The 144,179-nt window shown below is 46.2% G+C and overlaps 2 protein-coding genes and 1 pseudogene across 4 annotated transcripts; 2 read left to right on the forward strand and 1 right to left on the reverse strand.

Annotated features, from left to right (window-relative positions):
- Nucleotides 1–5,265: 5,265 nt before the first annotated feature.
- LAMB3 (laminin subunit beta 3) lies at nucleotides 5,266–45,004 on the forward strand (the record flags this gene model as incomplete). Its single annotated transcript, XM_079698323.1, has 22 exons — nucleotides 5,266–5,293; nucleotides 6,106–6,260; nucleotides 18,257–18,371; nucleotides 18,896–18,969; nucleotides 25,311–25,502; nucleotides 26,542–26,605; nucleotides 26,955–27,148; nucleotides 29,041–29,161; nucleotides 29,935–30,123; nucleotides 31,159–31,314; nucleotides 31,680–31,876; nucleotides 32,184–32,295; nucleotides 33,038–33,416; nucleotides 34,617–34,777; nucleotides 34,878–35,098; nucleotides 35,380–35,577; nucleotides 35,897–36,041; nucleotides 39,708–39,915; nucleotides 40,319–40,460; nucleotides 40,838–41,014; nucleotides 41,729–41,882; nucleotides 44,485–45,004. 22 exons carry the CDS (start codon nucleotides 5,266–5,268, stop codon nucleotides 44,619–44,621), a joined length of 3,519 nt encoding a protein of 1,172 aa, XP_079554449.1. The 3' UTR covers nucleotides 44,622–45,004.
- A 2,023-nt stretch (nucleotides 45,005–47,027) lies between these two features.
- On the reverse strand, nucleotides 47,028–73,684 carry CAMK1G (calcium/calmodulin dependent protein kinase IG; the record flags this gene model as incomplete). Of its 2 annotated transcripts, XM_079698148.1 has the most annotated exons (12): nucleotides 47,028–47,118; nucleotides 47,698–48,122; nucleotides 48,358–48,445; nucleotides 49,910–49,988; nucleotides 50,748–50,860; nucleotides 51,935–52,010; nucleotides 53,358–53,481; nucleotides 54,117–54,255; nucleotides 56,361–56,435; nucleotides 60,100–60,228; nucleotides 65,828–65,948; nucleotides 73,642–73,684. In XM_079698148.1, the coding sequence occupies 11 exons, from the start codon at nucleotides 65,917–65,919 to the stop codon at nucleotides 47,028–47,030; spliced, it is 1,431 nt and encodes a 476-aa protein (XP_079554274.1). The 2 variants fall into 2 exon arrangements, with proteins under 2 accessions (XP_079554274.1, XP_079554273.1); XM_079698147.1 differs by lacking the exons at nucleotides 47,698–48,122; nucleotides 48,358–48,445; nucleotides 73,642–73,684 and having other exon boundaries at nucleotides 65,828–65,919.
- LOC307070245 (small ribosomal subunit protein eS25-like) lies at nucleotides 60,608–60,984 on the forward strand (annotated as a pseudogene). Its single transcript has one exon. The product of its transcript is annotated as a small ribosomal subunit protein eS25-like (transcript).
- Nucleotides 73,685–144,179: the final 70,495 nt, after the last annotated feature.

Here is a 144,179-nt window from a genome sequence, read left to right on the forward strand (position 1 = left end):
TGGGGGTAGGTGTCTCCAAAGAGACCTTCCCCACCCCGCCGTCTGCAGCTGACTGATGCAGGAATTTCCACTATTAGTCATCCATTCTAGTGAGCAAAAGCCCAGACTGTCCCCTTTGAGAATGCAACTATACCTACAGGGCATGAGGAAGTCTTTAAATTATATCAATGATTTCCACAGAGTGTGAATCCATTCATTCCACAAGTATTGAGCACCTCCTATGAGCCGGACACTATTTCTAGGTACTCGGAAAACGGTAGTGAAAAAAATGGACAAAAATCTCTGCCTTCTTGGACATTACATTCCAGTGGGGGGAGAGAAAATAAACATGATAAATAGATAGATTGTATAGTTGGTTAGAAATTGGTAAGTACTGCAAAACAAAACAACACAACTCATCCATAATGTAGGGTAGGTGGGGTTGGGAATGCTAGGGGTGGGGGACAGGGACGGGGAAGGGAAGTTTGTTGTCATTTTAAATAGGGTGGTCAGAGTGGGCCTCCTTGAGAGGGTAGCATTTGAAAAAAAGAGTTCAAAGAGGTAAGAGAAGTAGCCTTGCCAACGTGGGGGAGGAGCGTCCCAGGCAGGGAGAGCAGCTGGGGCAAAAGCCCTAACTCAGAAGCAACCTGGTAATTTGGAAGCAGAACAAGAAGGCCGTGTGGCTGGAGGGAGAGGATTCGTGGGGGAGAGTAGTGGTAGAGGTGGAGAAGGAACGGGCAGTGTCAGATCACGTGGGGCCTCATGACTCTGACTGAAATGGGAGCTGGTGCAGGGTTCTGAGCAGGGGAGTGACAAGACCTGGTTGTGGGACTAGACAGTTAGGAGTTAGGGGGCTGTTGCAGAAGCCTGGGGTAGACAGGCTCAGGCCAGGAGGATGGAAGTGGATTCAGGTTGCCTTTGGAAAGAGGAGCTAACAGAATTGTCAGATGGACTGATGTAGGTACAAGAGGAACGGGGGTCAAGGATGACCACTTTCCTGAGCACCGCTTTCCTTGTTCTAACAAGCCAAGGCTCGGAGAGAAAGAGAGTGGAGAGCTCTGAAGCAGGGTGGTGGGCAGCGGGAGAGGAAAGGGATACAGAGGGGATGGTGTTGGAGCAATGCTCCCACCTTGCCTTTAGCCTTGGCCAGGTCCTACCCTAGCTTCTGTCTCTAGATTAGGCTTCTTGTCTCTGAAAAAACTGGGTTCTGAAGTTCAAACCCTGTGCCTGGGGCCCTGCGGTCCTGGGGGTACTAGATTCCCACTGGGGAGTCCTCAGTGTCCCTGAGGAGTGGGCTGGCTGGGTCCTCCTTGGGGTCTGCAGAAACAACGTCCTGGACTTGGCTGGGAACGCGGGGGTGGGGTGAGGGACCCACACAGAGCAATTGCCTTTCCCTCTGCGAAGCCAAACTGCTCTGGGACCTGCCCCAGCCTGTGAAGTCTGAGACAGCTATTTACCTGGGCTCCTGGCCTCATAATGGGAGAGGAGAAGGGGGATTTAAAGGGCCCAGCCTCCCATCGCACTCCCGCCCCACCGGTCTGAGGATATGGCATTGCAACGGCTGCTTCTTCTGCTGAGTTAACTATTCATGAGTTCTTTGTCACATCCTCTTCCTGGTGGTGGGCAGAGGATGGACAGCTCCATGAGGGGCAAGATTCCTGGAAGCCTCACGTTCAGGGAGTTGGAGAGAAAGAGAATAGATGGGTGGGCTCAAAGCTCGTGGGTGTGAGCAGTAACCTTTCCCTGTGGCGGACTGGAGGGGGTGTGTCTCTGTGTTCTTATTGCAGAGGCAGGGCCCAGGAGGGCCAGCTACTGATCCCGACTCATTAAGCCAGATTTCACTGGAATGTTTACAGGGGTCAAGACACTAACATTTATTGGAATGTCCGTTTGCATCCAAACAACTTATTGCCCATTTGCTAATTATAGTATTTTTCCTGCCCATCTAAACTTCTTCGGCTACATTAGAATCTGAGGATTAGAAATGCCCAGGTTACCATTTAATCCACAAAATCCTACATTTTCCCCTTAAGCGTTCTCAGACCAGTTTCTTGGACTTAACCCTCCAATTGTAGAGAATTTCCTGCTGAGGAGACACTGACAGGCTGTACTGGCTCCTTAAGAGTCTCCTTTAAATAGAAACTTTGAGGCAATACTGTCCAAACAAGGCCAGTGTAGGCTCTCTGGGGCCAAGATCTGAATTGGGTGACTTTCCAGATCTCTCTAAAAGCCCTCTGACCCTAACCTCGGGGGGAAGACTGTCCTCCAAGACCAACCTCTCGATATGGGCCATTTACAGAAGCTCTCAGCCCAAAGCCCTAAGCCAGGAGCCCACCCAGGGTCCTACAAAGGAAGCTGTGTTCTCAGGCCTGGCAGGAGGCCAGGGGAAGTTGGTCCAGTTATGCCTCAGCCTTCCTTTCCATCCCTTAGGAAGGTCAGGTCTGTTTTCTGGCCCTCGAGGCAGGCATTCCTGCCCAGGGTGGGAGGGGCTAGGAGAGCAGCCCTTCCCGAGCTGGGAGCCATGACTCACAAGTAGTTACCTGTCCTTGGGTTCCCTGCCAAGGCTGCGAGGGAGCCTGAAGGGAGACATTTAGAGTTCATTCCTGTTTATTCCTCTTAAGCTTTTCTTGGGTGAGTTGGGCTTTGACCCCTTCCTGATGAACCATAGCGTTTTAATCCCCCAAGAAACAGAGATTTTCCATTTTTTTGTTTTCCCTTGGGAGGGGTCTGGTGCTTTCCAGGGTCCTGGATGTTCGCGTCTTTTTCCCTTCCAGCTCAGTGACCGGTCTGGGGCTATAACACCTTATATAGAAGCCCTGATCCTTGTGTTCTCTGCTTGGTCTTCTGTCCAGGTTGGTCCAGGACACCAGAGGAGGCTGACCTCTACGGGCCTTGGGAAAGTGCCAAGCGCAGTGCCTGTCACAAATGCCAGTGTCCTTCCCCCCCCACCCCTCCGCCAGGAATCCTGGTCTCCAAAGATCACTAACATTCCCCCCACAAGGCACCCACAGGCAGGCGGGTGCTGCCGAGCTTGCTGTGAGGCCTCTGAGACCGACCCACCTGCCCAGTCCTGTCTGGGGGTGGGGGTGGGGATGAGGCTGAGGGTGCAGTGACTACAGATGGGTGTGCCAGCTGCCAGATTCCTGAGTCCCGCCCTGCAGTGGGTAACGCCCAGCCAGGACCTCTCCAGAGGTGAGGCCGTTGTTTAAAACCTAGGAGCCAGGAGAGGGGACTCCCACATTCAAGGCGCGCTCTCAGAGAGGCGATCTGGAGAAAGAACCGTGGCAGCGAGGAGCGAGGTATGTTACCTGCCTTCACCTGCCTGGTGGGGGCCGGATATGGGACAAGGGTTGTGTATCTGGGTGTCTGGGGCCTGGTTGCAGGGCCGGATTCATTCCTCTTCCTGGGAACTCAGCTGAGCCAGCTAAGATCCGAAGGCTAGGTTTAATGTCTGCCACTGTTTGGATTTCTTTTTCACAACTGATAAGCATCTCAGTGACTTAGAAGAAAGCAGGTTCAGAGTTGGGACTGAACACAAAGAGACGAGGAGAGGGTGGGCTGGCCCGGCTAGGGCTGCCCAGAATGCCTAGTTCCGGGTGTGGGTGTGGTTCCAGCCCCTGGGTGGGAGAGCAGAGATAGAGCTGGAGGAAGCCAGAAGACGGGTCTCCCTCTTAGGCCACAATTGGCTGTGTCACCTCAGGCCACCTGTCTCTTCCCTGGGCCCCTGACTCCTCTGGTAGGGGATTGGAAGGAAAGATTTTGAAGCATTAGGATGTAAGATTTAAAGATGTAGGGGTGTCCCTGGTTCCCCCTTTCCCCTGCCTTTCCAAACCCCCATCCTTCCATCCCAGCCAGAGGAGTTTGTGGCCGTCATTGGAGCAGAATGAGCATCTGATCCAAGGCAGAGGTGGCCGCTGCATAAACAGGCTGGGGCATTTGCCTCTAGAACCCTTTGAATATCCACCCCTAGCCTCCTTCAGAATCCTTGCTCTGTGGCCTCCCAACCCCCATGTCTCCTGTACAGCCCCAGCCCATCACTGGAGACATTTTGGGTTGCTTCCAGTTCGGATGAAATCCTCACTCACTTTTTTTTTTTAATTTTCTTTTTTAAAGTTTTTATTAGAGTATAGTTGCTTTATAATGTTGTGTTAGTTTCTACTGTAGAGCAAAGTGAATCAGCTATCCGTATACATATATCACTGATTTTTTGGATTTCCTTCCCATTTAGGTCACCACAGAGCACTGAGTAGAGTTCCCTGTGCTATACAGTAGGTTCTCATTAGTTATCTATTTTATACATAGTCTCAATAGTGTATATATGTCAATCCCAATCTCCCAGTTCATCCCACCGCACCCCTTTCCCCTTGGTATCTATACGTTTGTTCTCTACGTCTGTGTCTCTATTTCTGCTTTGTAAATAAACCGTCTATACCAGTTTTTTCAGATTGCACATATATGCGTTAATATATGATATTTGTTTTTCTCTTTCTGACTTACTTCACTCTGTATGACAGTCTCTAGGTCCATCCACATCTCTACAAATGACCCAATTTTGTTCCTTTTTAAGGCTGAGTAATATTCCATTGTATATATGTGCCACATCTTCTTTATCCATTCCTCTGCTTACTCAATTTTAAAGACTGCTAGGCCTGCCTCAATTTTAAAGACTGCTAGGCCTGCCTTTCCATCATATTCCACTACCTGCTCAGACCAGAGATGTGGCCATCACAGCCTCACTCTCGGGGTGGCTCTGTGTAGTACTGAAGACCATGCCAATAGCAGGAGAGGGCTCAGCTCCAGGTCCTCAGCCTCTTTGACCCACTCATCCTTGCACCTGTAGGTGGGCCTGGCCCTGAGAAAGGACACTACTCTTTCTTGGGGAGGCATCAAGGCCCCGGACTTCTCCTGCAAAGGGTCCAGCTCTTTCCTGCTCCCCACATTTTCCTTCTGACCATGTGGGGTAGGGCAGTGTCGATCCTCCTCCCCTCTATTTCAGAGGGGGAAGCTGGAGTCAGGGAGGGGGTGGCATTATCCCAGGGCACCCTGGAAGTCACATGCCAGCTGGGACATGGGCCAGGACTCTGGCATTTTCCAAGTTTTTGGCTACAGATGCACCTGCTGCTCAGAAGTGTCCTAGGTCAAGACCCTAAGTAAAGGTTTCTGAGAAAACATGAGTCCAGAAACAGAAAAGGGCTGGTGCACCCTAAGGGTTTGCAAGGTTTCACCCAGGCTACTTTGTTCTGTCCCAGGTGAGGTCCTGGGTGGGGATCATCCCATTGGCTGAAGATGAGGCCGCTCCTTCTCCTGTGTTTTGGTAAGTATCCCTTCCCATCCTTCCAGGCGCTGTCATATACCAGGGAGGGGACAGCCGTGGGTAGGAGGACAGTCTACCAAAGTGTGAGCATCACCAGTCACCCTGAGGTCTTTGGGTTTGGGACACTTGTCTACCGGGATGTCCATGAGGTTTCTCTGTCCTGGGGGCCTTTGAAGAAGATGATCTTGAGAGGCTCCCAAATGTCTTCTTCCTACCTGAGGGTGGTTTGTGGCTTCCCCAGTGCCCTGCATGGTTTATTTCCCATCCTCTCACTCTCAAGCTGGTCCCAGAGCCATCATGGCTTGAGTTCTTGATGTCCAGTGAATTGCAGCTGGGTACTCCCAAAGCGTGGCAGGGTCACCTTTACAGATAAAGAAGCAGACAGAATGCAGGTATCTCTCAGTGTCCCACAAAGAGCCAGCAGCCAGCACTACTCTGGGCTGTTGACAGAGGCCATGCTGCAGGTGAGGAGAGTGGTGGGCCATGTCCTGGTGGCTGAGCGTGTATCTGCAGCTCTGTTCTAAAAAGCCACATATAGATGCTACATTTCAGGATCATCCGGGCTTTTTAGTTGCCAGTGTTTCTCCTCCTTTCTTTTTAGATTGGGGGCTACAGACTATAAAATCAGCTTTTTTAGCAAACAGCATCAGGATTGCGATTATTCCCACAACCAGCAGGTGGGAGCATGAAGAAGGTGGAGAAGAGGGTCTAGTCTTGCCGATCGACGTCGGCTTCCCTGAGGCACACTGGGGTGGCCGGTAGACCCTCTTCTCTCTAGGCTGCACCCCTGCCTGTACCCCCTGTGATTTCAGTCTTGCCCAGCATCCTGTGTGCCCAGCAAGCCTGCTCCCGTGGGGCCTGCTATCCACCCGTTGGGGACCTGCTCATTGGGAGGACCCGGTTTCTCCGAGCTTCATCTACCTGTGGCCTGGCCAAGCCTGAGACCTACTGCGTCCAGTATGGAGAGGTAGGCTCTTCCTCCATGGCCTCCGGGGGCTGGAAGAAGGCGAGCTGGGGCAGGGATGGGGAAGCCTGCCATCTGTTCACTGAATACTTAGAGTGGACTTGGTATCAGCTTAGATCCATGCACTGTGGGGAGTGCAAGAAAAGCGTAAGACCAGATCTCTGCCTCTAAGGAATTTTCACCTTTGTTGGGCAAGAGAAAATGTACTCAGAACTAGCGGAATAGCTCCTTTCTCTCTTTTGCTTGATAAAGCTGGAGTTTTTCTCAGCCCCTGGGCCTGGGCAGGACAGTTTTCCAAGTCTTGGGAATAAGCAATCAGATAGATGGGGATCCTTTAGGTGTGTGGGGTGTACGGCGCCATCTTTGGTGGACAGGTCAAGGCTGGTGGAGCACAGATGCTGGGATGTGTGCAAGGCTCGTGTTCTTGCTGAAGGGGGAACTGAGCTGTGCCATGGCCCCTCCCTTGCTGCCATCTCTTTGGCTAGTGTTGGGGAAAGGGTGTGGCTGGAGCTACCAAATGATTATAGGCTGGAGTTTATCCTTCTATGTTTTGCAGTCGTCACGTATGACTTACCTCTCAGCCTCTGCATGTTTGGTCCACATGTTTCACCACTCCGGGAGAAGTGGGAGACATCTTTTTTTGTAGAATTTTTTTTAATTAAAAAAAGTTTTTTTGAAGTATAGTTGACTTACAATGTTGTATTAGTTTCAGGTGTATAGCAAAGTGATTGAGTTATATTCTTTTTTAGATTCTTTTCCATTATAGGTTATTATAAGACATTGAACATAGTTCCTTGTGTTATACAGTAGGTCCTTGTTGGTTATCTGTTTTATATATAGCAGTGTGTATCTGTTAATCCCAACCTCCTAATTTATCCCTCCCCCGGGGGATATATTCAAATTGCCGTTAAAGGACACAGATCAGTGAGACAAACAAGGAAGTGACTTGAGGTTAGCAAGGAGGTTCAGTGGCTCAGCTGATAAGGAAAAGAGCTGAGCAAATCCAGGCACTGGAACTCTTTGACCTACGTCAATTCTCATCACCTATTTAGGCAACTGATTTGTTTCAAAGAGCCATTGAGATTTTTCTTCTACTTTGCCTCTGGACCTTTCTGGTAGGAACTTTGGTTTTCTTTTTTTTTTCCCTTCAACAAGGTTGGGGTCTTTCCTTGCTCCTTGTGTTTACCAAGGTGGAAATCACTCAGTGTTTTCTTGTTTCCCAGCTGCCTGTCTCATTTGGCCATTTTTCTGCCCTCAAAACACAGGTTTGGACAAAGGGAAGAGTGAGGGAGTGGTTTTCCCTTGAGCCTCTGCATCTCTTCGGGTAAAAAGATAGAGAGAGAAAGGGAGTGAGAGAGATTAATGGCCATGAAGGAGGCCTGGGTTGTCTGTGGTTTCCTCTTTCTGGGTGGTCCTTGTCCTCAGGACCATGGAGATGGTATCTGATCCCATCTCTGGCCTCCCTGCCCTTCCAGTCCCCAGTGTTCTTTTGGCCACTTTTTAATCATAGGTGGTAACTGTATAGTGGCTTTGGAGGTGCTGAGCAGAGATGGCTGTGGTTTCTGCATCTCACCCACTTGGATGTGGGAAAGCCCATTTGACAGTGTTGGGTAAGATGGCCAGCATCAGGCAAGTCCTCCCTGTGAGCCCAGATTACTCCACAAGCATCAGGGGACCTGGCAGTATTGAGCTTTCCAGGGCACAGAATGGTTTTAGTTGCTGCCTTCCTACACATCCTCCAATCTTGTGCCACTGAGCTGTGTCTAAAATTTTCAGGGAGTCCTCTGCTGATTCCCTTCCTTGGGCTGATCCATCTTCTGGGATGGGAAGCAAGGAGAGATCATAGGCCCCTGTGTTGGGATGTTCCTCGGCCACAGCCCTGTCTGGACAGCCTCTTTCCCTCTAGGCTGGGCTTTTGGCTTCATCCTGACCTGCCCTCTGCCTCTCTCAAATGCCCCAGGGAGACAACTGCTTCCCTTGCTCTTAAGCAGCCCCTTGAGAGAAAAACTGGGTACTTGCAAAAGAGAAATCTAGACTTTTGAAACCATGGGGATGGATAAATCTCAGCTATTTCGGTGCTGTGAAAGTTGAGAAGCATTGGTTCTTTTTTTCCTTTTTCTATAAGGGGCAATAAATCCATGTAACCTCTTGGAAGAGTGGAGGATAGGGCATCTTGAGTGCAGTGTGTAGCCCCAGGTCTGCCACTAACTTGTGGTGCGATCTTGGGCAAAATATTACCCCTCTCTAAGTCTTGCTTTCCTCTTCCATGAATGAGTGTCAGAGAAATGGTCTATAGGGTCGCTCTTTGCTCCAATTTTCTTTGGGAATGAGCTGCCTGCTGAGAACCAACTTCTCTCCCCCACCTGTCTCCTCTCTGCCTTTTCTGATTTCTCTTTCCTTCTCCCTTCCCCACCTAACCACCTAGAGGCCACTGGTTGCCAGCAGTGAAGACACACGCTAAAGGCACAGATACCCTTCTGTACAGGTGTACCCTGAACCCTCACTTGGTGCAGGGGCAGCTGTGTGACGAAAATTAGGAATCCAGATTTAACTCTGATGAGTTCCAATTTCAGTTTTGAAGTTTATTTTATTATTAAATGATATTATAGTAACTATAACTTATTAAGCACATATGATATGTCTCAGGCACTCTACTAAGAGTTTTATATAAATTATCTCAATTAAGTTTCACAATACTCCATGAGGTGGCTCTTATTATCCCCGTGAGATATTGGGAAAGTTTGGGTGTGTGCTGGGACCCCCAAACTTCTGATGGAAACACATAGGTATTGAGTTTTCTGAGTAGTTAGAGATGGGGGTGCAGTGGCCAGCCCCAGCTGGAAGGGAAGGTGGCGTGGTGCAGAGCTGCATTCCTAGGGCCTGTCCCTTCAATCCCCCTGCATCCCCCTCTACCAGCTCCCACCTCCATATACATACCTTCCTTAAGTCATAGCCTCTGGTTACTGCCTCTGTTCTATTTTCAAGCAGGGGTGACATGGTGAGCCCTGATCCCAGTAAAAGTCACCCAGCACCTGCTGCCTGCCTGCCTACTGGTATGGCATGAATGTAAGTGCATTAGAGATTTATGACCCTTGGACATTTTAGCATTGCTCGCTGCCCCCTGCCAACCCTGAAGAAACTCAGGAACAGTGGGGACTCCTTCCTGTTCCAAAATTGTCTCTCCCAGCTCCTGATCTCAGTGTGGCTCCTTTCTCATGGGTCAATCTTAGCCTGTTAGCATGTCACCTCTTCTGCCTAATTTTGTCTCACTGGCTCAATCTTATTGGCCTTGAGGGCCGGCTTCTATGGGCTTTGGGTCCATATTGCAGCCTTTACGATGGACATACGACTCGGCCAGCTTTGCCTTATGCACCCACCCCAACCCAGCTTTGCCCTTCTGGGCCTACCTGCCTTGACTACCCATTAACTGTCCAGGCTTGAACCCAGGCTGGTCTTTATCAAAATGGCCCGAGGCTGCAGTCCCACCCTGTCCCCTGGTTCCCTCTCTTCCAGCTCCTAGGTAACCTCTGAGTAAACTCACTGCACTGTTTTTCCCTAAAACCCAAGGCATGGATGAAAATGTCTGTGATGTCTCCCTACCCTCATTCTCATCTGTGCTTCCTCTGAGCCTTAGTTCTTCATTTGAAAAATAGGAGTAATGACAGCACCCACTTCAAACAGTTGTTGTGAGGACTGTATAAAGGAAGGAGCCAAGTGACCACTGGGCTGGTGTCTGGAAGATGCTAAATGTCCCATCCCCCTCTCCCCACCTCCCCAGACATGTGTCCGCATGCAGGGGCCTCCGCATCTGTGAATCATGCTCTTGAGCTCTTCTTCCTGGATCAGGACACACTCTCGCATACTTACTGATTATTATTTTTTCTTTTTGTGGTACGCGGGCCTCTCACTGTTGTGGCCTCTCCAGTTGCGGAGCACAGGCTCCAGACGTGCAGGCTCAGCGGCCATGGCTCATGGGCCCAGCCGCTCCGTGGCATGTGGGATCCTCCTGGACCAGGGCACGAACCCGTATCCCCTGCATCGGCAGGCGGACTCTCAACCACTGCGCCACCAGGGAAGCCCTCGCATACTTATTGAAATCAAACTGCCCTTGGGCCAGCCCACTTTCTGCTTCCAAGGTGACCGCTGTCCATCTGATTTGCAGTGGGCTGCTGGGAAATCTGGAAGTGGTCGTGGTTAATGAAGTCACCCGACTGGGGGTGAAGACTCTCTAGGTCTGGTCCTGGCTCTGACACTTAGAATAGTAACGTGACCTCAAGAAGGTCATGGTTTCTGTCTAGACCACCATTTCCCCATTCATGAAATGAAGGAGTTGGGTTAGTCAGCCTTTGTTTGTTCAGCTCTAACATCTCTGCCAACTTCTGGCTGGGCTGTATGTGACCCTGAGGGTTGACCATCGTCTCTGTCAGGTGGGTGCTGGCAGGGGCTGAGCCATGACCTTCAGTCATCTCTGGGCTGGTGCACGCTCCTTGGGAACCAGTGGGCTTCGCCTGGAAGTTTTCCAGCCCTGATTTCTGCTCCTGACAATGTCTTCTCCAATGTTGTGTCTGTTCCCTTAAATGCTTTATTTATCCCCCACTCCCTCCCTTTCTGGGGGAAAACTTAATTACCCAGCTGCCTTCATAACAATCTTACACAGTGCATTCCTCAGGTTAATTAGCTGTGTAAACCAAACAGCTGTCATTTTTATCTCTTGGAAACAAGCTAAGGAGCAGTAGCCAGTTGACGTCCCCTCCTCCACACACACACACACACACACATGCACAGAAGCACACTCACACCCACAGGCACACACCCCAACAACCACTGCCTTTCTGTGTTTGAAAGTCATCTGTTTTCTTGACGTTTAGCATGGCTAATGTGTAGGCAGAGGATGTGAGGATGTGTTCATATCCATCCTGAGGTCCTTGTCCTCTGCTCACAGAGGACTTTGAGCCTGTCTCTGACCAAAATATCTGCCCTCCTATTTCCCAGAAGTTCTTAGAATGTATGAAACTTTCAAAGCTCCTACTATTGGGGATTTATTCTTTTGGATGAAGCATCGTTGAGCTCTTTGTTTAAAATTCAGACACCCTTGGGGAAGGCATCTTGTTAATCTATCATCATTTATATTTCAGGAAGGGTTTGCTTATCAGAAAATTAGCTGTGGCTTTTGCAAAGGCTCCTAAGAGAATAAGACCCAGAATGAGTAAGTTTTGAGGGGATAGAAGAAAATGAAAAGGGACACTTAGAGAAAGAGTTGGATCAGAGGGAAGCAAAACTTGGGTTGTGAAATGTGAGATTTTTGGGTCCTGGTTGTTATGGGTTGGGGATTGTGGCTTGTGGGGTTAAAAGGAGGGAAGAGAGTGGAAAAGTGAGATGGAAACCTGGACACAAATCTGGGTGGCCTCATGACTTTGCTGGCCTGGCTTCTCACTCCCTTGCTCCTTGGGTCAAGTCCCTAGAAGCTCTCTGGGTAGTGTCTTGCAGACCTACCTTGCTTCTTTGCTCTCAGGGGCTATAGGAATCATTGTTACTGGTAGAGCTTTCAGAGGTCCAGGAATGCAAACCAACTCTCTGCAATCAGATCTAGGGGGATAATTCTGTTTCTGTAGAAGTCTGGGCTGAGGTTGAGGCTGCCCTTACTAGGGGAGAAGAGAGGGAACATCCTGAAAACGAACTCTAGTTCCTGCAATTTTCTATGGTTGCCAAGTGACCGCTGTGTCCCTTGAAGCAGAATACGATAAGAGAGGGAACATCCTGAAAACCAACTCTAGTCCCTGCAATTTCCCATGGTTGCCATGTGACTACTGTGTCCCTTGAAGCAGAATACGATGAGAAGGTTTGGAGGCAGAGAGCCTGCGAGAGGAATCCCTCCTTCTTCTCTTCCTAGCCCTGTGGATTTGGACACATTTCTTAGCTTCTCTAAGACTTGCTTGCCTAATCTGTCAAATGAGGATACCCCCATTTAATATAATATACCTACCTCAGACATTTTAGAAGCATAAAATGAGATAATGTATGTATAGTGCTCAGGAAAGAGCCTGGTGCCGTGTAATTTTGGGGTGTGTGGTATTCATCATCTCTGTCATCAGCTTTAGAATTGAGCTATCTAAATTTAGTTTAGATGGAGATAAGGGCTCTGTTGAGTTAAGGCTTTGGTCAAGATGTTACTTCATGACAGTGCCTCCTAGCACTGGAGACCTCCTCCCACCTGGCACCACAACAGGTCTTGATTTTTAAAATTTGCTGGCAAAATCCATTGACATAGAAATGGTAAGGCTTGTGGATCATAGTGGGGTCTAATGGAGGCCTTGCTGACCAAGGTCTGAGGGTCCCCTCTTCCCCTGCCCACTTTGCTGGGAAGAGTGTTTCTCTAGTACAGTGTTTGGCCAGTGTCTTATTTTCCTTCTTTTGTTTGGCCAATGTCTTACTTTGCTTCTTTTTTTTTTTCTTCGGTATGTGGGCCTCTCACTGTTGTGGCCTCTCCCGTTGCGGAGCACAGGCTCTGGACGCGCAGGCTCAGCGGCCATGGCTCACGGGCCCAGCCGCTCCGCGGCATGTGGGATCTTCCCGGACCGGGGCACGAACCTGTGTCCCCTGCATCGGCAGGCGGACTCGCAACCACTGCGCCACCAGGGAAGCCCTTACTTTGCTTCTTTTGCATTCTTGTTTGGAGTGTCTTTAGCCTCTGAGCAGATAAACTGGAGTGGGGGAGAATTGTAATAGCATGTTACAGCAAGAAGGAACTTCATTATCTCATCCCACCCCTGCATTTTACCAGTGAGGAAGGTGAAGTGGAGGAAATGCCTTTCTTGTAGGCAGCTGCTTTTTTTTTTTTTTTTTTGGTGCTGGCTTTCTTTTGGCCCTGGCTGGCGGCCATGACCCTGACTACAGCTCCTTAGATAGACACAGGCAGTCTCTGACTTGCTTGTGGGAGGGAGTTGGACCACATATAACCAGAGCCTGTTTTCCTATTTTCCCCCAGAATTAGCTCCATGTTCTGCAAAAGCACAGAGCTTTGATTTGCATTGCTTTCCTTTTTCCACCCTCTCCACTGTGATTCAGGCTCCCACTGGCTCTTGCTCTCTCCTTTGCCCCCACCCCCACCCCCATAGCTCTCTGGGGGGGTTTGTCTTCCGGCCAGACTGCTGAGCTTCTAGAAAGCTCCAGGATAAGGGAAAAGGCCCAGTCTTTCCAGACTGAGGGGAACAGGAGCCAAACTGGCTGGAAGCCTGACAGGCTGAATTGACAACAATGCTGTGACTCTGAAGTAGCACAGCCATGGGGATGCTGGCCAAATGACCCCAGAGAGAGAGGCAGCTGCAGCTGGGAGAGACAGAGGAATGTAACACATATGAAAGGAGGAGCCTCATGTTGAGAACCACACACATACACACACACACACACACACACACATACACTCTTATACACATACTACCTACAAACATACAAGAATAAAATAGGAAGGGAAACTGAGGCCCAGAGAAGAGAGGGAAGAAATTGGAAGCTTGCCTTCATGTGGGCTTCTGCCATAAGCCGCCCTATTTCAGGCTTCCATCCCTCTAGCTGGTTGACAAGCAGAGCTACTTAAAATACCTCTCCCAAGACTTATGGCTTAGCCTGTTTCTGAGGACTGAGATAATCCCTCCTTTAGCTATGTTACTGTGATAAGCGGCATGTAGATATTATGCTCATGAGGCCATCTGATCCCTACATCATTGTGTGAGCACGTGGAAGGCAGGTGGAGAAGGCGTGGGATACCCCAGACTGGCTGTGAAGACAAGGTGGAGGCAGGGTAACAAGCCCATGCTGAGTACCCTGTGCCTTTTCAGTTTGTTTTGCTTTACAATAATGCCTGAATATAAAAGTTAATATATATCCAAAGCATCAAAGTTTAAAATTATTAAAAAAGAACAAAGAAAAAAAGTTACCCGTAATGCCATTTCCCAGAGATATTAGGTTAAAACTGTATACAGTTGCCATTTTTGTTGGTCAAGATGGCTGAATATCAGCCATTTCATTTGGTTCAACCTAATATATTGGTGTATTTCCTTCCACATATTTTCTATTCCTTCAAGAATAGATATTTGTGATCATGACATGTATACAAGCTTATGCCCAGCTTTTTTTCAGAGAACATATTTTTTTTCGTAAAACATTATAATGTAAGCATTTCCCCCATGCAATGAAAATCTTTCTCTCAACAGTCTTTTTAATGGTACATAATATTGCATCATTTGGGAATATCAACGGCATTTCCCCAGTCCCAGGTTGAGCTGTTCTAGCTCCTGTGTCCCATGGCCCAAGAGAAAAAAATGAGCCTTGTTTCTGGCATTCTCTTGGCCAGGGAACAGGCTGGGATCAGTTCCCAACAGAGCAGGGGGGCCTCTGGTGACAGGTCGCCGGAAGGCAGCTGGCCCTTGTCTCTCTGCAGGACATGTGCTGAGTGCAGATGGAGGATGGGCAGTGGAAAACTTTGCCTCTGAGAGGCTGGCCAGAATGGGGAGAAGGGCATGCTTGCTGCCAGGGACCAAAATAGGATTCTGGAGGAGACTCAGATTCCAGCAAGAGGTGTCTTTTGTCCAGACAGGATTATTTTAAGTGCTCAGGTATTTAGTTTAGCCACTGACACATCTGCAGTCTCCGAGTTAACTGAACTAGGTTAGCCTGACAAGCCAGCTTTCTTCCCAAAGTGCTTTCTCTGTCTGAGGCTCTGCCATGGTCAGCCTCAGGGTCAGACCAAGCCCTTTGGGTGACACAGAGATTGTCACCCTTTACCGCGTTTCCCACAATGTCTGTGCACCCAGGTGGTTTCCTAGTGGAAATGAGAGGATGACAGAGAAGGAGGGAGGGAGAGAGAAAGAGAGGAGTAAGGAAGGGGTGGGGAGGGGAGGGGAGGAGGAGAAGAAGAGAAAGATGTAGGGAGGGATCCTGTCTGGTGCTGGTGCTGGCACTGGCTATCAATCAACAGGAAAGTCCCATAGCCTCTTGGAGCCTCAGCTGTCTCACATATGAAATGGGAATAATATTACCACGTAGGGTGGTTGTGAGGCTTAAATAGGTTATTGCACTGAAACTCCTGATACAGTACCTGGCACATGGTAAGTGCTCCAATCACTTAATACTGATGTTTGTCACCTCCTCACTCCCTCGCCCCTACTTTTAAACTCCTAGGAAGGGAGAGTCTAGTAATAATGTAAATGAAAATGCTAGCATTTACTGAGCATTTACTATTCATTCAAAAAGTATTTATAGAGGGCCCACTAAGTGCTGGGCACTTTGCTAAGCACTGGGATACAGTGTAAAGGAAAGTAAGTTCTGCCCTCATGGAGTCTACGTTCTAACAGGGGGAGGCAGACAGTACAAACACTGTGAGCAAATAAATTGACAGTAAATGAACAATATGTCAAGTGGAGATAGTACTATGAAGAAAAATGTAGCAGGGCAAGGGATGGACAGTGGGTGCTTTTTTTTTTTTTTTTTTTTTTTTTGTGGTACGCGGGCCTCTCACTGTTGTGGCCTCTCCCGTCGTGGAGCACAGGCTCTGGACGCGCAGGCTCAGCGGCCATGGCTCACGGGCCCAGCCGCTCTGCGGCATGTGGGATCTTCCCGGACCGGGACACGAACCCGTGTCCCCTGCATCGGCAGGCGGACCCTCAACCACTGCCCCACCAGGGAAGCCCTGGGTGCTGTTTTATATAAGGCATATGTGCCAGCCATTATAAGAGCATTGAACATTCCCCTGATATTGTTTTTTTATATTTCATAATCATTTTAAATTCTTTTTCATATGATTTTCCATTATAGTTTATTACAAGAGATTGACTATAGTTCCCTATGCTGTACAGCAGGACCTTGTTGTTTATCTATTTTATATAGGGTAGTTTGTATCTGCTAATCCCAAACTCCTAATTTTTCCCTTCCCCTCCTTCCCCTCTGGTAACCATAAGTTTGTTTTCTATGTCTGAGTCTGTTTCTGTTTCGTAAGTAAGTTCATTTGTATCCTACCAAAAATTATTGTTTAATAAAGCACTTTGGGACATGATGAGGACACCTCCAAGTACTAGGAAGGGTGACAATCCTCTCGTTTTGCAGGTTGGAGGTGGGAGCTGGAAAGTGGGGTGGGAAGCAGAGGCTCACAGAGCCAGGACTCCTGACTCCCCTCCCGCATCCTCCACTGTTCAGGCTTTGTCAACAGCGCAGGGGGAAGAGTGGTGTCGGGTGAGGAGTTTCTATAACTCAAGGCACAGACTCAGTGTGTTAACTCAACCCCTCTGGGACTGAGCTGTCAGCTTCACCAGTTCAGCAGACATCACTTGTTCTGAACATCGGCTTCCTTAGCTTAGTGGCTTCCCTGGACAGGACAGAGGTTCAGGGGCTAGAAGGCCTCAGAAAGGCTGCCTGAGCTTTCCCCTGCTTCTGGTGGGTGGAGGCTTAGGGGAAAGCAGAGGCAGGAGGTGTGGGGAGGTACACTGGTCCCTACCCAAAGGAACTCACACGTCAGGGAGGTTCTCGTCCAAGCCTTCCTTTTACATGTGGGTCAATTGGGAGCCCTCTGAACAGTGTTCTTTCTCCTGGGCACAAGGTTTGGGACCATGGTTACTCAGAGAAAATAGGTTTGATGTGTGTTGCATGAGGGACCTGGGGTAAGGTCATGGTATCTCTGTGAGGTGTGTGCGCGTGCGCACGTGCACACACATTTGCACACATATGTACAAACTGAAAGAACAAAGGCCATGTTCTCTGGCTGTATTCTTTTTCTTGGTCATCTCTGCCCTGCTCTGGAGCCCATGGGGTTCAGTTCTGTCTCTTGTCTCCCTCCAGAGCATGGGCAGGCCAGGGAAGGTGAGATTTCGGGGGGACTTCCCCAGTGAGGCTGTTTCCTTCTTGGCTGCTCACTTTGACCCAGATCTTCATGAGGAAGAGCCTCTGCCTTCAGCCTCAGGACTGCAGACTTCCTTTGCCCTATGCCTTCTTGGCCTTGGGACACCTACCTACAGAGCTCCATCTGTTTGGAGACCCTAGGCTTCTCTCCTGTGGGTAGGGGATGCCAAACCTGGGAAAGATCCTCAAGTCCCTGATGTCAGTGCTGGAAGGCCTTTGAGGTCATCTGATGTTACTAGAATGTTGGCTTCCTGATGGCTGGGTCTTTTTTTTTTTTTTTTTTTTTTTGCGGTACGTGGGCCCCTCACTGTTGTGGCCTCTCCCGTTGTGGAGCACAGGCTCCGGACACACAGGCTCAGCAGCCATGGCCACGGGCTTAGCCGCTCCATGGCATGTGGGATCTTCCCGGACCAGGGCACGAACCCGTGTCCCCTGCATCAGCAGGCGGACTCTCAACCACTGCGCCACCAGGGAAGCCCCTGGGTCTTTGTTTTTTCCACTATTATAACTCAACCCAGAGCAGGGTCCAGCATGTAGTATGTGCTCAATAAATATTTGTTGAATGATTGAATGACTCTACTTAAATCTCCACTCAATTTACAGAGGAGAGCTAGGACTGGAACCCCAAATTCCCTTGTTCTGTTTTCCTGTCCCCTCTTCCTAATCCTTAGAAACTTGACTTTCCCCAGGCTGCCAGAATTAAGTGAGATGAGATATAAAACTCTCTAGCCTACACATAGCACATAGCAGATGTTAAATTAATGTGAGCTTCTCTTTCTTTCTTCTTTTTGCTCTTAGCACCCTTTTCAAATTTCTCTTTGGGGCAATGTCACATACGAAAATTATTTTTTCTCTACCACCTCATACCACTTTCCCAATCACAACCTCTATTTACTATTTACTTAGCTATGTGTTGGGGGGAACCCAAAGGACGTAAATGAAAAGATGAACAGTAGCCTTGTTTTGAGAGGTTGATCCTTCCATGGGTATTAATGAAATCAATGGATCCCCAAGGGTAGCATTTCCATGGAGAGAATGTTCTGGGCTCTCAGGATACAAGGGGGGAATTCTCACTGGCCCCACCTCTGAGTCTCTGGTATCTCCTTGTCCCTCAGTGGCAGATGAAATGCTGCAAGTGTGACTCCAGGTTGCCTCACAATTACAACAGTCACCGAGTGGAGAATGTGGTCTCGTCCTCGGGCCCCATGCGCTGGTGGCAGTCACAGAACGGTAAGGACCTGCCACAGCCTCCAGGGGCCCAAACATGTGGAGGCCCCCACAGGATGGGGAGGGTGCCCGGGAGCCCTTTGGGGTTCCCAGGGCTTTCTTATGGTAGTGGGAGGTGGGTGGTTGACAAGCAGAACCTTCTCTCTTTGTATCTGAGGTCTTTCAGATGCTGTAGGTAGAAGAATTTATTGGAGGTTAATGAAAGGGTCAGAAGAGAGAGAAATGCCTTAATTTCATTCTACTTACTCACAGTGGGCTTGCTGATGGAACTGAGCTTTGGGAACAGATTTGTGTTGAACAGAGGAGTTGAAACTCTTTAAGGTTTTAAGGGCATCATGTGATGGTGGGAAGGAAATTTGACCAAGAAGAGATAGGATCCTGAATAGGTGATAGTAAGTAGAAACATACTGGTACCACTCCTCTCTGAGAGGGAAATTGGAAAATCAAGGTTAGAGAGTTTCTGATTTCTTAGAGCCTGGGAAGGTAGAAATCCTCTGCTCTAAAGTTTCTATGTTTTGTCTTTCCAGATGTCAGCCCTGTCTCTCTGCAGCTGGACCTAGACAGGAAATTCCAGCTTCAGGACCTCATGATGGATTTTAAGGTGTGCTTCCTGGGCATGGCAGTGGTTAGGAGAGGGGGACTCTGGGCTATGTGGGCGTGGACTCATGGGGAGCACAAGGTCCTTGTCTCCTCAGGCTGGAGGTGATGGTACCACATGCTGGGTGGGCCTCCTTTCCCCAGGTGGGAGTGACACTTACCCTGTGCCTGTATCATGGTGACAGCAGAGGTACCACTTCCGGGAGAACAGTGGCGCCTCCACATTCCCTGTCTTGGCTGTGTAGTGCTTATATATCCTCTCCCTCTTTGCATCCCCCACCCTTAGCCCATCTAATTTATTCAGCTCTGCCAAGACCAATTGTACAAAGCCTGGCCACTTATTATACAGTTGTGTTTTCTTGGTATACTCTGTTTTAATAACTTTGCTGATGAGATTGAGTTTAAGAAACAGCCAAGAACTGGCCCATCCACATGTAAGATGTGCTTTTGGAGCAATTTGCTCATTCAGTGCTATTACTTTTCAGACTCTGCTTTTAGACTAGCCTTTGGAGATATGCCTTTTGGAGGGAACATTTTCATTCATTACTGACAGGTCTTTTTTTTTTTTTTTTTCCTTTTCCTTTTCCTAATATCCTATCCTATGTGACTGAGGAAGTTGCTCTAAGAACATTCCCTCAAGAATAGGTCAAAAGTATTTTGAGACATTCTAGTGCCATTTGAACAAATGCCCAGTCTTTAACAGTGACAACTTCTAAGGGCAATATTCATTTGGATGGATACTGGTAGTCTCATTGCTTTATCATCACTCACCCATTCATTTATTTGTCCGTTCTTGCTACACACATATTGAACACTGATTATATGCTGTTAAAAAAGATGACTAAAACTAGATCACGATCCTCGAGTTGCTTTGGTCTATATAGGGAAGGCAAAGAACCAGTAGCAAGACAGTGGGATGTGTGCTCTGATGTTGGTAAGAAGAGGTGCTGGAGAGCCCAGGAAGGGGACATCCAGCTTGATCTGTCTTTGGGGGAGTGGATCAGAGAATACACCCAGGGGAAGATGAAACTTCCTAGGCCAGTAATATCCAGGTGAAAGGTAAGTTCATTCCAGGCAAAGAGAACAGCAAAATGCAAAGGCCAGGAGGCAAGAGGCAAGAAGGTATGTAATTGGGGGGAGGGGACAAAGGAATGCACGTAGGGTCTGGTGGGGCAAATGTGTATATGGTAGTGAGAAGTAGGGATGTGGAAGGCTACAAACTGATGAGAGATGAGCTTACAGATGTAAATGGGGAGGGAGGAAAGTAGATGAAACATTCATCTATTCATTCAACAGATGTACTAACTGCCTACTATGTGCTAGATGCTGGGGGTACACTGTGAACAAGATAGACAAGTTGGGGGAATTCTCTGGTGGTCCAGTGGTTAGGACTCTGTGCTTCCACTGCACCAATGCAGAGGGCACATGTTCAATCCCTGGTTGGGGAACTAAGTTCCCACAAGCCGTGCAGTGTGGCCAAGAAAAAAAAAAAAAAAAACAGATAGACAAGGGGGTCTATGGTTTACTGTAGTGGTTCTCAAGCAAGGGATATTTGACAGTTTATAGACAAATTTTTAGTTGTCACAACTGCCAGTGTGCTATTGACATTTAGTGAGAAGAGGTCAGGGATGCTGCTAAGCATCCTAAAATGACAAGGACTGACCCCATGGCAAGGAATTATTCACCTCCAAATATTAACAGTGTCAAGTTTGGGAAACCCTGGTCTGGTAGGAGGAAAATAAAAAGCAAGAAACCAACAAATAAATAATTGGAAATTGTGTGACATTTACAAAGGAAACAAATGAGATCCTGGAATAGGAAATGATGGGGTGGGGTGGGCAGAGTGTGGGCAGAAGAATGCACCTTAGACAGGTATAAAAAGATCTCTGTGAGGAAGTGACGTTTAAGCTGAGAACAAAAGATGTGGAGGAACCCACGAGGGGGAGGAGTATCCCAAGCAGAAGAAACAACGTGAACAAAGGCTCTGAAGAGGGAATGTGACTGAGGGCTTGAGGAGATGGAGGTGCACAGTGGCATGAGACGGGGTGAGGGAGCAGGGCCCAAGAGCATGGCCTCTTCAGCCATGGTCAGGAGTTCAGATTTATTCAAGAATAGTGGGCAGAAATTTTGTATCCTGCAACCTTACCAAATTCATTGATTAGTTCTAGTAGTTTTCTGCTGGCATCTTTAAGATTATCTACATATAGTATCATGTCATCTGCAAACAATGACAGTTTTACTTCTTCTTTTCCAATTTGCATTCCTTTATTTCTTTTTCTTCTCTGATTGTTGTGGCTAAGACTTCCAAAACTATATTGAATAAGAGTTGTGAGGGCGGACATCCTTGTCTTGTTCCTGATCTTAGAGGAAATGCTTTCAGCTTGTCACCATTGAGTATGATGCTTGCAGTGGGTTTGTCATATATGGCCTTTATTATGTTGAGGTAGGTTCCCTCTGTGCCCATTTTCTGTAGAGTTTTTCTCATAAATGGGTGTTGAATTTTGTCAAAAGCTTTTTCCGCATCTATTGAGGAAATACTCCCATTTACCACTGCAACAAAAGGAATAAAATACCTAGGAATAAACCTGCCTAAGGAGGTGAAAGACTTGTACTCAGAAATCTATAAAACACTGATGAAAGAAATCAAAGATGACACAAACAGATGGAGAAATATACCATGTTCTTGGATTGGAAGAATCAGTATTGTGAAAGTGACTCTACTACACAAAGCAATCTACAGATTCAGCGCAATCCCTATCAAACTACCAATGGCATTTTGCACAGAATTAGAACAAAAAGTCTTACAGTTCATATGGAAACACAAAAGACCCCTAATAGCCAAAGCAATCTTGAGAAAGAAAAACGGAGTTGGAGGAATCAGGCTCCCCAACTTAAAACTATACCACAAAGCTACAGTAATCAAGACAGTATGGTACTGGCACAAAAACAGAAATATAGATCAATGGTACAGGGTGGAATGCCCAGAGATAAACCCACGTACATATAGTCACCTAATTTACAACAAAGGAAGCAAGAACATACAATAGAGAAAAGACAGCCTCTTCAATAAGTGGTGCTGAGAAAACTGGACAGCTACATGTAAAAGAATGAAATTAGAACACTACCTAACACCATACACAAAAACAAACTCCAAATGGTTTAAAGACCTAAATGTAAGACCAGACACTATAAAACTCTTAGAGGAAAACATAGGAAAAACACTCTGACATAAACTACAGCAAGATCTTTTTGGACCCACCTCCTAGAGTAATGGAAATAAAAACAAAAATAAATAAATAGGACTTAATTAAACTTAAAAGCTTTTGCACAGCAAAGGAGACCATAAACAGGACAAAAAGACAACCCTCAGAATGGGAGAAAATATTTGCAAATGAAACAACAGACAAAGGATTAATCTCCAAAATATAAAAACAGCCCATGGTGCTCAATATCAAAAAAATAAACAATCCAATTAAAAAATGGGTGGAAGACCTAAAAAGACATTTCTCCGAAGAAGATATACAGATTGCCAACAAACACATGAAAGGATGCTCAACATCACTAATCATTAGAGAAATGCAAATCAAAACTACAATGAGGTATCACCTCACGCTGGTCAGAAATGCCATTATCAGAAAATCTAGAAACAATAAATGCTGCAAAGGGTGTAGTGAAAAGGGAACCCTCCTGCACTGTTGGTGGGAATGTAAATTGATACAGCCACTTGGAAAACAGTATGGAGTTTCCTTAGAAAACTGAAAATAGAACTACCATACGACCCAGCAATCCCACTACTGGGCATATACCCTGAGAAAATCATAATTCCAAAAGAGACATGTACCACAGTGTTCATTGCAGCACTATTTACAATAGCCAGGACATGGAAGCAGCCTAAGTGTCCATCGACAGATGAATGGATAAAGAAGGTGTGGCACATATATACAATGGAATATTACTCAGCCATAAAAAGAAATGAAACTGAGTTTTTTGTAGTGAGGTGGATGGACCTAGAGAGTGTCATGCAGAGTGAAGTAAGTCAAAAAGAGAAAAAAAAAAATACTGTATGCTAACGCATATATATGGAATCTAAAAAAAATAAAATAAAAATGTTATTGATGAACCTAGTTTCAGGGCAGGAATAAAGATGTAGACATAGAGAACGAACTTGAGGACACAGGGTGGGAGGGGGAAGGAAGCTGGGGTGAAGTGAGAGTAGCATCGGCATATATACACTACCGAATATAAAACAGTTAGCTCGTGGGAAGCAGCAGCATAGCACAGGGAGATCAGCTCGGTGCTTTGCGATGACCTAGAGGGGTAGGTTAGGGAGGATGGGAGGGAGGTTCAAGAGGGAGGGGATATGGGGACATATGTATATATATGGCTGATTCACTTTGGCGTACAACAGAAACTAACACAGTATTGTGAAGCAATTATACTCCAGTAAAGATCTATTAAAAAGAAAAATAGTGAGCAGAGGACTTGAATAGGTAATTCTCCAAAGAAGACATACAAAGGGCCAACAGGTACATGAACAGATGCTCAACATCATTAACCATCAGGGAAATGCAAATCAAAACCACAATGAGATGTCATTTCACACCTGTCAGTATAGCCATCATCAAAAAGATAAGGAATTCTACGGTAGCCTAGTGGTTAGGCTTCTGGGCTTTCACTGCTGTGGCCTGATTTCAGTCCCTGGTTGGGGAACATCCTGCAAGTCCCATGGTGTGGCCAAAGAAAAAAAGATAAGAGATAAGTGTTGGTGAGGGTGTGGAGAAAAGAGAACACTTGTGCACCATTAGAGGGAATGTAAATTGGTGCAGCCACTATGGAAAACAGTATGAAGTTTCCTCAGAAAGTTAAAAAAATAAATCTACCATATGATCCAGCAATCCTACTTCTGGGTATATATTGGAAGGAAATGGAGTCACTTTTTCAAAGAGATATCTGTAACTCCCGTGTTCATTGCAATGTTATTCACAATAGCCAAGATACGAAAACAACGTAAGTGTCAATCAGTGGATTAATGGATAAAGAAGATGTCACACACACACACACACACACACACACACACAGAGAGAGAGGAATATTCGGCCATGAAAAAAGAAGGAAATCCTGCCTCTTGGGACAACATGAATGGACTTTGAGGGCATTCTGCTAAGTGAAATGAGACAGACAGAAAGACAAATACTGCATGTCTTCACTTATATACACAATCTTAAAAAGCTGAACTCATCAACATAGAGAAAAGGATGGTGGTTGCCAGGGGCTGGAGGGTGGGGGAAATGGGCAGATGCTGATCAAAGGATATAAACTTCCAGGTTTATAAGATGAATAAGTTCTACAGATCTAATGTACGGCGTGGTGACTATAATTAATAATACTGTACTAGACACCTGAAAGCTGTTAAATGACACACAAAAAGGTCATTATGTAAGTGGATAGAAGTGTTAGCTAACCTTATTGCAGTAATCATTTGGTAATATATATGTGTATCAAGTCATCACATTTGATACTCCTTAAACTTACATAGGTGATATGTTCATAATATCTCAATAAAGCTGGGAAAAAAATAGTGGAAAGCCACTGGAAGGTTTCTAGCGGAGGGGAGTCATGGCTCACTTTACATTTTAGAAAGAAAGTTCTCTCTGTGTGGAGGTTGGCTTATGAACCCAAGGAAGTGTTCCAAGCTGGGACCTGTCAGCATAAAGACAACACTTAAAGCCATGAGAAATGGATGAAATCATTGAGAGAAGAAGGAGGGACATGACAGTATGTCATGCTAAGGGGCTTGCATTTTACCTTTAGGTCAACGCAGACCCATGGAAGGGTCTCATGCAGGGAGTGACGTGATCAGATAACCCTGTAGGTGAAGTGGGGAGCGTGGCTTGGAGAGCCTGGACAAAGGCTGGGCTTGAGTTCCAGGCTGTTGTAGGAACCCAGGCTCAGTGCAACTGGGACCTGAACTATGGCCACGTCCATGCGAGGAAAAAGAGGAGGGACAGAATTGGGAACTAGAGGTGATAAAAAATGGTTGGCTGTGGGAGAATTTTCTGGCCTGGCCACCTGGGTGGTGGGCTGAGCTAGGGATCATGCCTTCTGGAACGCAGATCTGCCTTCTATCACTTTCCACGGCTCCCCTGGGGAAAACCCACTGGGGCCAGTGGTTTGTCAGGAGAATTGGACCCGGGTACCCCTGAGCCCACTTGTCCCATGCAGCCCCCTTTCTCCCTCCTCACTGTGGTTCTTAGGGGCCACCAGCACCTCTTTAAGAGCCTCTTTCTGTGATCGCGTCCCCACTGCGGGGAAACTCAGGCCCCAACCCTGTGTGTGTCTCTGCAGGGGCCCATGCCTGCTGGCATGCTGATCGAGCGCTCCTCGGACTTCGGCAAGACCTGGCAGGTGTACCAATACCTAGCTGCTGACTGCACGTCTGCCTTCCCCCGGGTCCGCCAGGGCCAGCCTCAGAGCTGGCAGGATGCTCGGTGCCAGCCTCTGCCCCAGAGGCCTAACGGGCGCCTGGATGGGGCCAAGGTAGGCAGAGGGGACCCTGAAAATGTAGGCACGTTTTGGGAAAGGTCTCTCCCATCCCATCGCTACATGGTCACCAGGCTTTGGAGAATCTATGAGAACCACTCCCTCCCCCAGGCAGTGAGCCTTGCTGTCTTTCCTGAGCTCCCCAATAATGATCCCTCTGGGCACGTCTTAGCTGCACATTCTCTTTGCTGCCCAGGAAGGATGTTTCAGAAACACACTGAGTGTATTACATAACTCAACCCCGCTCTCTCCTTGAATCCTCCCACCTGGGGTCAAATCCTTTCATTTCTTTCATCACAGCTCCCTCGCTCCCACCCTCGGGGGCTGTATTTTGTCTCCTTTCTCTGGCTGAGGCTCAGGGGAGCCCTCAGAGCTGCTCGGAGCGCTGCCTTTCCTGTAGGCAGTGCGTCTCTTTCCTTCCCTGCAACGACTCCTCCTTGGTTACTGCCGTATCTAGATCCACATAACCACATGCCCCAGACCACACGTCAGAACACGGGACTTTTCCCTGATTTGTGGAAGGTTGATGTGAAAACTCATCCTGGGATATGCAGCTGAAGTCACATCCAATGAGTGTTTTTTTTTTAATCAAGTAAGAACAGCATAGTTGAAATTGGGGTTGCCTAGAGTGTGGTGGTCAGCATGTCCATGCATCCTTGACTCTGGACCCTCTCACTCATCCTGGGTCTTTGGAAAATTAGTATCCCCTAAACCCTTATGTGTCTATTATATATCTTACTGTAACTTCTGACCCAAGGAAATCAGGAAATTCTTGGGATAGCTATATTTTCAACAGGAGAGGAGAGGTTGTACACACACACACACACACACACACACACACACACTCATCTAAGGCCCAGTGATCATGTCCCTCCCCCAGAGTGATTGGCAGACCTCACATCCATGGTCATCTCAGGCTCCAGGTAAGAAAGACCTTAGTATGAGAAGGTCAGGGCATTGAATGGAAAGGAGGACCTCTGGGCTTGGGCCACAGTTCACCTCTTCCTCAGGTCTTCCATTTCCCCTCTCTCTGCAGGTCCAACTTAACCTTATGGATTTAGCCTCTGGGATCCCAGCAACTCAAAGTCAAAAAATTCAAGGTCAGTGTGGCTACTCCTCTAGCCTGTGGGACTGTGGATGGGGAACAAAACATGGTTGCAACCCAGATCATGGACATTTCCTTGTCTTTCCTACCTCTGTCAACATGGTTGGATTGAACACTTGCCCTGCTCAGCCCATAGGGGTATTGTGGTGGCCCCAGAGACTCAAAAGGCCTGAGCCAGGGTGGAGTGGGTCTTTTCTGTTGTGGGAAGGTTGAGGAAGATGGAATGGTGTGACCAGAATTCCTTTCCTTATCATCCTGCCCTAGGAGTCTCTATTTGCCTCTAACCTCCTGTTCTTTATTTTCCCATCTCTACCCCCTCCCTCCTTGTTGTTTGTCCCCCTCAGAGCTGGGGGAGATCACAAACTTGAGAGTCAACTTCACCAGGCTGGCCCCTGTGCCCCAGAGGGGCTATCACCCTCCCAGCGCCTACTATGCTGTTTCCCAGCTGCGTCTGCAGGGGAGTTGTTTCTGTCACGGCCATGCTGACCGCTGTGCCCCCAGTTCCAGGGCCCCTGCCGGCCCCTCCACCACTGTGCAGGTGACAGCCCAGGGAGGGGGAAAGGAGAAGGGAGGGGCAAGACCCGGGCAGACTGACGTCTTTGGCTTCTATAAAGGAGGGAGGGCACTAAATTTAAGACTCGAGTACTTAATATTTTAGCAATGGTGAAAATGAGTCTAAATGATTATCATTTCAAAGGTCAGATTTTGCAGCACTTTTTTTGACCTGCTTTCTGGTTTGAAATTATTTTTATTCAGTAACATAGAAGTATATGTAAGTATAAACGTACATATAAGTAGAAGTATAAGCATGGGTGTTCGTGGGGGAGCTTAAGGCACTGATTTTCAGCACTGGCTGCACATTGTAGTTTCCTGGGGAGCATAAAAACATCGCCCAGACCCACACCTTCATACACTCTGATTTTATTATTGTTATTTAAAGCCCCGGGTGATTCTAACATCCTGCCAGGGTGGTTCTGACATCCTGCCATAGAGCCACTGGTTTGGGGACTGTAAAGGTCCCATGTAGAGGTGAGATATGGGGCAGGGTGAGAGAACAGAGTCTAGAGTCTAACACAGATGCTAAGTCCACCCCAGAGCAGTTGAGTCAGATGCATCAGGCATGGAAGAGAGAAACTCCAGCTTAACAAGCAACCCAGGGGATTTTCTGTGAAACCAAACCTGAGAACCATCAGTAGAGGAGAGAGAGCCTAGGACCAAGAAGCAGAGGGAGCTGTCATTTCACTTTTCTGCGGTTTCGGTTCTTCTATTAACAGATGGGACCATGATATTTGCCCCAGTGATAGAGGCGCACGATGAAATCATGTAAAGTGACCTTTGAGGGAAATACAGGTGACATGAGCATCGGGCAGCTTTATCCTTTCCACTTCTGGGCCAGTGCTTGCCCCAGGCTACAGAAGAAGGCAGAGGGAGACCAGTGCCAGAGATGTGTCATCCATTAGGGTCCATAAACAAAAGACCAGAACACAGGCTGAGCAGGATTGCTGGCTTATGAGGATGTAGAGGAGGGCAACGGCCTGCCCAGCCCCGGTGGTTCTCAAATCTGGCTGCACCATGGAATCACCACTTTATAAAGTACCAATGCCTGGGCCTTGTCCCTGAGATTGGATTGAATCGGGCCTGGGCATTGGTATTTTTTAAAAAGCTCCCCAGATAATTCTGAAGTGCATCCAGAGTTGAAATCCATGGAACTAGAGAGACAAGGCAAGCCTGGTGAAGGACATGCCATTCTAGCTGGCAGGATTTTGCTGGTGAATAGAGAGTGAGGGGACTTCTAGTCAGGAAGAAAAACATCAGTACAGGCCAAAAGGTGGGGAAAAGTAGGGCTTGTCCTGGGAGCAGCTAGTTCAGCTCAGCTGTGCTGTTAGGAGTGAGTAGGGGATGAGGATGGAGCAAACACAATACAAGTCCTAGATGCCAGTCTGCGGGTGGTGAGCTTAATATGGAAGACAATTAGCACGCAATTGCTATTCTATTTTTATACCTTAATGAGTCTAGTAACAATTCATCATTGCAGTCTCATTAGTCAAACAACTGCAGTCATAGATTGTTGGAATATAAATCTCCAGAGGGCCCACAAGCTTCTAGAATCACAGTTTACCAACAAGGTTGTCTAAGCCCTTTACAGGTGCTGCTTTGGACTGGGCAGCATGGGGCTGGCCAAATGCAAGGGCTGAGCTTTTAAAAAACTAAATGGAGGAGCAGTGCAGGTGTGCACGCATGCACGCGCGCGCACACACACACACACACACACACCACAAAAGCCGGCATCTGGGAGTGTCATAGGAGCCGAGTGAAGGCTGGAGGAGCTGGGGTCTGAGCTGGACCCTGGGCACAGAGCGGAGAGGGCAAGTCCATCTCTGGGACGCTCCTGTGATAATTATTCATGGTAACCTATGGCCCCTCTCCTAGGTCCATGAGGTCTGCGTCTGCCAGCACAACACCGCCGGCCCCAACTGTGAACACTGTGCACCCTTCTACAACAACAGGCCCTGGAAACCCGCAGATGACCAGGACCCCCATGAATGCCAAAGTATGAGCCTGGGATCACCCATCTCCCCTGCAGCAGCTGGTTGGGGTGCTGGCCCATGGGGGACACAAGGAGAATCTAGTCTTTATTATTTAAATCTAAACCTAATTGCATTCTGTAATTTAAGCTCTCCTTGTTCTTTGGGGAAGGAGAGGGTATTTGAGAAAGTATTTGAGTTGCATCTTCCCACCGCTCCTGGCCCTTCTCCTCAGCCAGGCCTGGAGGGACCACGATTTGGTCCATGCTTCTGATGCCACGTGCCTTTCGTGCTAACCACAGATCCTCCTCTTTCTGGCCTGTCCAGTGTAGGACATACGTGGTTCCCTGTTTCATTCTTTCTACTTCAGATGTGCCTCCAGAGTTGAAATCCATGGAATTAGATTCCTGGAGGCAGGGCCCTTCCCTGCATAAATGAGGGCGACAAAGATCCCCGGCCCAGAGAAGGGCAGTGACCCAGCAGGAGACCCAGCAGGTGGCAGTGGGGGAGGGTTGGCATGGGACCATTCCAAGGGCTCTCTCTTTGGCTCAACATGGGTGTTATTCTTGGGTTAGTCCCCACGCTGGGAGTCAAGAGGCCTGAGTTCTCTATTTCCCTTTCTTACTGGCTATATAACCTGAAATAAATTACAAAAGCCTCCCTGGGCCTCAGTTTCCCTGTTTCCCAGACCTGAGCATCTTGCAGAGTTGCTGGGGATGCCAGGGAGTTAGTGTGGAATGTGCTTTGTACATGGCAACGATGCTGGTCACATGTCAGCCCTAGTGATCTCCTTTTGCAGGGTGTGACTGCAACGGACACTCAGAGACATGTCACTTCGACCCAGCCGTGTTTGCTGCCAGCCAGGGGGCACATGGAGGTGTGTGTGACAACTGCCAGCACCACACTGAGGGCAAGAACTGTGAGCGGTGTCAGCTACACTATTTCCGGAACCGGCGTCCTGGTGCTCCCATTCAGGAGACCTGCATCCGTGAGTAGGGGCTCCAGGGACCCAAGGCATCATCTGTCTGTTAATCCCCATCTGTTCTGGGCTCAACAGAGCACATGTCCCTAAGGACATACATGCCCTCAGGAAGCGTGAAGACTTGGTTGTGAGTCAGGACTTGTGGGCAATTGTTTTTAACTTAGCTGTGCCCTTCTACGCAAGTCAGTGTGGTTTGCTCTTTATTTTTCTGCTTCCTCCAACATTAAGGACCCCTCCATGGCAGGGGTTATTCTTGTATCCTTGGGCCCTAGCACAATGACAGACAAATAATTGATGCTCCAGGAATGTTTATGAAATGAACACATAAGTCACCCAGGAGTGACTTAACACATCACAAGGGCCAGTGAGTTCATATGGGAGAGAGCAAAGAGATAGAAGCACTCCGATCCGGGTGGGGTACATCAGGTAAGACTTTCTAGGTGAAGGAAGAGTCTTCGTTTTGAAAGCCATGAAAGGGGCTTGGGTTTTGGGGTGGGAGAAAGTTGGTTCCCTTCCTGTTGATATTATCTATTTATGGAAAGAGTGAGAAAGTCTTGAGTTTGACTTCTGTTTCCAGCACTTGCTTGCTGTGTGACCTTGCGTGTGTTCTTTGAACATCTCTGAGCCTCAGTTTCCTCATCTGTGCAATAGGGATAAGCATCCTCACCTCTCAGGGTTATCCTGAAGATTACATAAGGTGACAGGCAAGAGTGCCCAGCTCCGTGCTGGCCACAGAGTAGCTGTTCAGTAAATAATGCCAACCAAAACTTTTATAGTACTTAACATGTGCCAAGCACTGTTCCACCTGCTTTACACTTACTCACTGATTCCTCATAAGAAGCCTATGCGTGTTGTATAATTACCCCCATTTTATAGGTGAGAAAACTGAGGCACAGAGGGATTAAATAACTCAAGTAAGGTGGTAAGGTTGTAAGTCAGGAAGTGGTGGAACAAGGATTTGAACCGGGAAGCCTGGCTTCTGGAATGTGCTCTCTGCTTTTCTTCTTTGTCCCTCCTGCTGTGGCTGCCTTTGTCTCTCAGCCTGTGAGTGTGATCCAGATGGGGCAGTGCCAGGAGCGCCCTGTGACCCAGTGACCGGGCAGTGTGTGTGCAAGGAGCAAGTGCAGGGGGAACGCTGTGACCTATGCAAGCCGGGATTTACAGGACTCACCTATGCCAACCCGCAGGGCTGCCACCGTGAGTAAGAGGCCCAGCCTGCCATGGTGTGGGGCAGGCAGCCTGGGGCCACCAGATCTGTGACTGGTCCTGCTCACTGAGCTGAGTGCCGGGTGCTTTGCCACTGGCTTCCAGCAGGTGACAGCACAGGCCTGAGGTGGAAGGTGGGACAGAGTCCTCCCGAGGGAGGGCAGGCAGGTGGCCAAGCAGCCAGGTGTGGGGACTGGTGGGAAAGTGCGGTGGCCTTATGAGTCAGCCAGGTTATCTGGAGGGAACAGCCCTGCCTCGTTCTTTTCCCAGGCTGTGCCCCTCCCTGATGCACGTCCTCTGGGGGTAAGATTTCGGTGGCCCGGCCCCCGAGCTCAGCAGCCCTCCCTCCCGTGCAGGCTGTGACTGCAGCGTCCTGGGTGCCCGGCGGGACATGCCGTGTGATGAGGAGAGTGGACGCTGCCTGTGTCTGCCCCACGTGGTGGGCCCCAAATGTGACCAGTGCGCTCGCTACCACTGGAAGCTGGCCAGCGGCCGGGGCTGCGAGCCATGTGCCTGCGACCTGCACAACTCCCTCAGCCCCCAGTGCAACGAGGTACATGGCAGGGTGGCCCATGGGCCTCTCAGCAAGGGAGGGCTCCCACCCACCAGCCTCTGTCTCCCCTCCGCACTGCCCTTCTGGGTCTTTCCAAAGTCAGACTGGGCTGCTTCTGTCCGTCTTCCCCTGGGGAGGCCACCAAATGTCCCTCCGTCTGTGGCTCTCAGCCTTTGGCAATGCCACATTCGCACACCTTCTGCAGGGCTCTCCTGAGCTTTGACTTCAGAGCTTGTGTCCTTGTGGGAGCCCTTGCTTTGGGGTGCACTGGGGAGTTCTGCCCCCTGACCAGTCTCTCCCCGCACAGTTCACAGGGCAGTGCCCCTGTAAGGAAGGATTTGGTGGCCTGACCTGCAGCGCTGCAGCCATCCGCCAGTGTCCTGACAGGACCTACAGAGATGCAGCTGTGGGATGCCAAGGTGTGCTCACTGAGTGGGGACGCGCAGGACATGGGGGGGGTGTGCTCGGGTGGGCTTGTGGTGGGGACACGTGGGTCTGTGGTGTGGGAGGGCATCCCGTACTGGTCCACGCGGGGTGGGCCCTGGCAACCCATAGGAGCGCTCGCTCCCCACTGCTGCCCCGGGGCTGACACCAGGCCGTCCCCATGTCCCTATGTGCGCATGACAGGAGGGCTGCTTTGCTTCCCACTTCCCTGAGAAACCATTTCCCAGAAGCCATCTGCAGGAAACGTCCTCCTCTCCCTCTTCATAGATGGAGAAAGTGAGTCCTGAGGGGGAGTCAGTTTGACAAGTAGTGACAAGGGCACGCAGACCCAGGTCTGTTCTCAGCTCTGTGACCTCAGGAGGAGTTGCTCCTCCTCTTCAGGCCTCAGCTTCCTCATCTGGGCAAGGGGCACACTGCCTCAGGTGCTTCATCTGTGAGAATGGGAAAATAAGCGTGTTAACTCTGCCACAGGGTGTGTGGTGAGGGTCAGAAACGCTAGCGTGTGCCTGGTGAGTGAGGCTCAGAACAGTGCCTGGCACGTCGGAGGTGCTACGTAAGGGCTTGCTGTCATTACCATGATTTCATTCTGGCCTTGACAGTCTTACTCTAAGTGTGAAAGACCCTGAGGTCAGACCTCCTCTTCGGGCTTTCCCCACCAAACACCTGATCTTCCTGACCTGACCCCCTGGCCTCTGGCCATCATTTCTCCCACCTTAGCCTGTGACTGTGACTTCCGGGGAACGGAGGGACCAGGCTGCGACAAGGCCTCGGGCCGCTGTCTCTGCCGCCCTGGCTCGACCGGGCCACGCTGCGACCAGTGCCAGCGAGGCTACTGTGACCGCTACCCGGTGTGTGTGTCCTGCCACCCCTGCTTCCAGACCTACGACGCTGGCCTCCGGGAGCGGGCCCTCCGCCTCAGCAGCCTCCGCAATGCCACCACTAGCCTGCGGCCCGGGCCGGGCCTGGAGGACCGCGGCCTGGCGTCCCGGATGCTGGACACAAAGAACAAGCTGGAGCAGATCCAAGCCATCCTCGGCGGCGCCTCGGTCACGGAGCAGGAGGTGGCCCAGGTGGCCAATGCCATCGTCTCCATCAGGTCATTCCCTCTCCCTGCCGAGCCACGTGGCAGAAGAACTACTCCACATGGGTCCACATAGGGGCACATTGGTCCTTCCTTACGTCGGTTACAGCCCTTTACCGTCTACCAAGGCTTCTCACAGATGCCTCTCTTTTCACTATCACGGCAGTCCTGGGAGGTTGGCGTGGGTGGGTGTTATTCCTTGCGTTTTGCGGATGAGGAAACAGGCACAGATAGGTGACATGATAGAGTCACGTGGCCACCGAGAGGCAGAGCGGGGCACCGGGAGCACAGGCATGAGCCCAAGTCCTGAGTTCTTTCATGTGCCCGGTGCCGCCCGTGGGAGAGTCAGCTCTGCATTAGTCAACCTTGTGGAGGGCATCTGAGAGGCAGGGCTCTAAAAATAACCTGCGTTTGCCTTTGGAATGGGAGCAGTCCCACCCACGGTCCCCTCCTACCAGCAGAGGTGCCTTCTCAGAGAGGTTTCGTTCTGAAGTTTTCATGAGTTTGCTTTCCCTGAGCACTTGCTGACTGTGAGGGCCTGAGCCATCTAGGTGTGCCATTGACCTTGGTCTCAGCACTGAGTAGGGAGTCCGCAGGAGGTTGGTGGGCTGGGTGTGCAGGCCTGGCGGGGCTTTCCAGAAGGACGGTCCACGCTGAGCAAAGCCCAGCCATGGAGAATGCGAGGCTGGTGGAGGGAATGGTGGTGGGTGGAGCTGCAAAGGGCCTGGGAGGGAGGAACATCTGAAAGCTCAGCCGTGGTGGGTCAGGGCAGGTGACCCCCTTCAAGTGGAGACCACCAGTGGGCCGCAGCTACGGGAGCTCCGTGGGGAGGTGTGGGCTGCAGAAGAGAGACTCGGGAGCCTGGGGTATAGGTGGTGGGTGATGTCGGCCTGTAGGCAGCAGAGGAGGAGGAGGGGCTCAGGGGATGCTCCTCGTGGAAGCCGACGTGCGGAGGTGGAGGAAAGCCGGGACTGTTAGGGTCACACACGCCAAGGAGGGAGAGATTTTTATGGATCTGCCTGCATAGGGGTGGAGGGAGGTTGTGCTAGCTTTTGCCCAGCAGGATGCTCTCCAGCCTGCGGAGGCTGCCTTCTGTGGCTTTTGCTGACGGCGTCTCTTTTTCCTGACTCAGTAGCGATTTCTCCGAGGGGATGGCTGGCTCTAGGGAGGAAGCCCTCCTCCTGTGTTTTAGTGGAAGCTTCTCTCCCACTTCAGGCAGACTCTCCAGGGCCTGCAGGTGGATCTGCCCCTAGAGCAGGAGACCTTGTCCCTCCCGGGAGACCTGGAGAATCTGGACAGAAGCTTCAATCGCCTCCTCGTTATGTATCAGAGCAAGAGGGAACAGTTTGAAAAAATAAGCAGTGCTGATCCTTCAGGTGAGGAGGAGTAAACAGACACCACGCCGGGCCAGGCTTCATCTCCGTCTCCAGGCCTCCGGGTCCAGGGTCAGCTTGGTTTCCTCTCTTCTTCCCACAGGAGCCTTCCGGATGCTGACCGCGGCCCACCAGCGGTCATCCCAGGCTGCTCAGCAGGTCGCGGACAGTTCCCGCTGGCTGCTGCAGCTCAGGGACAGCCGGAGAGAGGCAGAGAGGCTGGAGCAGCAGCTGGGAGAGGCAGGAGGCGCCGGTGGCCCCCAGCTCGCAGCCTTAAGGCTGCAGATGGCTTCCTTGCCTGATCTGACACCCACCGCCAACAAGGTGACTCCTGTCATGGAGCCCCACTTCCAGAGGCCCCCCACCCCAGTTTGTCACTCACCGACTGCTGCTCCACATTCCCCCCTGGGGCCATGTGGACCTCCCACACCCCCGCCCATCCCGACCCTTAACCCCACATAGTGTGTTCAGCAGTTACCAAGGAAACAAGTTTCAGGTGCCCAAGTTGCCGTGGAGATGTGTGGCTGCTTGTTTCCCAGGTGTGGGAGGGGAGTGATCACTGAGGAGGCTTGGGGACCCCCTCTGATGTCCCCATCTCTCCACAGCTCTGTGGGGGCCGCAGGGAGATGGCTTGCACCCCGGAAGCATGCCCTGGGGAGCTGTGTCCCCGAGACAACGGCACGGCCTGTGGCTCCCACTGCAGGGGTGCTCTCCCCAGGGCAGGCGGGGCCTTCCGGACGGCAGGGCAGGTGGCCGAGCAGCTGCGGGGCTTCAACACCCAGCTCCAGCAGACCCGGCAGATGGTAGGTGTGGCTGAGGTGGGGTGGGCCCGTGGTGGAGGAGGCAGAGGGGACAGAACCCCTGAGCAAGTCAGAGCTCCCATTTCGCAGCCAGGAGTCGAAAGCCCAGAGACATCAGGTGACTTTCCTGTGGCCCTACAGCAAGTGAGAGATAGAGCTTGAGGCCAGTGTTTTCACATCATTTCTTCCGGGGCCAAACCGAGCTAGTTACAAAAGTTTCCTAGGGAGATCTTGGGTAGCAGGTGCCTCCAGAATCCTCGGGGGCTGCTGAGAGGCCCTCTTGGGGCTTTAATCACTGCTGACCCATAGTGTGTGTCAGCAGATCAGGGCAGCCGAGGAAGCCACCTTGCAGGTGCAGTCAGATGCTCAGAGCCTGGAGATGCAGGTGAGCGCCAGCCGCTCCCAGATGGAGGAAGACGTCACACGCACGCGGCTCCTCATCCAGCAGGTCCGGGACTTCCTCTCAGGTGAGCTGGTCTTCACCTTTCCCTGGGCTGATGTTTTGACTTCTGCCTGTTCTCAGTGCCCCATTCCCTGTCCCTCATCCCATTCGTCAGTCAGCTACTTCCTTCCCTGGTCTCTATACCCCTGGACCAGCCCCCATCCCTCACCTGGATGGCTGCACGGCCTCTAGATGACCCCCCACCTCCTTTCTTCTCCCTCCTAGCCCGTTCTCAGCAGCACAGTCTGAAACATCTTTGAAAAATGTGTAAGCAGGGTCACATCCCACTCATGCCTAAAATCCTTCACTGGCTTTCCCTTGTTCTTGGGATAAACTCTCAGCTCCTTACCATGGCCTCTGCTACCTCCTGGGTATGGCCTGTATCCTCTCCACGTTGCTCACAAACTGTCTTTGAACAGGCCAGGCTCTTGCCAGCCTCGGAGGCTCTTGCTGTTCCTCTGCCTGGGATGCTCTCTCTAAGGCTGCTGATTCTTGCCCTCCAGGTCTGAGTTTAACTACCTCCCTCAGGGGGCCTTTTCTGACCACCCCATCTGGTCATCCCCCTCCCCCATATTCCCTCTGGAGTCTGACCTTCACTGCTCTACTTCAAGCCTGTGGTTGTTGAGCTCACGTGTCTACAAGTGTAATGTTTGTCTCCCCACTGGACTCTTAAACTCCAAGAGGGCGGGGATGGCTGTCTGTCTTATTCACTGTGTCCCTGGCACTTAGCATAAGTCCAGGCCCAGAAAAGCACCCTATGTTGACTGAATGAATAAATGAACCCGATCTCCTCCCTTGCCACCTGGGAAGTGGGAAGGTCCCTGGACAGGACTCAGGAAATCTGTGGGACTTTGGGCAAGTTGTTTTCCTCTCTGCCTCATCTTTCGCTTCTGCCAACGGGGATGATAGTATTTAAGTTTATTCCGCGTGTCAAGCAACTGATGTAAAATGTGTTTTGAAAAATTAAAGATGCCTCAGGAATATGAACTGATATTATTAAATTTCTGGTCCCTGCCAGGGAATTTGCTTGGCTGAGGCCCAGTTAACATGAGCTGACGGCCTGGTGTAATGACAGTCGTTCTTCCTGCTACTATTGCGGTGCCTTTGCTTCAAGAGGCCAGAGCCCCCTCCTGGGTGCAGGTGGCAGGTTGGAGAGAAGCAGGGACAGGCCAGAGTTTGGGGATGGGACTCACAAATAAGGAAGACTTGCCCTGAGTGAAGCCGAGTGAGGCAGGCTAGGTGGCCCCCCATCCTGCATCAACCCCAGCTAGGGGGTGGTGGGATAGGAAGCCTGTCCTTGGGGTGCAGTGTGGGCTCCAATGAATGGGCAGGGAGTGGCCGGGCTGCGGGGTCCCTGCTGTCCCCTCAGTTATGCTTGTGTCTCAGGTTGAGTCCTTGGACAGGATGAGGGGCAGAGAGAAGGAGCAGGGCCTGAGAGAGGCCTGGCCCCTGGGAGGGACCTGGAACAATTCTTACAGTCTCCATGGCTGTGGATTCTAAGGTCCAGAGTCCTGCTGAGGGAAGCATGGGTACCAGCTGCTGTGGGCACGCAGGGTCACAGCGAGGGCGGGAGAGTGGAAGGCTGCTGGAGGAGGGAGGAGACACCATCTTTCTCAGGTCATCAAAGGAAGTGACAAAAATAATAGGTCAGGTTTACTGAGTTCTTACTAAGTGCCAGGCACTGTTCTAAGTGCTTCACGTTATTTAATCCCGACTGCCTACCACTTTGCATGTGAGGACTCCAGATACAGGGAGGTTACGAAACCTGCCTAAAAGCATCCAGCTTGGAGGGAGTACGGGTAGTGTTCACCTCACTCCGGAGTCCACACTCTAGATTATTGCGTTATGAGAGGGACCACCTCCCAGCGCCCCACCACCCATCTTGCTTCTTTGCCTTCGCTAGTGTTTGTCCTCTCCCTGCATAGTCTCCCCTGCCCTGCCCCACCCCTCCCGACCTGGCTAATTCCTACACACCCTCTAAGGATCCCCTGGGTATCTCATTCTCCAGGAAGCTTTCCTGGACCTGTCAGACTGGGTTAGGTGCCCCTGTAACAGCCGTCCTAGCACCCTGAGCTTACCCCCGTCCCTCAGGGTTGTGCTTCCTTGTCCCACTAGATTTCAAGCTCCATGAGGGCAAGGAACAAGTCCAATCCGACTTTGCAGTCTCAGCTCCCCACATCCTGCAGCTCGGAGCAGTGCATGTTTGCTGAGCCCACCCTGAGACTCAGAAGCCCATGAAACTGAGTGTAACTCAGACCAAGCCCCTGGGTGCAGCTGAAGTGAAGCAGAACAAAGAAGGGCAGGTGCTAGGTGAGGGTGTGCTTGCCGGAAGAGGCTTTCTAGGGAAGGCACATATAAGCCGCGTTGAGAGTAGGACTCTGGGTTAGGTGAGAGGTTGGTGGTCTCTATGGGGAGGTCCTTGTGAAAGCTTGTAATTGCAGAAAAGCCCACTTCATTAAACTTAGCCACAACTATGCCTTGAGCTCCTGTGGTGTGCTACCCTGGCCCCCAAAGGACATAGCAATAAAGAGGCATGGTTTCCACCTTCCAGGAATGTCCTTCCACCTGGCATGGGGAGGAGACTGGGTCTAGGACCTGTGTAGCCAGCTGGTGAGGAAACTTTTGATTGCAGAGTAAGGCTGGGTGGGCCCCAGAGGAGTTAAGTCCCAGGGCAAACTATCTGGGTGAGGGGTTGCCCCCTTCCCTACTATGTCAGTACCAGTGGAATCTGTAAAAGTGACCATGGGGAGGAGATGCCATCTCTGTACTTCTGACCTTACTCTCTGACCCAGAGTTGGATTGTGAAATTCCTGCTGAACTGATTGTTTCATATCATCCCTTGAGGTTGGGCATCGTGATTCCCATTTCACAGATCAGGAAACTGAGCTCAACAAAGCCAGCTGACTTGTCCCAGTTTGCTTGAATAGTAAAGAAGAGCCCTGAGACTGGAGCCCCTTCAATCATTCATTCAATGTACAAAGAGAGTGCCTCCAAGTGCCATGCACTGTGCTAGGGGCTGGGCTATAGCTGTGGATGAAAGCCAGTCCCTGTCCTCACGTTGTTTACATTCTAGTGGGGAAATGACAGAAAACCCAATAAATGAGTTAAGTGTCCAGCACGTGGGTGGCGATACACGTTAGGGAGAAAGATAAAGCTGATGAGTAGGATAAGGAGTGTTGGCAGAGGGTAGAGGTTGCGATCCTAGATTGGGTGGCCTGGGCTGGCCCCTCTCAGAAGGTGACATGTGAGCAAAGCCCAGGTAATCTTGATCTGCCTTTGCAAAAGCGAGCACTCTGCCCCAGAGGAGGAGCACGTGGAAGGGTTCTTATTGCCAAGGGAGCAGTTCCAGTCCCTGGCTGGTCTCCCCACTTCAGGGCTGATTGTATCTCTGCTCCAGGCATTGTTCAGTACCAGCTGCCTGGTACCACCTCCTTCTCCCCAGCCTGCAGCTTCCTGTGGTGCCACTTAGTTGCCACAGCTGTGCCGACAGCCATTCTCCCGCGGCAGCGAGCCCGGAAATTCTCAGAGCAGGGTGCCTGAGTGTGCCTGGGAGGGAGCAGCAGCTCCTTGGGCAGCCCGGGCAGAGATGGCATGGAGGTGCTGCCCACGGGTGCTGCTCAGCCTGGAGAGGCCTCTGATCTTTGGGGAGGTGGCTGAGCTCCCCCATTACGATGGATGGTTTGTCTTCCAGACCCTGACACTGACATAGCCACCATCCAGGAGGTCAGTGAGGCTGTGCTGGCCCTGTGGCTGCCCACAGACTCTGCCACAGTCCTGCGGAAGATGAATGAGATCCAGGCCATCGCAGCCAGGCTCCCCAACGTGGACCTGGTGCTTTCTCAGACCAAGCAGGACATCGCTCGGGCTCGCAGGCTCCAGGCTGAGGCTGAGCAGGCCAGGTGTGGCCCTGGGCCCTGAACTTCTCCCAGGATCGGGCTGGGGTTTTGCCCCCGAACTGTTGCTGGAAGCAAGAGAGGAATGTCTGCAAGTCAGAGGGGTGCCGAGGGCTGGGAGACAGGAGGAGGTGCTTACTGTGGTGGGGGATGGTGAAGTGATACACAGCATCCAGCTGAAACTTTACTCGGCACAGCCCCGTCTTCCTTATTGGAAACCGTCCCCAAAGGCTGCCTCAGACAACCTGCTTGGTGGGGTCCTGGGATGGAAAAGCTACTGAGTTAATACTTGGCTTCTTATCTTGGCTGGAAAGGATATTCTCTGGACTGGGGAGTGAGTTGGATCCCACATCTCTTCATTCACTGTGCACCCATTCCACCCCCCACCCTTCCATTCCCCCGGCCCCAGGAGCCGAGCCCACACAGTGGAGGGCCAGGTAGAGGATGTGCTGGGGAACCTGCGACAGGGCATGCTGGCACTGCAGGAGGCCCAGGACACCATGCAAGGCACCCGCCGCTCCCTTCAGCTTATCCAAGACAGGGTTGCTGAGGTAGGCATTATGGCTTCCTTCCCCCACTTGTGGGAATGAACATTCAGACTCAGGCACAAGGCCTAGAAGATGCCAGGAAGTGACCCGGGTGGAAACTGAGCTGGAGCCCTGAAGAAGGGAGCCTATGAGCCTTGAGCCTGGCTTCGAGCCTTTGGTTTTCTGCTCTCGTGGCTGCTGCAGGAGTGGGCGGGGGGTGGTCAGCTGAGCTGGAGAACGGGGAGGCCTGGATGCCGGGGGCAGATAGAGGATTGGGGTGGTGGTGATAGTGATGTCCTGCTTGTAGAGAGTTTTTGTGGCCTGATGAGTTGGAGGAGAGAAGAATGAAGGTCACTGCCTATGAGACCCACCCCAAACTCCAGGTCTCTTTTTCCACAAAGGTTCAGCAGGTGCTGGGGCCAGCGGAAAGACTGGTGACCGGCCTGATGGAGCAGCTGGGTGGCTTCCGAGCACGGATGGAGGAGCTCGGCCGCCAGGCCAGGCAGCAGCGGGCGCAGGCAGCCCAGGCCCAGCAGCTGGCAGAGGAGGCCAGCGAGCAGGCACTGAGTGCCCAGGAGGTACCTAGAGGGCAGAGTTAGCCCAAGCAAGCATGGCCAGCGGGAGCAGGACAGGACTCTGTACACTTTATAAGACCATGGGTTCCAAAGCACTTTGAGTAACAACAGTTATTCTGAAATATCCAGCAGGGGCTTCAGGGTTAAGGCACACCTGGCCAGGCATCTGAATTCTCCCTCTGGCTGCCTTTGGTGGAGCTGGTTCAGGGATGCTGGAAACAGCCAGCCCAATCCCTCTCCTTTCACAGATGAAGTGGTGACTCTGTCCAGACCTAAAGCTCATCTACAAAGGAGGTCTCTTGACACCTGAGCCAGAGCTTGTCCCCTGTCATGGTTATCCAGCCCAGACAGAAACTCTTGACTTAGCCCAGCCTGAGCCCCATCACTGTCAGAATTAGATCAGAGAGAAGGTCGAAGAGCCAGTTTCAGTGTCTCCAGGGTGCTGGTGGTCCTGGTACAATGGCCAAGCTGCCAAGCATACTATTAAGTGACAACTGTATACCTGGCCCTGCACTGGCACTGCAGATGAAGGGAGGGAAATACAGAAGTTAAGGTATGGCTTGTGGCCCAGGGGCTTTTATAGGCAGAATCAACCCCTTGGGGATATCAGGAGGCACCTCATCTCTGCGTGCTGATTTGAGTTACATCAAGTCCTTTAGCCAAAGGTCTTTAGGACTTTGGATGATGATGATGTGGAGACTGTTCTTCCTTTTTCAGGGATTTGAGAGAATAAAGCAAAAATATGCTGAGTTGAAGGACCGGTTGGGTCGGAGCCCCATGCTGGGCAAGCAGGGCAGCCGGATCCTGAGCATCAAGATGGAGGCGGAGGAACTGTTTGGGGAAACCATGGAGATGATGGACAGGATGAAAGGTGAGGGAGTGGTCCAGCGGCTTGGACTTCAGGGCATCCCTGAAGGCTGCTCCCAACCCAGGGTTCCTGAGGCCTAATGTTTGGAGCTAGCAGTGCTAAGGCAGTGAGATCAATAGGGATTTCCTGAGCACCTAGTAAGTACAGGGCATATAATGTGGCTTTGAGGCGTGTGGACATGTTCACAAAGACGAGGCCTGCCCTCAAGAGGCTCGCAATCCATTTTTCCTATTGGCCACCAGCTCCATGAAACTGTATTTAATAGCACAAGGAGGACTGTGATAAAAGCCCGAATAATGGGAGCTCTAGGGGCTCAGAGGATAAATAACGTCAGAGAGAAATGTTCAGGGAAGGTAATGTTCAAAAAAGATAAGATTTGAGGCGGGCCTGGGAGGATGTATAAGCCTGGAAGAGGCTGTGAGGAGGAGGAAGGACATCAAGACGTGTTCTGAGGGTGGAGGGGGGACCACCCAACTGGAGAGGAGGGTGGATGAGGAGAGGACAGGTGGGAGAGAAGTAGCATGGAGCCAGTGTGGCTGGTCCACGTGGCCGGCCCCGAGGCCAGGAGGAGGTGGGTAGACTCAGCCCTGGAGGCAGTAGGAAACCATCCAAGGGTTTTGAATATGGCAAACCATAATGAAGGAAGCTTTCGAAAGGGTTCTGAGGTTCCTCGGAAAGGAGAACAGAGATTTCCAGGCTCAGTCTCTGAGATGTGATGATGGGGTCACTGCCCTGTGAATGACAAAGCCAGAGCCTCTTTGAATTTTAGAGAAAGCTTTTGACAAAAATCTGTTTGGCTAGCTAGATGGACACTATGGAGAAGGGCGGGCTGGCAGGTTGACAGTGGCTATGGCCGGCCACAACTGAAGCGGGAGGCGAGAGGAACTGACCTAGATGGAGGAGTCCAGGGCTGGGTCAGTGCACGCCCTGGCCCTGTCCATCAGTGTCTTGTATGAAGATAAAGAATTTGCTAATCAGATCTGAGGATGACTGGTAGTTAATACACTAGATAACAGAACCAGCGTTCTAAGGCAGCCTCAGAAGTCTAAAAGGATGGGCTGGAAACTAACAGGATAAAATTAAGTAAGGAGAAAAATTCTCTCTCACTCTGGCCTTGTTTGGACCTAAACTCACAAGTATTGCTCAGGTGAGGTCTGGCTTCTCAGTGGATAATGTAGCTAAACACTTTATAACCGGTTAGTGATAAACACGTATGAGTTGTTACTCACCCGAAAAAGACCCAAGAGTTTTGAGTAACTGTAAGCTTGATGTAAGTCAGAAGTGCCTTGCTTCTTCCAAAAGAGCTAATAAATGCAAAGCAGCCAAGACAAGCGGAGTAATGGCTCAAGGATGATATTAAAAATACTTAGTAACTGGTGTGTCCTGCACCTACCAGCCAGAAAGGCTCAGGTTGTAGCATTAAAGCAAGCATTTACCTGCTTGCAGGAGTTTACCTTTAATTTCAGGGTTATGGGCAGGAGCATGCTTAAGGAGCCTCTGGGGATGGGGGTCGGGGAACAGAACAGCAACTGTAAAAATGTCAGTATTTTATTAACCCATAGGTCCATGTGGGAACCCACTGGCTGAATGTCAGAATGTTAATAAGCCTGTTACTCTCTGCTGATCTCCCAGGTGAGATCGAGTTCAATGGAGGCTACTACACCTTCAAAAGGGACATTGACGAACCCACACACTTGAGAGGGAGGGTGGCCAGGGTTGGGAGGTAGGGAAGGCCTGGTGATTATATCAGATGAGGAGTGGATGAAGGAACTAGGGCGGTTTCATCTGGGGAAGATGGGGCCTCAGACATGTGAAGGACTGCCATGTGGGAAACAGAAAGAATAGATTCCTACACCCCAGGAGACAGACCTGGGCCAACTGGGTGGCAGCAAGATGTGCTCAGATTCTGGCTTAACGAGAAGACTTTTTAACAAGCAGAACTGCCTAAAGTTGGAGCCTTGTGAGACAGTGCCCCCTGGCCCTATTCCTGGAAAGTTCAGGCTGAGGCTGGGTACCAGCTCTCATGAATGAGGTACAGGGGGCTCCTGCCTAGGATGACAGGGGGGACAGGCTGGACTCGATCACTTTAGAGTCCTTCATATCCTCCACACATAATCGGGTGGTGGTATGCGGAATGGACCGGAGGGGGAGGACTAGATTTATCTGGAGTGGCATTTTTGGGGAGAGACAATGGGGAGGAATTCTGGCCACCCAGCTCTTTTGCCCTGGTGCCCACCTGAGGAATCATTGGTGGGATGGCAGCTGTCTGGGTCCAACATAGCGGGTGTCTAATCTTGGTGCCAATGGCCTCCCTCATCAGCTTGGGACAACTCTGCCTACAGCAGAGGACAAGAGTAGAGGCAGAGGATCCTTGGGGTAAGGGCTTCCCGGGTCTGGCCCCTGCCATGTTTCTCTAAGAGTGGGATGGGGGCTGGAGAGGCCTGAGGCTGGAGAGAGCTGCCTTAGGGGCCAGACTCCCTCAAGGTGGAAGTGATTTCTCCTGCAGATGTTGTGTCCACGTGGGTGGGAGGAGAAGGAAGGGTTGGGAGTCTTCAGGTGTCTCACCAGCTCGTCTTCCTCCCCCTGCTGTTCCATCTTCCCTCAGACATGGAGTCGGAGCTGCTCCGGGGGAGCCAGGCCATCATGCTTCGCTCGGCGGACCTGACGGGGCTGGAGAAGCACGTGGAGCAGATCCGGAACCACATCAACGGGCGCGTGCTCTACTACGCCACCTGCAGGTGATGTGCCAGCGTCCAGCCTGTGGCCCTGCTCACCTGCCCTCTTTGCTTCTGGGGGCCAGACTGGCTTGGAATACTTTCCAGCTGCAGGAAAATTTTATGCAGCCTAAAGCACAGTCTGGACCACACTGGTGTGCAGTTGTTAGGATTACTCTGGGCTGCAGCTGAGCCTGGGCTGATGGGACAACTACCGTTGAGGGACAGAGATGGTGGATGCGGGCCACATCATTGTAACCGGGAGCTCTCAAGTGGACGGCGCTTGACTGGGTAGTGTCCTTGCCCTTCATTCTCCGTTGAGGCTGAATCCTGGACCAACACAGAAACATAACTAAAAATGATGTACAAGTGGAAAGCCCAATAAAAATCTATAGAAAGGAGCCTGGAGTTTCAAAGAGGGGAAATAGTCTGTCTCCCTGTGAAGTAAACATTTCTCATTTGTTTCTGTCTCCCATCTGGGGTTCCTGGGTGATCCTCTGCTCAAGCCCAAGGCCTGGTGGTGGGTGAAGAATAGGCTGCCCCCACTCTGCTCAGTCTAGCGACTCATCACCCAGACTTAGGGAGATGGGACCCCTTTGCTCCAGGAACTGATGGATTCTATACTTGAGAGACCAGAGGAGGCGTTTTCACCTCTGAACAACTATACAGTTTCTCGTTTACAGAAGAAAATGTAGAAATCCAGAGACGGGAAGCAAGCTGTTCAAAATCACACAGCTCCTACAGGCAGAACTAAGACCAGACTCTGTGTCTCTAGAGATCTCAAAAAGAAGCTGTAAATGGATGTGTGTGTGTGTGTGTGTGTGTGTGTGTGAATGTGTGTGCTGAAAATATGGAAATGGCACAAACGTTTGTGTGCTAACTATGGCCCGGACACTGTGCTAACATTTTATCTACATGAACTTCTTGGTCTTTATTGATCGGAGTAATTATTTATTGAGTTCTATGCTAGATACATCATCTGCATTATCTCATGATGTAGGTGGCACTGTTGTCCCCAAGTGAGGAAACCAAGGCACAGAAGGTTCAGTGACTCCCCGTAGGTCACAGATGTGGCAGGCAGGGCAGAGCTAGGCCTCAAACCCAAGTTTATCTATTACAGGCATTAGGAGGATGGCTTCTCGGGCTGGACTGTCTGGGTTCCGGTGGCACCTCCCCCAAGGGGTTGTTCTGAGAAGGAAATGAGTTGATGCGTGTAGCTCATGTCACTGGGTGCCTGGCCCACTGTGTGTCCCCCGACCACTCCTACCGTCGTGAGGTCCTACCTGACCTCAAGCTCTCCGTGCATTTTCCACTCCAGAAGGCCCAGAAGCCCCTGAGCTGCTTCTGACTTAGAGAAGAACCAAAAGAAGCCTCATAGAAAAAAATATGTTCATTTTATTCAGCACAACACAGAGCCTGAAGCTGGAGGGAGCGGGAGACCAGAAAACCGGGAAGGGACAAGAACAATGTGCCTGATTTTCAGGGAGAGAGAGGGGAGCAGCGCCAGGATTTGAATTACTGGCGGAAAGAACAGTCAACTTCCAATTTTTACTTAATTGAGCGTGTGTGTAGAGGGCATCCGGCCAGGATAATAATTCCTTACGGTGCCTTGCCTTGGGTTTCTTTCTCTTTCACCTTGGAGGGTGTGGTCCTGCTTTTGGATGGGGGCAGGGAGGGAGGTGGATCAGAGGAGTGCTGGGTGTAGGCTGGCCGGGTTTGGAGCTAATCCTTGAGTTAGGATTTGAACTTGGAGAGCTCACAAGCAGACCACGAAGCTGCCTGTCATTCATGCAGATGCGCAGGCCACTCCATTAACGAACCCATTCTAGGCTACGAGGACGGAGGCTGGAGAGGCAAGATCCAGTGTGTGCTGAGCGGGGAGTCTGGGTAGATGCTCCATATGGCTTTGCTCGGAGATGGTGACGTAGCTTGGCCAGCCCGTTAAGCTTTTCACGACAAACGACACAGACCTGGGTGAGAGCTATCTACGGACACTGTGCAGAACCATGGCACGTAGGGTTGGGGGCACGGAGCAGGCAGGCCAGGGAGACCTGGAAGCCTCGGATGCCGCTCCTCCCGCCCACAGTTTCGGTGAGGCCTCCACGCTTGGGGACTCACTCCTGGGCCCTCTGGGAGGGTCTGTCCCAGGTGGCAGCTGTCTGCTGCTCCTGATCAGGCCTTGCTCGGCTTGCTCTCCCTTCTTCCCACTGCAGCGTAGACTCCAGGTTTGGAAAGGCAGAGAAGAGGTGAATAGCTATCTCTCCTGCAGAAGAAGGGGGTTCAGGGTGGGGGGGTGCTGTCGCCTCTGGTACCCCTCGGACCCCATCACTGAGACGCTGTGACTGCGATTTCCCCCTGAGCCCACGGCCCTGGCCCTCCCCCCTCTAGTTCCCTCACCTGAAAATTGTAGTGACACAGACACAGGCCCCAGGGATCACATAATGAGACAGACTCCAGTCTGCCCCACCCGGCAGTGGGAGCTGCCGCTGGCTTTAATTGGCACCATGACCTCCGATTTGAAGTTCCTGGAAAGGAAATGGAGCGGCCGGCTATGATGGAGTATTTGAGGGGGAAGGAGAGCTGGGACAATTCTCTGTGCCAGTGGCTGCCGCTCAGCCCTCCCTTTATGAGGTTCAGAAAGTACGAGCCTTTATAGAAAAGATGAATGAGATAACCGAGCCCCCAATATCCCCCCAAAACACAGAGGCCCTGGAAACTCAAGGAATCTAACGCCCACCACTCACATCTACCCAGCTTTCTGCAGGCATTTATAATCCCTGTTGCCTCACTAAACTTTGACAGTACCTCTGTGGGGCAGGCTGAGCAGGTATGATCCAATCAACCCATTTTACAGATGAGCAAACTAGAAACAGAGATATGGATTGAAATGACAGTGGCCACACAGCTGGTGAGGGGTGGGGACAGGACTGGAGGCATTTCCCTTGACCCCCTCCTCCCCCCGCCATCCAGAGCTCTTCCACCCTACAGAGCTGCCCCCAAATGGGAGAGGCTCTTTGGTCAATTTCTTTCAGCTCCATTGCCTGAGTTCTTTCAGGCCCAGGCTAAGCAGGGCTAGGCCTTGGGCTTTGGCTGAAATTACGTACTGTTTTCTGTTGGCCTTTTTGAGGAGTGTGGGCTCAGAGCAGTAGGAGGACTTCCCTTTGGTCCCGACGCTCAGGCAGCTGGAGCAGCGGCCGCAGGGCCCGACGGCCAGGGGCCCCTGCTGCATGGGCACAAGGCTGCTGCTGATGCGGAGGGAGCCGTGGATCAGGCAGTTGAGGGACCTGCCCCCAGGGGCAGTGGGCCGGGGGCCATGCTGGCAGGGCAGTCGGGGCAGGGCAGGGAGGGCCACACTCTGGTCCAGGGCGGGTGCCTCGGTGATGGTGATCTCAGGGGAGCTGGGTCTTGAGGCTTCAGAGGCTTGAGTGATGGGTGGCCTGTGCTCCACCTCCGGGCAGACACCTGGGCTGTGCAGGTTCATGTGCAGCTTCCGCATGTGGTGTACCACGGCTGCTGCATTGAAGGCTTGCTGAGGAGATACGAGACCAGTCTCTGGCCGTCTCCATACTCAGAGGGCCGTGAGGCTTAAGCTTTCCCTTTGCCCTGGGACCTCTTGAAACTGATGTGTGCACTTCTCATTTCAGAGAGGGTTCAGGGAACTCCAGGGTCTGCTGGGAGACCCCAAGGAAAGCCCCTCCCCATCTGCCCTAGCCCAGCCTCCAGGGCCTAGACAGCCTGCCCGCCTCCTGGAGAGGACAACTCACCCTCCACTTGCTCTTGGCAAAGTTCTTCTGGATCTGGAGGCTGACTGACGGGTAGATGTCCCGGTGGAGGGCTGTGTTTCCATTAATCCTGTGGACGTGGAGGGGACCCATGGCTAGTGGCGGTTACAGGAACTCAGCCAGGGGTTGGGCAGGGGGCTGGGCATGCAGGTCCAAGGTAAACTGAGCAGACTGCCTCAGGACAAGGGCAGCCAGAGCTAGGAAAGGGCTGGAGCCAGGGCTCCTCTTTCAGCCGGACAGGTCATAGGGGGCCTATGCTTTAGAAACTTGCTTTAGAGCTGGGTGGGCAACATATAGCCTGTGGGCCAAATCTACTCATTGCCTGCTTTTGTAAATAAGATCTTGCTGGGACACAGACGCGCCCATTCATTCAGCTATGGGCTATGCTGCTTCGGAGCTGCAACGGGCAGATTGAGTAGTTGCCGTGGAGACGATATGGCCAGCAAAGCCTAAAATATTTCCTATCTGGCGCTTTATAGAAAAAAAGTTTACTGATCCCATCGCCCCACCCCATGTCAGAGGGCGTTTGGGCTGTCACCATCCTTTGGCTCAAAACTTTGCTCAGAACCCATCTTCTCCTGCAAACCTTCCTCAGTAAAGCCACCCAATACAGGCTGCCCTTTTCTTGTCCCCTCAGCCTGTTATTCATCCATCTCTAAGTGTCCCTCAGACACTTGCCATGTACATAGTATTTTCTAGGTACTAAGGGACCCAGAGAAGTAACAGACGTGGCCCTGATCGCTAGGGGCTTACAGTGTAGGTTGGAAGCCTTGTTTCATGCCATGAACTAGAGTAATTCATGGTGAGCTGTGTCATGGATAAGGAAAGACGGGAGGTCTGTCCAGATTGCAGGAGGCAGGGCTTTAGAGAAGGACAAAAACTGCTCTGGATCCTGAAGAATGCTACATCCCAGGCAGGGCATTCGATGTGGTGAGAATGGTATGACCCAAGGTGTAATGTGGGAAAAACTTGGTTTAGAAGGTGGGGAAGGGCAGGGAGAGCAATATAGCTATTAGGCCTTTCTGGAATACAGAAGGTACGCTGGGAATCCTGAGAAATGAAGTTGGAGGTAACAGGTCAGGCCAGATTAGGGAAAACCTAGGCTTGCTGTGGTGGGAATTGGGGAGCTTGTAAATTTCCCAGTAGGGGTGTAGCATGAAAAAAGAAGTGTTTCAAGACTTTATTTACCTGCTTTACCAATTGGTTGCTTTGTGATTGTTCTCAAAGCACCTTGCATGGAACAGACTTTGACCCCAGAGTAAAATGATGCTCTTAAGGACAGGGCAAAGTTACCTGTCTAGCTGTATCTGCCTCCTGAACTTGGCTAGAGGACCCAGCTGCCACCACTGGGTCAGAATCCACTTACTTAATTGCTATTTTGTTCCCTAGCTGGATCTGGTTTGTGCCCTTTGGATGTCACACAGTAAACAGCTAGGGCAAGCAGACTCCAGGGAAACATGCTGTGAACGAGTCAGCGTGGTGTTTGCGGAAAGACAGCTGAGGGTCTAGAGCCCATCCCCCATTCCTCACTCACCAGGGGTGCCTCAAGGCCTTCTCACAGGTGTACCGCTCATTCGGGTCCTTCTCCAGCAAGTGGCAAATAAAATCCTTGGCTGGGGGAGCAATCAAAGATACAACAGATAAGGACCAGATTTCATGACTGATGGAAATTCACTTCCAGGCTGGTGGGTGGCACTGAAAGCATCTTTAGCTCATCTTCCAAAGAGGCAATTTTAAGAGTCTTGAAAGAGAGAAAAAACCAAACCACCTAACAACAACCCACCACAAACCACCAGAAAGGCTCTATGCAGCCGTGTCACCCACCCAACACTGTAGATACATCTCTGGGCACGAGGCACCAACGTGCCTGATGCCATGCGGGTGCACATTTGCACCAGTCAGGGGCCAGCCCCGCACATGGGCACACGTGTGAATGCTAGCTTATCCCAGCTCTGATCCCCACTTAATGGACCCAACAGCAAACACTGATAACCTTCCCACACACAGACATTGCAGACTCCTGACCTTGATATGTGAAAGGCAAAACTTGGCCTTGGTTTTGCCACTCCTGCCTGGAACACTCCCTTGTGCCTGGCTCTGCCCTCCTGGCCCCTCATCTGAACCACCTCCTCTGCAGTTACCAGACATACTGCGGTTCTGCCTCCAGGAAAACAAAAGCATGAACCTGAGATGCGAATCACTTACTTGGCCTTTGACCCAGATGAAGATTTCTTCACTTTCCTTGGAGCGTGTTCTGTTAGATTCCCCAGGGACTGTCAAGAGCCAGGACTGTCATCCTTTGTTAAGCTCTTGTCCCTTGGCAGCCTCTGCCTTGAGCCTGTTATTTTGTCCTCCACACTGGCTGGTCTTACCTGACTCAGAAATGTCATCCCAGAACGGAGACTCAAACTCATAGTAGCCCTCCTTGATTTTCTCAAAAAGCTTAGACTCAGTGTCTTCATAGAAGGGGGGGTACCCACACAGCCTGCAGTGGAATAGGAAGGTACATGCTGCTGAACGACCCCATCCTCCCTGGGCCAACCTCTCCCCTCTGTCCAGCCTCCCACTATATACACAGGCAGGCAACATAAAGGTCCCCACCAGCAGTGTGACCAGGACATGGGTCTGCCTCTGATTCAGGAATGATGCAGGTTCTGTCAAGTGTTTATGCAGGAATCAAAGCTTGGAACAGGCCACCCTGAAAGGCCTCTTTGAACATTATATCCCCCAAACCCTCACCACCTCTCCACATACTTCCCCTGACTCTCAGAGGATATATAAAATATTTTTAAGAAGGATGGTAGAAATGTCCACTTGAATGTAAGTTTCATGAGGGATTTTTTTAGGCTCCTTTGTTTGTTCGTCATTCTTCAGTACCTAAACCACTGATTGGCACAGAGCAGACAGTCAATGAATATTTGTTGAGTAGATGAATGAAGAGAAGCATTATTCAACGTAAGCTGAGGAAATAGAGAAATGCATCCACACTAAGGAGTAAATGACTAATCGCAGGTTATTTTCCTAAGAGCAAATTTGCTATAGGTGAGAAGGGATGCTGGGGAAGAGGCGGTGAGCAGGTTTGGAAGGGAGAGCCTGAGAACGTGTGGAGAGGAGCAGTGACCAGGTTTGGGTTCATCCAGGCCATCATTTTGCCTTGGGCTGACGTTGCCAGGAGAGAAATCTGAGATGTGAACATTTTGCCCACTTGGCTTCTAAGCTTAGCTTGGCTTCTCCCTCTTTTATTGCTCATTCCACAGAGTGGGACTCAGTACATTTATAGACAGTAAACGGGGGTGGGGTGCTTAAAGATGGAGTGCCATGTGACTGAACAGTGGGTTCACACTGAGCTCTGTTTTTATAACCTGGTGGAGATCAGGACAAGAGCCTTTGGAGCTGTGTGCATAAGTGTGTGTGTGTGCGCATGTGTGTGTGTGCGTGTGTACATGCATGTGCTTTGGAGGTGGATGCTGCTCAAGGAGCTGAGATGGGGAGGAGAGAAGAAAGGGTGAGCAGGCTCTGAGGTTCTTCAGGAACTGAGCCAATGCCAGCTTCTACTCACAATATGTAAGTGATGACGCCAATGGACCAGCAATCCACAGCCTTGCTGTAGGGTTTCTGGGCCAACACTTCCGGAGCTGCAGCAAACCAAAGGCAGAGTCAAAGCTGAGCGGGGCAAGAGAAAAGGCTGACGGGTGAGGGACAATTGTCAGGAAGCAGCTTATCGAAGAGGACTAGGGTAGCGCCTGGGGTAGTGTTGTTTTTTAAGACTGAAAATTCCCCTAGGGCAGGGATTGTGTCTTTCCCAGCAGACGAAATCTTCCTCCATCAGACTGAAAGTTCCCATGACAGGGCCTATGACTCCCCCATCAGACTGGGGATCTCCAGGGCTATGTTTTCCCCATTAGACTGAGTACTCTCTGGAGGCAGGGCTTATATCTCCCCACTCAGATGGGGGACCCCCAGTACAGGGACCTTGTGTCTCCTTTCAGACAGGGAAATCTGCAAGGCAAAGGCTGTCTCTCCCACTAGATTGGGATCTCCCTGAAAGCAGAAGTTCCATTAATTGAGGACTTCCATTGAGTAGTAACTGTCCCATCAGGCTCTGTTAGCTCCTACCCCATCAGATCAAGAGCTCCGTGAGGGAATGGGCCATGTCTTCCTCTGATTAGGAGCTCTAGGGCAGCAGTGAGCTGCTGTCTGCATTTATCCCAGATACCAGGGATTTGTATCCAGTGGACTCAATACGTGCTGGTAAGTGACCAACCTCTCTTTTGGGGAGAGAGAAGATTCCTTCTGTTGAGTCAGGGTTCTGCTTCCCACTCCCAGCCCCAATCAGGTGATGAGTGGCTAAGAGGGAAGGGGCAGTAGTGGATGCTCTGAGTTTTGGCTTTCTCCCTCCTAGATCCCATGAATGCTCTCTCCTGGTACCCTGCCTGCTCTCACCTTTTGGGGGGCCCTGGAAGCCTATAGCGCTGTTAGGCAGGAGGCCCCACTTCTGCCAGTTTCCTAGGGTATTTTCTTGTGTGTATGTTTGGGGACCCATATTTGAGTTCCTCAGATTCAAACACAATACTGTGCCTCCAGGATACCACCAGCTGGGGGGCTGAGGTCTTCTCCAGACTAGGAGAAAGTAGAAGGAGGTCTAATGGCCAACCTCTCAGCAATTTACTCATCTCTGGGTTTGTGATCTTTTCTCTGTCCCTGGTCTAGATAAAGGCAGGGAGTCTGTCTGCAAAAGTGAGAGCAAAAGTACAGACAGGAGGAGTGGGAAGGCTCAGGGGTAGGATGCCTTTGAAGATGTAGGATTTGTGAGCAGGAGGGTCCAGATGGATTGGCTGGCCCTAAACCTCATAAGTGACTGTACTACCAGGATCACCCCTGAAATTGAACCCTGTCTCCTTACAACAGTCCTTCTTCATGAATAACATCCATGTGGTGGAATGTAGCCAACTGGTCAACCTCCCTTCTGTTCCTAGACTCACCCACGTAGCCTGGGGTCCCACAGGCAGTGGACATGACACCATTCTGCTCCATCTTGGAGAGGCCAAAGTCTGTGATCATGATCTTAGAGTTCTCCTCAGGGGTGAGGTACAGCAGATTTTCAGGCTATGGGTGAAGAGGAATATCATGTAATACAGGATATAATCACCTGAAACAAGAATCACTTTCCTTCCCCCGTTATATAATTTCTTAGGGAGCTGCATCCTGTGCTCCTGACTTCAAAGCCAGACTAATCTCCCTCCATTCTTCCTTCCTGCTTCCTACAGGACCTTCAACCCCACTAACCCAGCACCTTGAGTTTTGGTTTTGGCCCTGACTTTGCTTAGCTTTATAACTATTAATGTACTAACCCTTCCCTCTTCTCATCCCTAACTACCCTAAGACTGTTTTGCTTGTTGAGGAAACCAACCCTTAGTCTATTTTCTCTGATCTCTCAAAAGTCTGGTAGGTGTCTGTTGCAATGTTGACTTTCAATAAGTATTTATTAAATTTGACTGTGGCTAAATTCAAGAAATGTGTGGATTATTTTGGTAACCTAGTAGGGTGAGGCCTAGTGAAAAGTTCAGGAAAAGGCTGATGTGCAAATGAACAATGATTGTTCAGTCACCCAAGATTTGTTTTAGAATCTGAGGGATGAGCTAGTCTAACCCTCTCATTTTACAGAGCTTAGACGTCCCATGACTCATGCAGCTTCCTAAAGGGTCATTCCCTGTTTCCCACTGAGGGCCCCGCCTTGGCACCTTTAAGTCTCTGTGGACGATGCCATTCTCGTGGAGGTATTTCACTGCTGACAACACCTGCTGGATCACCAGGCTGGCATCCTTCTCTGTGTAGACACCCCGTTCCAGAATCCGGTCAAAGAGCTCCCCACCAGAAACACTGCAGGCACAGGGGCAAGTGCAGGAATCCAATACTTATTTCAGGTCAAAGGGACATGAATTCATTTGTTCTGTAGCCCTGGGGGCACAGCTTTGGTGGAACAGGCAAGTGCCCACAGACTGTGATTCGAGGGGTGCAGGGAGAACTACTCCAACCTCAGAACACACTCTTTGGGTACCTGGAATGATATCACTAGGGAGTCATTTATTTGGGTCAACCATTGACCTCTCCCTGGAAACTTTTTTTTTTTTTTAATGCAAAATGCCTCTGGTTAGGGTTTTGCAAGAAGCCAATAATCAACTAACACAACATTGTAAATCAACTATACGTCAAAAAAAAAAAAAAAAAGGAAGCCAATAATTGCTTCCTGTGGACACATTTCTTAGCTGCCGTCTTTCCTGGCCTAGGACACAGGAAGCCATGATGCAAGGGAGAGGTGAAGCTGAAATCAGACGAAGTAGGAAAGAGAAGGAAGGCAGATGAGGCTAACTGGGCTTATGCCAGGATTTCTTTCTTCATTTTGGAAAGTTGAGCTACCTAAAGCTGAAATTATGAGGTAGAGTCATAGAGTGACTCTAATAGTAATAGTGTTTTTAGGCTCACATGGTATGGTATCTGAGGATTCAGAGGAGCTTTAAGATCAGGCCCAACCCCCATGTTTTGAATGTTCTCTCCACTATTTTTGCCAATTTTTCTAGACAGTACTGGAACACATCAGTGGCAGAGAACTCACTCCCTCCTAAGACAGACTGTTTTATTTTTTGTCACTTTCTTACTATTTCTATATATTATGATGTAACCTGATTCCCTGTAGTTTCTGCAAGTGACACTGGTTGTGAATATGCACACGTGACAGCACCATGCAGCAATAAGGAAGTAGAATTTCTCTAATCAAAATGCACACAGTCCTACTCCTTTTGTTTCTGTCCTGAAGCTCTGGGCTCTGCTATGGGAGCTAGAGGCCCATGAGAAAGATACTCTTTGTACACAGGTATGAATTCCTGACTCAGACTGGCCTGGGTCCTGGAGCTGGTGCTCTAGGAGGCTTGACGTACTTTGATGACATCTAAACCTGCCCACCTTTCTACCTGGATGACTGTGTGCTAATTCTGTTGACTTGGCTTCATTAAGGTGCCACATGGTCCCTGCTTACTTGTTAGTGCTGCTCTGGGCCCCTCCAAGCTCACTACCTTGACTGCTTGCTACCACTATTCACTGGGCCTCAGGTGAGCCCAGGAGTTAATAGCCTGAGTTAGCTCGTTAAAATTTCTGAGGAATCAGCCTATCAGTCAAAAACATTGTATCCAGCTGTGCTGAGATTGCTGGGTGATATGTGTGTGTGAGTGTGAGTGTGTGTGTGTGTGTGTACTTTATACACAGAAGCATCTCTGAGCCTAAGGCTGAGCCCTCAGGAGCACTGACCAGCCCTATAGTAGTCACTCTCAGGCATAGCTCTTATTTGGATATGACAGGGACATGGACACCTTTCTAATGGGGCATCATTTCTGTCCTACACACGGGTACACACACAATATCAGCTTATTGTTAACATTGGGTGCTTCTCTTTTGAGAAAGTCATTCTTTCTATTGAATTGATATCTCTCTACCTGTGGCTTCTACTTCCATGGTAATTTTACCCTGGAGGATGTTAAAATATTTAATGCCCGGTTAAGAGGACATAGACTGACTGGTCAAAATGGACTCAAGCTATGGTGCCAGAGAAGGGTTCTGGAGGCCTCCTGCTATGTCAGGCATTACCCCTTCAATTGTGGGGTTGTGGGGAGGTCCAGAAAGTTGGGGGTATAGGGAAGCAGGGAAGGATGGACAGGTTAGGGCCACAGCTATTTGCTGACCAGTAGGAAATATTTTAACAAGTGGTAAGGTTACATTGGTACATACCAACTCAATCATCAGCCCTAGTTTTACCCCTCGGTCCACTCAGAACACATCCATGACCAGAAGGAACTCTTGGCATTTCAGGGTCTCTTGCACTAATTCTTGATTTGTCTTTTAATCACCATCTTTCCCTCATCACCGACCAACCTCTTCTAGTCCTCTAAGGCCCCGCAAGACATGTGTGGAGAAGCAGGTCACCTTCTACTTACAGCTGCATGACCAGGTAGTAGTGAGTGGTGCTTTCATAGATGTCCTCCAAGGTCACGATGTTTTCATGCTTGATCCTGAGGAAGAGTAAGGGTAATGGAGAAAGGTATATGGTTCAGGTTGTCCAGACAAAGAATGCAGATCTAGCCCAGCTGGACTTTCATTTCTTTCAGAGACTATTGCTGACAATGTTTAGGAAGATAGGGTCCTTGTGAAGCCTTCCTAATAAGTAGGCAGTCACAAAGAAATTCCAGAGAAAAGATTCCCAGAATGGTGTTCAGTTCATATTTTTGAATGGGTAATTGATCCTTGTGCCTTCAGGGAACAAATACTTCATTGTTACTCCAGGAATCTCTTTAAACTTTACCAAAAGAGAAAGTTAAAAGAACTGAGGGAGGCTAGCGGAGCATCGATCACTAGGTTATTCTACAAAATGGGTATCCAGGTCTCCTTCAGAAACATCACATGAAGTGTGATCCCTCAACAGGTGGGATTTTGGTTAGCTAAGCCTCCTCATGGGTAACCACTGAGGAAGTGCTACAAAATTATTGTTCCAGGATATTGTGCGAAGTAAGACAGATGCTCATTTTGAGGGTCAGTTCGGTGGGATACCTTAGATCAGTGATTCTTAAGCAGGGGCTCTTTTGTCCCTGAGGGGATCTTTGACAATATCTAGTGACATTTTTTACTGTCACAATTGGGGAGGGGGGAAGTGCTCCTGGCATTTAGTGGGTAGAGACAGGAATGTTGCTAAACATCCTACAATGCTCAGGAGAGCCCTCAACACAACAAAGAATTAGCTGGTTTAACATGTCAAGAACAAAGTAAGAGAGTAGAACTGACATATACACACTACCAAATGTAAAATGGATGGCTAGTGGGAAGCTGATGCATAGCACAGGGAGATCAGCTCGAAGCTTTGTGGCCACCTAGATGGGTGGGATAGGGAGGGTGGGAGGGAGATGAAAAAGGGAGGGGATATGGGGATATATGTATACATATAGCTGATTCACTTTGTTGTACAGAGGAAACTAACCAACACTGAAAAGCAGTTACACTCCAATAAAGATATAAAAAAAATAAAATGTCAGTAACACTGAGGTCAAGAAACCTTGCCCTAGATTACCTTTGTCTGGGATTACTCAGAGGCTGAGGCAAGCAGAATAATCATATTAGCTGCGGGGTTGGTTTCTAGGCAGCATCTCTGTGCATGCCCATCCAGGAGAAAAGTCTCTAAGAAGTTTTACTCAAGGCTGTGCAGCACAAGGGTTAACTTAGACTCGGAGTCAGTTGGACCTGAGTTCAGGTCTGACTCAGGCACTTACTAGCTGGGTAACCTTGGCTGGTTTACTCAGATCTTCTAAGCCTCACTCTCCTTGTCTGTAAAGTACATCTTTCCCATAGAATTATATCAGGATGAAAAGAGATAAGACGTGTAAAATGCTTAGTACAGTGCCTGGGGAAATAGAAAACACATAATCAATAGTAGCTAGCATCTTTAAGATATTAAAAAAAATACAGACCCCATGCAGTGGCTACATGATGGATTCAACTACATTTATAATCTGATGATGCTAACAGTAATTTATCGATGATTTACTCACTGAACAAATATTTATTGAGCACCTATGCTGTTAGAGACTGGTGATACAATGCAATGATAAGAAAGACCATCTTAGTCCTTGCTCTCAATGAGTTTACAGTCTCTACCCTAATCTCCCTGAAGCCCAGACCTACATCTCTAACATCCTACCAGACGCCTACCTCTATGTAGAGAGAGGTGGATATTTATTCAATATATGTAGAGGTAGGTGGATATTTATATTCAATATATTGCAACCAATTTCTATTTCCTCTCAGCCTACACATTCTTTTCATTTGCACTCCCAAGTAATGATATGACTGTCCACATAACAGCTCAATCTCAGGGTCTTTTTTTTCCCTTAAATTATACATATATATTTTATTTACCCTTTGATATATTTCATGATAAACATTTTTTTCCCGTTTTAACCATTTTTTAAGTGTACAGTTCAGCGGTATCAAATACGTTCACATCATTGTGCAAAAATCACCTCTGTCCATCCCCATAACTGTTTTCATCTTGTGAAACTGAAGCTCTATGCCCATTAAACAATAACTCCCTGATATTCCTTGCCCCCAGACCCTGGTAACCACCAGTCTACTTTCTGTCTTTAGGATTTTGACTATTCTAAGTACCTCATATAAGTGGGATCAAACAGTATGTATCTTTTTCTGACTGGCTAATTTCTTTTAGCATAATGTCCCCAAGGTTCATCCATGTTGCAAACAAACTGAAGAACCTCCTTCCTTTTTAAGACTGAACAATATTCCATTGCATGTATATCCACATTTTGCTTATCTGTCCATCAACTGATGGACACTTGAGTTGCTTCCATGGTTTAGTTATTACGAATAATGCTGCTATGAACGTGGGTGTACAAATATCTCTTTGAGATCCTACTTTCTCAGGGTCTTTTTAATGCTTTTCTTATTTACACTCCTACCAGCCCACCCCCAAACCTGATCACTTCTCTCTCTGAAAGATTTCTTGAACCCAGTCTTCTTGCCACCATGTGATCTTGCCACTACCTTTGCTTGCATCCTCATCCCTTGCCTCGATTATTGAGAAAGTCTGGCAATTGGTGTCCTGTCCTCTAGGCTGGCATCCTCCAATCCATCCTCCACCACCATGCTTAAGAGGGATGGCTCTAAAATATAAATCTGATCATGGGACTTTTGACTTAAAATCCTTTGAGGACTTTTCTTTGCCCACAGAATAAAGTCAACATTCTTTATCACGGCATCTAAGACCCTTTATTATCAGATTCCACTTGACCATTTTAGTTTCATCTCCTGTCCCTTGACGGTACTCACTCTCAGTACAGGGGCTTCCAATTCTAACTCTCCCCTAACATCCCTTGCCCATCCATGATTCTATGTTAAAGTTTATGCTACTCTTGGCCATACTTCCCTTTCTGTACTGCCCCTCCTGCCTCCACAAAATTCTACTCATCCATCAAGGTCTGTCTTCTTTGAAAATGTACCTAAAACACATACTCGTGAAAACACACATATAGGCAACCTGTATCTCTGTCTCCTCTGAACTCTGCCTTTTGCTGTGTGGCTCACATCCAATGGGACTGGTGTTACTTATGGGCACCTTTGACTGTTCACAAAACGCGAGCCCCTGAGGGTAAGGAATTTTGTTGGTTTCATCCTTGTGGACTTGATGCCTAATAAACTTTTGGCTCACCATAGGGGCTCCGCAAGGGTTTATTTTATGAGTCCTGCTCTAAACATTTGATGATTTGTTCGTGTCAGCTCCCTCATGATAGTCGGAGTGCTGAACCTGCATTTGCTTTGGAAGAAACTGAGGCTCATTTCCAAATCTTGTGCTGCTTCCTTAATTATTGATTCTTCCTGGTGTTGGCCCTCAATTGATTTTTGGTCCTTTGAGCTAATTACCCTGTGGTTTATGTACACAAACCAACTCTGCTATCAGTTGATCACTAGTTAATTTGCTGGGAAAAAAAAGAAAATCAGCCAAGACAGCTGTCTGGCTAATATAGCTGATGGATCAAACTGACCCATTAGCTCAATCGAAGGGAGTAATACCTTTGGGTGTGCAAATTCAGCCCCAGTCCTTCTCGAAGGTAATTTGTGAAGGAAATGTTGTGATCCCACGGTTGCACTCGACCAACCCTAGGACCCACTCACTTTTTCAACACAGCGATCTCATTCTCCAGGCTGCTGTCCCGGAAGGCAGGCGACTTTTTGATGCACTTCAGGGCAAAGAGCTTCCCAGTTACCCTTTGCTTCACCAGGAAAACTTCTGAAAAAGCTCCTCTGAGTAGAAGACACCAAGAGATAAAAATTAGTACTGGCCGGTAGAGAACATTGCTGGAGGCAAAATTTGTAGATGAAAGAAGGTGTGACTGGTAAGTCATTTCATTGTCATTGTGGGCACCCCGTGGAGCCGTATCCATGGCAGACCCCATCTGACATGGCCTTGTGTTCTTTCTTTCACCTATCACGTGGGAAAGAAAAGATTCTATTACAGACTCAGGGACTAGGCAGCTGCTCTTGCCTAGTTCCATAAGTTGGGAATGGTTCCCAGAAACTGCTTTAGCTCTGGAGATTTCTCCACTTGGCAAACCCATTAAAGAGAGGCCACTGCTGATCTCAGCAAGGCGGCAGTGATAGCACTTGCTCTCCCAGCTTTACTATGCTGTCCAAGGACGACAAGAAGAAGAAAGATGCTGGAAAGTGGGCCAAGAAAGACAGAGGCCCAGTGAACAAATTTAGGGGCAAGGCCAAAAAGAAGAAGTGGTCCAAAGGCAAAGTTCGGGACAAGTTCAATAACCTAGTCTTGTTTGACAAAGCAACATATGAGAAACTCCGTAAAGAATTTCCCAACTGGAAGCTTATAACCCCAGCTGTGGTCTCTGAGAGACTGAAGTTTCCTGGTTCCCTGGCCAGGGCAGCCCTTCAGGAGCTCCTTAGTAAAGGATTTTTAAGCTGGTTTCAAAGCATAGAGCTCAAGTAATTTACACCAGAAACACCAAGGGTTGAGATGCCCCAGCTGCTGGTGAAGATGCATGAACAGGTCCCACCAACTGTACATTTTGAAAAATAAAACTTTATTAAATCAAAAAAAAAAAGAGAGGCCACTGCAGAGTCAATTTACTTGGCTTCTCCCAATGTGGTGTGCTGTGTGGTCACTGTGTGGCAGTTAGAAGTAGCACTGGGAGACAGGGCTCTGACAGTGAGAGAAAAAAGACTCTTGTATCTGTTTTAGATAGTGATGATTGCCCTGAACCAATGATCAGCGGCAAGGGAGGTGAGCACCCTCCTGCTCAGTAGGATATGTGAGGACAAAACGGAACTCAGCAGCTCTGGGCAGGCTGTCTGAAGACAGAAAGTATGGAACCCAATGGGAACACAGGGTAGGATTCCAAATTGCAGGCTTCTTGGTTCAAGGGGGTCCTCTGGAGACAAGGCCATAACAGCAGTTAGCAAATAGTGGATGCTGGAGCCCGATGGCCCACATTAGAACCCCAGCTTTTTGGGTAACAATTCACTTAACTTCCATATGCACAGTTTCTTCATCTGAAAAGTGAGAATGTCAATAGTATCTGATTCATAAGGTTGTTTAGAAGAGTACCTGAGTTATAGATATAAGTGCATAAAAGTTTTCTTGAGATCTAGTAAACTACATGTGCTAGATACTATTATTCTTATTAGTACTATTATTATTTGAATACCAGTAGGGAGAACACCTGATCATAACAAGAGGCGATAGAGTTTAGGTGAGGAAATAGCTGAGCCATCCTCTCCCCAGCCATCTGGGGATTCTAGCATGAAGCCCCAATAGCAATCAAGCTTGTGTAAGGACATTCAGAATCTGCATTAGAAAATACTTGGTGTTTCCTGTTTCCCCCAGCTGCACTTGGAACTGAGTTAATTAGAGCCTTCAGAGCTTGCTCTATTCATTCATTCATTCATTCACTCGTCCCTCTAATCAAGATTTATTGAGCACCTACTGAATCTTAGACACTTGAGATAAAAAGGGAAGTGTTTCTGCTCTCAAGGAGCCTGTAAATTAGTGAAGAGCACAGACAAATGAGCAATTAACATTCACTTTGAAAAATGTTATCAGGCATTACATGAATGCTTGTTGAGCTGACAGAACCTCTCCGTGTTAGGCACTGGGATTAGTACTGGTCTAGCTTAGAATCTAGCGTGAGAGACACAGATCAGTGGGAAGTATTATGAGACCACAGAAAATGGACACTTCAGACAGGGCCTCTGCTATGGTTGGGCGGTTACACACTGTACAATTCCAGCAGATGCCATCACCTTGGAGCCACTGTACCTTTTCATACAATAATTATAAGAACATTTTCACTCTGGACAGCAAGCTAGAGAAAAGGGCGCTTTTCCCTAATGTGTCCAAACTGACCACTTGGGATGGCGGAGAAGCACATCATTTGTGGCTCTCTGACTTAAGAACACACTGAGCTCAGTTTTAAGGGATCAATGAGAGTTAGCCTAGGGAAAAAGCAAGTTGGAAGTGATGTTTCAGGTGGGGGTGGGGAAGAAGCATGAGAAAAAGCCTAGAGGTGCAAGACAGCAGGGAGAGGCGGGGCTGCCTCCAGTAATCCAGCCTCTTTTGCTAGAGTGTGAGGCAGGGAACGAGGGGAGACAAATGTGGATGGGCACCAGGTCCTGTGCCTGGCAGCATGTGGAAAGTGGTCAGTGTTTGTGTGATGGATGGATGGGTGGATGGGTGGAAGGAAGGATGGATGGATGGGGAGGAAGTTTGGACGGGGATTATCTGTGTGTTCTACTCATCTTGAGACCCCGCTTTCCTTATTGTAAAAGGAGAATTGAACCACATGGCCTTAAAGATTCCTTCCACCTGTGATGTTCTTGGGTCCACCTTCAGATTTCTCCCCTTTCACCTGTATCTTTAGAACCACACATGGATGGTCCCCTGATTTCAAAGCTGACACCCACTCTGGGTCCACGTGTAAAATGAGATCAAACCTTCCTGGGGGATCCTGCAGTTTGTGGTATCTCCTAGGGTTGTGCAATGTTGTGGTAATTACTGCTCTTTTGGCTCAGGCTGCCTTGCATTGTGCGTGTGTGCAGGGGTGGGAGGTGTGGTGTGTGTGTGTGTGTGTGTGTGTGTGGCAGGGACAGGGGAGAGGGATTAGAAGACTTAATTGTGCCATTTGTCAGACTGGGGAGCAGAGAGCTAGTTTTGAGTGGCCAAGGTTGTTTGGGTCAGAAGGCAAGATGGACAGAGGCTTCAGAGCCAGGAGCAAGCACTTGCTGCAATAGATCTTGATTTGCGTTTCCTGCTCTGAATAGCCCTCTGCTCTTGCTGGGAGCCTGGGTGATGGAGGAGGAAGGGAGGAACCAAGAAGAAAAATCTCTTCCTTGGCAGTGAAAGGAGGAGGCCCGGGACTTGGGTGATGTACCCTCTGTAATGGATGAGTTTTGCCCAGTGTCCCTACAGCTGCCCAGGGCCCTGAAATTGTGGGTGGCATCTGGGCAGATTTCACAAAAGCCTGTTTTCCCTGGTGGGTTGTTCCAGAGGAGCTGAGGACTAGAGGAAAGGGGCCTTTGTCATGGGATTCTGGCTTCCTGAACAGGGGAATCAGCTCTGTCTAGCTGTCCCCTCTGTGGAGACCACCTCACCTGGGTAACTCTGTGGGGTCTGCAGCCTGGGGCTGCCTGTCCCCATCCTGAGCACCACAGAGGTGACTTCTTAGCTTTTGTTCAGCCTTAGCTGCTGCAACAGCTGTGACTTGTCCTGTCTTGTTCACCTGCTTCCCTCAAATTAGTGCTGGGCTGGGTACATTAGAGCCACCAGCAACACTTAAAATACAGATGCCTGGGACTTCCCTGGTGGTGCAGTGGTTAAGAATCTGCCTGCCAATGCAGGGGACACAGGTTCGATCCCTGGTCGAGGAAGATCCTACATGCCACGGAGCAACTAAGCCCATGCGCCACAACTACTAAGCCTGTGCTCCAGAGCCTGCAAGCCACAACTACTGAAACCACGTGCCACAACTACTGAACCCCACACGCCTAGAGCCCGTGCTCCGCAATAAGAGAAACCACTGTAATAAGAAGCATGCGCACTGCAATGAAGAGTAGCCCCTGCTCACCGCAACTAGAGAAAGCCTGCACACAGCAATGAAGACACAACACAGTCAAAAAAAAAAAAAATATATATATATATATATATAGATGCCTGGCCACTGGATCCTAGCCCCTTAAATTTCAGCTTAGTAGTCTGGGACCAGGAACCTGTATTTTTCAAAAATTCCCTAGACTAAAATGATTTTAGGGAATTATTCATTTTCTTGAGTGTGACAATGATATTTGTGAACGTAGAAGAAAATGCCCTCATTCTTAGGCAGGGCCGACAGAGGACTCAGAGGTGATGTGTCATGATGTTTGCAAGTTGTTTACAAATTGTTCAATGCAGTGTGTGTGAGTGTGTGTTTGTGTGTATGTAAAACAAATTAGTAAAATGTTAACCACTATTAAATTTAGGCAGTGGGTATATCGGAGTTCACTGTACTATTATTTCCCCTTTTCTTTACTTAAACATTTTCACAGTTAAAAGTTAGAGGCATAAGCTCCCCAGGTGGCTCCAACATCCTCCTGGGTTTCAAAGCTGCTTGGCAGACCTCACTGAACTCTGTAAGGGTGGCATGTGCTGCCTCTCAGAATCCTATACCACAAATCTGAGCAGTTGGTGAGTACGCTCTTGTCAACCTGGGCTTATTTCTCTCTCCTTCTCTGGACTTTTGGGCTGCTTAGCAAATCATTTCAGGTTCACTCATGAGCATTGTCTCTCTCTCCTGCCCCAAATCCCCTCTCTAGCCAACCCCATCTTGACAATGGCCCTCCATGGAGGGTGGAGGCTCTGATGACCAGGGCGGCCGCTGCGATCCTCCTGTGTGCAGAGTGTCACCCTCGCCTGGGATGGGAGGGCTCAGAGGCCTCCTCTCAGGGCCGAGCTGACTCCTTTGCGGCTGCAGAGAGAGTGTAGGCAGCTGTCACTGCCTGAGGTCACTGCCTCCTAGCCAGGCGGAGGGGGCTAAACTTAGCCAATTTGGCTAAAGGGAAAGCTGGCTTGAGTGGACAGCCCACTAAGGGCCCCTCATGTCCCCAGCCCAATTAGCCCAGACTAATTAGCTGGCCAGATTGGGTTCTGAGACCATGGGAGCTGGTGGCCTGGAGTGGGTGCCAGCCTGTGTCAGAGGCTGTGACCTCTCGGAGGAGGGGTACGACTAAGTGGAGAGTCAGTTCCAGACAAGCTGTCTCTGCTCCACCAGCCATGTAATCATTGTCACGGGGGAAGGAACAGACACCCCAGAGGCTGGTAGGAGTTTGGCTACAGCGTGACTTTATTTTTCCAACATGGTACTTAAATATGAAGCAGAAAGGATGGTGGTGGTGGGAGCCGATTCAGGTGTATGTAATCCATCCACTCTCCAAGCCTCAGAAGCTCCTTTTTCTGTCTATAGCAGACAGTGGGTTTGACCTGTTTGCTGCAGGGGAGAAATGAGGAAGCTGGGTGAGGAGGCCCAGGAAGGTTCTAGAGTCACTGAGTCTCCAGAACTCCTCTTTCCTGCAACCAGGGCAGGACTCACAAGTTGTCACAGATCTGGAAGCAGGGCGGGGCCCTCTGGGAGTAAGGAGGCAGAACCCTGGGGAAAGGCCTGGATTGTTCTCTGTATTACCCCAAGGTGCCTTTCCCTAATCTACCCCCTGAAGCCCCTACTCTATTCCCTGAGAGCTATTGAGATAGTGTTACAGCAGCCTCAGCCCAGTTTATCATTCTCTGCTGGCCCAGGATGACTCTTTTCTGACTCCCCACAGCAGGCAGCCCAGCCACCCTATCCTCAGCCCCAGGACTCACGATCCCAGCACTTCCATGAAGATGAACGTTTTCCGGATGTTGGTGGTCTGTTTCTTCCAGGAACTGCAGTCATCTTCTTCCTTCCGACCCATTGCCTCCAGAGTTGAAGCTTCTGGGGATGCTTGGTTTGAGGAAGGGAAGAAAGGGTCTGATCAGATAATTCCTCCAATCGGATGAGAACAAGTTGTAAAAAGAATCTAAAATACATCCTGCATGTAACAACTGGAAGGAAGGACTGGAAGCAAAACCTGGGTAATTGGCAAAAATAAGACGTATTCTCTCCACTTACTTTTTAAACTACCATGATAAATTTTATTGACCGTCTACTGCATGCCCATTGTGCTTGCCCCATGCTCATGGAGTTTAGAGTCTAGTAGTGGAAAATCCACTTTGAACAAACATACATAAGGGCAATAAGACATACACGAATGATTAACATGGGACTATCCACCTTGAAGGCATCTGGGCTGTTTCTTAAGATACCAAGTGATCGCCCAGGTATTTATTCAGACTACCGGGTCAGCCGCCCTTCTTTCTATTATCACAGCTCTGATGCCACCTCCGGTCATTACTTTTCTTAACTTATGGGTTAAGTGAATGAATATTAGATGAATGAGCATTGTGTTTCCTCTGCAAATCCCATGACATTTAGCACAGTGCTGGAAAAACAGTTATTCATTAAAATCTGAATTGAATTGTGTCCTGAGCTTACATGAGTTCTCTCAATACCATATTTATTCAACAGTCAACACCTATGATGTGCCAGGGGCTGTATGTATATGTACCCTGACTGTATTCCTCTAAATAATACCTTCGGTAAACTCTCCTTGTTGATCAATGGATGTCATCTGTTTCCTGTTGGGACCCTGACTGATGTAATGAGAAATGGAGAACCAGAGAAGTGGTCTTAGCTTCTAGTGAGGTAGATAGAGCAGATCTCAAATCTTTTATAAGGATGATTCAGAATGATTATCTGAAGATCAGATAATCTAGCCAAGGTTATAGAGCTAATTGTTTACAGTCTAGATTTCTTAGTCAAGACTAGGAACAGAAGCTATGCATCCCTCACTGTATCACACTGCATTCTAGCCCCCTGACACCTAGTTCTAGGGTCTTAATTAATGTTTTTCAATACGTTTTTAGACAAATGAGTTCCTGTTACATTTCATTGCAAGGTAAAATTGCTTATGGTACTTAGTGTATAACCCGGTGGCCAGGTGAAGAACACAGGTGATGGCTCTGCCTTCCTAGGGCCGGGAGGCTGGAGGGGTCAGGAAGCGAGCAAGTCAGCTAACATGTATACAGTGACAAAGTGTGGGTAGATCATAAAAGAACAAAACCTGAGCTTGTTAGAGGGACAATCAGGAAGGGTCTTATTTAGATGAAGGTCAGGGGAGGACTCACGTCATAAAATAGGTTCTGTGATACAGGGGGAAACCTCTTCTGCCTTTAAGTGACAACTGTGAGGCTTAAGACCCTGGAAATAAGAAGAATGTGACACAAGGATGGTCCTTGCTAGGAGGAAGAGGTGTGGAAAGACTGACAATTTTGGCCCAAGTGGATCCTGAGAAGGAGATGGGGAGACAGATGGTGTAGTTGTCAGAAACACACATCTTGCTTTCACCCTCTTGTAGTAAACATCCATCTAGGAATGGGGGAGATCGGGGACTTGGATGGATGGGCTCCCCAGGACTCTGCTGGTGGGAGACCCTAAGCCTTGGAGGAACTCTGACTTCAACACATTTAACAGTCATCACGGGACAGGCCCAGATGGGGGAGGTGAGTGAGTCAGTGTCACATGACCTGCAGGGAGTCCAGAAGTTCCTCAGGGCCTGTGGGGGCTGGACCCACGGCTGACCAAACTCCATGCTCCGTGGCCTCATGTTGTTAGCTTGGAATTGACCACAGTGGGAGTATTTACACCATGGGAACAGGCAAATGCTACCATCAGGGCTTCTCCTCCACTCCTCGCCCCATCCCCCAAGAACCAGACGTTAAACGTTTACCAGCTCACCTCTGCCCACGGCCCTGGTGAGGGGATATATTGTTGCTAGGGCTCCTGTCAACCAGGGTCCAGAAGAAGAGACGGCTACAATCAGGGCTTCTCACATGGAAGCAAATGTCTGGGATCAGGGCTTTAGTGGAGGATGTCGGCCTGATGCCCCAGGGGCCAGATGGGACCAGGCACACCTCAGAGGTCACTAGTCAGCCTCTGTGAGTTCTCAGAGGACTGGGATCTGAGGTCCCTGATAAGTAGGGGGCCCCCTTCTCCCCTGCCACAAACAGGTCAAGTAAGTACCTTATAACATAAAAGGCAACCTTGAAAATGGAACAGGAGGAGAAAAGACCATCTCAAGGCTGTGTTTTCCTGAAAGATACTGGATCAGCCAAATGAGACTCTTTATTAAACCTGAGATGCTATAACGGACAAGTTCAAATGTAAAGTTGCCCTTTGTACACTTTTTGCTGCCTGGTAGGGTGGGAATTCATGGGGAAGATTTTATAGGAAATAAAGAAGCTACATCTTCTTTGTACATTTTAGCCTAGTGTGTAAATGTGCAACCTGGCTATATAATAATTGGTGGCTATTATTATGAAAAGCACATGTGGGAAATGTTAAGCATTCTTTAGCATTCGATACAGCTGAATGTAGATCTGGTGTACCCTTGTATCTCCAGACCCATTTGTTGATTTGTTCCTTTTGGCAGGATGGCAGCACAGAGGGCCCACAGCAGTTCAGGGCACAGGCACCGGCCAGAGGAGGACTCGCCGGGCATGCAATGGTGGGCTGACCTTGAGCTTCAAGGGCACAGTCTACAAGGTAGAGACAAATGAACCCTGACTGGCAGAGATTGCTTTGGGGAAGATGAAATATTAGAAGAGAGAGCTATCTTTAGCCAGATACTATTCTGCAGATTCTTAGCCCCAAATCTAGCAGCTTCCACTTATCAGAGCTGTGCTTGGACCAATTGCTTCTTACTGTATAGACACAGGACAGCTGAGAAGTCTTGAAGGATGTAGGGGATGAGGGCCAGGGGCTGGACCTTAAAAGGAGCCTATCAACAAGATTAGTTTGTGTGACTCCCTCTCTGTCTCTCCCCTCCACAGAACAACTGGGCTGTAGATGCCCCTTTTCCAGGTAAAGAGCCAATCAAGGGCCTTCTTTCCAGCACAGGCCCATCAGTGTGGCATGCATCACTCCCCCTTCTGAAGCCCCCGTGGAATGATGGGTCCACTTTCCAGGAAACATCATCACCACATTAGCAGATCTGTACTCACTGCTCCTTCTTTCTCATTGCTCTTAAATAGCTTAAAAACATAGTATTCTTAGCCTAAGCTCGGCTATAAGAAAACATCTTTCCCACCCACCCTTCCTCCCATACACTCAGCCCTAACAATTTAGTTCCAGCTTCAGAGCCGCATGGAAAGCTCAGGGACCCTGATCTGAAACTCCACTTCATTGCCACCCCTCCTTGACCTTGGAGAAACCTCAGGGCCCTGGTGCCCTGTGTGCTAGGGGTCTAACTGTGGGCTCTGAGATGGGGGGCGGGGGTGTTCTATTGCTGCATCCTGCTTCTTTCCCTGAAAATCCTCCCTCTCCTCTCTCGACTTCTGTAATTGAGGTCCTTTCAGAGAAAAAGAAAAATTCCGAGAAGGTTGAAACTCCAATATTGCTCTCACTTGGTTCTAAAGTAACCCCCACAGGGCAACACCAGGCTCCTAGTTCCTGCTCTGTTGTGTGGTCTTCCATATGACAGATGGCCTTCCTGATCTCTTGGGAAAAAATTTCACAGCTAGGGAGGAGACTACAGAGGGAAAATTTATTCCTAAAGGGCAGGCTGCACAGCCTTGAGGTGGACGCTACCCCTGAGTGTGGCGCTTTCTGAGCTTCTGCGAATAGGCGGGTGGCATCCAGCCTGGCTATTTATGAGTTGCTGGGGAGAGATGCTCAGGCTGTGAGCCCAGGAGGCAGGCACGCTTCACATGCTTCTTTCATGGAGCATTGCTGTCCTTCTCTCCTTCCCAGGCTCCAACTGGTCACAGGGGCAGCAACTAGACCCAGGCAGAACCCAAAGGCACGTGACATTTATCTTCAGGGGCCTCCTCATTGCCATCACCATATTACGTAGGTACCAAGTCATGTTATGACCCCACCCTGCCCAGGACCCTCTCTCTGGACACTCACTCCTGCCTGCCCTGGTCCACATGGCCTCTTTAGCCAAAGTTTACTATCTTGAGTCATAGCCACTTAAGACTCTGCTCTGAGGTGCTTTTAAAAAATTAATCAGCAGGGCTAATTGCTTCAGAGTGTCACCCCACCTGATGAGACGTCCCAGAATCTCGGGGGCACCATGTTTGAATCCAGAGGCATTCAATTCAGTCCAATCCAATGTCTGTTTCCCAAACCCACAGTAGATTCCTAAACTGGATATGAGTAAACTAGAGGAGATGGACACACGGAAGGGGAGAATCTTCGAGTAGCATCCCTGCAGCCTACAACTCCAGATAATGGCTCTCAACTCTGCCTATGGGAAGAGCCTTCTCCAGTGCTCTCACTTGAGGCTTCTGAGCAAGGAGGCATGAATGACCTGGAGGCATGGTGGGCAAGCCTCAGCCTTCCTGTGGGACCAGGTGTGGCTCCTTTACTGACCCCAGAGGAATTTGCCCACCCTAAGACCACTTCTGGGGTTCTCCATTCCTTGTGAGCATGACTCAGAAAGGGCTGTGGGTCTTGGGAAGGAGGTTATCAGTTGTCTTATAAGCACATAAGAATGTGCTCCCTGTCTCCAGGTTGGGGCACACAGAATCATGGCAATACATAAATTGTTTGGTTATAGAGGAGCCTAAAGACTAAAGCTGGGACATTTTCTTTCCTGGGTCTGGCCTAACACAGTTTCCTGGACTCTGGCCTATATTGGACTTCTCATCACCCTCTGGATTGAGAGGCACACTGGAAAGAGGTCAAATTCTGGCTCCAGTCTTGGCTTGGCACCAAGAAGTGGGCAGCCCCAGGCAGATCACTGTACATCTCTGGGCTTCCACCTTTCTCCTTAGTAAAAAGAGGAAAATGGACTAGATTTGGGTTCGTTGACATTTGTTTTTTAGAATATTAGTCCTAGGAGACTCTCTGTAAGCAAAGCAGATTTGCTAACTGCCCCTTCCTGGAGATTCATGTTCCGTGTTAGCTTATGAAAGACTCTGGGGGCTGTTAAAGACACCTGCTTAATGCTTTTTAACCTAGTGTCCCTCAACTTTACTAGATTGTAACTGTAAATTCTTTCCTTTTGCAACACTTACTAGCATCCAGAGGATCTATGGTTGCTCAGAGCCTACTGGGGAAAGTGGGGACTAGGCCAGCTCTGATGTTCTGTGATTGTATAAATGAGCAATAGATGAAATTTCCAGCAGCCTGCTGTCATCACTCACAGCCCTGCTCTCCTCCTGGTGCACAGGCACGTGGCTGGGTCTGTGTGTGCCATCAGAACCTACTTCCAATTCATAGGCTGCAGCTGAAGTGGCTGGTCAGCTTGCCAGAGCTCAGGCCCTGGACCTGAAAAGCTCCTGAAGACTTCTGGCTGGACAGACCCTCCCAGGAACACTGGCTCCATCTCCAGCCCTCCCCCTAGTCTGGCATCTCCAAGGCCAACTGTGCATGCCAGTTTCTGTTCCCAAAATCACTGAAGAAGGTCATTTTTCAATTGCCTCCTGCAGTTTATTTCAGGCTCAAACCCACATTTAAGTTTAATCAAACCCTGCTGCAGTGACAAGCCAGAATTCTGTGCTTCTTTGTGTGATGGCTGAGGGGTCGACACATAAGAGTCACTGGAGAGAGCTAGGTGTGTAACTTATTCTTAATGTGCTCATTTTCCTCATCTGTTGAATGGGACTAATGATCCCTGCTCTGTTTATTTCCCAGGATTCCTGGGGGCTTCCAATACATCAACAGGCATGAAAGCATTCTGTAACCTCTAAAGTGCTGTGCAGTGAGCCCACTTTATAGGCACGTGGATTAAACACTGGGCAGAGAGAGGGGAAACAAACAGTTTAAATAGAGGTGAGCACACAGCAGGAGTCGTGAATCTGTTAGCTGGTCTCAGCTCCCACATGCCTCTCAAGTGTGACCCGCATCTCACTCTGTTTTTAAAGTGTTTGAAGACATATAATTTTTCATACATGTAGCCCTGAAATGCAAACCAACTACTTTATCTGCTACTCAACCAAGAAGGCAGAGATCTGTTGGAGCACAGAGTTAACACTGCCTGGGTTGGGTTTCTCCATGGGCTGGTCTCCACTGGGGTACCTTTCTAAGCAGGGTTCAAGAGTCATAGGTGTAACTGTGTGTCCGCCACACGCTGCCTTTAAGACCCACTCCCACGCAAGAGGCTCACTGTACTGCGCCCCCTGGAAGGTGAGAGAAGGGACCTCCACCTGGGAAGACGGAACAGGAGGAAGGACGGGCTGAGCTCAGAATGGCTGTGGCAAGAAGCTCTGAGTTCCCAGCCTCCCCCTCCCCCTCCCCCGCTCCAGGACACGGGTGTGACGGTCATCCACAACCCGTGCAGCTCCCCGGCACCATCACCAGCTTGCTTTCCACGGGGGTAGCTGCTCACCCCCAGTCTCCTTGCCCTTGACCATGGCCATGCACTAGCACTTGTAGGGCTGGCTCGCAGCCCGTTTGCAGACAGCTGCCCCCCCCACCTCATTCATGCTGCAGCCCATTCACTCCGCTGCCTCTGGCAGGCTGCGGCTGGGCCCCGTCACTAAGGGATGGCAGCTTAGTTCTGGCAGCGGGTACGTGCGTGACTGGGGCACAGGGGGTCAGGGAGGTGCTGGTCTCTTGGAAGGGGATTCTTTGTAGTCGCAGCCAGAATTGCAGAATTGCTCCCAGGCCCTAAGGTATTCGCTGCCTCAGACTGATCACCTGGGTGATCCCTGTGCTGGGCGCTTTACCTGCCATTATCTCGTTTAATGTCTTTCAAGGTAGGAATCAGGTATCATTAACCCCATTTTATAGTTGAGGTACTGATGGGTAGAAATATTAATAAAAATGCCCCCAAATCAAACAGATAGTAAGTGACAGAGCCGGGCATGAACCCCAGTCCATCAGACCCCAACAGCAGTCTCCCTGTCCCCCACCACGTAACCTGTTGCCCCTTTCCTGCGGGTGGTTGTTGGGATTTCACTTACCTCCGCCCTCATCCTTAGGACGCTCTCCTGTAATCCCACCAACCAACTGATTCCCCCTGGAACGCATGGCTGGCTCGGATGATCTGGGAAAGGCTGGATCCCGGGAACACTCAGATTTCTCAACACTGAGTCTGGGGCTGGCCATCTGTCTCTTGTCTAAGTGGCTCCTGGCTCCAGCTCAAACCTTTTCTCACTCTAACCTTGAGCTTCTTTCCCAAAGTTTTGCTCTATCTTTCTAAAGAGCGCTCTTAATACACATAAAAACACCCACACTCACACCTGCACCATAGCTATCTGTAATATCATGGAAAGGTCACCAATTATGTCAGAAGATCTGGGTTCAAATGCTATTGTCATCAAATGGATTTCACCAGTATCCAGCTTTGCCTTGTGGAGTCTCAGTGGAACCACTATTTGCCCCACCAGCCCGATGGGCTTGTCTTAAACATGATTAATTAAAAGCACATTCCTCACTGTAGAGTGTGGTTCCCATATCAGGTATTACTAAGCACTTTGTATTATGGCCTATTGGGTCTTGTCATTGGCCCTAGTTAAGGTTAAGTCAGTAGGACCGCCAGGGGCCAGGCTGTCTCCAGCCTCCGATCTGGGAAAGATCATCTCCTCACCCAAGATGGAACCTGCTTGACTCTCTTGACCCTTCTCAGAGATTTTCCTCCTCATCAATTGATCTGGCTCCAGAACAAGCAGCTGGCCAGCCACGCACTGCTGCCAGAACAGCAGCGAGAGCCCTGGCAGCCGTCCCCGGGAGCCTCAGGGTTAATGTTTGTGCGTCAAAGTTACGTGGAAAGAAGGGGCCACAGTGCGGACGGGGGTGGTGATGAGTCCAGACCTCCTTTTACCATTTTTACCTGAGAACTGAACTAGGGAAGTTTAAAGACAGAAGGGAGAGAGACCTACCCCTGGGGAAGGTGACTGACAGCGGTGTCCCTGCTGAGTTCTGCATCTTAACGCAGCGGGGGACAGGAGCGGGCACTGGGCCATGGACCCTGCCAGGAGGGACTGAGGCTGGTCTGCCTGCCCTGGGTCTGCAGAGCCACTGACTGCTTACAAACCTCCTTTTTGCCCACTGACTCTCCTAATCTTCACAACAACCTAGACAGGTAGGCAGAACCAAAACAGGGCATTGCCCCATTTGACAGATGGGGTCTGATAGGTTAAGAAATGAAAGCTGAGCAGGAGGGAGGGGTGCAAGGGCGCTGGAGGTCCTGACACCCTGCAGATGGACAGCCCCTCCCAGGCACAGAGCCCAGAGGGCTGTCCCGAAATGCAAGCAGGCATGGCAGGAGGGGCACATACGGATATTTTGCTCCCTTTTCTTTGCCCAGGAGCGCGAAAGGTTCCCACTCAAGCCAACCCTGAAGTGATGGCCAGATAATCCCCGCAGAGGTCCCACCCGGACACCCATTCAGACTTATCTTCCAAGGCAGCTACAACTTCCCCTTGATACCTCGAGAGTCAGGCAAGACAGGAACTGGGGCTGAAATAAACACCCAAGTTGCTTGCAAGAGTGGCTCTTCAAACTCACTCTTTTGGTGCCACGAGCCTCCCGCTAAACAAAGAAACCTCCTCAAACCGAATAAAGAAGCAGCTTCGTCTTACCCAGGGAATCTGAGAGAACGGTGCCCGTGGCCCTCCCACTCCAGCTCCTACAGGTCTGTGAGGATTAGCTGCTCCAGCGCTTCAACAATAAACCGAATTAAAGGGGAGGAATGCAGGGGTTTTCTTTCCTAGGACTGTAACCAGGCAGCCTTAAAGGGGAGGAAAAGTAGCTAGGGCGGCTTGCATCTCTCCTTCCTTTCCTCTGCCTTTCCTTCCCTCTGAGCAGATCCAGAAAAATCCTTTTGCAAAGGGGCCCTTTTATGCTGTGTGTGTGTATGTGTGTGTGTGTGTGTGTGTGTGTGTGTGATTGTATTTGCATGGAGGTGTGTGATGGAGAGAGGGAAAACATAAAAGACAAAAACAAAACATCAGATTAAAGGTTTCCATTGGCCTGAATGGGGTGATAATAGAAAATCAGAGACTGCCTGCCTCCGTTTCCCTCTTAACCACTCAGTTGCTGGTGTATGTTGTTTAAAATACCTTCCTGAGCAATAGGATATCTATACTGGCTGAAAGCAGAGACTACAGAACCCTCAGTGTCTTATAAAATGGGAGAAGCACTTGGATATCCCTCGGGGGGCCCACTGCTGCATAGTTTCACCCCTCTCACCTGTTTCCAGAAGCAAAGCATTCTGATCCCCAAATCTACCATCCTCTTCTCAGTTCTAACCCATTGGACCCCAGGAGACCATTCCCCTCCTTCTGGAAACTCTTAGCTTTTAAATTGTGCCTTTCCATTAAAAAAAAAATATTTTTTATTTATTTATTTTTGGCTGTGTTGCGTCTTCGTTTCTGTGCGAGGGCTTTCTCTAGTTGTGGCGAGTGGGGGCCACTCTTCATCGCAGCGCGTGGGCCTCTCACTATCGTGGCCTCTCTTGTTGCGGAGCACAGGCTCCAGACGCGCAGGCTCAGTAGTTGTGGCTCACGGGCCTAGCTGCTCTGCGTCATGTGGGATCTTCCCAGACCAGGGCTCGAACCCGTGTTCCCTGCATTGGCAGGCAGATTCTCAACCACTGTGCCACCAGGGAAGCCCCTGCCTTTCCATTTTTTATCGTTTGTGTTTTTTTGAATAAACAACACATTCATGTGGGTCAGAAATCAGAACTCTATTGAAAGCCATACATAGAGGTGTCTCACTCCATCCACTCGCCACCCACCCCTTCCCCCTACCCTGCCCTCTACAGGTGGCCACTTTTATTAGTTTCTTGTGTATCTCTCCAGTATTTCATGCAGAAACAAACAAAATAATATATATATTCCCTGGCCCCCTTTCTTACACAAAAGACAGTAAGTAAATGCTGCCTCTTTTATATTTTCATCTCTACAATCTTAATTCAGGCCCCTCTTCTCTTTTCTTGGGGACTATTGTAATAGACTAGACTAGACTCTAATTGGTCCCTGGCTGAGGTAGTCCGCTGGGATAGTTAAGCGAGGCTTTTGAGAAGACTTCTAGGCTGGACTCCTGGGCTGTCTTTTTTTTTTTTTTTTTGCTGTACGCGGGCCTCTCACTGTTGTGGCCTCTCCCGTTGCGGAGCACAGGCTCCAGGCACGCAGGCTCAGTGGCCATGGCTCACGGGCCCAGCTGCTCCACAGCATGTGGGATCTTCCCGGACCGGGGCACGAACCCATGTCCCCTGCATCGGCAGGCGGACCCTCAACCACTACACCACCAGGGAAGCCCCTGGGCTGTCTTTTAACTGGGTGTGTGGCCTTGGACAAGTGGCTTAGCCTCTTTGTGCCTCAGTTTTCTCAATCTGTCCAATGGAATAATCACTGAATTTATTTCACACCCTAGTGGCGTGGAGCGAGACAGAAGGCAAATTGCTTAGAACAATGACTGGCACTTGGTAGGTAGTCAGTAAATGTGAGCTACTATTATTCTCTCTCCAACTTTCATTTTTGCTAGAATTATCACAATAAGAAAATTGCCTCCACCTCAAAAATATCCATTCCCTACAGAATAAAATCCAAACTCTTCATCCCATCATTGAAGGCATTACAGGATCTGGTACAAAAGTATCCTCCCTCCCCTGAGTCCCTCCATCCACCCAGCTACATTCCAGCCATATCACAGGAGACACTGATTTCCAACATGCCACTTATTTCCAAAGCTCCTGACCTTTGCTTATGCTGATCTATCAGTGTAGAATACCCTTTTCTCATTCTCTGCCTATGGAAATGCTATAGATTTTAAAAGTTCACATCAAATACCATATCATCCATGAAGCCTTCCATGATTTCTTTGCCCCGTTAGAAATAATCACTCCTTCCTCTGTGCTGTTCTCAAAACTCTCTGTCTACAACTCTCCTTAGTTCTTAATCTTTTTCTGCCTTGAATTCTAGTTTGTGTTTCCACTGCTGTCTCCCTTTTTGAATTGAGAGTTCTTAAGGCAGTGATTTTCACCTCTATTCCTGCCCTCTTGTCTCCCTTTCCCTAATCTTCCTCCTGTGTCCAGCACAGGGTAGGCACTCAGCCAGTGTTTAGTGATGAACCAGTTAGGTTCCACCAGAAGTGGAAGGGACTCTGAGAGTCCAATAAATAAGAAATGATTTGCTCATGGTTGGTATACATAGTAAGTACTCAATAAATGCTAACTCATTAGTATTGATAACTAGAATAATAACATATTATTGTTATGGGTCTAACATCTTGTTTATTGCTTAGATTCTCTGGGTATAGCATCCCTTACCTGACGAGCAGCTGTCCTCTTCCTGTTTAGACGCAGGAACTGGGGAGTTTATCACAGCCTGAAAAGGTCAAGTAAGGCTCATGGACGTCAACAAATGTTAGAGAGTTTATCTCCACAGGGAGTTGAATTCCACCTCTCTGAAGTCGCGCCCAACACATGTGTATGTACACTCATTCCTTAAATATTTGTCAAGCACTGACTATGTACTAGGGGTTGAGGATAGAAGCCAGGCTCAGACTCAACACTCATAGAACTTCTACTGTCCAAGTGCAAGGAATAAGTTAGCTCTGTACTCTGTAACTCAGAATGTGTTACTTTGTGATGCAGAGTACTTTGTATTCTGTTACAAGTTTGAATTGGGCAAGGAACTGTCTGTGAGCACCAACCCACCAGCACCCTCTTCCCTCCTTCCCCTTCCCTCCCATCCACCGGCACACTGCTGGTCCTGGCGAGCCACAGTGCCGGGAATGAATTCTCAGTTGTGGAAATAGAAGTAGGTTCAGCAGATGTTGGGCGGCACAGGAGAAAGTGTTGCCTCTTTATGTTGAATTCAGAAGGCGGGGGTTTTTGCAGGTACTGACCGGGTCATATGCCAGACATCAGAGGCCGGAGCGGGGAGCATCCACTGCTCCGGTATTGATACAGGTGACTAGAAAATGTTTCCCAAGGAGGTGGAAGAGAGCTTTTGGCTTGACAACACATGCACACTCAGGCACACACATGCATGTGCACATACACCCCTGTGGTTGCATTTTGGCTTGGTTCAGATTCTTGTAATGGCTGTATCGCTATGTTTTCTCCAATCAACAATTCAACCAAATATTTATTATACATAAACTAAAACACAGAGAACAATTGGAGATCAATTAATAGCTAAATAGGATGCTATTAACTCATGTTGTCACCAGAGATGAGGCCATGCGGAGCCCGCTGTGGGCTGGAGATGTCAGGAAAGGTTTCATGGAAAAGTTTCATGGGAGTCAGCCTGAGCCTTAAGGATGAGTAGGACCAGAATTTGGGAGGTGTGGTGGGTGGGATGGGATTAGGAAAAACACACAGCTTGGAACATACAAGATGTGTGCTGGATATGACGACCTACAATGCAGTGAGAGATCAGAGTGTCTAGTGTTGAAGCAGCGAGGGCTTTGGACTTGCCCGCAAAGGCAGTAGAGCATTATTGCAGGTTCTTAAGCAAGGATGTTGATGGGAACCCAGTGGTGATGTGCCTGATGCTGGGAAAATCGGAGACTGGAAAATCAGCAGGCAAGCCTTGCAGTCACCAAGACCTGAGGGGGTGAGGGCTGGCTGGAACCAAGAGGGAGCAGGGGTGGAGAAAAGAAGGGAGTGGCCTGAAGGGGGTGCCATTGCCCATCAGCTTCCTCCTTTCACCCCAAAATGATTGGTGTGGGTCTGAGCTTATCAAGCTATTATTTAGTTCACAGGTGATGCTGGCAAAAGGAGAAGTAGCTAAGTGTACTCGCCAGGTCCTCACCTCTGCTGCTCCTGTGTGGTCACACTTATTCCCCAAATAAACAAAATAAGGGGGTCTTCCTGTGGTTGGGGTAAGGAGAGAAAAGGGAGGTGCGCTCATGAGGACAGAGCAATCCTTTGTCTGTCAAAGAGCACATTCTTGCCTCCCCTTGGTCTGTGCTGTTTTTTACATTTTTTTTTTTTTTTTTTTTTTTTTTTTTTGCGGTACGCAGGCCTCTCACTGTTGTGGCCTCTCCCATTGTGGAGCACAGGCTCCGGGTGCGCAGGCTCAGTGGCCATGGCTCACGGGCCCAGCCGCTCTGTGGCACGTGGGATCTTCCCGGACCGGGGCACGAACCCGTGTCCCCCTCATCGGCAGGCAGACTCTCAACCACTGCACCACCAGGGAAGCCCTGTCTTTTACATTTAATTAGATCTCAGATTGAGCTTTCTGGATAGGAAATATGACAAGACATAATGAGGTGCCAGGGTGGAAAAGGGAAGGGAAAACAATTAGTTCATTACTTCATTCATGCAACAAATATTTGTGAGCACCTACTCTGTCCTGGGCAGTAAGCTGGGCTCTGAGCATACAGTAATAAACACAATAGGCACAGTCTCTGTCCTCATGAGTCTTGTGTTCTAGCAGTATTGTCAGATTTTAAACAAATACAGATCATTACAATTGTGATAAATACTATGAACAGTTTAGGGCATTAAGAAAGTATATGATAGGGGAAATCTTACTAGCCCCAAGGAAGTGACGTTCAAACTGGAATCAGAAGAAAGGAGAATTAGCTACAAGAACAGTTGGAGACACCAAAGAACAGCAAGGGTAAAGGCCCTGGGGTGGAAAGGAGCCATACCTATTGGAAAGACAGAGAAGTGCATTGTGGCTGGGCAGTGGGAGCTGGAGAGAGAGGAGCCCCAATTGCTGCTGGTGAAGCAGGAAAAGGAGAAAATCATGCAAGGCCTTCAAAGTATGATGGGAAAGATAAAGAGGGGGGAGGGGCCACCAAGGAACAGATCCCATTGATGTCATAACACATTTCCCACTGAAGTTGGTTAATAGAGAATGGAATGGGCACAGGGAGTGAGGATGTGGGGAGAGAATGGAAATGACAGGATAGCAGAGACAGGCTGGCACAATGTGACACTTGTTACTTTAGTATTTGTTTTAAAAATAAGGCACCAGATTTCTAGTGCTTCCAGGAATAGGCATGATATGTATGGTTCTTGCGGCCTGTGATGTGCTCATCTTTTTATTTGAAGTGAACCTGTAAAAAGTCTCCTCTCCTAAGCACCCTTCCCTGGGTCCACAGGCAAAATGGACCACCCTCTCTGTTCTCCCAAAGCCCGTCTCTACAATGGCGTCCACCCTGCTCCACTGAGATGGAAATTGGTCTGATGCATGTCAAGGTTGCCCGGAAGTGACAAGTTCTCTAAGGCTACAAACCATGCCTCAATTACCTCTATAACCACCATGTTGCCTGACAGAGAGCATGTTCCACAAAGGTTTGCAAAATCAAAGTGCTGAATAAAACCTAAAAGGAGAGTTTTCTGGTGTGTCCTGAGTTTGACACCGTTAACAGTAGGAGCAGGAATTCAGTCCATTAGTAACAGGCTACCATGGGCTACCCCTCCCCCTGACAGAATCCAGAAGAATATATAAAAGACTTCACTTCTTCTGGTTTGCGTTGCATCTTCCAACTTCTTTAGAGTCTGCAGAGTTGGGTGTTGGGTGGGCCATTCAGTCAGCATCTCTGGCTGCTTCCCCATGGCCCCTCCACCTAGGGAGGAAGGTATCAGTCCATGACACCCGAACTTTCTCTTTCTTCTCTTCTTTCACATGATTCATCCTATACATCCTTCCTGCACATCTTCCTATCCTACTCAGCCTCTGCCAAGGTTCAGCAAGCATTCAGCTATATCTAGCTCTACTCTGGGTGGGACCGGGGTGGCATTAGATCCTGCAGTTTGGATGCCCTACGAGGTGAGTAGATTTTCACCTGATCCCCTCCTCTTGTGTTTGCTGTGTGTCTATGGCTAGAAGAATCTCTCACCTTTGTTGCCTTGAGTCACATTTCCAATGAGCCCAGTCTTGGTACATGCCACGTTCCAGGAAGAAATGGGGGGCAGAATAAACCTGTCACCCTGGGCTTTGGATTTTTGGCTGATCACGTAGTCAGTTTCTATGTGGGTACCTGCTTCTGGTCCTCGGCAGAGATTGCTGTACCTTCCTCCTCTGTGTCCATGATTATCTGCATGTATTCCTGTATCCATAGCTGGTGGAATCAGTCATGACTCTCCAAGGTCACCTGTGTGACCTTGAAAGACAGTGGTGTGGGGCAAAGGTGTTGGGTGGGTGCTCATGAGTATCACTTGCCTGATCCAAACTTTTGTTAAGGCAACTTACAAAGTACCTGATTGTCCAATTTGATTTCAATCTCCTTTTTCTGTTTCTTCCTAACCCTCCAGGGAATGAACAAATAAAGAGACTGGCCTATAAAGGAAAAATTATGATGGTGAGAATTTCAGTAAAGAATTTAGCCCACATCACCATGTTTACAAACATATTCTCCCCAGACAGGGGTTTAGGTGACTTAGCATTTGTCCCCATAACATTTTTTCTATCTAAACAAACTGGGATGAATCGAAATCTCAAGGATCTTCCTGTTCTGCTCTGTCAAATTGGACTAACAATGTCAGTCTACCCCACAAGTCTATTGGGGTCAAATGACATGAAGGGATGTGTATGAAACATGAACAGTAATGTTGCATTTATTCCTGGTTGAAATCATGTGTCTGGCGCCCGGTCCTGCCCCCGCCTCGGGCAGTGTTACAAGGCTCAGGACTGTTCTTAGCTTCTCCAGAGAGAAGATAGGCTAGCAGGGCTTCCTCAGTCCCAAGAGGGAGCTGCCACTGCCCTCTAGTGACAGCCTTCTGCCCAGACCTGGTGACTGCGTCCAACCCTCTGGCTGATGAAGAGAACAGACCTTCTTTCTGGCAGGACTGTTTCTGACCAACCCTTCCTCAAAAAAGCCTCGCGTCGAAATTCTCCATATTCGTGCTATAGGTGGTGAGTGCTGCTCTTTTTATACTATTCTAAGAACTAACAAATATTTGTCAGGGGTCTACTATGGTGGGTGGGAAGTGTGCCAGGCATGGAGCCCGCTCCCACTGTCTCATCTGTCTCAGGAGGAGAAGATCTCACACCAGTCATCCGCAGGATGTCAACCTTCTGGAAACTTTCCAGGGGTGATAACTGAGCCTCCCACCCTGTCCCCTTGCCCCCCAACACTGAAAGGACCCAACAGGACCACAGAGGCAGCCTGTTAATTATCTCTGTCCCCACGGTGCCCAGCACAGAAAGGCATTCTGGAAGGATCCACCTATTGAAGAATTTGTCTACTGAATGCATAGTTGACCTTCAGAAGTGCCTCCCCTGATAGATGCTGAAATTCTGTAATATGTATACATCTCTTTGAGAGTCACAGTGAAGAGGTTAAGAATCAGACAGGAGAGCAGACTTAGGATTGAATTTGGGGTGTTCTATTACTAGCAGTGTGATCCTAGGCAAGTTTCTTAACATTTCTGAGTCTGTTTCTCACACGTAAAATGGGCCTAAGGGAACACCTTCCTCAACAAGAGGGTCCTAAGAATTAAATGAGATAATGTACGTGAAGTGCTTGGGAAACGATCTGTACTCAGGAAGTGGACCCTTTGGGGGCGTGATTCAGTTTGAGACACGGCAGGGAACAATACAGAGAGTAAGGCAGCTCCAGAGGGCTGGATGGAAGGGTGGAGGCAGCAGATGGGGCCGGGGAAGGGGCAGTGTCCACATGGATGGGGAGTGTGGGTACGTGTGTGCACGCCTGCAAGTGATGTCTGGGATAGAGGATTTCCATGTACAGTGAGGTCTCAGCTTAAAATCCTAAGGTGTAGCAGTGACAGGTCCTCTCCTCTCTTGGGATAACTGTCTTTTCCAGGAAGAGGAGCAGTGCGGACCTCCAGAGCACTCTAGTACCCAGGCAAGTCCAACACACGCCCTAGTTATGGACTTAGTCAAAAGTAGGGGGAGGGCAGTGAAAAGACCCAACCTTTCCTTAATAATGGGTTAGGGAGAGTGACAACCAGGACTCTTGAACAACTGAAATGTTAGGAACTAAGAGATAGACAGTATTCTGGGGACGCATCCACCCCTGGTGCCCCTGGGGAAAGTAGCCACAGTGACCCTCCCTCCACCCCTGCTGAGGGCAGGTGAACCCCTCCCCCCCATCCAAGGTTTCAGGACGAGGAGGGCTCCTGAGGCTGCTGGCAGCATCACCACCAAAATGGTCTCATCTCCAATTGTCCCTGAGATAGAACATTTAAATAATAGAACTGATGATAAGTAGAGATCAGCAGAAATCATTTACTCCTGAGGAAGAAAACAACTGCTTGATTTAGTTACCAGATCTCCTGTCTGACAGTTCGCAGTGCTGTGGTCCAAATTTGACCTTGGGAGATGCATTGAAAGAACCTTGTGGAGGGAAAGAATGCAGGCACGAGGCCTCCAGGGCCAGGTCTGTGGGCTGAGAACAATGGCCTGCATTGGGAACAGACACAATACACTCCACGTCCAAGGCTAGTTCCTGTACCTTGTATTGGAGACGAGTCTGCAGCACCAGGATGGGAAGCAAGCTGGCATTGACACTTCAGGTTATGCATTGTTTTGATCTCAACTTTCAGCATGGCTACCTCCCCCAACAGGTGGGAGGAAGGAGAGAGAAAATGGTCTGTCAAGGCTTTTCAGAAGCCTGGGGGAAGCAATCAAGCTAAAAGATTACCAAGAGAACCAGAGATTATCTTCTTGCAGTGGTGGCAAGGTCAGTGTACTCGGTAGCACTAGAAAATTATTGACTGACCTTGGGGTGCAGAGGTCCTAGATGAGACTACTGAAAGGGTCATGTTTGGAGCTCAGACCTGCAAGATGGTGTGTTTAAGGGAGAGCGAGGGAGAGGAGGTATTTCTTCTATTCTCGTCCTGGACGAGGGCATAGCAGATACCAGGGACAGAAGGAAAGAGCAGCACCAAAGGCAGACCCTGTTCCTTTCCCAACCTTAGGAAGCTTTGGAAGTATCAGGTCAGTCATTCTGAACATTTCTCTGTAAGGTAAGGTTGACTTTATGGGAGCCTGTAACTGGCTGAGAATGGAAGGATTAAGGGCCAGATGGAGCTCAGTATCTGGAGAGGGGGCTGATGGGTAATAGCTGGTACATCACATCCCGCAAGAAGTAATGGAGTCACTGCAACAACCGTGCAGGAAATCGCAGTGGGGGGTCCGTGAGAAGGTAGTATTCTGAGACTGTCCTGCCATATGCCTTCGCGTGGGCCGCCTCCCCTGCCCGGAGTGTCCTCTCCTTTTCTGATGAGATTACTCACTGTGCTTTAAAAATAGCTCACATCTTACCCCTCTACGAAATCCTCCGTGACAAGGTGATTCACTCTCTCCACAGTGTCTGGCAATATCTTACTCATTTTGCCATCATTTTCAAAATTTTAAATGATTAAATTAATGTATTTTGTGAAATACTGAGCCCTTAGAGTAGATACTTGGTCTTTAAGTGCCTCACATATAGCAGCTAGTAATTTATTAATTCAACAAATATAAATTAGGATTCAGGGAGGCAGGTTGGTGGGTAGCATGGGGGTGAGATTTGGTGGGAGGGATGTCAGGGTGAAACCCCAAACTCAGGGTTAATGTAGAAACAAAGGCAAGGAAGTGTCCTTGTCCCAGAGGAATTGGGGACTGGGTGGAGTTTTAATGCAGGGATCCCAGCAGAGGAATCCAGGTTGGAAATGGGATTCAGGGAGGAGAATTCATTGCAGGAATAAGATGGAGACTCAGTCACAGAGTCGAATATTCACCCTGAGAAAGGCTGGATGCTGGCCAAGTCTCAGGAACATTGAGCAAAAGGGTCTTCTAGGCTCCTTAATGGAAGGCAGTCTTGATGTCCATGCTGGAATGGGGCTGAGTCTGCAGCTGGGGGCACAGGGTTGAAGGGGTCTCTGTTGTAGTTGGAGGACTGATGATGCCATGTATCAACAAGTCAACAAGCCGGAGACCTGGACCATTGCTTTGTCCTCTCTTCTCCACAAAGGGCAGAGCAGGCAGCACTAGCACACCTGAGGGGATCTCCAGAGAATCAGCCTCATGCCACCATTAGATATTAGACATGCTCTGTGCAAAATGTGGAAACGAAACTTGCAGAGATGCAGAGGCACCATCCATGCACGTACTACCTGTCCATGTTTTCCACAGAGCCTACTTCTAGTTTTAAAATTCAACAGTTCTGTGGCTTTTCTCTTCCCTTGGGGAGCATCACATGGTTTCTCGCTCCAGAAAAGCCTCCTGGGAGAGACCCTTTTTCTAACCCATGGATTGGAGAAGGGTGGGTTACAGCTCAGGTATGATAAACATGTCTATGGGGGGTGTTTAATCATCATGAAAACAACCAGAAAGTGAAGTGGAAAAGTCAAGTAATCTTAGGTCTTAGAATAATGACAGTTCAGGTCCTAGCAGCCCTTTGCAAATTCTCATCTCATAGAAGAGGTTTTCATTCTAGATTTGAGTCCTTGTGGGGTGACTTCAGATAAATCTGAGCCTCAGTTTTTTCAACTCTAGGATGGAGGAATAATCCTGCAATTATTGTAAGTAATCTTGTAAGTAAGTATTTGTAAGTAAGTAATCTTGACTGCATTTGGGTTCTTATAGGCATAGTGGATAACTCCTGTGGGGTCTACACAGCCCTCTTTCCCCTTTCTGGGTACATCCTTCCACCCCTTTTCTGCTGGGAAATGCTCGTTTTCTTGTCACATGGCTCCAATGGGAGCCATTATGTCTATGTAGAACCTACCCTTGGCCACAGTTGATGGGTCAAAGGTTTAGTTTTGTTGTCAGATGAACTTACTTCAAGTTTATTAAAACATTTTTTTCTTTTGGATTTTCTGGGCCTTTGGGATTTTGGAATTGTAGATAAAGGGTTGTGGAATTGTAGGTAGTCGAGTCTAGCCATATGTAGATCATGCATGTCTATTTTCCCTATTAGAATGTGAATTCTTTGAGGACAGGAATGAAGACCTCCTCCAGGGATCCTACAGTCTCCTCAAGTTCAGCATGCCTAATGTGAAGTCGGGAGTAGGAAGGGTCAGGGGTGAGGTGGAGCCAGGAAACTGAACATGACATGTTCTCCCCATACTGGATCCTCCACTTGTATCCTGTGTTACCCTCTTAGTCATCCAACCTGGAAGCCTGAGTCCCTCGTGACCCCTCAACCTCCCTCACCCTTCCACATCCAGTAAATCTCCTAGTCTTGCTGATTTAATTTCCTAAATATTTCTTGAATTTGCCCCTTCTTCTTCATTCCTTCATGGTTTGACTTCATCATCTCTTGCCTGGGTTATAATAAGAGCTCTAAATTGGTCTTATTTCCTCTAGTTTTGTCTCTCTCCCATCCCCATTCTTCACAAGCCTGGCTAAAATGATTGATCTGTAATGCAAATCTGAGCGTATCACTCATTTAAAATCTGCCCAGGGCACCCCATTGCTTGCAGGATCAAATCCAAGTTATATGGCACAGTACAGATCTGGCTAAACTCCCTGCATACACCTCATTGTTTCATGCTTCATGGACTTTTTCGTGCTGGTGCTCTCCTTTTGCTTAGGATACCCATCCTGTATTTCTTCACCTTTAAAAGCCATCTCAGACTTCAACTGCTTGAGAAGCCTTCTTTGGATTGGGCAAAAAAAGTCCTGTGACACCCTATCACTCTATTTATGTGCCTTTATCACTCAGTACATGATTTTGTGTTGAAAATATTTTCTTAATGACTATCTCCCCAGCTGGACTGCAAATCCTTTGAGAACAGCGACCGTGTCATATTCATCTTTGTAGCCTCAATTCTTACTTAGTTCATGATTAGAACCTAGTAGATTCTTAAGAAATGCTGAGTGTGAGAATGATTCTTCTGGGCTCATCTAGGAAACTGAGCAGGTGGACCTGCCAGAAGTCTATTTGCATGGATGTTGAGTAGACTCTGGGAAAGAACCTCAATGTATGTCTGCTGATGAGGTTTAGATACAAGAGGCCAAGTCTTAGGAAACCAGGCGTGTTCTATAGAAGCCAGTGTTCAGGGGAGCCAAGGAACATTGTGGGAGAAGTCATTCTGAGGCAAGATGAGCCTGTTCCTGGGGAAGACACTACTTGTCAGATGGGAGGGGTAAGCCTGGTGGCAGTTACTTGAAATCACCTTTGGCTCAGTGCTAATATGTTCTCTCCAGAAGAAAAAGTGATTTGAACTAAAACAAGAAAGTGTTGCTTCAGGAAACCCTGTAAAGCATGAGGGCACAAATAGCCTCTTAACAGTGCTCCATGAAGGGGAAGGAGCCATTTCCACCTAGCTCTCCTTCATTCTCAAACTGGCCATGCGCAACAGTATAGGTAGTGAGAAGGTCAGGACATCGGTGGTAGCGCATGATGGATCAGTGATGGTCATCAGGGAAGAACTGCACGGCTCCAGAGAAAAGCAGGTGAGACCAGAGTGGCAGGTGGAGAATCCCGAGGGATCTCAGAGTAACAGCAGAGAGACTTGCTCAAGGGAAGACATGAAACAGCCCCTGAGGATTTACAATAATACTTGGGGCAACTTTGCAGAAGGCTCTAGGTTCGGTGTGAATTCAAGGGGGTGTGGTGGAAGAGATAGGGACATTTGGATTATTACTCATTGAGATTTTCAATCTATACTGATAGGCTAGAAAGCTGAAGAAATTAACTCTAGAATCTAATTAATGAATTATTTATTTTTCTCTTTATACCCTGGACATTGGCATCCACATCTGGCCTGTCAGAAGGGTTGGTAGTTGTGAGAGGGTATACCCTCCTGTTATAGGTTGAATTGCATTTCCCTCAAATTCATATGTTGAAGTCCTAACCCCCAGTAACTCAGAATGTGATCTTATTCAGAAATAGAGTCATTGCCAGTGTAATTAGTCAAGATGAAGTCATTAGGATGGGCACTAATCCAATATGACTGGTGCCTTTATAAAAAGGGGAAATTTGGGTACAAATATGCACACAGAAAGTGAAGATGAAGGCAGAGATTGGGAGGATGAATTTATAAGACAAGGAACACTAAAGATTGCTGGCAAACCAGCAGAAACTAGGAGAAAGGCATGGAACAGACTCTCCCTCATGGCTCCCAGAAGGGATCAACCCTACTGACACCATGATTTTGAACATATAGCCTCCAGAACTGCGAGACAGTACACTCCTGTTGTTTAAGTCCCCCAGTTTGTGGTAGTTTGTTACAGCAGCCCTAGCAAACTAATACACCTTCACAGAGATGGATAGGACTGAACTGTGGATAGGAACCTTGTGCAGCTGGGCAGTGCTGCAGTAAGGAAGTGCTGGGATCAGTTTGCCTCTCACGCACACAGGCTGGAATGCGAGCTATGGAAGATCCCAAGTCTGCCTTTGTTGCTCTGTCAAAATGTGAAATCCTCAACTCCTACTTTTTCATTCTCAGTTTGGAGTCAGAGCCCAGGGGGTGTCCTTTAGGAGCTGTGTATGCAACATGCTTTACATGTCAAAATTAGCTGACAAGTGAGTGGTTATTGCTTGTTTTTCACAGCACAATTCCCACTGCTGGTCCATCTGACTCCTGCAAGAAAGGAAAGACATGTTTCCATGTCTATGACCACCTGTAGACTTGGTCAGAAAGAATTGCTTTAGTCACTGCTCTACAGCACTGTGGCTTGTGAATGCCAAGTACACCCCTGGGCAGGCTGAGACCCTTCACAATACAGACCTTCAATACGGAATAACAGATCTGAGCACTTAGTTAATTCCCAGTCATTTGTCTTCTCAGTCAGACCCCAGGTTGCAGACAAAAGTTTGAATTGTCAGCAGAAATTGTGACTGTTGTGTGAATATGTGGATGTGTATATCTTTCGCTCTCTGTCTCTGTGTGAGTGTGTGTGTGTGAGAGAGAGAGAGAGAGAGACAGAGAGGGAGAGAGACAAATGGATGGAATAACTGACCTTGGATCTTTGATAGCTATCTAAACAAAATAGCCAGTATTTTTAGATTGCCTTGAAAACTGTAGTGTTGCAAAATCATTGCCAGGGAGATTTTGAACTTTTATCAAGAAAAACAGGAAAAGAGAGAATTGTAAACCCCAGGGAAGAAATCTGAAATTTTGAGGCCAAAGACGGACTCCCTTTGATGCACTAACAAGGATCATTGAATATCCTGTGTTTCGGGTTAAACAAATCCCTCTTGATGATGTAACATTCCTCCAGAATTATCACGGAGTGACCAGAGACATACACACCATAGCTCATGTTTTGAAGCTCTCTAAGGCACTAGACTAGCGCCCTCTGCTGGCCATTTTGGATCAGCCAGAGACCCTTTCTCTAGCTAAGTCCTGCCCATTCCCGCTGATGACGGAAAAAACAAACTCGTTGGATTTCCGTCTCCCAACTGTATTTTTTTCTAGCTCGTCCTTTCCTAATTGCTTGTAGGGTGTGGGTCTTTGATAAGACACAGTAAAGGAACAGTTTTCATTACCATCACCCGTGGACGTTTTGAGAGCCTATTACTATCAGTGGGAGAAAGGCTTATTTTTCATGTAGGTGCCCTAACCTCAAGAGGTGTTTTAGTCACTACTCACTGGGGTGGCCCCGCAGTAACGCTAAGACCTAAAACCTGTTCCTATGACATTGTCAGATAAGAACGTGGCAGTAGCTCACCAGCAGTGAGAGGAGGTGCCGCGTTATCAGGTGGAGGCAGTGCAGCTGGACGTGCTCCTCCAGATGGTGTAGGGTCAAGGGGAGGGGTTGGGGCGAAGATGGAGGGAGAGAGCTCAAGGAGATTCCTGGGTCCCCATTTAAGGAGGACCCGTAAGATCTGGCAAGCAATTCTATAAGAAAAGTCGAGAAATGTCTTGTCCCATCCTCCCGATTGCTGATCAACTACTACGAAGATTGTGTTCTTTTAGAGGCATGGACACTACCTGCGTGACCTTCTGGCCATTGCAGAGCATCAGTGAGGGGCCCTAAAGACCCTCTGTTGGAACTGGATCCCATTTTAAATATCTGGCTTGAGCGAATTCCTTCATAAATCAGTAGAGTTACTGGTGTGGGGTTGCTCTCTGTAGAACTGTTTATATTTAGAAGAACTAGGTCTGAACTACCAGCTTATCCAGAAACCAGGCCTTCCCACTACAGTCCCCTCTACTCTCTCTTCAAAAATAAAATTAATTGCGCAATGATGGAGCAGAACAGTGGTTGAAAACATGGACTCTAGTGTTGGACTGGCTGGATTAGAGTCCCAGCTGTGTCTCTCACTACCTGTGTGACCTGGGAAAACTGCATAACCACACATCACTTCAGTTTCCTCATTTGTAAAATGGGAATGTAAATGGTACTTACCATCAGGGTTGTCATGAGAGATAAATGAGTTAATACACAGAAAGCCCTTAGAACAGTTCCTGGCACATAGTAAGCACTCAGTGGTTATTGCCTATCATCATCATCATCACCATCATCACCACCATCATCACTGCTCTATGACCAACAGGTAAGAGGCTGAAAGTGTGTCCCCCATAACCACCATTCCGTTTTGACTTGGTTGCATGTGTTCCTGTGAGTGAGAAGAGATATGCTTAGGTGACAGGGTTACAGTACAAGTGCTCCAACATCTAGTTCACCTCTCTCTCCTAGGGACATGGAAGGCTTCTACCTGGAACGTGGGCAGGGCCGTGTGAGTAGTTGTGGTAGGTGAAATGTGAATGGATATGATTAGTGTCATCACTTCTGGGCTGAGACAGTTAAAAGCCCAAACTTGATTCTTCACTACCTTTTCCTTTGTCACAGCAGCTTAAGAAGGTCAGATGTTCTAGAAATTGCAGCTGAAAGATGATGGGCCGTCTGTTGACCTGGGTCCTCCAGTGACCTCATGTAACAGAGATGCACTACTCTTATTCCATATGCAGCATGTACAAGAAGTAAACTTTCATGGTGTGAAGCCACTGAGAGTTATTACCACAGCACAGCCTGGCCTGGGAGTTCTGTCCAGTCTGCTTATCTAGGATCATGTTAGAAATGCAAATTCTCAGGTTCCACCCCACACATACTGAATCAGAGACTGAGGGTGGGACCAGCAATCTGGGTTTTAACAACTGCCTCAGGTGAATATGACACAGGTCAAGTTTGAGAACCACTGCTCTAACTTATCTTGAATAAAACAGGTGACAAAGGCCAGGGAGAGATCCTACTCTCTCAGCTCCCAGTTACCCAGGGACTTTGACTCCATAGGTGGCCACAGTTTGGGATGGTCCATCCTGCTTTACCCCTTCCCATTGGTTGAGATATTTGAGCATCAGCTGTCTTAGAATAGTTAACATCAAACAGATCAAGGCTCAGTGTTTTTACTTGAAGTCAAAAAATCACTTGGAAATGGGTTCATGGTTGCCTTAAGAAGGCGAATGCTTTCTAGTTCTTTTAGGTGTGTCTGAAACCACAGGGGTTTATTGCTCTCTTTCTCACTCTCTGCTCTATAACCCCTCTTTTTCCCAGGGAAGACAGTCTGATGGTCCCCATTTCACCTAGGAGGAAAACGAGGCTCTGAGTGGTCAAGTTATTTATCCATGGCACAGAGCCATAGCTTTGCACTACAGCCCTGGTGCTTGGCCTCACGCAAGCAGGTACTCAGCAAACGATTGTAGAATAATGAAGATATAAGGACATTAGCTGGCCTAATACATTGCTTAATTGTCTGAGCTCAGCTGCATCTCAGTCCTGGTACTCATCCCTGTGCCTGGGTGGGTCCCAACAGCACTAAGGTGGGTCCCAACAGCACTAAGGAGGCATCGCAGCAAAGGGCAGACACAAGAGGGACAATCTGATCCAGCCCTTTCTGAGCCCTTTGCAGAAGAGCTGTCCCAGAGAAGTGAGAGCCTGTGGTCAGCAGAGGGCAGTATTGTATTAACAACCACTTTGTGGGGAGCAGGATGCTTTGGTTGGCAATACTGATGGAATTGACAGAGGCCAGAGCGTCTGGTCCACTTAAAGGACAAAAACAGCAAAAAAAAAAAAAAGGACACCGATATACCCACCATATTATTAGACGATTAGCATTTCCTATATACTTCAAATTTTCTCTCTGAAAATTTTCGTATTAAAATGTTAGAAGAAGGGCTTCCCTGGTGGCGCAGTGGTTGAGAGTCCGCCTGCCGATGCAGGGAACACGGGTTCGTGCCCCGGTCCGGGAAGATCCCACATGCCGCGGAGCGGCTAGGCCCGTGAGCCGTGGTCTCTGAGCCTGCGCGTCCGGAGCCTATGCTCCGCAACGGGAGAGGACACAACAGTGAGAGGCCCACGTACCGCAAAAAAAAAAAAAAAAAAAAAAAAAAGTTAGAAGAAGAAAGAGGATAAAGCTCTACACTGTGCCACCTCAGTCTTAGGGCTAGTGAGTAGCTCACCCATCTGGACCAGTCCCATAGCCACTGGATGTGTGCGTTGGTATCAATCTTTATTAAGCATCTTATTCTTAATATTCATCATATCCTCGCTGCTCAGAGACCTGCCCCCACAGCTCCCTTGTTCTCTTTCTTTCCCTGTCTTTTCTCCCTCTTTCTCTCCTTTCTCCCTCACACTCTCTCCTTTACCCCTGGTGTGAGTCTGGGTGGATGGCTGATGAGTTAGCAAGGCCAGGTACTGGGACCAAGGGGGTAGATGTGAAAGACACAACAGATCCCTTCCCTTAAGAATTTACAGTCTTGGCAAGACAAACTCACAGAAGCAGAACTTTGAGACGAAAGGCAGGAGAACATTTAAATTATGTTCTCTGAGCCACAGGAAAAACACAAGTTTGAGCCTTGGACTCAGACCTTGGAAAGAGGCTCTGAACTTCTTCAGGACTTCTTTATCATGAGCTTTTGAGAATGCACCTCTTCCATATCTCCAAACATCCTGCAAGGTCTTCCAAGGTAGAGCTCATCCCTGTATCCAAAGGAAAAAGGGACAGATTTCTTAATATGGCTGTGAGAGGGCATCTGAACTCGTCCAAGAGGTTGCAGATACCCCTCCCCTTAGTGTTGCTATAATCCATTCTTAGGCCCACCTGAATCATTCCAAGGCTCTGTGACCCATGTGTGAGCTAGAATTAGGTCAGGTCTCCTAGAACCACTCTAACCAGAGGCAGGGCTTAGCCAGGTTCCAAATCAGCCTGGCTCCCCATCCCCAGGAACTACCTGAGACTTCTGAGAAGGACGCTGTTTCCTACTGCTCTGCTGACAGAAAGAGCCAGGATGCCCCCTGGGAACTGGGTGCTGGGAGGTGAGAGGCACCATTAGCAGCCACGGCTGCACTGGCATTAGGAGATTAATGAGCCTCTTTGAATAACCAATGTAGCTAGAGCCAACTGTTGGCAATTAGTTAGAGCAAAGCCATTCTGTGTTTCGGATCTGCCAGCTGGGCCCCCCAAAGAAGCAGAACAGCAGGAAGGGCTAGACAGCAAGGAAGAGCTGAAATTCCACTTTCCCCCTCCTAGGCTAGTGCTCTAGCTGTAATGACCCTGAGCTAAGCCTTCCATGATCATAGCAATCTAATATAGGCCATGTTGATTTGAGACACAAGTAAGGCCATAAGGGTCTTTAAGAGATCATCTTGTCTACTATCCCACCGCCACTTAGGAACACAGAGAAGCACTTTTCAGAGTAGAATCTGGGTCTAGGTCACCTGGGATCCCAGAAAACTTGCTCCCAGGTGATTGCCAATGCTTCTGATCTAGGGACAGCCCTTTGAGTAGCAAGGCCTATAGCAAGGGAGGGGGAGAGAGAGAACACTTATTTCATTAAGTTGAGATCTTAGTGTTTATACTTCATTCATCATTTATTTGTTGACTCAATGGTGTCCACTCTGTGCTAGGCAGCTGGATTCACGTATAGGCACAGTGGGGTGTAAAAGTACCCTGGAGTAACCAGAGCGATGTCCTGGGGCTAAGAGGAGGAGACTGGGTCACAACAGGGTAGGCTGTTGACTCTACAAGAGCCTGTGTCCCTCCTCCCTTCCAAGAATGCCTTCCTAAAGTTGCATTGACTGCAGCCAACAGCCAGGCAGGCAGAGGGGAGAGAGAAGTGATGCTCACATCATCTTCTCTTTAAGAGAGAAAATGCATCTAAAAAGCAGTGGGAGTGGGGGCCCTGAACCAAGATGGCGGAGTAGAAGGATGTGCTCTCGCTCACTCTTGCAAGAACACCAGAATCACAGCTAGCTGCTGGGCAATCATTGACAGGAGGACACTGGAACTCACAAAAAAAGATACCCCATATCAAAAGACAAAGGAGAAGCCACAATGAAATGGAAGGAGGGGCACAATCATAGTAATATCAAATCCCATAACTGCTGGGTGGGTGACTCACAGACTGGAGGACACTTATACCACAGAAGTCCACCCACTGGAGTGAAGGTTCTGAGCCCCACGTCAGGCTTCCCAACCTGGGGGTCTGGCAACGGGAGGAGGAATTCCTAGAGAATCAGACCTTGAAAGCTAGTGGGATTTGATTGAAGGACTTCGACAGGACTGGGAGAAACAAGAGACTCCACCCTCGCAGGGCACACAAAGTAGTGTGCACATGGGGACCCAGGGGAAGGAGCCGTGACCCCAGGGGAGACTGAACCAGACCTACTTGCTAGTGTTGGAGGGTCTTTTGCAGAGGCAGGGGGTGGCTGCGGTTCACCATGGGGACAAGGACACTGACAGCAGAAGTTCCGGGAAGAACTCCTTGGTGTGAGCCCTCCCAGAGTCCACCATTAGCTCCTCCAGAGAGCCCAGGTAGTCTCCAGTTTTGGGGCGCCTCAGGCCAAACAACCAACAGGGAGGGAATCCAGTGCCACCCATCAACAGTCAAGCGGATTAAAGCTTTACTGAGCTCTGCCCAACACAGCAACAGTCAGCACGACCCACCACCAGTCCCTCCCATCAGGAAATGTGGACAAGCCTCTTAGATAGCTGCATCCACCAGAGGGCAGGCAGCAGAAGCAAGAGGAACTACAATCCTGCAGCGTGTGGAACAAAAACCACATTCACAGAAAGGTAGACAAGATGAAAAAGCAGAGGGCTATGTACCAGATGAAAGAACAAGATAAAACCCCAGAAAAACAACTAAATGAAGTAGAGATAGGTGACCTTCCAGAAAAAGAATTCAGAATAATGATAGTGAAGATGATCCAGGACCTTGGAAAAAAAATGGAGGCAAAGATCGAGAAGATGCAAGAAATGTTTAACAAAAACCTAGAAGAATTAAAGAACAAACAAACAGAAATGAACAATACAATAACTGAAATGAAAACTACACTAGAAGGAATCAACAGCAGAATAACTGAGGCAGAAGAACAGATAAGTGACCTGGAAGACAGAATGGTGGAATTCACTGCTGCAGAACAGAATAAAGAAAAAAGAATGAGGGGCTTCCCTGGTGGCACAGTGGTTGAGAGTCCGACTGCTGATGCAGGGGACACGGGTTCGTGCCCTGGTCTGGGAAGATCCCACATGCCATGGAGCGGCTGTGCCCATGATCCATGGCCACTGAGCCTGCGCGTCCGGAGCCTGTGCTCTGCAATGGGAGAGGCCACAGCAGTGAGAGGCCCACGTACCGCAAAAAAAAAAAAAAAAAAAAAAAAAAAGAATGAAAAGAAATGAAGACAGACTAAGAGACATCTGGAACAACATTAAACACAACAACATTGGCATTATAGGGGTCGCAGAAAGAGAAGAGAGAGAGAAAGGATGAGAGAAAATATTTGAAGAGATTATAGTCAAAAACTTCCCTAACATGGGAAAGGAAATAGCCACCCAAGTCCAGGAAGTGCAGAGAGTCCCATACAGGATAAACCCAAGGAGAAACACGTCAAGACACATAGTAATCAAATTGGCAAAAAGTAAAGACAAAGAACAATTATTGAAAGCAGCAAGGGAAAAATGACAAATAACATACAAGGGAACTCCCATAAGGTTAACAGTTGATTTCTCAGCAGAAACTCTACAAGCCAGCAGGGAGTGGCATGATATACTTAAAGTGATGAAAGGGAAGAACCTACAACCAAGATTACTCTACCTGGCAAGGATCTCATTCAGATTTGACGGAGAAATCAAAAGCTTTACAGACAAGCAAAAGCTAAGAGAATTCAGCACCACCAAACCAGCTCTACTGCAAATGCTAAAGGAACTTCTCTAAGTGGGAAACACGAGAGCAGAAAATGACCTACAAAAACAAACCGAAAACAATTAAGAAAATGGTCATAGGAACATACATATTGTTAATTACCTTAAACGTGAATGGATTAAACACTCCCACCAAAAGACACAGGCTTGCTGAATGAATACAAAAACAAGACCCATATGTATGCTGTCTAAAAGAGACCCACTTCTGACCTAGGGACACATACAGACTGAAAGTGAGGGGATGGAAAAAAACATTCCATGTAAATGGAAATCAAAAGAAAGCTGGAGTAGCAATACTCATACCAGATAAAATAGACTTTAAAATAAAGAATGTTACAAGAGACAAGGGAGGACACTACATAATGATCAAGGGATCAATCCAAGAAGAAGATATAACAATTATAAATATATATGCACCCAACATAGGAGCACCTCAAAACATAAGGCAACTGCTAACAGCTATAAAAGAGGAAATCAACAGTAGCACAAAAATAGTGGGGGACTTAAACACCTCACACCAATGACAGATCATCCAAAATGAAAATAAATAAGTAAACAGAAGCTTTAAATGACAAATAGATCAAATAGATTTAATTGATATTTATAGGACATTCCATCCAAAAACAACAGATTACACTTTCTTCTCAAGTGGGCACGGAACATTCTCCAGGATAGATCAAATATTGGGTCGCAAATCAAGCCTCAGTAAATTTAAGAAAATTGAAATCATATCAAGCATCTTTTCTGACCACAACACTATGAGATTAGAAATGAATTACAGAGAAAAAACACTTAAAAAAACACATGGATGCTAAACAATATGTTACTAAATAACCAAGAGATCACTGAAGAAATCAAAGAGGAAATTAAAAAATACCTTGTGATAAATGACAATGAAAACATGACAATCCAAAGCCTATGGGATGTGGCAAAAGCAGTTCTAAGAGAGAATTTTATAGGTCTACAAGCCTACCTCAAGAAACAAGAAAAATCTCAAATAAACAATCTAACCTTACACCTAAAGGAACTAGAGAAAGAAGAACAAACAAAACTCAAAGTTAGCAGAAGGAAAGAAATCATCAAGATCAGTTCAGAAACTATGTGCCTTGTACTGTGTTTGGTACTAGTCCTTGCCTGCTAGGACTCACAATGTACTGGGTGAGACAAATGTGCACAGAGCTGTTAATACACAGTTGTAGAGCATGCACATTTCCCCCCAAATCCATCTCTGGACAATCCCACCTTCTCCCCCTGACCTCACATTTCCCCTCCTCTCTATGGTGGGGAATTGTCTTCAGGAATTCACAGAGTCCTAGAGAAGCGCTGCTCCTTTGTTAGCTAGCTCTCCTTCCCAACAAGTATGGGTGACTGGAAGAAGGAGCGATTTATACATAAAAGTTTGAATGGTGTCCTTTTCTCTCCTTTCCCTCTAGAGTTCTTAATTTATGTTTCTGCACAAAACAGCAGCCCTCCCATCAAAGAGCGCAGCAAACCTCTGATGAGGCAAAGGACATTTCTTTCCTCTGAATGTCCTGCCCTCGCATCACCACCCCCCAGAGGGGGCAGATGGACCGGGAAGCAGAGCCATTTATTTAGTTCAGCTCTGGATGGGGTCTGGCCTGGTGGGAGAGTGTAACAAAGAGGAGAGAAGGCTTGTGGCTTTTGGAGCTTAATTAAACATATTTACAAAATCCAGGCTTGGCTAACTAGGGAAGCAGAGAGACAGAGGCTTGTATTGCGTTATAAGATTAATAAACCAATTAAATAAAGACTGCAGCAGCCTGGCAGCCCCAGTGGGGCAGGAGGCGAGTCTGACAGCTGCTCTTTTCTGATGATTGCCACACATTTTAGAAGAAAAGACAGCCTGGGCTTCCCACCTTCCATAAGAGAATACCCCAGGCTGTTGTCTTATCTAATCACTCACACTGCTAGTCAAGTTGTTTTCTAAGCCTGTAGGTTGAATGTCGTGGTTAGCCAACTGGGAAAAAAGAAAACAAAAGCTACTTCTTCTCTTCTAATCCTTAAAAAAAAAAAAAGCACCAATATGAGACCATTTATTTCTCCTTGTGATGCACCATTCCTGGGAGCAGTGGAATGGGGTAGGCAGGAGAATTCTGGGAGTATCAGCAGGCAAACCACAGAGCAGTCTAGTCTTGCTTCCTTTCTGTCGGTGTTAGCATGCTCCTCCACCGCTCAGGCTCCCTCAGGATCAAATCACTGTTTGGATTTTTGCATGTGTTATATTAAGTTTAAATGCCCCTCTCACCCCCACCCCAGCCATTGCTTTGGCCATAATTAGTGAAAAAAGGCCCTTTTGCAAAGTACAGTGAATATCCTTCCTTTCTGAAGCAACAAACAAAGTAATTCAGGGAGTGGCAGTGAGGAGTGAACCCCACACACCTCTCTTTTCTGAAGACCTGTAGGCCCGCCCCTTCATGTCTACTCCTGGCCCGGGGCCCAAAGGCTCCCCGATTAAAACTGTGAGTGAGACTGTGGACAGACAGGTCCCTCCTGATGGGACGTGTCAGTTTGGAGCCCTCACCTGTGTTGATATCCAAGAGCATGAAGAGTGTGAAGGGCTTCCTACCCGGGCTCAGCTGTGCGAGCCCTGAAAGTTTTGGGGGCCCCGGTGTTGCATCAGCTGCCTTGGCTTAGTTTTCACAGCTGTCAGACATGCTCTGATCATGAGTCTGTAAAATGCTGATGGGGAGGGGCAAGTCTCAGAAACAGTTCTGGGCGTTTTAGTTTTCTCATTTGAAAAAAAAAAAAAGGTGAGGGATAGTACTTATATATTTATGATAATTTAAAAAATCAATTATAATAAAAGAATTATTATAATAAAATCAATTCTGTCTGCTTTATGAAATTGACAAAGAAGCATGGTGAATAATGTATTTGGAGAATTCTAGGAAAATATGAATGTCTATAGTCATCAGGGAGTGCTTGGATGCTCTTCTGGAACAAAATACGGAAAGAATCAATCAATCAGACTGACCTGGGACCTACCAATTTGAATCTTCCCAAGTTGTAACATCTCAGAGCTTCATTTTAAGCGGGCATAACAACAATTGAGATCAAAAGTGTGGACTTTGGCATCATAATCAGGCTTTCTCACTTACTAGTTGTTTAACTTTGAAAGATGTATTTGAGCCTTATTTTTCTCATCTGTAAAATGGGAATGATCATAATTCTTACCTCATAGGATTATAGTAAGGACTGATTACCATCATTCATATAAAGTTATAGCTTAGTATCTAGTACATAGTAAGTATTCAGCATAGTAATAATAATTATATATCATAACCTTAATTGTTTTTATTAATAAATGAGATTATATATGTAAAGGATCCTGCACAGTATCTGGCACATAGCAGATATTCAATAAATAAAGCTTCCCCACATTCTCTCCTTCTTAAACAAATGAACCAGACTATGCATTAAAAACCTGGCCAAACTGGGTTTCCTGTTGAACAGAAAGGCTGTTGTAACATTGAGTGGACAGAGATGGAGAGGGTCCCAAGCCTTCTATAGCTCTGGTCCACAGGGTCACTGCTTTCTCTAGAAGAAAGAATGACCCTTAAGGGATCAGGTAGAAGAAAAAGTTAGGAAATCACAACTCTGCAGGAAGCCTGGAACTGGCCTCTGCTGCCAGGACCCCTCCTCACCTCCAGGCTCAGACAGTGCCCTTCCATTTTGCTCATGTGCCTTCCAATGTATCCTAAAATCTATGTAGCACCTCAAACATACTTAAGTAATTATTTATAATTTTCTACATATGTTGACATCATTCCAGAGGATATGAAACTATGAAACTCTTTAAAAAGAAACTATAATCACTCATTAAATGTATTCAGTGGAACCTAAATACCATAGTGATTTGATATCCATCATCGTCCATTTGAAAAGCCGGTGAGCAAACTGTTTCTTTAACACTGAGAACTTTTATTTCATTCTTTTTCTTAAACTTGTCTTTCTATTTTGTTTCTCACAGAAATTTATTCTAATGTAGTATATTTTTATGTTTGATAATCCTTTATTGACCACTGAATATGCATTTCTGAAATAATATTATGTATGTATTACGTAAAATGTATGTATCAGAAATTTAAAAAAATATTTTAAATTCTGGTTAAAAAAGCACATAAGATCAGACTTGCTCTGCTCTGGCACATGGAAGCACAAGGAAAGTCCTTCACCAATAACTAAACTTTCTTGAAATGAGGTTTGGAGGAATCTAGCAACTCAACTGGGTGCTATCTCTACAGCAAACCCAAAGTTACCTGGCAACATCCAGTGACATGAAAATATGTTTCAGACCAATCTGCTTCATTCAGAAAGAGAAAACAAGAGAAGGACGTGTTCTCACTCCCTCCCTCTTGGAGAACACCAGAATCACAACTAACTGCTAAACAATCATTGACAGGAAGGCACTGGAACTCACCAAAAAAGATACCCCACATCCAGAGACAAAGGAGAAGCCAAAATGAGATGGTAGGAGGGGCCCAATCGCAATAAAATCAAATCCCATAACTGCTGGGTGGGTGACTCACAAACTGGAGAACATTTATACTACAAAAGTCCACCCACTGGAGTGAAGGTTCTGAGCCTCATGTCAGGCTTCCCAACATGGGGGTCTGGCAATGGGAGGAGGAATTCCTAGAGAATCAGACTTAGAAGCTTAGTGGAATTTGATTGCAGGACTTTGACAGGACTGAGGGAACAGAGACTCTACTCTTGAAGGGCACACACAAAGTAGTGTGCACATCGGGACCCAAGGGAAGGAGCAGTGAGACCAAAGGAGACTGAACCAAACCTACCTGCTAGTGTTGGCGGGTCTCCTGCAGAAGTGGGGGGTGGCTGTGTCTCACCATGAGGACAAGGACAATGGCAGCAGAACTTCTGGGAAGTACTCCTAATGTGAGCCATCCCAGAGTCAGCACTAGCCCCACCAAAGAGTCTGGGTAGGCTCCAGTATTGGGTCGCCTCAGGCCAAACAACCAACAGGGAGGGAATCCGCAACCACATATCAGCAGACAAGGGGATTAAAGTTTTACTGAGCTCTGCCACCAAAGCAACAGCCAACTCTACTCACCACTAGTCCCTCCCATAAGGAAACTTGCACAAGCATCTTAGATAGCCACATCCGTCACAGGGCAGACAGCAGAAGCAAGAACTACAATCCTGCACCTTGTGGAACAAAAGCCACATTCACAGAAAGATAGAGAAGATGAAAAGGCAGAGGGTTATGTACCAGATGAAGGAAAAAAATAAAACCCCAGAAAAACAACTAAATGAAGTGGAGATAGCAAACTTCCAGAAAAATAATTCAGAATAATGATAGTGAAGATGATCCAGGACCTCGGAAAAAGAATGGAGGCAAAGATCAAGAAGATGCAAGAAATGTTTAACAAAGACCAAGAAGAATTAAAGAACAAACAGAGATGAACAATACAATAACTGAAATGAAAACTACACTAGAAGGAATCAATAGCAGAATAACTGAGGCAGAAGAACGGATAAGTGACCTGGAAGACAGAATGGTGGGATTCACTGCTGCAGAACAGAATAAAGAAACAAAGATTGAAAAGAAATGAAGACAGCCTAAGAGACCTCTGGGACAACATTAAACACAACAACATTTGCATTATAGGGGTCGCAGAAAGAGAAGAGAGAGAGAAAGGATGAGAGAAAATATTTGAAGAGATTATAGTCAAAAACTTCCCTAACATGGGAAGGGAAATAGCCACCCAAGTCCAGGAAGTGCAGAGAGTCCCATACAGGATAAAGCCAAGCAGAAACACACCAAGACACATAGTAATCAAACTGGTAAAAATTAAAGACAAAGAAAAATTATTGAAAGCAGCAAGGGAAAAATGACAAATAACATACAAGGGAACTCCCATAAGGTTAATAGCTGATTTCTCAGCAGAAATTCTACAAGCCAGAAGGGAGTGGCATGATATATTTAAAGCGATGAAAGGGAAGAACCTACAACCAAGATTACTCTACCTGGCAAGGATCTCATTCAGATTTGACGGAGAAATCAAAAGCTTTACAGACAAGCAAAAGCTAAGAGAATTCAGCACCACCAAACCAGCTCTACTGCAAATGCTAAAGGAACTTCTCTAAGTGGGAAACACAAGAGAAGAAAAGGGCCTACAAAAACAAACACAAAGCAATTAAGAAAATGGTCATAGGAACATACATATCGATAATTACCTTAAATGTGCATGGATTAGATGCTCCCACCAAAAGACACAGGCTTGCTGAATGGATACAAAAACAAGACCCATATATATGCTGTCTACAAGAGACCCACTTCAAACCTAGGGGCACACACAGACTGAAAGTGAGGGGATGGAAAAAGATATTCCATGCAAATGGAAATCAAAAGAAAGCTGGAGTAGCAATACTCATATCAGATAAAATAGACTTTAAAATAAAGAATGTTACAAGACACAAGGAAGGACACTACATAATGATCAAGGGATCAATCCAAGAAGAAGAAATAACGATCATGAATATATATGCACTCAACATAGGAGAACCTCAATACATAAGGCAAATAAAAGAGGAAACTGACAGTAACACAATAACAGTGGGGGACTTTAACATCTCACTTACACAAATGGAGAGATCGTCCAAACAGAAAATTAATAAGGAAACACAAGCTTAAAGGACACAATAGACCAGATAGATTTAATTGATATTTATAGGACTTTGATCCAAAAACAGCAGATTACACTTTCTTCTCAAGTGGGCATGGAACATTCTCCAGGATAGGTCACATCTTAGTTCCATATCAAGCCTCAGTAAATTTAAGAAAATTGAAAGCATATCAAGCATCTTTTCTGACCACTATGAGCGCTATGAGACCACTACGAACGCTATGAGATTAGGAAAGAAACATAAAAAACACAAATACATGGAGGCTAAACAATACATTACTAAATAACCAAGAGATCACTGAAGACATCAAAGAGGAAATCAAAAAATACATAGAGACAAATGACAATGAAAACACGACAAATCAAAACCTATGGGATGCAGCAAAAGCAGTTATAAGAGGGAGGTTTATGGCTATACGAGCCTACCTCAAGAAATAAGAAAAATCTCAAATAAACAATCTAACCTTACAACTAAAGGAACAAGAGAAAGAAGAACAAACAAAACCCAAAATTAGCAGAAGGAAAGAAATCATAAAGATGTGAGCAGGTATAAATGAAATAAAACAAAGAAAACAATAGCAAAGATTAATAAAACTAAAAGCTGGTTCTTTAAGAAGATAAACAAAATTGATAAACCATTAGCCAGACTCATCAAGAAAAAGAGGGAGAGGACTCAAATCAATAAAAATAGAAATGAAAAAGGAGAAGTTACAACAGACACCACAGAAATACAAAGCATCCTAAGAGACTACTACAAGCAACTCTATGCCAATAAAATGGACAACCTGGAAGACATGTGCAAATTCTTAGAAAGGTATAACCTCCCAAGCCTGAACCAGTAAGAAATAGAAAATATGAACAGACCAATCACAAGTAATGAAATTGAAACTGTGATTAAAAATCTTCCAACAAACAGAAGTCCAGGACCAGATGGCTTCACAGGTGAATTCTATCAAACATTTAGAGAAGAGCTAATGACCATCCTTCTCAAACTCTTCCAAAACATTGCAGAGGAAGGAACACTCCCAAACTCATTCTAGGAGGTCACCATCACCCTGATACCAAAACGAGACAAAGAAACTACAAAAAAAGAAAATTACAGACCAATATCACTGATGAATATTGATGCAAAAATCCTCAACAAAATACTATCAAACAGAGTCCAACAACACATTAAAAGGATCATACACCATGATCAAGTGGGACGTATCCCAGGCATGTAAGGATTCTTCAATATACGCAAATCAATCAACGTGATACACCATATTAACAAACTGAAGAATAAAAACCATATGATCATCTCAATAGATGCAGAAAAAGCTTTTGACAAAATTCAACACCCATTTATGATAAAAACTCTCCAGAAAGTGGGCATAGAGGGAACCTACCTCAACATAATAAAGGCAATATATGACAAACCAACAGCAAACATCATTCTCAATGCTGAAAAACTGAAATCATTTTCTCTAAGATGAGGAACAAGACAAGGATATCGATTCTCACCACTATTATTCAACATAGTTTTGGAAGTCCTAGCTACAGCAATCAGAGAAAAGAAATAAAAGGAATACAAATTGGAAAAGAAGAAGTAAAACTGTCACTGTTTTGGGGTGACATGATATTATACACAGAGAAACCTAAAGATGCCACCAGAAAACTACTAGAGCTAATCAATGAATTTGGTAAATTTGCAGGATACAAAATTAATGTGCAAAAATCTCTTGCATTCCTATACACTAATGATGAAATATCTGAAAGAGAAATTAAGGAAACACTCCCATTTACCATTTCAACAAAAAGAATAAAATACCTAGGAATAAACCTACTTAGACAGACAAAAGACCTGTATGCAGAAAACTATAAGACACTGATGAAAGAAATTAAAGATGGTACAAAGAGATGGAGAGATATACCATGTTCTTGGATTGGAAGAATCAATATTGTGAAAATGACTATACTACCCAAAGCAATCTACAGATTCAATGCAATCCCTATCAAATTACCAATGGCATTTTTTACAGAATTAGAACAAAAAATTCTTAAAGTTTGTATGGAAACACAAAAGACCCTGAATAGCCAAAGCGGTCTTAAGGAAATAAAACGTAGCTGGAGGAATCAGGCTCCCAGACTTCAGACTATACTACAAAGCTGCAGTAATCAAGAAAATATGGTATTGGCACACAAACAGAAATATAGATCAATGGAACAGGAAAGAAAGCCCAGAGATAAACCCATGCACCTATGGTCAACTAATCTATGACAAAGGAGGCAAGGATACACAATGCAGAAAAGACAGACGCTTCAATAAGTGGTGCTGGGCGAACTGGACAGCTACATGTAAAAGAATGAAATTAGAACACTCCCTAACACCATACACAGAAATAAACTCAAAACGGATTCGAGGGGCTTCCCTGGAGGCGCAGTGGTTGAGAGTCTGCCTGCTGATGCAGGGGACACGGGTTTGTGCCCTGGTCTGGGAAGATCCCACATGTCGTGGAGCGGCTGGGCCCGTGAGCCATGGCCACTGAGCCTGTGCTTCCGGAGCCTGTGCTCCGCAGCAGGAGAGGCCACAAGCAGTGAGAGGCCTGCATACAGCAAAACAAACAAACAAACAAACAAAAAACCGGATTCGAGACCTAAATGGAAGACCGGACACTATAAAACTCTTAGAGGAAAACATAGGCAGAACACTCTTTGACATAAATCACAATAAGATCTTTTTTGATCCACCTCCTAGAGTAATGGAAATAAAAACAAAAATAAACAAATGGGAGCTAATGAAACTTAAAAGCTTTTGCAAAGCAAAGGAAACTACAAACATGATGAACAGACAACCCTCAGAATGGGAGAAAATATTTGCAAATGAATCAATGGACAAAGGATTAATCTCCAAAATATATAAACAGCTCATGCAGCTCAATATTAAAAAAGCAAACAACCCAATCCAAAAATGTGCAGAAGACCTAAATAGACATTTCTCCAAAGAAGACATACAGATGGCCAATAAGCACATGAAAAGCTGCTCAACATCTCTAATTTTTAGAGAAGTGCAAATGAAAGCTACAATGAAGTATCACCTCACACCAGTTAGAATAGACATCATCAGAAAATCTACAAACAACAAATGCTGGAAAGGGTGTGGAGAATAGGGAACCCCCTTGCACTATTGTTGGGAATGTGAATTGATACAGCCACTATGGAGAACAGTATGGAGGTTCCTTAAAAAATTAAAAATAGAGCTACCATATGGCCCAGCAATCCCACTACTTGGCATATACCCAGAGAAAACCATGATTCAAAAAGACACATGCACCCCAATATTCATTGCAGCACTATTTACAATAGCCAGGTCATGGAAACAACCTAAATGCCCATCCACAGATGAATGGATAAAAAAGACGTGGTACATATATACAATGGAATATTACTCAGCCATAAAAAGGAACAAAATTGGGTCATTTGTTGAGACGTGGATGAATCCAGAGACTGTCATACAGAGTGAAGTAAGTCAGAAAGAGAAAAACAAATATTGTATATTGACACATATATGTGGAACCTAGAAAAATGGTATAGATGAACCGGTTTGCAGGATGGAAATGGAGATACAGATGTAGAGAACAAACGTATGGACACCAAGTGGGGAAAGCAGTGGCAGGTGAGGGTGGTGATGTGATGAATTGGGAGATTGGGATTGACATGTATACACGGATGTGTATAAAATGGATGACTAATAAGAACCTGCTGTATAAAAAAATAAATAAAATAGAATTCAAAAATTCAAAAAAACCCATGAAATTTATCATCTTAACTGTTTTTAAGTAGTATTAAGTGTACACACATTTTTATATATAATAAAAGTTTTTAATATTCAAATATTTTCATAAAGTTCTAAATGTTAAAATTACTTCTTTAATGGGTGATCATTATAATTATTATCAGTGTACAAATAATCAAAACAAAATAAATATAGCATAAATTTTGTCAGTACTAAGTTAAATAGTAAAAATTTATTGTGAGTACATTTCTTAATGAGGTTAATGGGATTTTCCCAATTGGATAACAAATATTACTTATTGCTAGAGTGACAAAGGGTTCTTCGTCAATTCTATTCTTTTTTGAAAACTATTTGTTTTGTTTTTTATAGATGTGAACACTGGCAAATCTTGCTAACATGAATAAGTTGATAGGAACAGGAGATGTTTTATTTTGATAACTTCATTAATTATTTGAAATCTTTTTGGGTTAAACGCCCCAAATCACACAGTGACCTATCGTCAAAAATTATTTTCTCCTTCAATTTTGTTGAAAGAGAAAAAGCTTTCTAAGGGATTTGTTATCCATAATTAGAACCATTCACTTTCTCAATTTCTGGGAATATCCAAAAGATTTTCTAAAATGTATTCAATGACTATTAATTACATCTGTTATTTTTTTCACCTTTTCTTGTTCAATTTATTTAAAAAAGATTGGAAAATTAAAACATTGTTAATTTTAATCCACTTTTCCCAAAGCAGTGTTAAGAAATAAAATGCTTTTATTTTATTGCATGCTTTACCTTTTGGTTAAAACCTTAGAGCTCAGATTTAGTCCTTTCAATTTATGGAAAATGCATAATCTATTTAGCAAAGCCTGTTTTTCTTGTCAAGCCAGTCTGCAAAGCAGACTTTCTCTGAGAAAAAGTGTGACAAATTTTTAATTCAAATCAACATTATAATACATTTTGGGGAATATTATGAAACCCACCGTATGAAGGATTACTTTTAATCTTGTAAAAAAATCTTACTAAAAGCAAGATGGAGATCATGAAGAATATAATATAATTAATCTATTTCATGAAAAATTGTGGAAACAGGAATAAATCTATATGCTGTTTTTCATCAGTTTGTCATAATTCAATGTTATATGCCCCAAGTGAAGTTATTTATGAAACAAAAAGCATGATAAAAGGTGTGGCATTTTTTGAGTAAATGTGTATGTACTGAACTTTGGAATTAGCTTTTGGGAAAAATTAAATAAGAATCTTGGGGCTTCCCTGGTGGCGCAGTGGTTGAGAGTCCGCCTGCTGATGCAGGGGACACGGGTTCGGGCCCCGGTCCGGGAGGATCCCACATGCCCTGGAGCGGCTGGGCCCTTGAGCCATGGCCGCTGAGCCTGCGCATCCAGAGCCTGTCCTCCACAATGGGAGAGGCCACAACAGTGAGAGACCCGCGTACCGCAAAAAAAATTTAAAAAAAAAAAGAATCTTGTGTGAAACACAGAAGTAACTCCTTTAATTTCATTAGACATTGAGATAAATTCTCTAACACTTTAATGAGGGAGAAAGGTATACATTGCTTAAAATGAGTTTGTCCAGCAGCTAGCATTTAATTTTCTTTCTTGATTAATAGGAGGTGTAGGAGGGAAAATATTTAAACATTTTATAAGATGAAGTAGTCTCAGGATTGATTGTAATTGGAATACATATCTCACTATATTGCTTGATAAAATAGATTTTAACAACCTACTGAATAATGCACACTGCATTCAAAAGAAATCACATAAAACTTTTATCTGTGGGTTATATCCAGTACAACTTAGCAACTTTAGTAGCTCCTGAAAACGTCTCAGTTGTGTTTAAAAGAATCAGTGTTACAAACCTCTGCTGGTGTGGCTGTTCAAAGGTTTTGTTGTTTTTTGCTGTTTGGGTTTTGGCTTATCCTAGGATTGAATATTGAGAAGAGTTGAAAAGAATTGCTCGTCTTTGATATGGAGGGAGAAGGAAAGCCATTTTTAGTCTTCATTATTCCTTACAATGTTGTCTTTTCTTCATTCTCCCCAGACCCCATCAAAAGCAATGCATTCTTTGACAAGACTTGAGGAGCGCAGAGCTGCTGTCCTTACCCCAAAATGCCAACACACCCACCGCCCATACTCCATAATACATCTGATTAAAGGCCACTTCTAAAAGGGTTCATTGCCTAGGATGTGGCTTTCTCTTACCTAAAGAATGGATGAAACAGGGAAGGAATGGAAGTCTTAAAAAGGGGTTATTGTGCCTTAATTCATCAATAAGGAGACCCACCCCAAAATAATATTTTTAATTTTCCTTTTTGTTTGGTGCCCTGAAGGATTTTACATCCTGGAGAGTACACCATAATAGGCCTGGGAATGGGTGAAGGAAACACCTTTCTTTTGTAAAGTTGGAGAAGGGTGATTAAAAAGGGGGGGAGTGAAAAAAGGGAACCCACGTGACACCAGGGAGTAGTGTATATAGAATTTGAGTACCTGAAATTGATAGAATTAGCCACATCTGTGGACCCCTTGGAAAGTCCTCACGTATGGAATGTTCTTCTCCACCATCCACAAACACACACACACACACACACACACCCCTTGTATACTCCCAAACACACTTTCACACACCTTCACACTTATACACACTCTTGCACTTGTACACATATAGACTCACAGACACACACACGGAAACATCCATACACATTCATGGTCACTCACACACTGCCTTACATACCCACACACATCTGCACACACCTACACTCACACACAGTACAGAGGTTGGTACTAGGCCCAGAGAGGTCTTTTATTTGCTTTAGGTCACACAGCACAACTGTGTGCCCCAGTTTTAAGACTCCTTTTCTAAGACATCACCTATAACTACCCTCACCCCAGCTACAAGTCCTGCTTTTCTTCTAGGAGAATGGGAGTGATCTGATTTTCTGTTGAGATGTCCAGCCCCTTGCTCTGCTAGGATGATAAGATGCCAGGTCTTGGCAAGTCCACCCTAATTCCCTGACTGCCCAGTGTTGTGTCAGCAAAGCTCTGCTTGCTCTGGGAATCAGTAGCGTTTCTCTCAGAGACAGTGCATCCAGGGAGATCTGTCCTAACAGAATAAAAGTCCAAGAATGTACCTAATTGATGATTGGTTCTGGCATTAGTTCGCTGGCTGGCAGCAAACAGGAATCATTATTGATGCACCCAGATACACTTGTGCTTCTTGTGGTCCTGCTTGTCCAGAGAGAAGCAGCATGGTTGCCCGAATGGAGATGGTCACCTTGCGATATGGTTCTATGCCTGTCCCCGTTGTGCTGTGTGACCTGGAGCAAGTAAAACACCTCTCTGGTCCTCCCACCAACCTCTGCAATATGTGTGGGTGTAAGTATGTGTGAGTGTAAGTATGCAATGTAGGCGAGTGTATGAATGTGAGTGTGTGGATATGTGTGTGAATGTGAGTTTGTGTGAGAGAGTTTGAGAACATATGGCATGCGTGCGTGTGTTTGTGTGTGTGTATGGGAGTATGTGAGTGTATGTGTATTTCAATGCAAGAGTGTTTGTAAGTGTGAAGGTTTGTGAGAGTGTGTGATGAGTATGTGTTTGTGTACATGCAGATGGTGTAGAAAGGGAGGGTGAGGCAAAAGGAAATCTTTATTTTATTTATTTATTTATTTAAATATCTTTATTGGAGTATAATTGCTTTACAATGTTGTGTTAGTTTCTGCTGTATAACAAAGTGAATCAGCTATATGTATATATATATATATCCCCATATCCCCTCCATCTTGCGTCTCCCTCCCACCCTCCCTATCCCACCCCTCTAGGTGGTCAGGAAGCACCGAGCTGATCTCCCTGTGCTATGAGGCTGGTAGGGAATCTTTAAAGAAATCTTAAAGCATCTTAGTATCACCCAGTAATGAGTGAGGACACATGAGATTATTCTACTTCCTTCAACAGATAATGATTTGTACATACAATATACATTTGCTGCTGGGCTCAGCGTTGGAGTTCAATGATAAACCAGAAAATACGTGGTCCGTGTCTTCATGGAGCCTACGGTTTCGGATTCAGATTAGAACACAGGCTTTAGCACTTTTGTGTGAGTTACCACAGGGGTTGTTAGGGACTGTGGGAGCACAGAGAAGGGCACCTGGATGCAACTAGAGGCAGTGTCCTTCCTACTGAGACCTGAATAGTGGGCACAGGGTCCTGGTGGAGTAGAAGCAGAATGCTCTGGACGGTGCTGTACAGTATGGTAGCCACTAGCCTTATGTAGCTGTTGAGCACTTGAAAACGTGACGAGTTAAAACTGGCATGTGCAAGATGGCGGAAGAGTAAGACGCGGAGATCACCTTCCTCCCCATGGATACACCAGAAATACAGCTACACGTGGAACAGCTCCTACAGAACACCTACTGAACGCTGGCAGAAGACCCCAGACCTCCCAAAGGCAAGAAACTCCCCACATACCTGGGTAGGGCAAAGCGGAGAGATTCCCGCACAGAGGAGCGGTGCCGAGCGGCACTCACCAGCCCGAGAGGCTTGTCTGCTCGCCCGCCGGGGCGGGCGGCGCTGGAAGCTGAGGCTCGGGCTTCGGTCAGAGCGCAGGGAGAGGACTGGGGCTGGCAGCGAGAACTCAGCCTGAAGGGGGCTAATGTGCCACAGCTAGCCGGGAGAGAGTCCGGGAAAACTCTGGAGCTGCCGAAGAGGCAAGAGACTTTTTCTGCCCGCTTGGTTTCCTGGTGCGCGAGGAGAGGGGATTAAGAGCGCTGCTTAAAGGGGCTCCACAGACGGGCGCGAGTCGCGGCTGAAAGCGCGGAGCCCAGAGACGGGCGTGGGACGCTGGGGCTGCTGCTGCCGCCGCCAAGAAGCCTGTGTGCGAGCGCAAGTCACTGTCCACACCGCCCTTCCGGGAGCCTGTTCAGGCCGCCACTGCCGGGGTCCCGGGATCCAGGGGCGGCTTCCCTGGGAGAACGCACGGCGCGCCTCGGGCTAGTGCAACGTCACGCCGACCTCTGCCACTGCAGGCTCGCCCCGCACTCCGTGCCCCTCCCTCCCGCCCGGCCTGAGGGAGCCAGAGTCCCCGAAGAGGCTGCTCCTTTAACCCTGTCCTGTCTGAGCGAAGAACAGACGCCCTCCGGCGACCTACACGCAGAGGCGGGGCCAAATCCAAAGCTGAGACCCAGGTGCTGTGAGAACAAAGAAGAGAAAGGGAAACCTCTCTCAGCAGCCTCAGAAGCAGCGGATTAAAGCTCCACAATCAACTTGATGTACTCTGCATCTGTGGAATACATGAATAGACAACAAATCATCCCAAATTGAGGAGCCAGGAGTCAGTGCTGTGCCTCTGAGGTGGGAGAGCCAACTTCAGGACACTGGTCCACAAGAGACCTCCCAGCTCCACATAATATCGAACGGCGAAAATCTTCCAGAGATCTCCATCTCAACACCAGCACCCAGCTTCAGTCAACGACCAGCAAGCTACAGTGCTGGACACCCTATGCCAAACAACTAGCAAGACAGGAACACAATGCCACACATTAGCAGAGACGTGGCCTAAAATCATAAAAAGTCCGCAGACACCCCAAAACACACCACCAGACGTGGACCTGCCCACCAGAAAGACAAGATCCAGCCTCATCCACCACAACACAGGCACTAGTCCCCACCACCAGGAAGCCTACACAACCCACTAAACCAACCTTAGCCACTGGGGACAGACACCAAAAACAACAGGAACTACGAACCTGCAGCCTGCAAAAAGGAGACCCCAAACACAGTAACATAAGCAAAATGAGAAGACAGAAAAACACACAGCAGGAGAAGGAGCAAGATAAAAACCCACCAGACCTAACAAATGAAGAGGTAATAGGCAGTCTACCTGAAAAAGAATTCAGAATAATGATGGTAAAGATGATCCAAGATTCTATTTCCCAGATCCATAATCTTGGAAATAGAATAGACAAAATGCAAGAAACAGTTAACAAGGACCTAGAAGAACTAAAGATGAATCAAGCATCGATTAAAAACACAATAAATGAAATAAAAATTACTCTAGATGGGATCAATAGCAGAATAACTGAGGCAGAAGAACGGATAAGTGAGGTGGAAGATAAAATAGAGGAAATAACTGCTGCAGAGCAAAATAAAGAAAAAAGAATGAAAAGAACAGAGGACAGTCTCAGAGACCTCTGGGACAACATTAAACGCACAAACATTCGAATTATAGGGGTTCCAGAAGAAGAAGAGGAAAAGAAAGGGACTGAGAAAATATTTGAAGAGATTATAGTTGAAAACTTCCCTAATATGGGAAAGGAAATAGTTAATCAAGTCCAGCAGGCACAGAGAGTCCCATACAGAATCAATCCAAGGAGAAATACGCCAAGACACATATTAATCAAACTGTCAAAAATTAAACACAAAGAAATCATATTAAAAGCAGCAAGGCAAAAACAACAAATAACACACAAGGGAATCCCCATCAGGATAACAGCTGATCTCTCAGCAGAAACTCTACAAGCCAGAAGGGAGTGGCAGGACATAATTAAAGTGATGAAGGAGAAAAACCTGCAACCAAGATTACTCTACCCAGCAAGGATCTCATTCAGATTTGATGGAGAAATTAAAACGTTTACAGACAAGCAAAAGCTGAGAGAGTTCAGCACCACCAAACCAGCTTTACAACAAATGCTAAAGGAACTTCTCTAGGCAAGAAACACAACAGAAGGAAAAGACCTACAATAACGAACCCAAAACAATTAAGAAAATGGGAATAGGAACATACATATCGATAATTACCTTAAATGTAAATGGACTAAATGCTCCCACCAAAAGACACAGATTGGCTGAATGGATACAAAAACAAGACCCATATATATGCTGTCTACAAGAGACCCACTTCAGACCTAGAGACACATACAGACTGAAAGTAAGGGGATGGAAAAAGATATTCCATGCAAATGGAAACCAAAAGAAAGCTGGAGTAGCAATTCTCATATCAGACAAAATAGACCTTAAAATAAAGACTATTAGAAGAGACAAAGAAAGACAAAGATCGATCAAGGGATCGATCCAAGAAGAAGATATAACAATTGTAAATATTTATGCACCCAACGTAGGAGCACCTCAATACATAAGGCAAACACTAACAGCCATAAAAGGGGAAATCGACAGTAACACAATCATAGTAGGGGACTTTAACACCCCACTTTCACCAATGGACAGATCATCCAAAATGAAAATAAATAAGGAAACACAAGCTTTAAATGACACATTAAACAAGATGGACTTAATTGATATTTATAGGACATTCCATCCAAAAACAACAGAATACACATTTTTCTCAAGTGCTCATGGAACATTCTCCAGGATAGATCATATCTTGGGTCACAAATCAAGCCTTGGTAAATTTAAGAAAATTGAAATTGTATCAAGTATCTTTTCTGACCACAATGCTATGAGACTAGATATCAATTACAGGAAAAGAGCTGTAAAAAATACAAACACATGGAGGCTAAACAATACACTACTTAATAATGAAGTGATCACTGAAGAAATCAAAGAGGAAATTAAAAAATACCTAGAAACAAATGACAATGGAGACACGACGACCCAAAACCTATGGGATGCAGCAAAAGCAGTTCTAAGGGGGAAGTTTATAGCAATACAATCCCACCTTAAGAAACAGGAAACATCTCGAATAAACAACCTAACCTTGCACCTAAAGCAATTAGAGAAAGAAGAACAAAAGCATCCCAAAGTTAGCAGAAGGAAAGAAATCATAAAAATCAGATCAGAAATAAATGAAAAAGAAATGAAGGAAACGATAGCAAAGATCAATAAAACTAAAAGCTGGTTCTTTGAGAAAATAAACAAAATTGATAAACCATTAGCCAGACTCATCAAGAAAAAAAGGGAGAAGACTCAAATCAATAGAATTAGAAATGAAAAAGGAGAAGTAACAACTGACACTGCAGAAATACAAAAGATCAGGAGAGATTATTACAAGCAACTCTATGCCAATAAAATGGACAACCTGGAAGAAATGGACAAATTCTTAGAAATGCACAACCTGCCAAGACTGAATCAGGAAGAAATAGAAAATATGAACAGACCAATCACAAGCACTGAAATTGAAACTGTGATTAAAAATCTTCCAACAAACAAAAGCCCAGGACCAGATGGCTTCACAGGCGAATTCTATCAAGCATTTAGAGAAGAGCTAACACCTATCCTCCTCAAACTCTTCCAAAATATAGCAGAGGGAGGAACACTCCCAAACTCATTCTACGAGGCCACCATCACCCTGATACCAAAACCAGACAAGGATGTCACAAAGAAAGAAAACTACAGGCCAATATCACTGATGAACATAGATGCAAAAATCCTCAACAAAATACTAGCAAACAGAATCCAACAGCACATTAAAAGGATCGTACACCATGATCAAGTGGGGTTTATTCCAGGAATGCAAGGATTCTTCAATATACGCAAATCAATCAACGTGATACACCATATTAACAAATTGAAGGAGAAAAACCATATGATCATCTCAATAGATGCAGAGAAAGCTTTTGACAAAATTCAACACCCATTTATGATAAAAACCCTGCAGAAAGTAGGCATAGAGGGAACTTTCCTCAACATAATAAAGGCCATATATGACAAACCCACAGCCAGCATCGTCCTCAATGGTGAAAAACTGAAACCATTTCCACTGAGATCAGGAACAAGACAAGGTTGCCCACTCTCACCACTCTTATTCAACATAGTTTTGGAAGTTTTAGCCACAGCAATCAGAGAAGAACAGGAAATAAAAGGAATCCAAATTGGAAAAGAAGAAGTAAAGCTGTCACTGTTTGCAGATGACATGATACTATACATAGAGAATCCTAAAGATGCTACCAGAAAACTACTAGAGCTAATCAATGAATTTGGTAAAGTTGCAGGATACAAAATTAATGCACAGAAATCTCTGGCATTCCTATATACTAATGATGAAATATCTGAAAGTGAAATCAAGGAAACACTCCCATTTACCATTGCAACAAAAAGAATAAAATATCTAGGAATAAACCTACCTAAGGAGACAAAAGACCTGTATGCAGAAAATTATAAGACACTGATGAAAGAAATTAAAGATGATACAAATAGATGGAGAGATGTACCATGTTCTTGGATTGGAAGAATCAACATTGTGAAAATGACTCTACTACCCAAAGCAATCTACAGATTCAATGCAATCCCTTTCAAACTACCACTGGCATTTTTCACAGAACTAGAACAAAAAATTTCACAATTTGTGTGGAAACACAAAAGACCCCGAATAGCCAAAGCAATCTTGAGAACGAAAAATGGAGCTGGAGGAATCAGGCTCCCTGACTTCAGACTATACTACAAAGCTACAGTAATCAAGACAGTATGGTACTGGCACAAAAACAGAAAGATAGATCAATGGAACAGGATAGAAAGCCCAGAGATAAACCCACGGACATATGGTCACCTTATCTTTGATAAAGGAGGCAGGAATGTACAGTGGAGAAAGGACAGTCTCTTCAATAAGTGGTGCTGGGAAAACTGGACAGGGACATGTAAAAGTATGAGATTAGATCACTCCCTAACACCATACACAAAAATAAGCTCAAAATGGATTAAAGACCTAAATGTAAGGCCAGACACTATCAAACTCTTAGAGGAAAACATAGGCAGAACACTCTATGACATAAATCACAGCAAGATCCTTTTTGACCCACCTCCTAGAGAAATGGAAATAAAGACAAAAATAAACACATGGGACCTAATGAAACTTAAAAGCTTTTGCACAGCAAAGGAAACCATAAACAAGACCAAAAGACAACCCTCAGAATGGGAGAAAATATTTGCAAATGAAGCAATTGACAAAGGATTAATCTCCAAAATTTATAAGCAGCTCATGCAGCTCAATAACAAAAAAACAAACAACCCAATCCAAAAATGGGCAGAAGACCTAAATAGACATTTCTCCACAGAAGATATACAGACTGCCAACAAACACATGAAAGGATGCTCAACATCTTTACTCATTAGAAAAATGCAAATCAAAACTACAATGAGATATCATCTCACACCAGTCAGAATGGCCATCATCAAAAAATCTAGAAACAATAAATGCTGGAGAGGGTGTGGAAAAAAGGGAACCCTCTTGCACTGCTGGTGGGAATGTGAATTGGTACAGCCACTATGGAGAACGGTATGGAGGTTCCTTAAAAAACTACAAATAGAACTACCATATGACCCAGCAATCCCACTACTGGGCATATACCCTGAGAAAACCATAATTCAAAAAGAGACATGTACCAAAATGTTCATAGCAGCCCTATTTACAATAGCCCGGAGATGGAAACAACCTAAGTGTCCATCATCGGATGAATGGGTAAAGAAGATGTGGCACATATATACAATGGAATATTACTCAGCCATAAAAAGAAATGAAATTGAGCTATTTGTAATGAGGTGGATGGACCTAGAGTCTGTCATACAGAGTGAAGTAAGTCAGAAAGAGAAAGACAAATACTGTATGCTGACACATATATATGGAATTTAAGAAAAAAAAATGTCATGAAGAACATAGGGGTAAGACAGAAATAAAGACACAGACCTACTTGAGAACGGACTTGAGGATATGGGGAGGGGGAAGGGTAAGCTGTGACAAAGTGAAAGAGAGGCATGGACATATATACACTACCAAACGTAAGGTAGATAGATAGTGGGAAGCAGCCGCAGAGCACAGGGAGATCAGCTGGGTGCTTTGTGACTGCCTGGAGGGGTGGGATGGGGAGGGTGGGAGGGAGGGAGATGCATGAGGGAGGGGATGTGGGAACAGATGTATATGTATGACTGATTCACTTTGTTATAAAGCAGAAACTAATAAAAAAAAATGAAAAAAAAAAAAACTGGCATGTGCTATAGGTGTAAAATACACACCAGGTTTTAAAGACTTAGTATGAAAAAGGATGTAAATTATCCTAATTACATGTTAAATGATAACATTTTGCATAGACTGAATTAAACAAAATATATTATTAATGATAAGATCACCTGTTTCTTTCTACTTTTATTTCAATGTGGCTACTAGAAAATTTAAGATGGCATAAGTGGCTTGAGCTCTTCTGGCATTTTTCTACTGGCCAGCGCTGCTCTAGGCAACAAGAATGGTCTGTGCAGAGGCTCAGATGTTCTGTGGTCTGTGCAGAGATTCAAGGAGTTTGGAGAACTGGAAGAGATTTCTCATTGCTCAGCTGGTGAGAATGGGAGAGGTCGTGGGGTAGCAACATGAAGGGTTCAGTGAGCCCCTTAAAAGTATCACTGAAGGGAACTTCCCTGGCAGTCCAGTGGTTAAGACTCTGTGCTTCCATTGCAGGGGGCACGGGTTTGGTCCCTGGTTGGGGAACTAAGATCCTGCATGCCCCGAGGTGCAGCCAAAAATTAAAAAAAAATCACTGAAGGCAACAGGAAGGATTTTATGCAGGGACATGCCTTGAGCAGATTGACGTGCTTTAGAAATTCTCTTCTGGCTTCTTCATGGAAAATGGAATAAGAAGTGGAGGCAAAACTGAAAGCAGGAAGACCACACAGAAGGTTTTAGCAATGATCAGTTCAGAGAAGCCAGTGTCTGGGCTTGGGTGTTCCCAGGGTGGATGGAGAGAAGGGAACTATCGATATGAGTACATCTATTACAGACACAGAATCATTTTGGCAAAGAACGCTACAAGAACCAAAGTCTTCAGCTTTTGCATCTGATAGTCATGGAATCGTCAAGCCACAGACTGACAGGGCAGGAAGGTAGCTTGGAAGTTATCTGGGCATTCTTCTTTAAAGCTTCTGACAGAATGAATTGTTTAATCCCAAACCTGAAGAACTTTACAACAGGTAGGTGCTTTGCTTCCTGGGCTGGAGAGAGGAGATTTTCTTCCTCAGGGAGGTTTGTCAAAGCAGCAGCAGCTTGAGTGCCTCTTGGGGACAGGCTACAAAATCCATCTCTAACATGTGGCTCTGGAGGCTGCCATCCCCCAGAACATCTGGGCCTGGCACTAAGTTCTCTTTCTGCAGAGGTCAGTGCTTTGGCAGATGCTTGGGAATTGATGGGTGCCTATTAAGACTGGCTCCCTGGCGCTGCCCATGTCTCCAGCCCACAGACCTTCAAGAATTTGATGCCCTGATGTAGAAAATCATCCAGTAATGGACTACTTGGCAGTTGTCCTTAACAGTCTCCCAACTGGTCCCCCCCTGATGATCTTGTTCACTGCCCCCAGCCTCTTTAATAAATAAAGAGTCTTTATTTGTGATGCTGAAATCCAGTTACTTTCCTCCCCTGACTCAAAATCTTCCAAGAACCCCATGTTCCATAGATGAAGGCTCAGCACTCCTTAACAGGCTCTTCAAGGCTCTCTACAATCTGGCCCTCTTCCTCTCCCACCTCATCTCCTATTATTATTTCCAAGTCTCTAATCCTCTAATGATGCTGACCACCTGCTGGTCTCAGAACACACCACATCTTGACTCATGCTGTTTTAACCTGCTGTCAGCTTCCCACTTTCTCCCCTTAGATGAGCCTGTACATTTTCCAAGCTCATAAAAAACTATTGCCTTCTTCTTGAAGCCTTCTCCTCTGTCTGTCATTGTAATTCATCCCAGGCTCCTCTGCCCTTCCACATATACCTCTGTTGAGCACCTGTGCCAGCCAACTTTATGTTCTCATTTCTTGTTTACCTGTTTTCCTTCCCCACCATGCTGTGAATTCCTTATAGGCAGGGACTCTGCTTTCTTTGTGTTTGTAACCTAGGGATGTATAATAAATACTGGCTGAGTGTCTTCTTGGGGGCTTTGGGATTGATAGTATTTTACTTTTAGTCTTCCATAGGAGCCTGCCTGGCACAGTCATGGCAACCTTGGGGAGGCAGGGCTGGGACCAGAGTGAGTGAGGAGTTTAGGGTGAAACATGTAAGAAGACACTTACTCTCAGGTGCCCACCCTGCACTTGCCTTACTCTGGGAGTGAGTGCTTCCTAAGTGCCTTCCTTGCCTCACCCTAGTCAGAGCTCTGGCAGGAGGGAGGGATCAGAGAAGTCTTGGGATCTAGAATGAGTCCATCTACAGGGACAGGCCAGATTCCAGTCCAGTTCCTCCTCTCACACTAACACGTGGAGCTGTCTGGATGAGCCCATGTCCAAGGGGCACAGAACTCCCAGCATGATTCCAGAGCCCACTGGCACCCAGTGAGTGACGGGGTCCCAACAGATGGGAAGGTCTAGGGAATCTGGAATGGCTGATGTTTGGAACACTCCAGAGATAGGCAGGAGGATAACCCTCACCTGCAGCCTCTCTAAAGAGAGCAAGGTACCAGCCTGTGGGCTGAGGCATGGAACCAGGTAACAGTCTTAAGATATAGAGCCAGTAAAACATGTAGACCAGCAGGGTCCCTAGGTAGTAGGGTTGGATCAGGTCCTACAGGGACTGGAGGTACTAAGCTAATTAATTAGAACTGATGAGTGGCACCATATTTCCATGGGCCAGGCTCAGTGGGGTTGGATGGGGTAGAAGGAACAGGAAGAATTACATCCTGGTGGGAGTGGGGACAGTGAGGACAGTCAGCCTATGTACTGAGAGCACTATGCCCTGTGTGTGATGGCACCGAAGGAGAGCGGGGGTGTCACATGAGGCCCAGCACTCAGGTCTGGAGCTCTGGAGCCATCTCTGAGGGTGTGGAAGACTTCAGGTCAACCTGAAGAAAGGAGAGATAGAGGGAAGGAGAGAGGGTGAGGCAGAGGCTGTTTAAATATGGCCCAAGACACATCAGGGTTATTTTTGGGATGAAGGCAGAGCTTTCATGAAGAACAACCAATAGGTTCAGTTATAGGGCTCTAGCAGTGGTCCTCTATTGCCAGGCCATGGGCTAGCTGAGTCAGAAAACTCAGGGAGTCGTGTTATTAGTACAGTTTCATGGGCTTCAAACCTGGGAGATTCTGGTTCAGTAGGTCTAGAGTTCATTTTAAATGAGCTCTCAGGGTGAGATGCAGCCTGATTTGGGAGCCACTAGCTGGGAGCTGAGTTGAAGGAGGAAAAGAGGCTGGCAGTTCATTTGGAGTTAGTCTCACATTTTCCTTTAGGTCTCCTTTAAGCTGTGAAACTCTCCAATAAGTGTACCAATGATATGTAAACCAGAATATTAAGGGCAAAATTCTAAGACACACTAAATGTTTCCAGCTGTTGTACTTCCCTTTCCTCTGTATCACCCCTTTCAGATGTCCTGATGATCATTTTCTTGCTTTAGTGCAATGGTTCTCAAACTTGGCATGCAAAAGAGTCACTTGGCTTAATCAAACACACATTCCTCCCATCCCAGAGTTTCTAAATAAAAGGATCTGGATTGGAGTGGGGCCTGACAACTGCATTTCTAACAGTGATATTGATATTACTGGTCCAGGGACCATACTCTGAGAACCACTGATCTGTTGGAACAAAAGGTATAACACACACATAATTGGAATGCCAAAAGGAGAAGAAAGAGATAAATGAGTAGAAGAAATATGTGAAATAAAAGTGGCTGGGAATTTGCCAAAATTAATGACAGATACCAAGCCACAAATTCAGGAAGCTCAGAGAACACCAAACAGAATTAAGTACCAAAAGAATTATACCTGTACATCTCATTTAAAAAAATATAATTACTTATTTTGACAACTTCATAAATCTACCTGGTTTTCTTTTTTTAAAAAAATTTATTTATTTATTTATTTATTTATTTATTTATTTATTATGACTGTGCTGGATCTTAGTGGTGGCATGTGGGATCTTCCTTGTGGCATGCAGGATCTTTAGTTGTGGCATGCAGACTCTTAGTTGAGGCATGCATGTGCGACCTAGCTCCCCAACCAAGGACTGAACTTGGGCCCCCTGCATTGGGAGTGCAGAGTCTTACACACTGGACCACCAAGGAAGTCTCACATCTCATATTCAAACTGCAGAAAGTCAAATATAAAGAGAAAATCTTAAAAGATGCTAGAGGGATGGAAATACTTCCCTACAGAAGAAGAAGGATAAGAATTACAATGGACTTCCTGTCAGAAACCATGCAAACAAGGGGAGAGAGGAGTGAAATACTTGAAAAGAAAAACCCACCAACCTAGAATTCTGTAACCACTGAAATTATCCTTCAAAAGTGAAGGAGAGAAAAAGGCATTCTTCAGAGAAAAGGAAACTGGTATGAGTCAGAAATTTGTATCTACAAAAAGAAAGGATGAGCATCAGAGAAGGAACAAGTGAACATAAAATAAAATCATTTCTTATCCTTCATGGATCTAATAGATAAGTGTTCAAAGTAATAATAGTGACAATGCACTGAGTGATTATAGTATGTGAATACATGAGGTGAATGATAGCAATGTTATAAGAGATGAGAGGAGGAACTGGGAATACTTTGTTATAAGGTACCTGTGAAGTGATATATTGTTATTTCAGAGTAGACTTATATTAGTTGTAAATGTATATTGCAAACTCTAGGACATCTGCTGAAATTTTTTTAAAAAGAAGTATAACTAACATACGAAGGGAGGAGAAAAAATGGAATCATATAAAATGGTTGGTTAAAACCAGAGATTACAGAAAAAGAAGGGAAGGCAAAAAAAAAAAAAGAAATGAAGAACACATGTGACAAACAGCAGTTTAACTTGTGGTAGATATTGATCTAGCAATGTCAATAATCACTTGAATTATAAATGGTCTACATGAGATTGGTTCAAGATGGCGGAGCAGAGGATGTGTGCTCACTCCCTCTTGAGAGAGCACTGGAATCACAACTAACTGCCGAACAATCATCAACAGGAAGACACTGGAACTGACCAGAAAAGATACCCCACATCCAAAGACAAAGGAGAAGCCTCAGTGAGATGGTAGGAGGGGAGCAATCACAATAAAATCAAATCCCATAACTGCTGGGTGGGTGACTCACAAACTGGAGAACACTTATACCACAGAAGTCTACCCACTGTACTGAAGGTTCTGAGCTCCATGTCAGGCTTCCCAACTTGGGGATCCAGCATCAGGAAGAGAAAATCCCAGAGAATCAGACTATGAAGGCTGACAGGATTTGATTGCAGGACTTCAACAGGACTGGGGGAAACAGAGACTCCACTCTTGGGGGACACACACAAAGTAGTGTGCACATCAGGACCCAGGGGGAAGGAGAAGTGACCCCATAGGAGACTGAACCAGATTTACCTGCTAGTATTGGAGGGTCTCCGGCAGAAGTGGGGAGTGGCAGTGGGTCACTGTGGGAACAAGGACTCTGGCAGCATAAATTCTGGGAAGTACTCCTTGGCATGAGCACTCCCAGAGTCCATGATTAGCCCCACCAAAGAGCCTGTAGCCTCTAGTGCTGGGTTGCCTCAGGCCAAACAACCAACAGGGAGAGAACTCAGCCCCACCCACCAGCAGACAAGTGGATTAAAGTTTTACTGAGTTCTGCTCACCAGAGCAACACTCAGCTCTACCCACCACCAGTCCCTCCCATAAGGAAGCTTGCACAAGCCTCTTAGATAGACTCAGCCACCAGAGGGAAGACAGCAGAAACAAGAAGAACTACAATCCTGCAGCCTGTGGGAAAAAAAACACATTCACAGAAAGATAGACAAGATGAAAAGGCAGAGGGCTATGTCCCAGATGAAGGAACAAGATAAAATCCCAGAAAAACAACTAAATGAAGTGGAGATAGCAAACTTCCAGAAAAAGAATTCAGAATAATGATAGTGAAGATGATCCAGGACCTCAGAAAAAGAATGGAGGTAAAGATCAAGAAGATGCAAGAAATGTTTAACAAATACCTAGAAGAATTAAAGAACAAACAAACAGACATGAACAATACAATAACTGAAATGAAAAATACACTAGAAGGAATCAATAGCAGAATAACTGAAGCAGAAGAAAGGATAAGTGACCTGGAAGATAGAATGGTGGAATTCACTGCCATGGAACAGAATAAAGAAAAAAGAATGAAAAGAAATTAAGACAGCCTAAGAGACCTCTGGGAAAACATTCAAAGCACCAACATTTGCATTATAGCGATCCCAGAAGGAGAAGAGAGAGAGAAAGGACAAGAGAAAATATTTGAAGAGATTATAGACGAACAGTTCCCTAACATGGGAAGGGAAATAGCCACCCAAGTCCAGGAAAAGCAGAGAGTCCTATACATGATAAACTCTAGGAAAAACACACCAAGACACATATTAATCAAACTGACAAAAATTAAAGACAAAGAAGATTATTAAAAGAAACAGGGGAAAAATGACAAATAACATACAAGGGAACTCCCATAAGGTTAACAGCTGGTTTTTCAACAGAAATTCTGTAAGCCAGAAAAGAGTGGCATGATATATTGAAAGTGATGAAAGGGAAGAACCTACAACCAAGATTACTCTACTCTACCTGGCAAGGATCTCATTCAGATTTGACGGAGAAATCTAAAGCTTTATAGACAAGCAAAAGCTAAGAGAATTCCGCACCACCAAACCAGCTTTACAACAAATGCAAAAGGAACTTCTCTAAGTGAGAAACACAAGAGAAGAAAAGGACCTACAAAAACAAACACAAAACAATTAAGAAAATTGTAATAGGAGCATACATATCGATAATTACCTTAAATATGAATGAATTAAATGCTCCAACCAACAGACACAGGCTTGCTGAATGGATACAAAAACAAGACTCATATATATGCTGTCTACAAGAGACCCACTTCAGACCTAAGGACACATATAGACTGAAAGTGAGGGGATGGAAAAAGATATTCCATGCTAATGGAAATCAAAAGAAAGCTGGAGTAGCAATACTCATATCAGATAAAATAGACTTTAAAATAAAGAATGCTACAAGAGACAAAGAAGGACGCTACATAATGATCAAGGGATCAATCCAAGAAGAAGATATAACAATTATAAATGTATATGCATCCAACATAGGAGCACCTCAATATATAAGGCAAATGCTAACAGCTGTAAAAGAGGAAATAGAAAGTAACACAGCAATAAATGGGGGACTTTAACACCTCAGTTACACATATGGACAGATTATCCAGATAGAAAATAAATAAGGAAACACAAGCTTTAAATGACACAATAGACCAGATAGATTTAACTGATATTTATAGGACATTTCATCCAAAAGCAGAAGATCACACTTTCTTCTCAAGTGCACATGGAACATTCTCCAGGATAGATAACATCTTGGGTCGCAAATCAAGCCTTGGTAAATCTAAGAAAATTGAAGTCATATCAAGCATCTTTTCCAACCATGACGCTGTGAGATTAGAAATAAATTACAGGGAAAAAACATAAAAAACCACAAACACATGGAGGCTAAACAATACACTACTAAATAACAAGAGATCAATGAAGAAATAAAAGAGGAAATCAAAAAAATACCTAGAAACAAAAGAAAATGAAAACATGATGATCCAAAACCTATGGGATGCAGTAAAAGCAGTTCTAAGAGGGAGTTTATAGCAGTAAAATTCTACCTCAAGAAACATGAAAAATCTCATATCAACAATTTAACTTTACACCTATGGGAACTAGAGAAAGAAGAACAAACAACACCCATAGTTAGTAAAAGGAAAGAAATCATAAAGATCAGAGGAGAAATGAATGAAATAGAAACAAAGGAAACAATAGCAAAAATTAATAAAACTAAAAGCTGGTTCTTTAAGAAGATAAACAAAATTGATAAATCTTTAGCCAGAGTCATCAAGAAACAGAGGGAGAGGACTCAAATCAATAGAATTAGAAATGAAAAAGGAGAAGTTACAACGGACACCACAGAAATACAAAGCATCATAAGAGTACTACAAGCAACTCTATGCCAATAAAATGGACAACCTGGAAGACATGGACAAATTCTTAGAAAGGTATAATCTTCCAAGCCTGAACCAGGAAGAAATAGAGAATATGAACAGACTAATCATAGGTAAAGAAATTGAAACTGTGATTAAAAATCTTCCAACAAACAGAAGTCCAGGACCAGATGGCTTCACAGGTGAATTCTATCAAACATTTAGAGAAGAGCTAACACCCATCCTTCTCAGACTCTTCCAAAAAATTGCAGAGGAAGGATCACACCCAAACTCATTCTAGGAGGCAATCATCAACCTGATACCAAAACGAGACAAAGATACTACAAAAAAAAGAAAATTACAGGCCAATATCACTGATGTTATAGATGCAAATATCCTCAACAAAATACTAGCAAACAGAATCCAAAAACACATTAAAAGGAACATACACCATCATCAAGTGGGATTTATCGCAGGAATGCAAAGATTCTTCAATATACACAAATCAATCAATGTGGTACACCATATTAAGAAATTGAATAATAAAAACCATATGATCAACCAATAGATGCAGAAAAAGCTTTTGACAAAATTCAACACCGATTTATGATAAAAACTCTCCAGAAAGTGGGCATAGAGAGAACCCACCACAAAATAATAAAGGCCATATATGACAAACCCAGAGCAAACATCATTCTCAATGCTGAAAAACCAAAACCATTTCCTCTAAGATCAGGAACAAGACAAGGATGTGCACTCTCACCACTATTATTCAACATAGTTTTGGAAGTCCTAGCCACGGCAACCAGAGAAGAAAAAGAAACAAAAGGAATACAAATTGGAAAAGAAGAAGTAAAACTGTCACTGTTTGCCGAAGACATGATACTATACGTAGATAATCTTAAAGATGCCACCAGAAAACTACTAGAGCTAGTAAACGAATTTGGTAAAGTTGCAGGATACAAAATTAATGCACAGAAATCTCATGCATTCCTATACAGTAACAATGAAAGATCAGAAAAAGAAATTAAGGAAACAATACCATTCACCACTGCAAGAAAAAGAATAAAATACCTAGGAATAAACCTACCTAAGGAAGTAAAAGACCTGTACTCAGAAAACTATAAGACACTGATGAAAGAAATCAAACATGACACAGACAGATGGAGAGATATACCATGTTCTTGGATTGGAAGAATCAATATTGTGAAAATGACTATACTACCCAAAGCAATCTATAGATTCAATGCAACCCCTATCAAACTACCAATGGCATTTTTTACAGAACTAGAACAAAAATCTTACAATTTGTATGGAGACACAAAAGACCCCTAATAGCCAAAGCAATCATAAGGGAAAAAAACAGAGCTGGAGGAATCAGAGTCCCTGACTTCAGACTACACTACAAAGCTACAGTAATCAAGGTCATTCTATTAAACCATTACACACACCCTTGGCTCCTGCAACTGAGCTGCCACCTCACAAAATGGCAGCACCCATAGAGGAGACAGCAGCAGCCTTGTCCACCCCATTTTGTGGGAGGCGAGAGATCTGTCAACATGGAATACCTCTGCTGAGGTTGCATCTGAGTTTGGAAATCCTGCCTAAGGGATAGTGCTGAGGGGATCTCCTTCTATGGAAAACATCAGTGACTTCTAGCACCTCCATGTTTTTTCACTTTTTTCATTTTCCAGGAGTAAGTGCCAGAAACTGCCGGGGGACTTGTAACTAAGGAGAGAAGGGAAAGCTGCAGCTCACTGTTCCAGGACTTGCTGCAGCATTTTGGTGGCTTTGGTTGCTCTTTCATGTTCCCAGCAGCTGACCCTGATGTCCTGGAGGGTCGCCTGGGTTGCCTGGCCTGCTCCTAGGGGAAAGGGACTGGGCGACATGAGTGGTGGTGGCGGCCTCTGCTGCATCACTTGTGCAGTGAGACTTTTCAGTTGTTTTAAAGTGCCGGAGTCCACAGCCCCGCTGCTACACCTTGCCAGAGTCGTGGGCATCGGAAGCCCTGGACACCCCTCAACCAGGGCCTCGCGGTAGGCCGGGAGCCGGGTGCCTGGTTGTCCGGAGCAGGCGGTCCTGGCGGATTCCTGCAGCCCCAGTGCATGGGGTGGTCGCCATCAGGACCCAGGCCCTGGATGGTGCTACTGGGGCAGGAGTGGGAATGAAGGCATGTACACTGAAATTTAAGTTGTCCGAGCTGGGATCTATGGTTGTACATTTTAACCATGTCTCAAGTTAAACGTTAGAATGTCTCTTCTAGTATCCCACTCTGCAGTAGGCAAATCTGGTTGCCTTATTTCTAACTCGAAGGACAGAATAGAGGGATGACATTTTATATTTTTGTTTTTCAAGGGGAAGTTGCCACTTTTAAGCCACTGACTCCTTGCTGTCAATGTGTGTTTGTGTGTATACACACATGTGTATACGATAATGTGTTTTGCTTTGTAGCACAGATTGCAAAGACTAAAGACCTGGAGTGTGATTCTAATGTTTAATGCCTTTTTTTTTTAACATTTAAAATGTGATGTGTGAGGGACCTTCAAGATGGCAGAGGAGTAAGAGGTGGACTTTCCTTCCCACAAATACATCAAAAATACATCTACAAGCTTCCCCGGTGGTGCAGTGGTTGAGAGTCCGCCTGCCGATGCAGGGGACACAGGCTCATGCCCCGTGTCTGGGAAGATCCCACATGTCGCAGAGTGGCTGGGTCCGTGAGCCATGACTGCTGAGCCTGCGCGTCCGGAGTCTGTGCTCCACAACGGGAGAGCCCACAACAGTGAGAGGCCTGTGTACTGAAAAAAAAAAAAACCTACATGTGCAACAACTCCTACAAAACACCTACTGAACATTGGCAGAAGACTCAGACTTCCCAAAAGGCAAGAAACTCCCCATGTACCTGGATAGGGCAAAAGAGAAAAGGAAAACATAGACAAAAGAATAGGGATGGGACCTGCTCCTCTGGGAGGGAGCTGTGAAGGAGGAAAAGTTTCCACACACCAGGAAGCCCCTTCACTAGTGGAGACAGGTGGTGGGTGGGGAGGGGGAAGCTTCGGAGCCACAGAGAAGAGCGCAGCAACAAGGGTGCAGAGGGCAAAGCAGAGATTCCCGCACAAAGGATCAGTGCTGACCAATGCTCACCAGCTTGAGAGGCTTGACTGCTCACCCACCAGGGCGGGTGGGGGCTGGGAGCTGAGGCTTCAGCTTTGGAGTTCAGATCCCAGGGAGAGGACTGGGGTTGGCTGTGTGAACACAGCCTGAAGGGGGCTAGTGCACTACAGCTAGCTGAGAGGGAGTCTGGGAAAAAGTCTGGAACTGCTTAAGAGGCAAGAGACAATTGTTTGGGGTGTGTGAGGAGAGGGGATTCAGCGCACCGCCTGAATGGGCGCTGAGCCATGGCTATTAGCACGGACACCAGAGATGGGCATAAAATGGTAAGGCTGCTGCTGCAGCCACCAAGAAGCCTGGGCGCAAGCACAGGGCACTATCCACACCTCCCCTCCCAGGAGCCTGTGCAGCCTGCCAGTGCCAGGGTCCCGTGATCCAGGGACAACTTCCCTGGGAGAAAACATGGAATGCCTCAGGCTGTAGCAATGTCATGTTGGTCTCTGCTGCCGCAGGCTTACCCTGCAATCCGTACTCCTTCCTCCCCCGGCCTGAGTGAGCCAGAGCCCCCTAATCAGCTGCTACTTTAACCCCGTCCTGTCAGGGCAGGGAACAGATGCCCTCAGGTGACCTACATGCTGAGGCAGGGCCAAATCCAAAGTTGAACCCCAGGAGCTGTGCGAACAAAGAAGAGAAAGGGAAATCTCTCCCAGCAGCCTCAGGAGCAGTGGATTAAATCTCCACAATCACCTTGATGTACCCTGCATCTCTGGAATACCTGAATAAACAATGAATCATCCCAAAATTGAGGCAGTGGACTTTGGGAGCAACTGTAGACTTGGGGTATCTTTCTGCATCTAATTTGTTTCTGGTTTTATGTTTATTTTAGTTTAGTATTTAGAGATTACTATCATTGGTAAATTTGTTTATTAATTTGGTTGCTCTCTTCCTTTTTTTTAATATATATATTTTATCTTTTGTCTCTTTTTGTGAGTGTGTATGTGTATGCTTTTTTGTATGATTTTGTCTGTATAGCTCTGTTTTTACCATTTGCCCTAGGGCTCTATCTGTCCTTTTTTTTTGTTTGTTTGTATAGTTTTTTTTTTTTTTTCCTGGTACGTGGGCCTTTCACTGTTGTGTCCTCTCCCATTGCGGAGCACAGGCTCCGGACGCGCAGGTTCAGCGGCCGTGGATCACAGGCCCAGCTGCTCCACGGCATGTGGGATCCTCACGGACCGGGGCACGAACCCGTGTCCCCTGCATTGGCAGGCGGACTCTCAACTACTGTGCCACCAGGGAAGCCCTTTGTATAGTTCTTAATGCTTATTTTCATTGGTGGATTTGTTTTTTGGTTTGGTTGTTCACTTCTTTCTTTCTTTAAAAAATTATTTTTATTTTTAATAATATTTAAATTTTAAAAAAATTTTAATAACTATTTTCTTTCTTTCTTTTATTCTTTCTTTCTTTTCTCCCTTTTCTTCTGACCCAAATGGATGACAGGTTCTTGGTGACCTGGCCGGGTGTCACACCTGTCTCTGAGGTGGGAGAGCTGAGTTCAGGACATTGGGCCACCAGAGACCTCCCAGCCCCACGTAATATAAAATGACGAAAGCTCTCACAGAGATCTCCATCTCAATGCTAATATCCAGCTCCACTCAACGACCAGCAAGCTACAGTGCTGGACACCCTATGCCAAAAAAACTAGCAAGACAGGAACACAACCCCACCCATTAGCAGAGAGGCTGCCTAAAATCATAAGTTCACAGACACTACAAAACACACCACTGGACGTGGTCTTGTCCACCATAAAGAAAAGATACAGTCTCATCCACCCAGAACACAGGCACAAGTCCGCTCCACCAGGAAACCTACACAACCCAATGAACCAACCTTACCCACTGGGGGCAGACACCAAAAACAAAGGGAACTACGAACCTGCAGCCTGAGAAACGGATACCCCAAACACAGTGAGTCAAGCAAAATGAGAAGACATAGAAATACACAACAGATGAAAGAGCAAGGTAAAACCCCACCAGCCCAAACAAATGAAGAGGAAACAGGCAGCCTACCTGAAAAAGAATTCAGAGTAATGATAGCAATATGATCCAAATTTTTGGAAATAGAATGGAGAAAATACAAGAAACCTTTAACAAGGACCTAGAAGAATTAAAGAGTGAACAAACAATGATGAACAACACAGTAAATGAAATGAAAAATTCTCTAGAAGAAATCAATAGCAGAATAACTGAGGCAGAAGAATGGATAAGTGCCCTGGAAGATAAAATAGTGGAAATAACTACTGTAGAGCAGAATAAAGAAAAAAGAATGAAAAGAATTGAAGACAGTCTCAGAGACCTCTGAGACAACATTAAATGCACCAACATTCAAATTATAGGGGTCCCAGCAGAAGAAGAGAAAAAGAAAGGGACTGAGAAAATATTTGAAGAGATTAGAGTTGAAAACTTCCCTAACATGGGAAAGGAAATAGTCAATCAAGTCCAGGAAGCACAGAGAGTCCCATGCAAGATAAATCCAAGGAGAAACATGCTAAGACACATATTAATCAAACTATCAAAAATGAAATACAAAGGAAAAATATTAAAAGTAGCAATGGAAAAGCAACAAATAACATACAAGGGAATCACCATAAGGTTCACAGCTGGTCTTTCAGCAGAAACTATGCAAACCATAAGGGAGTGGTGGGACATATTTAAGTGATGAAAGGGAAAAACCTACAACCAACATTACTCTACCCAGCAAGGACCTCATGTAGATTTGATGGAGAAATCAAAAGCTTTACAGACAAGCAAAAATTAAGAGAGTTCAGCACCACCAAACCAGCTTTACAACAAATGCTAAAGGAACTTCTCTAGGCAGGAAACACAAGAGAAGGAAAATACCTACAATAACAAACCCAAAACAATTAAGAAAATGGTAATACAAACATGCATATTGATAACAATCTTAAATGTAAATGGATTAAATGCTCCAACCAAAAGACATAGACTAGCTGAACAGATACAAAAACAAGACCCATATATATGCCATCTACAAGAGACCCACTTCAGACCTAGGGACACATACACACTGAAAGTGAGGGAATGGAAAAAGATATTCCATGCAAGTGTAAATCAAAAGAAAACTGGAGTAGCAATTCTTATATCAGACAAAATAGACTTAAAATAAAGACTATTACAAAGACAAAGAAGGAAACTACATAATGATCAAGGGATCAATCCAAGAAGAAGAAATAACAATTGTAAATACTTATGCTTGCAACACAGGAGCACCTCAATATATAAGGCAAATGCTAACAGCCATAAAAGTGGAAATTGAGAGTGACACAATCCTAGTAGGGGAATTTAACATCCCACTTTCACCAATTGACAGATCATCCAACATGAAAATAAATAAGGAAATACAAGCTTTAAATGATACATTAAACAAGATGGACTTAATTGATATTTACAGAACATCCCATCCAAAAACAACAGAATACACTTTCTTCTCAAGTGCTCATGGAACATTCTCCAGGATAGATCATATCTTGGGTCACAAATCAAAACTTGGTAAATTTAGGAAAATTGAGATCATATCAAGTATCTTTTCCAACCACAACGCTATGAGACTAGGTATCAATTACAGGAAAAAATCTGTAAAAAATACAAATACATGGAGGCTAAACAATACACTACTAAGTAACCAAGAGATCACTGAAGAAATCAAAGGGGAAATCAAAAAATACCTAGAAACAAATGACAATGAAAACACAGTGACCCAAACCTCTGGGATGCAGCAAAAGTGGTTCTAAGAGGGAAGTTTATAGCAATACAATCCTACCTCAAGAAACAAGAAACATCTCAAATAAACAACCTAACCTTACACGTAAAACAATTAGAGAAAGAAGAACAAAAAACCCTCAAAGTTAGCAGAAGGAAAGAAATCATAAAGATCCGATCAGAAATAAATGAAAAAGAAATGAAGGAAACAACAGCAAAGAACAATAAAACTAAAAGCTGCTTCTTTGAGAAGATAAACAAAATTGTTAAACCATTATCCAGACCCACCAAGAAAAATGGGGAAGACTCAAATCAATACAATTAGAAATGAAAAAGGAGAAATAACAGCTGACACTGCAGAAATAAAAAGGATCATGAGAGATTACTACAAGCAACTATATGCCAATAAAATGGACAACTTGGAAGAAGTGGACAAATTCTTAGAAAAGCACAACCTTTGAGACTGAACCACGAAGAAATAGAAAATATAAACAGACCAATCACAAGCACTGAACTTGTAACTGTGATTAAAAATCTTCCAACAAACAAAAGCCCAGGACCAGATGGCCTCAGAGGTGAATTCTATCAAACATTTAGAGAAGAGGTAACACCTATGCTTCTCAAACTCTTCCAAAATATAGCAGAGGGAGGGGCACTCCCAAATTCATTCTACGAGGCCACCATCACCCTGATACCAAAACCAGACAAAGATGTCACAAAAAAAGAAAACTATAGGCCAATATCACTGATGAACATAGATGCAAAAGTCCTCAACAAAATACTAGCAAACAGAATCCAACAGCCTGTTAAAAGGATCAGCTCTGGGCTTCCCTGGTGGCGCAGTGGTTGAGAATCTGCCTGCCAATGCAGGGGACACGGGTTCGAGCCCTGGTCTGGGAAGATCCCACATGCCGCGGAGCAACTAGCCCCGTGAGCCACAGTTACTGAGCCTGCGCGTCTGGAGCCTGTGCTCCGCAACAAGAAAGGCCGCGATAGTCAGAGGCCTGCGCACCGCGATGAGGAGTGGCCCCCACTTGCCGCAACTAGAGAAAGCCCTTGCACAGAAACGAAGAGTCAACACAGCCATAAATAAATAAATAAAATTAAAAAAAAAAAAAAAAAAAAAAAAAAAAAAAAAAGGATCAGCTCTGTGTTTTGTGACCACTTAAAGGGGTGGGATAGGGAGGGTGGGAGGGAGGGAGATGCAAGAGGGAAGAGACATGAGGATATATGTATATGTATAACTGATTCACTTTTTTATAAAGCAGAAACTAACACACCATTGTGAAACAATTATACTCCAGTAAAGATGTTAAAAAAAATTAAATAAATGCCATTTTAAGATTAAAAAAAAAGACCATACACCATGATCAAATGAGATTTATGCCAAGAATGCAAGGATCCTTCAATATATGCAAATCAATCAATGTGATACACCATATTAACAAACTAAAGGATAAAAACCATATGATCATCTCAATAGATGCAGAAAAAGCTTTTGACAGAATTCAACACCCATTTATGATAAAAACTCTCCAGAAAGTAGGCATAGAGGGAACTTACCTCAACATAATAAAGGCCATATATGACAAACCCACAGCCAGCATCGTTCTCAATGGTGAAAAACTTAAACCATTTACACTAAGATCAGGAGTAAGACAAGGTTGCCCACTCTCACCACTATTATTCAACATAGTTTTGGAAGTTTTAGCCGCAGCAATCAGAGAAGAAAAAGAAATAAATGGAATCCAAATCGGAAAAGAAGAAGTAAAACTGTCACTGTTTGCAGGTGACATGATATTATAAATAGAGAATCCTAAAGACTCTACCAGAAAACTACTAGAGCTTATCAATGAATATGGTAAAGTAGCAGGATACAAAATTAATGCACAGAAATCTCTTGCATTCCTATACACTAATGATGAAAAATCTGAAAGAGAAATTAAGGAAACACTCCCATTTACCATTGCAACAAAAAGAATAAAATACCAAGGAATAAAACTACCCAAGGAGACAAAAGACCTGTATGAAGAAAACTGTAAGACATGGATGAAAGAAATTAAAGATGATACAGATGGTGAGATATACCATGTTCTTGGATTGGAAGTATTAACATTGTGAAAATGACTATACTACCCATAGCAGTCTACAGATTCAATGCAATCCCTATCAAACTACAAATGGCATTTTTCACAGAAGTAGAATAAAAAATTTCACAATTTATATGGATACACAAAAGACCCTGAATAGCCAAAGCAATCTTGAGAAGGAAAAATGGAACTGGAAGAATAGGCTCCCTGACTTCAGACTATATTACAAAGCTTTAACAATCAAGACAGTATGGTATTGCACAAAAACAGAAATATAGATCAATGGAACAGGAAAGAAAGTCCAGAGGTAAACCCACGCACATATGGTCATGTTATCTTTGATAAAGTAGGCAAGAATATACAATGGAGAAAAGACAGCCTCTTCAATAAGTGGTGCTGGGAAAACTGGACAGCTACATGTAAAAGAATGAAATTAGAACACTCCTTAACACCATACACAAAAATAAACTCAAAATGGATTAAAGACCTAAATGTAAGGCCAGACACTATAAAGCTCTTAGAGGAAAACATAGGCAGAACACTCCATGACATAAATCACAGCAAGATCCTTTTTGACCCACCTCCTAGAGAAATGGAAATAAAAACAAAAATAAACAAATGGGACCTAATGAAAGTTAAAGGGTTTTGCACAGCAAAGGAAACCATAAACAAGACCAAAAGACAACCCTCAGAATGGGAGAAAATATTTGCAAATGAAGCAACTGACAAAGGATTAATCTCCAAAATATACAAGCATCTCATGCAGCTCAATATCAAGAAAACAAACAACCCAATCCAAAAGTGGGCAGAAGACCTAAATACACATTTCTCCAAAGACATAGAGATTGTCAACAGACACATGAAAGGATACTCAACATCACTAATCATTACAGAAATGCAAATCAAAACTACAATGAGATATCACTTCACCCTGGGCAGAATGGCCATCATCAAAAAATCTACAAACAATAAATGTTGAAGAGGGTTTGGAGAAAAGGGATCCCTCTTGCACTGTTGGTGGGAATGTAAATTGATACAGTCACTATGGAGAACAGTAGTAGTTCATTAAAAACTAAAAATAGAATTCCCATACGACCCAGAAATCCCACTATTGGGCATATACCCAGAGAAAACCGTAATTCAAAAAAGACACTTGCACCCCAATGTTCATTGCAGCACTGTTTACGATAGCCAGGTCATGGAAGCAGCCTAAACACCTATCGACAGACTAATGGATAAAGAAGATGTGGTATATATATACAATGGAATATTATCCATCCATAAAAGGGAACAAAATTGGGTCATTTGTAGAGACGTTTGTGGACCTAGAGACTGTCGTGCACAGTGAAGTAAGTCAGAAAGAGAGAAACAGATATCGTATGTTACGCATATATGTGGAATCTAGAAAAATGATACAGATGAACCAGTTTGCAGGGCAGAAATAGAGACACAGATGTAGAGAACAAACGTATGAACACCAAGGGGGGAAAGTGGCGGGGGTGGTGGTGGTGCTGTGATGAATTGGGAGATTGGGATTGACATGTATACACTAATATGTTTTAAATAGATATCTAATAAGAACCTGCTCTATAAAAAATAAAATAAAAGTCAATAAATAAATAAATTAAGTATAGAGTAAAATAAATAAACGGTCTACATATAGACAGAGAATGTCAGAGTGGACAAAAAAAAAGAACAACAATGTTATCTACAAAATCCATTTTATAAAGACACAAATATGTTAGTAGTAAAGGGACACAGAACCACTGCTCTGGCTCTCAGGAATGACTATCAGGCATTTGTACTTTTGGTGAATTTATTAGTGTTCTTTTCACAGGAAAATTTTCAATTCAACCTTTTTGTGAAATGAAAGGAGTGGTCATCTCTTACAGGAGTTTAAGTGGGAAAGATAGAGGCAACTTCACTGGGACCCCTGAAATGGCCAAATCAAATGACAAGCCTGAATCAGTTGGGCTGTGTGTATGTGGACACTTAAGTTAATGACCATGAAGAAGAACCTATGGGCTTCCCTGGTGGCGCAGTGGTTGAGAGTCCGCCTGCTGATGCAGGGGATCCTGGTTCGTGCCCCCGTCTGGGAAGATCCCACATGCCGCGGAGTGGCTAGGCCCGTGAGCCATGGCCGCTGAGCCTGCGCGTCTGGAGCCTGTGCTCCGCAATGGAAGAGGCCACAACAGTGAGAGACCCGCGTACTACAAAAAAAAAAAAAAAAAAAAAAAAAATTGAAGGAGACGCTGATGGTGGGTGATTTGTACTCTTCTAGCTCCACCTGAGAAATGAGTTTGCCAACAGAGCTTTATTCTGAAAGCCAGTTCTTGTTTGGCCTTGATTTTTGTTTTTATCCCAGGAAGCCTTCCAAGTAGGCCAGAATGAGAAAACACAGGTCAGTTCATTGCATAGAGCTGTGTGAAGGCAGAGGACGTGGGAGCAATTGGCTGCTGGAGGGAGAAAGCTAACCTGGGCCATTTTGGATTTGGGTTGTTGGAGCTATTTTCTGAGCAGGACACTTGTGACTTTGTCTTTCCAATGCACCAACAATGAAGTGGGAAGTAAAATATTTCACTGGTTGTTTTGTCACATCTCATATGAAACATTTAATTGATGTTTTGGACTGAACTGCTCAGATGTTGAGTATTCTGGAATTTTATGCTTTTATGTCTGAGATGATCAAAATGCACTGAAGAATATTAGTTTCATGCAATGTTAAAGGATGCTCTATGTGTCTGTGTTTGAGTAGGTATGTGTTGTGGAAAGGGAGTGTGGAGAAAGCCAAGTTCTGAAATGCCTTAAACAAAGTGAACCGGTTTCTTTGTTATGAACCTTTAATATGAGCAAATGTGCAATGGGAGTCATTTTTTTATTGAAGTATAGTTGATTTACAATGTTGTGTTAATTTCAGGTGTATAACACAGTGATTCAGTTATATATATATATATATATATATATATATATATATATATATATATTCTTTTTCAGATTCTTTTCCCTTATAGGTTATCACAAAATATTGAGTATAGTTCCCTGTGCTATACAGTTGGTTATATATTTTATAATGGGAATCTTGACAGACAAGGTGGAGAACTATACTGTGGTGTGCAATATTTCCCAAACTTATTTGATTAGGGGCTCTTTTATTCCCATAGAATGCCTGTATTAGAGGTGAATAACTTCCAATGTGTTGCTTAAACAAAGTAAGGTTTTTGTTTTCTTTCAGGTGAGTGAAATCCAGAAGTAGGCAGTCCAGGTGACTGTGACCCCATGATATCATCTGGGACCCAGGCTCCTTTTACCTCTCTGCTTTTATATCCTTAGCTCATTACTCCCATCCTCCAAGTCACTACACCGTTCCAGATGGCTAATGTTGTGCTGTCACATACTTGTTCCAGGCAGAAAGTTAGAGGAAAGCGTGAAGGGCATAAAGTATGCTCCCCCTTGTTGAGCATCTCCCTTAAGGGAATTTCCTGGAAGTCCCATCCCATATCTTCAATTTGCATCTCATTGGTCATATTTAGCTGCCACGGAGACTGAGAAATGTAGGCCTAGAGCTGTGCACATTGCTGCTGTGAAAATTAATAAACAGAGACCTCAATTTAAAGAGTCATGATGCCAAAAGGAAAGCTCTTATGTCCTACGACGATAGCAGAGCCCAACAGGAAGAAGAAAGACTTCCTCTTCTTGTCTGGCATGAGCTCAGCAAATAAGAGACAGTCACAACTCAGGCAATGAAAAGCCATTACACTTCGTGCTCTCGACTCCTCCAATGGACTCTTGGTTTACTATAATCCTCCCAACTTCCTTTTCTCCTCTATAAAGGAGTTCTCTCCATTTTTGCTGGGGACTTGCACGTGGCTAACCGTGGTTGCAAACCCTGAACTGCAATTTTTGCTGATCCCATATAAACTCTCTCTCTTTTTTTTTTTTTTTTTTGCTGGAGAAATAATTGGCAGTCTATTTGTTTTAGGTCAACACTGCTCTGAGTTAAATCAGAGTTTTATAGCCAAAGAGGAAAGGAAGAAAAAATGTCAAAGAGGCAAATAGTCTCTATACAAATATCCAACCGAACAAACCTCAGGGCTAAGTTTGGGAAATGTTGATGTGTATTATTTCCCCACTGGTTTCCAATGTTTTGTCTTACCCACATGCTACATGGTCTTTCTCTCTCTCTCTCTCACACAAGCACACACACATTTTAATCTCCGTGTATCTTTGTCTCTTACATACATATATGTATATAGAAATATATATGTTTATACATATATGTCAGATTATCCACAGACTATAAGTGACTAATAGACTGTTAGATCAGGAAGACAATTTAGAAATGATTTAGCTTAGAGGTTCTCAACCCTGGTCACACATTAGAATCAGTTGGGGGAATTTATAAAAATATTTATGCTTGAGTCCTACCAGTTGGAATCATAATCTTTGGGGATAATGCCCAAATATTCATCTTTTTTCCTAATGCTTCCTTCCCACTTGATTCTACTCTGTAGCCAGGGTTGAAAGTGTATGGTCTAGACCAACTTCATCACTTTATAGGAAAATTATCTGCAAAATTATTTATTTCATGTTTGCTTCCCCCATTAGACTATAAAACCTATGAGAGCAGGAATAGTATCTATTATGTTATCACTGTATTCATCCCCAGAGCTTAGCACAGCACTGGCACACATTTGAATGAATGAATGAGTCTACTAAGGCCCAGAGAAGGGAAAGTCCTCATGCAAGGTCATACAGCAAATACACACACAGAAGAAGCAGGATTAGAACCTTTGTCTCTTGACTTCCTGTTCAGGGCTCCTTCAGGTATTCCATGACTTCCATAGTTAGATGGTCAGAACTTGGAACAATTTACTCCAGAACTGATAGATGTGCTCTTGTGTTCCTGCAGTGCTTATTGTATACTGTTGTACTTATTTGTGAATCTCGGGTTAAGAACTGTATCTTATTTCTTCAAGCATCATCTGCCACACACCTTGCCTGGCTCACCATAAATAACTCATGATAATAGCTAAAGGAAAAGAATGAAGGAAGGAAAGAGGGAAAGAAAGAAAGAAAGAAAGAATGAATGAATGAATGAAAGAAAAAGGACCCATGTAAATTCACTCCTTTGGAACACCATAACTTATTTTCAGAGTCTTTCTTGTCAAATGCCACTTTACTATCTTCAACCTTCCCTTTCTATGCCTTAAACCTGGATTCTACATGGTCTCTAGCCAGCAGCTCAATTTTAATTACCTATCTGGTTGAAAAGTCTTGAAAACTAATTCACAGTAAGGTGTTAATGACTGATAAGGTTTGATGGCATACCTTATCATAACCTTCTTGGGATCTTTGCATATCAACCAGGGACAGTATCCTGGCTCAAAAGAAGGAAAGTCTAATTGGAAAAATCTAAGTCTAATGAACAGAACTCATGAGGGGTAACTAGGGGTGTAAGCAGGGTGGCCTTCCTAGAGGGGTATAATCACATCAAAACACTTGTCATATATCAGGCAGCTAGGTGTTCCTCTTTGAGTAGGGAACCTGGAATGCATGCCTAGGGGTCAAGTCCTCAAGTCTGCCTTAGTTAGAGGTCTACTTTGATCAGGGGATTCTCACTTAGATGCATCACGAATGCAATGGTAGAGACCAGCAACTTCCCTGGGGTGCTGTGGAGGCTTGGCCACAGGGGCACAGACCCATATGGTCCAGGAGGAAAGGAATGCATATTCAGTGCCTGAGGCAGAACTCTTAATAAATGTTAACTCTCTTTCTTCTCTCAGCAGGTATTGCTCAGTCAGCAGCCCCAGAGGGAACAATTAGATTGTTTATCCAAACCTCAGCCACTTTGCTATGTAATTGATTTTTCATTGAGTGTATTTAGGAGATGGTTATTTACATGAATACAGGCACACCAGGGACATGGCAGCATCTGATCATAAGAAATGGGAGGGAATCTAGATCAAAGTGTGGAATTCAGTGGGAGGGAGGGTGGGCTTTAGAGGCAGATAACCTAGGCTGAGAATCTGACTCTGGCTGCTGACTTTGTGTATTTGGGCAAATTATTAACCCTCTGAGCCTTGGTCTCCTCATTTGAAAAGGGGGATACATTTACTTGCTATGAGGATTAAATTAAACGGTGCTCATAAAATGCTGAGGGCTGGGCCTGCTACATCCTATACACTCAATAGGCTGTTGTTATTATTACTATTATTATATTATTATTACTGCTAGTTTCCATGCCAGGGAAGCTTTCGAGTCCTCCACTTAACCTACCTGACCCTAACCATATTTCAGTGTTTGGCCTAAGTCTTACTTTTTCCCCAGAGCCCTCCCAGACAGCTCCTGTCCTTCTCCAGTTACCCCCTCCTTCCAAGAACATTATGAGATTTAGTCTGTAGCATCATATTTTAAACCTTAGTTACAAGCAATAGTGTTTTATTTTCTTCTTCCCTGTCTAGGCCAGGGATTGGCAAACTACAGCCCACAGGCCATATCTGGTCTTCTGTTTTTGTGTGGGCTGTGAGCTAAGAACAGTTTTCACATTTTTAAGTGGTCGAAAAAAAGTCAAAAGAAGAAGAATATTTTGTGACACATGAAAATGATATGAAATTAAAATACTAATGTCTATAAATAGAGTTTTATTGGAAGATAGCCACACCCATTTATTTGTATATTCTCTATGGCTGCTTTTGGGCTACGATGGCAAAATTGAGTAGTTAGTAGAGACAGTATGACCCATAAAACCAAAAATATTTAGTATCTGGCCCTTTACAGCAATGTTTGCTGAGCTCTAGACTATATGCTTCTTAGGTGGGCAGGGTGTGCCATTCTTGTCTGAATTTCCATGGCACATGACAGAACACTTGTCATATAGCCAGTGTTGGATAAATCCTGTGCATTGCTTATGGCAACATATCAGTTTTGCCACATGGGTTCTATTGTGTGTCCTCCCTCTGCTCCTACTATTGGGGTGTGGGTGGAAAATTATTTGTACAGCAAGGGTGTGTGGTGAGTTGTTTCCCTTGTGGATTTGAGGTCTTCAAAGGCAGAGAGATCTGTTCTTATTGCAGCGCCAAGAGAAGGAAATGAATATTCACGGGCACCAATATGCACCTTGCACTGTGCTCTGTCCTTTGATGCTTTATCTCATTTAATGCCCATTCATTTATTCAACAAATAGCTATCAGGTGCCTGCCATGGACCAGGCATTGTTCTAGGCAGTGGAAATTCAGCTGGGAGCAAAACAGATAAAACATTTTCTGCTATCATTGAGTTTACTCTCTATGTTGAAATGGGCAGGAATTCTAAATAAATAAGTACAATATATTGTATAGGTGGGATTAAATGATAAGGGGAAAAATAAAGCAGACATGGGAGAGAGTACTTGCCAGCTTTTTATTTTAGGCGGGGAAGGTTGTTCAAATTTTAGATGGAGAAGTCAGAGGAGACCTCTCTGAAAAGGTGAGTTGAGCAAAGACTGAGGGTGTGAACCATGTAGATATTTGGCAAGAATATTACAGTTGACCCTCAAACAATAGGGGTTTGAACTGCAGGGGTCCACTTACATGCAGATTTTTTCAATAGTAAATACTGTAGCTCTACATGATCCGTGATTGGTTGAATCCATGGATGCAGAACTGCAGATACAGAAGAACCATGAATATGGAGAGCTGAATATAAGTTACACATGGATTTTCCACTGCGTGGAGGGTTGGCAGCTTAACCCCTGTGTTGTTGTATAGGGTCAGTTGTATAGGTAGAGGGGCAGCAAGTGCAAAGGCCCTGAGTCAAGAGACGACTTGGTGTGTCCAAGGAATAGCAGCAAGGCTGGAGTGAGGGGAGGGAGAAGAAAATAATAAGAGACAGTGGAGAGAGAAAGCGGGTAGGGGAACGGGGGAAGGAGCCCGATCATGGAAAGCTTTTCATATCACTGAGAGAGCTTAAGCTTTTCTTCTGAGACGGGAAGTCCCTGAAGGTTTTGAACACATGATTGAGGATATCTGATTTTTATTTTAAAACAAGAGCTGTATGAAGTAGGTGTTTCTTGTTTTCATTCTATAGATAAAAACACTGAAATTCGGAAAGGCCAGGTGGTACGTGGTTATACAACGGGTAAGAGGCAGAGGTGGGATTTGAATGTAGGCTTAGCCAGATTCCACTGCCCTCTCTGCCTGGCTGGCTGGCACGGAGTGGAGCCTCAATAAGGGAATTCAGAATTACTTCTGGTACTTGGGCTGTGGAATGAGCTGCACAGCCCCACATGCTGTCCCTCTGCTAAGCTCTGCCTTGGTGCTGGGGACAGCTAGGAACATGGTCTAAGAGCTGGCTAGTGGGCCCTTCCGTCTTCCTTAAACTTGCACCAGGGGCTTCCCTGGTGGCGCAGTGGTTGGGAGTCTGCCTGCCGATGCAGGGGACACGGGTTCGTGCCCCGGTCCAGGAAGATCCCACATGCCGCAGAGCGGCTGGGCCCGTGACCCATGGCCACTGGGCCTGCGCGTCCAGAGCCTGTGCTCCGAACTTGCACCAGCCACGCAGTGGCCGAATGACAAACATTAAAGTACGAGGGAGCAACTTAATTAGCTCCTAATACTCACATGCTGCCAATTAAACACCTTGATAACGTTTACTCTGGAGCTTAATTAGATGTTTCTAAATAAATCTAGCCCTGTGCCACCACCTGTCAGTTTCAGAGCCAAATCTTTTCTTGGACATGCCCTCTCTTACTTGGGAAGGAGTAGAATGGCTAGTTTGGGTGAAGTAAAATGAGATATTGGCATCTCTTGAGATTATTTCACGGTCCTGTTGTGGATTTTGAACTGGGTGAAAATCACTGCGCAGGTCATATCTCTGTCCCTGCCTGTGCTACCGCTAGACTTCTGGCCACAGACACCTTTAGCTAAAGGGCTTGTAAGAGAGGAAAACTGTAATGTGCACTGTGACGTTTCCCTCCTGCAGGTATTGTGAAGTCCTGCTATTTGGTCCCAACTGTCTGTTGCCTAAGCACAGGTTATCTTCTTAATAACCGTGGAATTGACTTGTTCTGAATGAGGGGCCAGAGTTTAACAGCAACACAGGAGTGAAGACTTTAGACTCCTGCAAACTCAAGATGTGTTAACAGAACCAAGGGATTGCTGGAGACACCAGACTGTGTCATTCGATGGAGAGATGACGTCCCGTGGTACTTGGTGCTGGTCAGTGACGTGAGTGCTGAGTAAAGGGTAGCGTTTTCCAAGGAACATTGACAAGTTGATATTTCCCATGGAAATATCCCAGGGGTGCCTAGAAATCAAATCAGTCAAGGAATAGATGAAGAAATTGAGAATGTTTGGTCTAGAGTCTTGGGACTTGGTACGGTAGCCATCATTCAGTCTATGAAGAGCTACTATCATAGCAGGGGCTGTAAGTATATTCCATGTTGCTCCATAGGTCAGTACAAGTGTCCAGAGGTGAACAGTACCATAACCCACATTTTCAACCATTGTACTTTACAGAAGGAGGGGGAGAGGTTTGCTGGGTTTACCCTCGTCACTCTCCCTGTAGCTGGGGCCGTTTCTTCCCAACTTGAAGACTGTAGCAGTTTTTTCTTTTTTCTTTTTTACATCTTTATTGGAGTATGATTGCTTTACAATGGTGTGTTAGTTTCTGCTTTATAACAAAGTGAATCAGTTATACATATACATATGTTCCCATATCTCTTCCCTCTTGCGTCTCCCTCCCTCCCACCCTCCCTATCCCACCCCTCTAGGTGGTCACAAAGCACCGAACTGATCTCCCTGTGCTATGTGGCTGCTTCCCACTAGCTATCTATTTTACGTTTGGTAGTGTGTGTATATATATATATATATA

The sequence above is a fragment of the Hyperoodon ampullatus genome (genome assembly GCF_949752795.1).
Source record: "Hyperoodon ampullatus genome assembly, chromosome: 2".
In the NCBI taxonomy this organism is placed as follows: Eukaryota; Metazoa; Chordata; class Mammalia; order Artiodactyla; family Ziphiidae; genus Hyperoodon; species Hyperoodon ampullatus.